General features: G+C 43.3%; 1 protein-coding gene across 3 annotated transcripts; it reads right to left on the reverse strand.

Moving 5' to 3' along the window:
• Positions 1-59,406: 59,406 nt before the first annotated feature.
• On the reverse strand, positions 59,407-113,745 carry LOC147439570 (kinesin-like protein KIN-13B). 3 transcript variants are annotated; one of them, XM_086485377.1, is made up of 12 exons: positions 112,832-113,745; positions 112,171-112,380; positions 63,266-63,472; positions 62,969-63,076; positions 62,815-62,892; positions 62,630-62,711; positions 61,964-62,126; positions 61,569-61,874; positions 61,262-61,480; positions 60,646-61,171; positions 60,494-60,559; positions 59,407-60,175 (listed from the first exon to the last, which is right to left on the reverse strand). In XM_086485377.1, exons 1-12 carry the CDS (start codon positions 112,970-112,972, stop codon positions 59,996-59,998), a joined length of 2,286 nt encoding a protein of 761 aa, XP_086341503.1. In that variant the 5' UTR covers positions 112,973-113,745; the 3' UTR covers positions 59,407-59,995. The 3 variants fall into 3 exon arrangements, with proteins under 3 accessions (XP_086341503.1, XP_086341502.1, XP_086341504.1); XM_086485376.1 differs by having other exon boundaries at positions 112,736-113,745; XM_086485378.1 differs by lacking the exon at positions 112,171-112,380 and having other exon boundaries at positions 112,736-113,744.
• Between the last annotated feature and the right edge of the window lie 30,434 nt (positions 113,746-144,179).

A 144,179-nucleotide genomic window follows, 5' to 3' on the forward strand; every position in this document is an offset into this window, starting at 1 on the left:
ATATAGAGATACTATATATAGCTCAACAACAACCTCACCCCCCATTGAGGCTTATAAACCATAGGCTATTCACATGAATACGAATCATCTTGAGTACGTTGCTTGTTGGAGGTTCTCTCTCTCTCTCTCTCTCTCTCTCTCTCTCTCTCTCTCTCTCTCTCTCTCTCTCTCTCTCTCTCTCTCTCTCTCTCTCTCTCTCTCCTTTCACAATTATGTAGTGATGTAGTGATGTATGAGAGCTCTCTTATTATGGAAGATCAAGAAAGCACACATGCCATAGCTTCCTTATAAGCTAATGTTGGGGCAATCCTTTAGCTTACACTACAATAACAATCCTTGAAGCCACACTTTTCTCATGGAATCTTCTAGCCTACAAAGAAATGCTATACACTCGATAGCTCATGCTACTTGTGGTAGCTTACATGCCCCTTGCCGTTACCAATTGTGATGCATATTCATATACTCATTGATTCTGAATCTCCACTTTGAGCCTATATAAAGTCAGTGTCCAAAGCTTGTACTCTCTCTCTCAATTTCTTATAATGAATTAAGAAAGTATCATTCCTACATTGTATTGAGCTCTCTCTCTAGTCTATCTAATTATCTATTCATGTGGTGCAACCACAACCATGAATGCTACACTGGTTCACCTACCACAACTTTTACAGTTCCCTCATCAGTAACATGACATACCCATAAAGGCATGGCTTTAGTTGGATGCGAGCACTAAATTTTCCATTTGCAAGTTTGCTCTTATTTGGATTAAACCACTTGGATACGACTATCTTGTGGTTATACAAAACCTCTTATCCCTGTTTAAGAAGTTTATTTTATAAATCTACTCAAGAACTTCATCCTTAGTGGTCTCTACTTTCTTCTCAATAGTAAGCAACACACAAGCAACATTTGCTCATTAAATTGTTTGAAAACAATAAACAAGAGATCATAGACCTGCCAGCAAAAGCTAAGAGGAGTGAAAGGCTTCAAGGAGAAAATGGGAAAGCTCATTTAGGTAGAGCTGAAATTGGTAATTTTGTCAAGTATGTGGCTATGTAGACTTTCGTAGTCAAACAATGGTACTCTAAATCAGCCACATTAAATTGGGTCTTCAGATCATGGATCTATATTCAATGTCATTGTTATCTTACATGAAGGATGGGTTTGCTAACAAGATGGCCTTACCAAGTGAGGATTGGGGACTAGTCATCATGACGGCATATATGATATCAAGGAAACTTTTATCCAATCCAAACATTGTCCAGCTAGGCAACCTTTTGCAAGTTTATTAGGGAAAACTAGGCTGAGAAAGAGATGTTTTCTAATCACTTGATTGAAGAATTAAAAAATAAAATATTTACGCACACAAAAATATGAGAACCTTTTCTTGGATAATTTTGGTTAAAAACTTCTAAATAGTCCTTTGTTTATTATAAATCGTCAATCAATGAGTACTTAGGTTATTTTTGAGGATAACATAAAGCTTAAGCACAAAGCAAAGATGTACTTTTAACACTTTCGAGAACCGAATATTGTTTGAGCATTATATGCAAAATCTACTAGAGACATTGAAAACTAAACCATCAATGAGAAAATATGAACTAGAGAGATCTTTCCTACTATCTTCAATATTTTCAATGTTTAGTTTTCTTGATGATTTTTCCCTCCTATCTATGCTTCTAGGGTTTCAATGGATTTTTCTTATAATCCCTCTAACAACATCATTTCTTGTGTTTCTGACAATATGAGAGAAGATGGACCTTGGAAACTTCTTTCTTTTTGTGTAAATGACTATGTAGCTAGGCTTTCATCATGCAGTAAAGATGCATACATAGTGAAGAGGAATTAACGAGATGTACTCAAAAACCATTGAGAAGGATGTATCTTTACATTCAAAGTGATAGACATTGGCTAGTTTGTCAAAGTGTAATATATTATTGCTGCATATAAACAAAGGAAAATAGAAAGAGAAATTGTCACATACATTAAAGTAACAATGAAAAAATATGCGATAGTGGTGCAACGCGACAATAGGTGCTTATATATATATATATATATATATATATATCCACATCTATAACCGCGTATATTATTGCTTACATTATCTCATATATTATCGCTACACGGCATTTCAAAAATAAAGATGCTCAGTTGGGCCATCCAAATTGGATGCTCATTTGGGCCATCCAATTTGGATGGCCCAAATGAGCATCTTTATTTCCAACCTACATAAACTAATTAAAATATCAATTGTATTTTGAAAAGTATACAAAAATATTAACATTAATATTATACTTTAGATTATAGGTCATATCTTACCTGCACACTTTAAAGAAGAAAGGATAATATTAAAATTTAATTACAAATAAATCCAAAATTTCATATGAGTTTTATATACGTATGAGAGTTTGTTGTGTCATTGCACTAGTAAGAGAGGACTACAAAAAAAGTATCAATTTGAGTCATCTTTCTCGTTGAGAGATACATAACACTATAAGAGAAAAAAATCCAGAACCACCAACATTGCTACAGATTAATAAATAAAAATGGAGAGAGAAAACTTTGCGTCTACGGTATTAAAAGCCATAATTTCTACGGCAATTGTTTGCCAGCAATAAACAAGGTAATGCTCGTGCACTATAAAAGGAGTAGTCTATAACCACTAACATTGCTGTGGAAAAACAAAGGAAAATGGAGAGAAAAAACTGTGTGCACAACAATAACCGCGGCACAAAACACGATAGTGGTTTGAAATCAATAAGCATGATAATAGCAACAATAATATATTCGTTGCTATTACCGTGACTATTGCCGCTGCTATTACCGCGCTTATTACCGCTAAACAACCATTCAAAAATAAAGGTGCTCATTTGGTTGGGTGGCCCAAATGAGCACCTTCATTATTTGACCTACATAAAACAATAAAACATCAATTGTTTTTTGAAAGAGTATGCAAAAAAATAAATGAATTGAAATTGAATTTACTCTACCTTGACAATTTAATGTGCAGAAGATCAACTATTAAAAGAAATTACAAATAAAATTAAATAATTGTATATACATTGTGCCACATTAGGAGTTTATGAAAGTTTGGACAAATATTTTTCTATCTAATCCTCCTCGTTCTCATTCTCGTTCTCGTTCTCGTTCTCATTCTCGTCCTCGTCCTCGTCCAAAGGCACGTACATTTGATCACCTTGACTCTACATAAACCCAAATTGAATTAAACAATTATCAACAGCTCAAGACAATTAATATAAAATTACTTTTTTAAACTTACTGCTTGTAGTGATCCAACCGCTGTGTCGAATTTCTCGCGAGAGATGTGGTTGTTCTCGAACAACCATCACCAAGTATCAAATTCTGTATGGCACTCCCAATACTTGACCATCTCTCTGGTTGGTCGAGTAAGAGTCATATTTTCCTAAGTTAGCAATAACAATAACAAATCATTAACTACAATCTCTATAATCACAGATTTAGGTTATAATTTAACCTCAATCTTACATATTTGTCCTTCAAGGTTGTCTTGCCTCCTGACCCATAGTGCGTGGGTGTTTCCCTAGCGTGAGCTTCGCGTTGTTGTCTATAGGATGATCCCATCGCAGCCTGATCGCTCTTTTCTTGCATTGCCCAATCCCACTCCGCGTCTACCATGTTGTCACCGCAATAGCTCCTATCTGGATCTCTAACCTGGTTGGTTGTTGTGCGCCGTACACTCGAGTCCTTGTTTTTTAAAAATGTTTTTATGTAGCCCTCCAATCATTGTCGTGAAAAACATTGATCGGGGGCATTTGGAAATCTAGCATGCAACACGTCCTCAATGTAGCATGCATAATCGGGTAGTTGGTCTCTGACCTTTTACGAAACAGTTCTTATATATTGAATGTATAAGAATTTGAAGATAGCATTGAAATGCTCTATCCTATGTTGTACCGAAGTCCACCTTCCCGCCATATTTTACATTGTAGTAGCGTCCATGCGTGTCTGACACCGGTGCATCAGTATCCTCGTCCTCTGCATCAGGGACAACACGCTTTAAAATAGGGGACTCCGTTTCCCACCGCTACTAAAACAAGAAAAGCCACAAGCCTTCTGTCGCCACTTCGTCTCTCTCGATGCTCACTGACCTTGAGACAAGCTTCGATGCGCGCCGCTAGAGGAAGTTCGTCGACGGTGTTATGGCAAAGCAAGAGTTGAATGGAGTGGCGTAGGACCCTGTGATGCCGTGGGAGTGGAACCCTGCGATGGAGGGGAGTAGGACGATAAGAAGGGGCTGTAGACTGAGGTGCCGTCGGTGCGAGGCTCTGGAGGTAAGGAGTCCGGCCTCCCTGAGTCCCCCATGGTGTGGACTGCAGAGAAAGACCGTAGGTCGCAAGCTGCGGAGTGTAGCGGCCAAACAATCCCTCCGTCAAACGGAGGTACTGGTCTCGTAAAGAGAGCGCCCGATGTAGATCTAGATCTACGATCGGTGGAGGAACCTAAGTGAGGTAGTTGTAGGATGGCCATGCCTACAAATAACAAAAATAAACCTATGACACTCATGGTTTAGGGTTAACTAACCAAAAATAGTCTTTATTTCTTTGCTTGTTCTCACCACCTCAAGACTCGGGTCCACTAGAGGCGATGTCCACCCCGGGTGGGAGTCCACCTTGATGTGAACCAACCAAAAGAAGAGCCAGATGAATGCTCCCCACCAGGTGGTCTCTCATCTAACATCTATATTACAAAGAGCAATATGAGATTTAGCTTTCCTCCCTAATCACTCTCATCTATAAATAAGTACACAATTATATTAGCACTCAAGAACGTAGATACATATATATACTAGTAGACCTAAGTAGAGGCTAGTAGTACCAAAGGTCAAGTGGAACCTCTTTAGATATCATCACAGTCTCAACCATGGTAAAATGAAAGGTATTGATGGGGGCTTTTCACAAGCCAAGCTCCCATACCCCTCTTCTCTCGTCCCCACCTCATGAAAACCCCCTCTTAGGGAGGGAGTGATAAAAGGCATTGGAAAAAGTAAGAAAAAAATAAAGTATGATTATGTAAATATATGAGAAAGGTAAAATTGGCCACCTCATGCCTGCGGGGCAGCCAATCCCCACCTTGCCTCCTTTTTCTTCATTGTTGCCCCGTCGTGTGTCCCTTTTCCTCTCCTCCACTCAAAAGGTCAACCCCCTCTCTCTTCCCCTTGTCCTTTCTCCTTTCTCTCTCCCCTCAAGCTACCCCACCTCTCACCAATAATGCATTCTAACTCACCAATAATGCACCCTAACTCACATGCAACTTATGCTATCTTCCAAAATAGTATACCCCACCCCCCTTTCTCTCTCCTATCATATCCCATGACCCAAATACCCCCCTCCCTCTCTAAAGGGTGCCATGTCTCTTGTCTTGTATCTAAATAACCTCCCCCACACTCACACACACTCAGTTTCACTGAAAAAGGTGCCCACAGACCCATCCCCACCCGGTGGTTACCTGATTTTTCTTGTGTTCACACACATCTGCACACAGATTTACCTCTGAACACACTCCCCTCTCTCCCCTCTTGTAATTACTTTATTCTCCATGTCACCTCTCACTTTTTTTCATCAACCCATCTCTTTCTCTTAGTCTCTCTCTCATGAGACTGCTATTCTGGCACATATACACACAGCCAGACAAGTGGGGCCCACAGTCACATGGCCTATGTAGATAATGATTTCTTCATTTCTAAATTCTAGAATTTCTCCCCCCTCCTCCCCTATATAAAGAGGGGTCACCATCACACTAAACACACACACAACATCACCAAAGAACACACTATGCACTGTGTGTGCCTAGTGCACACACACACACACACCCACACCATCACCATCACCGCAATCACCATGCTCGTCTTGAGCATGACCTCTACACCCTTGGGCTATGGAAGATGAAGGGCAACTAAATGAAGGATGATGGCCATAACCCTCGTGCGAGTCTTCGCCATCAACTCCCACCTATCCGCCATGTTCTCTACCACTCTCTCCCTTCTCATTCCCCTACCCTATGCTCCCCATTTCATCGCCTTATTCTCTAAATAAAGCTTGAGGTTTTGTGAGTATGTTTTCTTGCAATGTTTTTCCCATGTGAGGTGTGCGGAATCGCCACCTAGTCTTATGTTTGGAGTGAGCTTGTGTATGTGTGAAGGGTGTGCGGATTCGCCATCCTTTTGTGGTGCCTAAGTACTAAGCCGCTATACCCCCTCCCTCTCTCTCTCTCTCTCTCTCTCTCTCTCTCTCTCTCTCTCTCTCTCTCTCTCTCTCTCTCTCACTTGATCTCATTCCCTTTCCTCTTCATCATTATTCCCAAGCATCCATCTCTCTTGGATGAAAATTTTGTTATGGTGTTGTGTTGTTTGCGTCCTAGCCGCTCAAGCTAGGTGGTGCCCCTTGTTCGCTTTACCGTGACAGGCTCGAGGCGTGCCATTCGGTCCCCGATGTTTTAGAGGCCGTCGGGGGTTCGGGGTTTTCTTTGCTCCCGTCGTTTGGTGCCCCCACTGAGGAGGGCTTTCTAAGACCCTTCAGTTTACAATGCTGAAAGTGACGCCCACTATCAATCATGGACGAATGGCTGAAGGAATTTTTTAACTGGAGGACGGAAGAAGAGGAGACGAAGGAGGCACTAGCCGTCTTCATTGAGGTGCTACTGCCAGGCTGCAGTGTTGTCAGCATTCAAGAGGTAAATTCTCCATCTCGTGTCGCTCGTTCTAACTATAAATTGAGAGCATCAGGTGGGAGGTCGGTGAAGTGCCATTACTGTTGTCAACCAAGGCACACTGTCAATGAGTGCCAGCAACGAAGGCAGCGAAAGGGCTGAAGTCATCTACATCGACATTCATCGCAAAGAAGTCATTCACATCAAGGAAGGGAAGCAAACGGTGAGACCTCTTTTCCCTAAAGAAACTACAGTCAAAGTTATAACTCCAAAGTGGCCTAAAGGGGCTGCTCGAGCCAAAGGCAAGGAGAAGATAAGCCAGTCTGGAAACACATGACCCCAAAGGGAGAAGCATCTGGCCAAGCAAGTGCTTCAAGCTCAGAAAGCCGGGTTGTACCCAGTTTCCCAAAGAGGAAGTCATCCGAAGCTAAGCGGCAAAAGGTCGCCTACGGATTTGCACGACGCATGCGAGTGCTACCAATCCACTTCGACAATCCGGAAGAAGAAGTGGTAAGAAGATTCACATGTCCTAGAGAAGAGTGGTTCGGCTACTGCTCTCGCTGTTTTGGAAAGAGAGTGGAGGATCTCCCTCCTCTCCCTGTACAACTTATCCTGAAGAAGCTCTCTACCACAGGAGAAACCCAGTGGGCTGGGGACGAGTTGCAACTGAATGGAGTAGAATTCATGCAACACACCGACTACGGAAATTACCTGCAATTGTTGTTAGCCAAGAGGCTGGGAGTGTTCAGACGCGTCGGCATCACCCCGTACGTGTTGAGCAACGAAGGAAAGGTAGAGCCCATGAAAGGCGAAGACCTCTTGTGGATGTTCCAACTCATCAACACTAGCACGATAAGAGTATAAGTAAGTATTTCATCCTCTGTGCATGATGGAAAATGGGCCAACGGCATTCCCGTTCAGATTCTTGCAGCATATGCATGTGAATATCTATGTAGATAGGAAAGTCTTCTACCAACAGAAGATCGTACACCTATTCGGTGCGACGGTACTAGGAGAAATCCTCAATTCCCCAAACCCTATCATTCTCCCCATATTAGATTACCATCATTCCTTTAATGCTTCTATCTTTATCTTGTTTTAACCTATCCACCCACCCCTGTAAAAAAGCTGCTATGAGCCGCTACTGTTAATGTAATGTTAAAAAAAAAAAGAAAAAAAAAGAGGTTTGTAATTTCCTAAGTCATTACCATGGCAAGTTTTTCTTTCCCCACGTTCAGTGGAAAGAAGGGAGAGGATCTCACCACCGACTTTTTGGATGATTTCGACATTGCTTGTATCGTCTCCAACAAAGATGACGACGCTTCACGACTTAGAATTTTTCCTCTACTAATGAAAGTAGAGGCCAAGTCCTGGTATAATGCATTGCCCGAGGCCACCAAGAATGCATGGGATGTGTTAATGGCTGCTTTTGTAAAGAGGTTTGGTGGAGGCACAACCTCGGAGAGGCTATGGCAGTTACTGACAGAATTAAAGCAGGGAGGCCTGCTGGAGTATGCCACCTACTAGTCTAAATTTGTGGACTTATGGGAGAGATGGGTTGCCTCACTGGAGGAAGGTGAAGGAGCGCCTAATTTCCTAAAGAAGGACCGTTTCATTGCTGGTCTATGGTCGTCGCTTAGAGAGAAGGTGAAGGGAAGGTTTCCTGCAACATATGAGTTGGCAGTCGAAGTAGCCCGCCTTAAAGACAAGAAGCTACGCATGAAAGCAAGAGTAAACGAGTCAGAGGAAACAAGCTCGGCCCAACCAACCCCAGTGACTGCAACAGCCAATCATAGAGTCCAACCACAGGAGGCATCAGAAGAGCAAGACCTACTGAGTCGCATCACCACCCAACTAGAGAGTTTATCTATGCATCTGGTGCAGCAAGGGCATACACCTGGCAGGAACCCAGAACAAGGAAGAGGACAATGAAGGCAGAACCCAGAGTACCACTGTTACAACTACGGGGAAGATGGCCATGAAATGTACTACTGCCTACACCCGAGGAGGCAGAATTTCAATAGAGGGGGAAGACAGAATCAGATCTCTCCACCAAGAGCAAGACCTCCACCACTCAGGCAACCAATCCCACCTGTTCAAATCACACCACCAGCAGTGCAACCACAGCTGGCCACACCAATTCGACGCCAGTCACCAATGCAACCACCACCACAATCACCACTTACAATCATCCTACGCCCACCATCAATTGGTACCCGCACACCAAGTATCATTAGTCTTGCAGAAGAGGTCAAAATGAGTGTAACAGAAGAAGGATCAAGTAAGAAGACTATTCAAAGAACTCAAGCAATAGAACAAGAGGTTAAAGAATCAAAAGATGCTACCCAGGTGGGGGAGGTAAGTCAAGAAAATTGTGTTACAAATGTGAGTACATCTTTAACCTTGAATGAAATAGGAACCAAAGCAATCAATCGACAACATTGGGCAGTAAGGATAAGAAGGTGAAAACTGTTGATTAGGCCTCGTCAGAGTAAGAGGAATGCAAAGGTCATGAAAGATACAAGAGAAGAGGAAAACCAGCCTGTTAGCAAGGCTTTGCAGAAGATGGACAACATATCAAGCAAAGGGGAGGGCTTTGAAAACGGAAGCCTGTGCACCAGCATGGACCCAGGACAGTGTAGCAAGCTAAAGGAATCTTGCATCAAGGCAGTTTCACTTGAGGACCATAACGAAGAGGTAAGTATGACTGAAGATTTGGAGTTGGCTATTGCTCCAGAGGCTTGGCAGTCGAGCAAGACTTTATTGTGTAGTGTTATAGACTTGGAGATGGGTAATGCCTCTAGTCTACTGAAGGGTGTTATAAACTTGGAAATGGGTAATGCCTCCAGTTTATGTGAGGGTATTCAGAGTAATTTTGATGATCAATATGTTGCCAACCTTTTAAGGATGTTCCAAACTCCTCCACAACACAGCATTGTGTTTGCATGGGATGCACTGCAGACCTATGGCTATGGCTAGCTGCTCTAACATATAGAGAGAAGATCAGCATGGAGATAAGAGCAAAGGATCCATGGATAGACAAAAGCCTGATAGAATGCAAGAATAAAGACCTCATTCGCAATTTGGTACAATTTTTTACAAATAGTGCATCCTCTCTTTGGAGAAACGTAAGTGGATTACGCTTGTATTTAAGCCGCAAGGTAGGTGGCTTGCTATTAGCATCAGTAAAGGAAGCTGACATGTTTGAGCACACCCAAAAGAAGCATGATATGCTTGCAGTTTTTTCTAATGGCAGTAAGCAAGACTCTGAAGACAACTTGAGCTCACCACACCAACAAGGCGGCCATATATGGTGGATTCTTGGTACACTCTTGGGAATCATAATTTTCAGTTCTGTCTTTGCAGGAGCCAAGATGCTCATTTCCCCTCTCGCTACTCGTGGTTACAAATTTGATCCAATTTGGCATGCAAATTTTATTGTTCGGACACTGCAAACAATGATCCTATTTTTCACTTGGGATCCAGGAGGACATTGGCACAAAGTTCTGGAAGCCATGGGCTTCCCCTTTAATCAACCGACACTATTCCAAGGAACAAGTTATCACTCGGACCTGTTACAGATTCATGAATATCCCAGAAATCTCACCAATGGCCAAATGGAATGGCTAGTCCAGAAGGCAACTCGATATCGGATCCTACAGCTAAGCGGAAGAAGAAACGGATGAGCTAGAGACATGAATGCCTCTAGCCAAAAGGAGAGGGCTAATGATGGGGGCTTTTCACAAGCCAAGCTCCCATACCCCTCTTCTCTCGTCCCCACCTCATGAAAACCCCCTCTTAGGGAGGGAGTGATAAAAGGCATTGGAAAAAGTAAGAAAAAAATAAAGTATGATTATGTAAATTATGAGAAAGGTAAAATTGGCCACCTCATGCCTGCAGGGCAGCCAATCCCCACCTTGCCTCCTTTTTCTTCATTGTTGCTCCGTCGTGTGTCCCTTTTCCTCTCCTCCACTCAAAAGGTCAACCCCCTCTCTCTTCCCCTTGTCCTTTCTCCTTTCTCTCTCCCCTCGAGCTACCCCACCTCTCACCAATAATGCATTCTAACTCACCAATAATGCACCCTAACTCACATGCAACTTATGCTATCTTCCAAAATAGTATACCCCACCCCCCCTTTCTCTCTCCTATCATATCCCATGACCCAAATACCCCCCTCTCTCTCTAAAGGGCGCCATGTCTCTTGTCTTGTAGTTAAATAACCTCCCCTACACTCACACACACTCAGTTTCACTGAAAAAGGTGCCCACAGACCCATTCCCACCCGGTGGTTACCTGATTTTTCTTATGTTCACACACATCTGCACACAGATTTACCTCTGAACACACTCCCCTCTCTCCCCTCTTGTAATTACTTTATTCTCCATGTCACCTCTCACTTTTTTTCATCAACCCATCTCTCTCTCTTAGTCTCTCTCTCATGAGACTGCTGTTCTGGCACATATACACACAGCCAAACAAGTGGGGCCCACAGTCACATGGCCTATGTAGATAATGATTTCTTCATTTCTAAATTCTAGAATTTCTCCCCCCTCCTCCCCTATATAAAGAGGGGTCACCATCACACTAAACACACACACAACATCACCAAAGAACACACTATGCACTGTGTGTGCCTAGTGCACACACACACACCCACACCATCACCATCACCGCAATCACCATGCTCGTCTTGAGCATGACCTCTACACCCTTGGGCTATGGAAGATGAAGGGCAACTAAATGAAGGATGATAGTCATAACCCTCGTGCGAGTCTTCGCCATCAACTCCCACCTATCCGCCATGTTCTCTACCACTCTCTCCCTTCTCATTTCCCTACCCTATGCTCCCCATTTCATCGCCTTATTCTCTAAATAAAGCTTGAGGTTTTGTGAGTATGTTTTCTTGCAATGTTTTGCCCATGTGAGGTGTGCGGAATCGCCACCTAGTCTTTTGTTTGGAGTGAGCTTGTGTATGTGTGAAGGGTGTGCGGATTCGCCATCCTTTTGTGGTGCCTAAGTACTAAGCCGCTATACCCTCTCTCTCTCTCTCTCTCTCTCTCTCTCTCTCTCTCTCTCTCTCTCTCTCTCTCTCTCTCTCTCTCTCTCTCACTTGATCTCATTCCCTTTCCTCTTCATCATTATTCCCAAGCATCCATCTCTCTTGGATGAAAATTTTGTTATGGTGTTGTGTTGTTTGCGTCCTAGCCGCTCAAGCTAGGTGGTGCCCCCTGTTCGCTTTACCGTGACAGGCTCGAGGCGCGCCATTCGGTCCCCGATGTTTTAGAGGCCGTCGGGGGTTCAGGGTTCGCTTTGCTCCCGTCAGTACGTTGCAGTAATCCATACATGTGTGGATCAATGACCCCAACACCACGATTAAAAAAGGACTATACCCAAGAGGAAGTGTCTAACCTTCGGGTGCTATGCTCCCATACTTACTTCCTACATACATTACGTAATGTAGCCATCATTTTGACTATAGATAAATAATTATGGTGGTAAATGTAGCCATCATTTTGTGTTGTGCGTAGTGTGAGAGTCCTCGCTACCTTTGTGGAGTGCTATAAAGAAGAGCTTCTTTATTGTGCTTCTTGCACGGCATCTCTTCACAGTAGCTACTTGTTTGAGGGATTACTTTGCACATTACATGTCTTCCTCCAGTTTGAGGTACAATATCGTTAAAAGTTGTCCAATCTAATGCCTATTTGGTGGAGAGAGAGAGAGAGAGAGAAAGAGAGAGAGAAAGAGAGAGAAGCTAAGGAGAAGAGAGTAGAAAGTAATTTTTGAGGGTTCATCGACTTCACGTAAAGAAGGTCTTCTTCATAGCACTCTACAAAAGCAGATGCATACCCGCACTGCGCACACCACAAAATGGTTGCTCCGCCTACGACCATTGCTCTTTATCTCCCTATCTCTTCATCTTCCTCGCTCTATCTATCTCTTTGCCCCAACGGATCTCTCTCTCTCTCTCTCTCTCTCTCTCTCTCTCTCTCTCTCTCTCTATCTATCTATCTATCTATCTATCTATCTCTATCTCTATCTCTATCTCTATCTCTATCTCTATCTCTATCTCTATCTCTATCTCTCTCCCTCCCTCTCTCTCCCTCTCTCTCTATATCTCTTTCCCTCTTTCTCTATTTCTCCCTCTCTCTATCTCTCCCTCTCCCTCCCTCTCTCTATCTCTCCCTGTTTCCCTCTCCCCCTCTATCTGTCTCTCCCTCTATCTCACCCTCTTTCCCTCTATCTATCTCTCTCTCTTCATCTATCTCTCTCTCTCCATCTTTCTCCCTCTTTTTCTCTCTTTCCTCTCTCTCTACCCCTCTCTTTCTCATTCTCTCTTTCTCCCTCTCCCTCTTTCCATCTCTCCCTCTTTCTCTCTCTTCCTGTCTCTCTTTCTCTCTCTCTCTCTCTCTCTCTCGTTCCCTCCCTATTTCTTTCTCTCTCTCTCTTTCCCTCTTTCCCTCTCTTTCTCTATCTCTCTCCCTCTTTCTATATTTATCTCTCTCTTTCCCTCCATCTCTCTATCTCTCCCTCTATCTCTCTCTCTCTCTCCCTTTTTCCCTCTATCTATCTCTCTCTCTTTATCTATCTATCTATCTCTCTCTGCCTTTCTCCCTCTTTTTCTCTCTCTCTCTCCCCCCCTCTCTCTCTCTCTCTCTCTCTCTCTCTCTCTCTCTCTCTATATATATATATATATATATATATATATATATATATATATATATATATATAATTTATTTATTTATTTATTTATTTATTTATTTATTTATTTATTTATTTATTTATTTATTTATTTATTTATTTATTTATTTATTTATTTTTTTTATCTCTCTCTTTCCCTCTATCTATCTATCTATCTCTCTCTTTTCCTCTTTCTCTATTTCTACCTCTCTCTATCTCTCCCTCCCTCTCTCTATCTCTCCATCTTTTCCTCTCTTCCTCTATGTCTCCCTCCCTCTTTCCCTCTCTCCCTCTATCTCTCCCTCTATCTATCTCTCTCTATCTATCTATCTTTCTTCCCCTCTCTATCTCTCCCTCCAGTGCCTCTCTCCCTCTCTCTCTCTCTATCTTTCTCTCTTTCTCTCTCTCTCCCCCTCTGTTTCGCATTCTCTCTCTCTCTCTCTCTCTCTCTCTCTCTCTCTCTCTCTCTCTCTCTCTCTCTCTCGAAATGTACATGCAATCCCAAAGGGTATGAAAGGAGCTAGAAAAATCATTGTTTGTATACCCAAAAGTTGAATGATGTTTGACTTATCATATTGATACTTTATGTTAGTGATATGCTCATTGTTGGAAAGTTTAAAGACAAGATTTTCATTTTGAAAATATAGTCACTTAGCACACAGTTTTCTATTTGGGAGATGCAAATCACATTGATATGCGAATCAAGCAAGATCAGAAGCATGGAATATGTTAGCGGGTCACCGCAACGGACGATTGCAGCATAGCTCTTTTGTACTAACATAATGTCAATATGCAAGGAAGTGACTTGGGATGGGGCACGGAGACTTAATGAGAGTGTCAATATCACCAAAGTGAACTCAGAGGGCTACTCATTCTACGACAAAAGCAAATCAACCACTTCCTAGTCAGACAATCAGTATGCATTCAATCTCACCACTCTAGGTCATCACGCCTTTTCGGCATCCAAACGAATCCGGAATGCAATGAAACTTAAGGAGAGGTATCACAACACTTAAGGGCTTAATCCTACCAAGTTTTGTCACTATCTGGGAAGGTAGATAAATCACGATCCATCACAAAAAATTTGCAAAAAACTGAAACAAAAGTACTCGAAAAGGTCCTCCTTAAGCATAAAAACACTTATCAATGGTCAAAACATCAAAAAACAATCATTTTAACCTCCAAATCAATGCATTTAGCTCACAAAAAATGTGTCGGGAACCACAGTAGAATTGAAAGTGATTACACTTAGATTGTAGAGCAAGAGACAAGGAACGCAATGTGCTATTTGAAAACAAATTCTGATTACCAGTCCAAGAGAAAAGAAGATTACAATTTGTAGCAGTAAGAGGCTCCCATAATGCACGTTTCAAATTCTTCAAGCTAATGATAATTTTCCCCTCAAAACTAAGGGTTTTGACTTTAAAAGTTAAGGAAGCTTTCCCTTGGCCATCCGGCCTCTTACAAAGGTGTAGACTCAGAGAAGTAGAGAGGGTATTGTTTAATCACATCACAATTACAACTCATCATAGGCTGAATTACATGGCTTTTTTCAAAAAATTGAGTGTTTACAGGGTTTGGTGTGCATATGCCTGTATACACATGTATCCACCAAACATTCCCCCCTTCCTATTCATTGCACGTCCTCATGCAATCCGTCTTTGAGTGTATGTTAGTCTTCTCTCGAGTGTTGTAGTGAGGTTCCTAAATTTCTAAGCTCTTGCTTCAATCTCTACTTTGGTGGCCAGCTCTTGGAAGGGATTGTTGCTGAGGGTACTTTGATAGGCAATGTGACGGGCTGCCAAAGCTTTTGTCATGGGATTAAATATGGAAGAGTCCACTTTGAAGAAGCCGGTCATGAACGCCTCTTCAAAGGTTTGTATGTAATGAGAGGGCAAAAACATGACTCTTGCATATAATCCCATGATGACATTCCTGGTTGGGATTTCAGTCTCCATATTCCAGCAAATGCCTCGCGTGCCTTCAACAGAGATTTTCCAGGGATGCTCTGCTACTTCTATATCATTGAAAGCTGTAATGCAGGTAATGAGCATCCAGGAAATCTTTACAAGCATTTGACAGGCAAGATCCAGGACCTCTTTCATCATGTTGATTACCTCTTTTAGAGTTTGAACCACGTACTGTTCGGATGATGGGTTGTTATTGAGAGGCTTTGTGATTACCGAGTAGTTTAGCACTGCCGATCTTTTGCTTTGCCAAATGTAAAATCTATCCCAAGATCGCCTTCTGTTGATGGGACAGTAAGTGGGGTCAATCCTGAGATGCTGAGGAGCATTCTTGTAATAGGTTTCATATGTTGGCCTCTGATCAAACCATTTCTTTCGCCAAAGGGATTGATTATCAATGATTGTCTAAATTTGAAGTGCCGTGATAGGAACCTCCCTATAGTCCCCTCTGCTGTTTGGTTCAAGTTCAGGGAGCATTTTCCAATCCCATAATTTAACCACTTGCTGTATTAGTGGCAGGGCAATCATCTCCTGCCATAGATTCTTTACTACCTCATCTAGAGTAATCATGAGGAGGGCAACCGATTCCAGCACCTTCAGTTCATACTGCATATAAGATTTGTGCGAGGGGTCCTTTACTTCTGAGATCCAGCATTGAATTTTGTCCCTTGTCGACTCTGAAGTGGATGTCGTGGTTGGATCTGCAAATTCGTACGTTCCTTTTCCTGTGCTGGTAGTGGGCACCTCTGTTTGATGAGCTTCAAACGTGGACTGTTTGAATCCTCCTTCTTGCTCAAATTCCCCTGGGGCCAGCTAATACTTTTTCTAATTTTCTCTCAAAGTTGCTAAGTCTCCTCTTGCCTCAGCCAACTTCTTTTTTAATTCTTTGATTTCCTCGTCCTTGGTTTGTTGTATGGCCTTGTGTCCTACTATCATGATCTGTCTTTCATATCTTTCTTGAGTCGGGGCTTCTTTCATCTCTTGAATTTCTTGACTCAAGGAGGTAGATTTTGTAGTCATCGTTGAGGAGGAGGGGGTCTCTTGTATGGCCAGGAGCTGAGTCAGAGATCTTCTAACCACCACATACGAGCCTTGTAGCTTCTCATTTTGTTATCTTTATTTGGTTAGCTCCTCCTCGAGACATTGCTGCTTGACCTGCAATACGGAGTTTGCCTCGTTAAATTGTTGCACTTCCTTGTAATGGTATGCTGCATTCTCTTGTTCTCTTTGCAACTCCAAGTGTGCCTGGAGTTGTGCCTTCTCTAGTGCCTCTATTTTTTGCTTTAGCTGCAAGGACTCTGTTGCCGTCTTAGATGCTTCTTTCTTGGTATCTTCTAACTCCAGCTCTCGTAGATTGTAAAGAGCCCTTTGACATTGAAACTGTAGCTTGATCTGCTCTAAGTGAGCATCAATGTCAAAGGACTTAACTATCTCCACTCCTTCCTCCATAGCCGCTTGTGAGCGTGGTGATCTTGGCCTATGCTGGTCTTTTTGGCCCTGATCCAATTGTTCAGCCACCTCATTTTTCTTTTCTCTTTGTTTCGAAACTTCTAGAGCAGCAAAGGTTGTGGCGGGCTTTATTTGTGTGGACTCCATTTCTTGATTCGTTTTGTGTTTTGTCTGCTTTTCCTCCGCTCCTTGTTCTGGCAAGCCTTCAATTTTTTCCTTCCCTTTTCCCAAAGTCTCTAGAGGTGACTCAGTGTCCTTGGGAGAACCAAGGTCTTGACCTTGCTGGTCCTGTGTGTCTTGTTGTTCCTTCCCTTGTGAGTGACTTTCCTCTTTTTTGCTTCGATTAGATTCGTCACATGATTTGAGATCATCGACGTGTGGCTTCTTTGATTCTTCTTTTTGTCTTTGCTTTATCTTTTGCTTGAGTTCATTGTGAATTCATTGCCACATGGCATTGGCAATCTCCCGTTTTTCTTTAGCTTCCTACCTCTTCTGTTGCTTGATCCTTTCTAAAGGCGTTGTTTGCCTGCATAGTAGTGGAATATTTTCGGCTTCATCCTCCTCTTTCTCATCATCCGCTTATGTTCCTTGGGTTTTTTTTTTATCTTGATTTTGTTGGTGGAGCCTTTCCCTCAATGCCTGAGCTTCTTCCATTGTCCTCCTGACATGAGTAATGGGGATAGCCTGTGCCACGTGCACAGCTTTTTTCCTCAACCGGGTATATCCAAGTGTGTATGGGTTGTCCTGCTCCTCCTCCGAAGACTGGTACTCCAAAGGAGTGTCTCTTGGTTAGGACCCTTCTTCCTGGCTACTCTGAGCATCTGACTTGGTCTTCTTGTTGTCAAAATCGTTTAACGGTGCGCTTTTCCTCGTCTATTTGACTTCTGGTTTTGTCCTTGTAGAAGGTCTTGCCACTAGTCTTACTACTCTTTTGGATCTGTGGATCATATCTATTTGTGCTTCGGCTAGCGGTAGATCATCGATCATTCCCAGTGCTTGATAGGCATACGCGTCAGCATTGGTCCACCGTTCATGTAGGCTTTGCTTCTTTGGCTCCCTTTCAGCTTTTCTTCAAAAATATTGTCAAGGAGATAATTTCCGAAGTCGCAACTGACCACTCTGCCTTCAGCCAAGCCTATTGCCACTACTGCAGCCATGTGCAACAAAGGTTCTATGTTATTGGACTTGCATAGCTATGGGGGATGCCGCCTGAGAGGTGCCATGGCGAGTATGGCGAGCAGGCTTGTAGAAAACGAGAAAGAGAGAGAGAGAGGGGTAGAAATACAAAACAACACGCTACACTTATATTAATTGATTAAAGCCTTTTACATAAATAAGGCAGACTTTCCATGCAAAACTAAAACTCTAATTGAACCTGCCTGCATGTGATAAGCAGTGTTTCCACGAGCTAGACACCTCTTGGGCTTGGAAACCCAACAATTCCCCCCTCAAGCCCAAACTAGACAGACAACTCATGATACCTCGAGTTTTTGATGGACTCGTCAATCGTGAGTTTTAGGTTCTCTCACAACCAAGGATTTTTGGTGTATCCATAACCTGGTGCTAGGTCAGTAACCCCCCCTTGAACAGATAGGGTGTAGGTCAAAAAATTAGCTACCACTAAATGGAGTTTTTGGTTCACTGCCAAACCTTGGGTTTAAGGTGTACCCAGTAACCTCATGAGAAGCGGGACAAAAAATGGCTGAGAACAAATAGTTTTGGGAGGTCTTACCACTTATGTGAGACAGTGTCTATAACCCGTACAATTTTTGACATGATGACAACTGACAAGCATGACAATAACTGACAAGAGATAAAAAAGAGTCTTTGAGTAAAAGTATTTGACAAAGAAAAATTATGACACTTGACGGGTAAAATAATTTGTGAAAACTTGTACTGCAATCTCGAAGTAGTTCTTCATGTATTGGTCTTTGACTTCCTGAAAGAGATCTTCTCGTGAGATGTGTAGCATTTGTTGATGTATTTGAGCATGTCGTAGACCTAGCTTGGAGCAAAACCATTGAATAAGCACCAGTATCTTTCTTTCTCGACAAGCTTCAATTTTTTGAGTGGTTGTGAGGCTTTTCTTTAGCATCACCATCCAAGGCCACGTTGCTAACCAGTAGATTAAAGTTAGCTTCAACATCCTCATCGTGAAACAAGAATATTTGCAAACAATTGTCTTTGTGGTGTGTTGATACTCTCTGTTGTGAAGGATCGACATCAAAATCACCTAGGAGACCAAGGGGATAGCATATTGAAATTCCATGAGGAGTGTTGGGCATGGTCTTTACAAGAAAACATTTTGATAAGCATGCCAAAAAATTGCCAGCAAATTCACCCTTTGATGCGAGCTTGATGACTATGACCATCACAACCAAATTTTTGGAAAGCTTGCCTTGTAATAGCATTTTGAAACGCTCGCTGAAAACTGCCAAGAAATGCCTACATTTTGAGAAGTTGTTCTCCATTGCCCTTGCAACAGCCACCACAGTGAGCATTTTGAACTGCTATTTTTGCTGACAAGATGAGCTTGCAACCTAGCCTAGCCCCCCAGAGGTAGCGTTTTGATATGCTGTGGAAGATGAGGTCACCGTTGACTGTGTATGCCAAGCGTTTGACTGCATTTCAAAATGCTGCTTCAAAAAACCTCGGCTGCAATTGTCAATTGCCTTCTTCACTGGCTATGTATCTAGGTCTTTTCAGCGCCACAAAATGGCAACATTTTGAGATGCAAGATCACCTTGCATGTCCGCCTGTAGCACGTCAACAGCGCTAAGCTCTTCTTGCTTTGGCGGCCCACCTGGGCTCTGTGTAGGAGGAAGATGATAACAAACCACTTGCTACAGTGAGACTTGCATGGCTATGGGGGATGCCACCTACTTTGATACCATATGTTGGACTTGCATGGCTATGGGGGATGCCGCCTGAGAGGTGCCATGGCGAGTATGGCGAGCAGGCTTGTAGAAAACGAGAAAGAGAGAGAGAGAGGTAGAAAGACAAAACAACACGCTATGCTTATATTAATTGATTAAATCCTTTTACATATATAAGGCAAACTTGCCATGCAAAACTAAAACTCTAACTGAACTTGCCTGCATGTGATAAGCAGTGTTCCCATGAGCTAGACACCTCTTGGGCTTGGAAACCCAACATGTGTATATGGGCGGCATCTACACAATGAAGTGTTGAAATATAAGGCGCAATCACAATTCAATTTCTAAGTAAATCAGATCTTGATACGTCAGCTTGTGGCCTCGTTGCTTCAAGAAGGCTTTATCATTGTCTATTGCCTTTGTCTTTTGCAAGAGATTGTGCATCCCTTGTGGCAGGTGGAGGGCTTCATTTACAATTTTTGTTGTGATCTTTACCTTGACGACTGCCCCATCCTTGTCCATCAGAGTTGCTTCCTCATTGTACTGAATTGAACTTATGAGCTCGTGAGCTCGTCTGAAGTCTGTTCCCCAAGGAGGCAGTCATAAGAAGTTGTCTAGCTGTAGGCACGTACCCCCTGCTTGCACTTCTAGATTTTGGTGCAAAGTCCACATTTCCTGTGGAAAGATTGTGGCCTTAACTATTTCTCTATCTGTTGCTTGAAACCTTTCGATGAAGATGTTCTCCGGAATTGCTTCAAGTACCTGTTCGGTGATGTGAGCTTTCTCATTTGATGAGATATCAGTTATCTCACAGGGTGCGCAGTCCACTCCCTTTGTGCTTTCCTTTGAGGCATCCTGTTGTCAATTATAGCGTTGAAAATAGGTTTTAGCCATTGATCAAAATTGTTGAAAAGTGTAAACTTGACCATAGAATGAAAAATGAGCATAACTTTGTCAAAACTACTCCAAATTTTAGCAGTGCATCTAGGATTACTATAGGCACAAGGATGTAATGTAACAGATGAATTTTGGTAAAAAGGAACATGGATCGCAATCCATGTTGAAAAGAATTTTGAAATTCTAACTTTGGGAAGTTATTCCTGGGCATATGGGGATGCTACTGAGCAATTTTCTCTAGATTTAGGGTTGAAGGTACATGGATCGCGATCCATGTTGGGCAACATTTTGGAAATCTGATGATACCATCTGGTAGGGTTCATCTAGATTATGCCTTGGTCAAAAAATTTGAAATTTGGATCAATGGTTTGACACTTGGGCTAACTTTTGGAAACCTTTTGCAGACTTAGAGGTTTTTGGCATTTTGAAGTGGCTTTTGGGATTCAAATGGCTTGAAACTCCATGGCTTGGCTTTCTTGAACATACTGAATGAGACGGCATGGTTTTTACTTATATTGGGAAAAAAGGTACATGGATTCAGATCCATGTTGGACAGAATTTTGATACAGTTCTTGTGCACATATGTTCCTATAGGTTTTCCTAATATACTGATGAAATATTTTCAACTTTGGACATGTTTTTCCTTAGTTTGCCCATTTTCCAGTTTATGGCCATGTTTTTTTCGTTTTGACCATATCTGTTTCTGGCAACCATTTTTGGACTCATGTTTTGCTTGTGATCTATCATTGTCTTGATTTCTGATGATTTAGGCCTGTAGTTCATAGCTTTTCCTGGAACCCTGGTAAATTCTACCAGGCATTGAATCCATGTGAGAAGACAAATTGAATCCTGCTATTTCCACCATTTTGTAAGTAATCCTTTGCTTTGTTTTGATCCTACCACTATCCTTAAGTTACATTTGCTTGTTGATAGGCTCCGAGAAGAGTGTGAAATCTCCCAATTGGCTTTAGCAGCAATTTGCAACAGGTCAAGAACTCTGTCCTTAGCCCCTTTTCATAAGTTTTGCTAGTATCCCAGCATTTGACCTTTCCTTGAGTTTCTTCTCGGATCCTACCCTTTTCCATTTTGAAATTGGCCAAAAGACCATTTGCAAACTGAAAGTAGAAATCCAGGAGGATTTGATGATCTTAAGGAGCACTTTTTGTGATCATTTTGCACACCATTACTATTTTTACATTGTCCAGCTAGTGAGCCACTTTTACCCTGATTTTGGCAAAAAGGAACATGGATCGCGATCCATGTTGGGATGCATTTGGGAAATCCAGTTATAGGAGTTTGTCCCTGGCCATTTGTGGGTGCTCCTAAACAATTTTCTCTAATTCTAGGGTTTGACCACTTTTTTCTGTTGTTTTTACCCTACCTGATCCTGTCAGCTAATTGGGGTCTATTGGTGAAATATTTTTGGTTTTTGATGGGTTTTGGACTTCCCCATTGGCCCTTTAGTTTGCCGATTTTGTGACTTTGTACTGATTTGATCTGTTGTTTTGGCATTGTTGATGTAGTATGGGACATACACACAGGCTCTTGCAAGGTTAATGATCATACCTGTCAAATCTGGTGTAGTAAGATCCACCGAGGTGGTCACAGTGGGCAAAAAAAAATCTGGAAACTCTATGCTCCTGTGGCTCTCTCTGTCTCTCTCTCTGAATGCAAATGGACTTATGTTGCCCATTTGACTATATGTTCCTAGTCTACCCGAAATGCCCCATTTATACTTACCTCCATTGATCATACCTTGTTGTTCATATCACCTGCGGTTCGAACCGTTCGTCATTCTGACACTCGGTTTACAAATGGCGTTCGATCTGTAGTTTTGATCCTTCAGAAGTTGGCTCAAAATTCATCTAGTGTCGAATCTTTCCATATTTGCCATGTTCGAAGTCCTTGCTTTGAAGTTTCGGCATTTGCTTTCAAAAGTCAATTCCAAATTTCCTGGCTCGATTTATCAATTTTTTGTTGATTATTTGTCGTTTTTGCTTTTTTCATAAGAAACTTATTTACAAAGATTATTAGTCGGCCAAAAATTAGCCAAAATTAGTGTCGCCTCCCTTATATACATACTTTTATTTTGGTATTATATGGTGACGGTATAGCTCATGATTATGCCAACTAAGAGTTTGTAAGGCTCTGAAAAACTTGGTTTTTAAAGAAAAAGAAAGGAAAGAAAAAGAAAAAAAGTAAGATGATAATAATAATATATACAAATGATAATCCTATCGCATTTTCACCCCTTCCTAGAGTAAGTCGTCCCCGACGAACATGTGTCAGAGTGCATGGGAACAAGGTGCGTCTCTATGCATAGCCGTATAGTATGGCTCTATGATGCTGATGGAGGATATGCATGGGGGAACAAAGTTTTGTGCAAGAGAGATGTAACATTTAATGGCCTAAAATCTTATGTGTAGCGGAAATTAGCATGAACATAGTGGGCATTTCATTAGAATAGATTCCTAATGAAAATTACAAGAGTGCTTGGGTGGAGAGAGCAACAAAAAGCATAACACCTAGTTAGATAGCATCGACAATACTTTCAAAAGAGAGAGCAATTAAGCTATTGACAACAGTTGAGGACCGGATTTGCATGGAGCCGGTCCCCCCTCCAAAAGGCTTTGTATTATGGTTTCTCCCATCAAGAGAGACATTGTACAATACAATTCTTTGTGTTCCTTCAAGACTAGCTAGTGCAATGAAGATGGAAGCTTCATACACCAAGCAAAACACTTAATCAAACACAACTTGAATTATCCCCGTTCTCAGACCCAAGACCTCACACACCTTCGAAGATGGTGAGAGCTAGCAGGGTATGAGAGTAGATTGAGAGGAAAAAGAAGTATCTTACGAGAAAGACGTACATCTCCTCACATAATCACTCATATTAGCATAGCTTAGCTTAGTAATTAGCTTGGTAGAGAAGATGAGCATGCATTGAAGCTTGGCTCTTGGTTGGATTTGCATCCACATGCCAAGAGAGTGTTGATGTAGGCTTCTATCTCACAAGCTTGGAGTAGGTGATGAGCTCTCCATTAAAGCTTGGGAGGAGATAGAGTATTCTTCCTTCACACATGGTCAAGTGTGTGTGTGTGTGTGTCAATGCCAAGCAAAAATCAGCCCCCCCTCTCTCTTGGGCGAGCCCTAGCTGCTAAATAGGTCTGGCTTTTGCCTCATTAGACCTCCCCAGGTCAAACCAATAGGAATTAAGCAGCATAAGTGATAGCCTTTAGACATGTGTCCCCCTTTCCCCTTTTGTGAGAGCTTTAGATAATTAAATAATTAAACAAAACTCTCATTGGACCCCTTTGTCTCCTGGCCAATAGGAATCAGGCAAGCCATGGGGCTCCTGAATGCTCATTGGACCCTTTGGGAGACTGCCCAATAGTCTTCTAGGAGACTTATTTCTCATTGGTTTCTTTTATTAAATGTTTTTAAATTAATTAAACTACATTTACTCTAGCTTAATTCTCATTGGTCCACTTCAAGGGTCTTCCAATAGGAATTGGGCACACCTTGTGGGCATCTGGCCTAGGGAGCTGACATGTGTCCCTCATTCCCTTTGTGTAAAGGGAGCTTGTGTGTGTGTGTGTGGCTTTCTCTCTCATCCCCTAGCTTTGGGGCTCGCCCCCTCCCATGTAGGGATGTGCAAAGACTTTTAGGGCACACACAAAGCATCCAATTTTCCCTAGGGTTGACCTTTGGACTCAACCTTTGAATTTTGGAACCTTAGCATTTTGGAAGTCTTAATGGGCTGAACCTTAGAGTCTTTTTGGCCCATTGTTTCACATGGCTCTTTTGCAGATGGCCCCCCCTTTGGATCCCTATTTTCCCTCCTTTGGATCCCTACTGTGGCCGGTCTGCTAGCTTAACCAATATTCTAGCTTTTTCTCCCTTGGCACTTCCCCACATTAAATGATCAGTTTAATATGAGAAAATCATTTAGGAGAATTAGTTATTGATTATTATGACATTACCTCTCTCTTGAAATCATAGTCGTCCTCGACTATGGTGTAGAGAAGATAAAGCATATGCATGAATCCTTTTCTTAGCGGGTAGAGGATCCCTATGTTACCCTACGACATCATTCCATAATCGATGACTAGTCCATTTGGCGCTTGAGAGCCTGAGGCTGCCGCAAGCATGTCTGCACATTAGTCCTATCAGTCTTCCATAGTAGAGTGACAAGCTCTACTTGGTGTTTGGGAGACGTCGTCTCCGCAAACTTGATCTAAGCATGCATACTACTTCATTTTTGTGCACAAATAAAGAAAAAGAGAGTCTTATAAGACAAAAATTTTTGTTCATTTTTAACATTTTGTACATTTTCTTACTCTTGGGAAGCATTGTAAGCATTGACAAGGTTTAAGTTATCCTTTAATTGTATGCCTTGCATCCATCTAGCATCTTCAAAAGGATAATTCTTAAACTTAATAAGATATCGTCGGATAGTCTTACCGCCTCTTAATACCTTGTCTTCATGTCGGAGAATGGACTCGGGCTGCAGCACCTCCTCGTGGTCCTCGATCTCCGGTGGGTCTTCAATAGTTGGTTCTTGAGGTGGCTCTCCTTTGTAAGGCTTTAAGAGGCTCACATGAAAAGCATTGTGTATGAGCCAATGATTGGGCAACTTAAGTTGATAGGCCATCTCATTGATTGGCCTAAGAATCTGGAAGGGACCATAGTACCTTTTTGCTAGTTTAGCATAGTACTTTTGGTGGCCCGTAGGATTCTTGCCCGTCGTGTGCCTTAATCGAGCCTTGGGAAACTTTAACAAGACCCAATCGTTTTCTTTAAAGGCTTGGGCTCTTCTGTGCTTATCAGCAGCAGCCTTTTGCCTTTGCTGTGAGATAGAGATAGCATCCTTAATCTTTTGGAAAGATTCTTGTAGGTCTCGGCTATACTCATCTGCAGCGAAGATCTTCCCATGTACCTTAAGTAGCAAGGGACTTTTTGATCTTCCCTCAATTACCTCGAAAGGTGCTTTTCCTGTGGAAGTATGTACAGTGTTATTGTAAGCATACTCTACTAAAGGTAAGTACTTCTCCCATTGGGATCTTTGATCTACTTCCGTTACATAGGCTTTTAGTAGATCGAGAATGGTTAGGTTAGCTATTTCACTTTGGCCATCAGTTTGTGGATGATAGGCCGAAGAGAAGTTTAGCCTTGTTCCTAAATTCTCAAAGAGACCCTTCCAGAAATTACTGGTCATTCTAGGATCTCTATCCGACACTATGGACATTGGCAAGCCATGGTACTTGAAAATTTGAGAAATGAAGAGGGTTGCCATTTGATGGGCTTTGATAGTCTTTTTGACAGGTATAAAATGAGCTTGTTTACTGAACCTGTCTACTATCGTCCATATTCCCGTATTCCCATGGATAGACTTAGGCAATCCAAAGATAAAATCCATGGATATGCTCTCCCAAGGTGAATTAGGGATTGGCAAGGGTTGAAGCAATCCAAGTTGCTTCCCTCTATCAAATTTTGTCTTTTGACATACCACACATTTGGAAACATACTCGTGTATGTTCACTTTCATGGTAGGCCAATAGAAATATGTTTCAATTCCCTTTAGGGTAGACTGAATCCCTCTATGCCCCGCATATGGGGGAGCATGAGATTCATACATTACTTTCTCACGTAGTGAGTTAGTAACGCATAGTCTATTGCCATAGAGAAGATAACCATCTTGTAAAGTAAATGGTTCTTCTTTCTTCCCTAATGCAAGGGCTGAAATCACATCTCTAAAATCGGGATCAATAGCATACTCATCTATCATTGAAGATAGATCATTGTGAGTTGCTATGGAAACCGCATTCACTCTCGGTCGTCTTGAGAGTGCATCGGCTACTTGATTATGCTTGCCAGCAATGTGAGCAATATGAAAATGAAATTGCGAAAGGAAATTTGCCCACCTCATTTGTTTGTCGGAGAGCTTGGTCTGCGTCATGAAGTACTTAAGACTTTGGTGATCCGTTCGCAGAATGAAAGGAGTCCCCAATAAATAGTGCTTCCATGAGTCTAAGGCATGTAGAACTGCAAGGAGTTCTTTTTCGTATATGCCTAGAGCTTGCTCAACAGGGTCGAGCCTTCGACTCTCATAGCCTATGGCGTGCCCTTCTTGGAGCAAAACAGCCCCAAGGCAATCACCACAAGCATCACATTGGACCTCAAATGGTTTTGAGAGATCTGGTAGTGTAAGCACAGGTTGAGAGATAAGCTTTTCTTTAAGCTTTTCGAAAGCATTGTTCTCCTTAGCAGACCACGTATACCTAACATTTTTCTTTGTTAGGTCATGTAATGGTCCCGCAATTCGTGAGAACTTTTCTATGAAGCGTCTATAGTATGCACACATACCTATAAAGCTTCTTAGTTCATGAAGATTCCTTGGTTTAGGCCATCCTTTTATTACCTCTAACTTGGATGGATCCATTTGGATTCCATCTTGAGAGATAATGTGACCTAAATATTGAATCTCTTGCAAGAAAAATTCACTTTTCTTTCGATTAACATAAAGTTTATTCTCTCTTAAAACTTGAAATATTACCTGGAGGTGTTGCTTGTGTTCCTCCAATGAATTAGAGTAGATGATAATATCATCAAAGAACACTCCAGTGAAGGTTCGATGAGGCCTGAACAGCTTCTCCATCAAGCGGTTGAATGTAGCTGGTGCATTAGTCAAGCCAAAAGGCATGACAATGTATTCGTAAAGACCAAATGTAGTACGAAATGCGGTCTTTACAATGTCTTGATCAACTATCCTTATTTGATGATAGCCACTTTTTAGGTCAATCCTACTGAAGTAGGTCGATCCTTGTAGCTTATCAAATAGGTCTTCTACCCGTGGAACGGGAAACCTATTCTTGATAGTGATCCTATTTAGTGCTCTATAGTCGACACACATACGATATGTGCCGTCTTTCTTTTGCACTAATAGCACAGGTGAGCAAAATGGAGATGAGCTAGGCCTAACCATGCCCTTCTCAACTAACTCATGCACTTGCCGCATAATCTCCTCTTGTTGAGCTTGAGAAACTCTATAAGGAGGTTTGTTAGGCGGTGAACTTCCTGGAAGAAGTTCAATTGCATGGTCGTCATTACCTCGTTTAGGAGGTAGCTCACAAGGGATGTCGTCAATAAAGACATCTTGAAACCCCTTGAGAAAATTGAATAACTCTAATTCCTTTTGGTTGCTTTTATTTTCTTTTGCTAAAGCATTAGGTTCATTTTGAGAATCTTTAACAAAAATCATGTACACGGAAATAGAGCTCTTTATTGACTTGTTGAAAGCTGGTGTATGTACAATGGGGATGGTGTTACCCATCTCCTTAGCATCTATATACATGTCCTTTTCCCTGAACTTAAAGGAGATTCTCCTTTCAGGAAATTTAACATGGGCAGCCAGGCGGTCAAACCATGGTGCCCCTAGGATTACATCCTCATGCTTGAGAGGAGAGATAAAGAAGTCCTCTTTGTCCACATAGCCTTGGACATGAAGCCTCAATTTCCCGATTAAGGGAGTGACTGAAGCTTCTTGCCCCTTGAAGGCACTGTCTGCGGGTAGGATATCTCCCATCTCGTAGGATTGTATGCCTAGCTTGGTGGCTAACTCCATAGATATGAAATTGTGAGTAGAACCAGGGTCAAAAAGAATAAAAGCATCATGTTCTCTTACCTTTCCCCAAGCATGGCATAGAAGAGATCCTTTGTGGTGAGTTTGATGAATCTCCTCCTCTTGGATTTCAACCAAAGAAGCTCTAGGAGGATCTTGGCGGTTGTTCTTTTGGGGACAAGCGCGGTACGCATGCCCTTGTTCGCCGCACTTGAAACACCGGTTATCTTTACGATAACGCTCAAGCTCTTCAGGAGAGAGTTTATTCTTTCCTTTGTAAACTCCCTTCTCTTTAGCTTTGTTGGAATTGCCCTTAGGAGACTTTTGGACATTGTCCTTCCCCCTAGGCTCATTGGAACCCTTGTTTTCCGGGGGCTTATTATTTCTTTTACCCCCCGTTTGGAAATTGATTCGCGAGGCCACCATAGTATGGTGTATTACCGCCGATATGGTACGTGGCCTTTGGGAGTTGACATACTCCGCCATTTCTTCGGTTAAGCCCGCACAAAATTGTTGCTTTTGCTCTCCAAAATCCAACTTTTTGAAGACAGTGGCTTTGAGTTGTAGGTCCCAAAACTTGTCTACATATTTGTGGATGGATTCATTGGGAGAGAGCTTTAAGCTTCGCCATTCGGTGAGTACTTTGTCTTTGGCATCGGTGGCCAAAAACTGCTTCATAATGGAAGCTCTTAAAGCCTTCCATGTTCGTGGAGCTTCACCGTTGGCTCGTAGGCTAGACCACCATTGTCTGGCGGACTTTTGAAAGTGCATAGCTACATGGCGTAGCTTAGAGGACTCCGTGAAGCCCTCATCTCCAAACGCCGCATCGAATTGCTGGATAAAGGCCAAAACTTTGTCTGTAGCACCGAAGGTGCCATCATAGGTAAGGAAAGAGATGCTCTTCCCTCCCTCTTTGAATTTCTTCAGCTTGGACGACCTCTTCCATGCGGCATAGGATTTCCTATGGCCTCTTCTTTTTGATGGTTCAAAAGTTGCACCATCACTTTCTTCAGAAGATGAAGAATTTGAAGAAGGTCGAGAAGAGGGTGACCTCTTTCTCGCCTTTTTCTTGTCTTGATCTTTGTTGTCTTCACCATAGCTTTCATAAGAGGAAGAGGATGAAGAAGATGGAGAAGAGGGTGTCCTCTTTCTCGCCTTTTTCTTCTCTTGATTTTTATCATCCCTCTTTGGATTATGCCATGGAGAAGAGTGTGATGGTCTTCTCCGCTTTGGTGGTGATGGAGAGCGTTTAGCCCGCCGTCTTCGTGGAGCCATCTCCGCCGAGGTGGCGGGAGACTCGCTTCTTTCTCGTTCCTTCGGTGGAGGCTCTTGAGTTCTCCTTTGGGAAGGAGATGCATCATCAAGAAGTAAGTTCTTGAGCCCTTCATATGGATTCTCTTCTTCTTCCCGAATCGGAGAGAGACCTCTTTTGGTAGTCTCACAAGGAGGCTTCCTAGGTGTTCTCTCGTCATGGTGATGAGCTTGGAGAATCCCGTGAGCACGGAGCTGCCGTTGCACTTCACTTTGGAGAGATGGATTGCCCATGGCTTGTTGAAGCCTAGAAACAAGATAGTTAACAAGCATTGAAGCATCATTAGTAGCTTGCTCATGAGAAAAATCAAAGTTATCAACATTAATTTCACTCTCTTTACTATTGTCAGCCATTCTAACAACTTTTAGGTGTAAACTTTTTAGGTGTACTTTGGCACTTCAAGCCCTAGTTGCTACTCCTCTTTACCCCTTTAGAAAAAGCACTCAAGCTACTGTACCCGCGGCTCGAATACCATTAATTGCAAGGAATAGAAGAGAGGGTCTTTCGACACCAAGACAGCACCGGCTCCTGTCAAGCTTCTAATAGCTCAATAGTGGTTAAGCCATAGGCAAGCCCCGTAGGACTCCACTATTAAGACCATAGCTCTCGACGGTGATGCCCCGTTAACTGCACAAAGGCAGGCGCACTGCAAGGCTGAAAAATCCCTATTCTACTTACTCACAGGCAATTAATAATACCAACCATTTGTAGCTAGCTTGAGGACCTCCCTTCTTGAGCAAGAAAAGAGAAACCTTGAGCTCTGATACCAATGTAACATTTAATGGCCTAAAATCTTATGTGTAGCGGAAATTAGCATGAACATAGTGGGCATTTCATTAGAATAGATTCCTAATGAAAATTACAAGAGTGCTTGGGTGGAGAGAGCAACAAAAAGCATAACACCTAGTTAGATAGCATCGACAATACTTTCAAAAGAGAGAGCAATTAAGCTATTGACAACAGTTGAGGACCGGATTTGCATGGAGCCGGTCCCCCCTCCAAAAGGCTTTGTATTATGGTTTCTCCCATCAAGAGAGACATTGTACAATACAATTCTTTGTGTTCCTTCAAGACTAGCTAGTGCAATGAAGATGGAAGCTTCATACACCAAGCAAAACACTTAATCAAACACAATTTGAATTATCCCCGTTCTCAGACCCAAGACCTTACACACCTTCGAAGATGGTGAGAGCTAGCAGGGTATGAGAGTAGATTGAGAGGAAAAAGAAGTATCTTACGAGAAAGACGTACATCTCCTCACATAATCACTCATATTAGCATAGCTTAGCTTAGTAATTAGCTTGGTAGAGAAGATGAGCATGCATTGAAGCTTGGCTCTTGGTTGGATTTGCATCCACATGCCAAGAGAGTGTTGATGTAGGCTTCTATCTCACAAGCTTGGAGTAGGTGATGAGCTCTCCATTAAAGCTTGGGAAGAGATAGAGTATTCTTCCTTCACACATGGTCAAGTGTGTGTGTGTGTGTGTCAATGCCAAGCAAAAATCAGCCCCCCCCTCTCTCTTGGGCGAGCCCTAGCTGCTAAATAGGTCTGGCTTTTGCCTCATTGGACCTCCCCAGGTCAAACCAATAGGAATTAAGCAGCATAAGTGATAGCCTTTAGACATGTGTCCCCCTTTCCCCTTTTGTGAGAGCTTTAGATAATTAAATAATTAAACAAAACTCTCATTGGACCCCTTTGTCTCCTGGCCAATAGGAATCAGGCAAGCCATGGGGCTCCTGAATGCTCATTGGACCCTTTGGGAGACTGTCCAATAGTCTTCTAGGAGACTTATTTCTCATTGGTTTCTTTTATTAAATGTTTTTAAATTAATTAAACTACATTTACTCTAGCTTAATTCTCATTGGTCCACTTCAAGGGTCTTCCAATAGGAATTGGGCACACCTTGTGGGCATCTGGCCTAGGGAGCTGACATGTGTCCCTCATTCCCTTTGTGTAAAGGGAGCTTGTGTGTGTGTGTGTGGCTTTCTCTCTCATCCCCTAGCTTTGGGGCTCGCCCCCTCCCATGTAGGGATGTGCAAAGACTTTTAGGGCACACACAAAGCATCCAATTTTCCCTAGGGTTGACCTTTGGATTCAACCTTTGAATTTTGGAACCTTAGCATTTTGGAAGTCTTAATGGGCTGAACCTTAGAGTCTTTTTGGCCCATTGTTTCACATGGCTCTTTTGCAGATGGCCCCCCCTTTGGATCCCTATTTTCCCTCCTTTGGATCCCTACTGTGGCCGGTCTGCTAGCTTAACCAATATTCTAGCTTTTTCTCCCTTGGCACTTCCCCACATTAAATGATCAGTTTAATATGAGAAAATCATTTAGGAGAATTAGATATTGATTATTATGACAAGAGAGGTGCTAAACAATGTGTTTAGTGGCTGTTGATGGCGAGGTTGCCTTGAAGCTGCGTGGTCCGAACAATTGTACTTAGAGAAGACGCGCTCTGTGTTTGACTGTGACCTGCAAAAGTTTTGATGCTGATGGTTGTGTTTCCTTTTGGCTTTGTTTTGGTCGCCACAGAAATTTCTTGGGTTTGGATTCGCTAGAAGAGTCATCATGTGAGTGAGTTCATTTTAGTTGCCATACCTACTGGACAGTGTTTGGTTGTGGAAGGTAGTGGTCCATTGGCTTAGGTCGTGTGACAACAGCGATAGGCGATTTGTGAAGGTTTGATTTCTGTGTAGGCAATGTAGGCTGACTTGTATTGGTTTGTCGTTTTGGTATCCACAATTTCTTAGGATTGGTTTGCATGCTGGATTTTTTAACCCATATTTTCTTGACCAGTGTCGTGGAATATCGCTGAGCTTGTTCATGTGGCAATAGTAGAGATTCCCATACATGGTATGTTTGTACGAATGGCGTGGCAAAGGATTGGCCCTCGTGTTCAAGGAGTAAGGTATTGTCCTGCCAGTTTGGCGTGGCTTGATAAGTGTGCATCCATGGCACTCCTAGAATAAATGCTTTGTTAAGATGATGATCGTCGACCACATGAAATTGATGCGGATAAACTGTTCTAGCAATGGTGAATGGTAAATTTATGTGGCCCAGACTATCCATAGTGCCTTTGTTTGCTACTTTGAACCCCATAGTGTTTGGCATTAGAGCTTCCCGCTTGATTTTTCTGAAAGTGGAGTAGTTAACCAAATTAGCTCTGGCCCCTGTGTCCACTAAGGCTTGCTTGGTGGTACCGTTGGCAAGTTGTAAATGAAAGCGTAGATCCATTCCTCCTAACCATGTAGCTGTTGTGTGTATGGATGTTATCGAAGTGTTCTCAATAGCAACATTCTATTGTGCTTTCCTCTGGAAGTTTGCTTGCTCTTTGCGCTTTAATATTCTTATTTTGGCTTCCTGTTGTGCTTGTTCCCGAATGTCCTGTGCTTGATGTATGTGCTGAGCTGCTGCATGTAGTGTTGTGAGTTCTTCTAGTGTCAGTGGAAGAAGATATTTCTCGAATCTGCAGCCACTCATCCAATTAGGCATCTCCTCTCCTGCTAATGTTGCAAGCTTGATGGTGCCTCTTTGTGACATATCATGTATTACAAAAGGCCCCATTCCTCGCTTTTTGAGTTTTTTGGAGTGTTGTTTGAAGGTAAACATTAGAACGTAATCCCCTTTTTGGAAATCCTTGCCAATCATGTGTTGATCATGGAAAGCCTTCATTTGTTTTTTCTGAGCATATATCCCAGCTATCGCTCTAAGTCTGGTTTCATCTAATTGTTCCAGGGTGTCTAGTCTCTTCGATAGCTCATGGCCCATCCATCCTAATTGTGTTGACACTTTTAGGGTTTTGAATAGGAATTCCAGTGGTAGGATTGCATTAATCCCGAATACCAGGTTAAAGGGAGTTGTTTCCATGGAAGTTTTAAAAGCTACTCTGTAAGCCCATAAGGTTGTGTGTAGCTTTTGATCCCAATCATTTCTTGAGTCGCTGACTATTTTGGTGAGTACGGTGCATAAGATTTTGTTGGTACTCTCTGCCTGCCCATTAGCTTGCAGATGATAGGGTGCTGATTTATGATGGACCACCATGAATTCATCAAGGAGGCTTTCAATGACTTCATTTAAAAAGTGTGTTCTCCTATCGCTCACTATTTTGATAGATAGTCCATATCTCGTAAAGACGTTTTTAAAAAGGAACTGACCTGTATTTCTTGCATCGTTTTTTGGGGTTGCTTTTGCTTCCACCCATTTCGTCATGTGGTCTGTTGCTACTATGATGTATTGTGCATATGTCCTATATCATGGAGGTATGATGGAACCAATGAATTCAATGCCCCATTTGGCAAAGGCACATACTCCCATCATTGGCCTCAGTGGCATTTCATCTCTCCTTTGGGGTGGTTTTGTGCGTTGACATTCATCACAATGTTTGACATATGTGTCTGTATCCATAAACAGGGTTGGCCACCATATGCCTGAGTGTAGCACGAGCCTTACCATTTTATCAGCAGAGAAATGTCCCCCCGGCTGTCCTGAGTGTGCTTAATCTAAGATAACATAATATTCGCTTTCTGTAGCACACAACTGTAGTTGTTTGTCCTTTCCCCGCTTATATAGTTGGTTGGCAATGAGCAGATATTGTTTGGCCTCTTCTTCTACAGTTTTCATTCTTGCTTTGCCCCATTCCTCTAGAAAGGTCTGGCTTTTTAATTCCTCAACTATGTGAGCACTCCATTTAGGTGCTTGTACTACCAAAACAGGGTGGCATGTTCCACTCGAGGTTGTTTTGTACGACTATCACAAGATTTCACATATGTATGGACACTTTGTTCCATGTTTGGCCTGTAGAAGCCCAGTCTCTGTAGCCATTGGCATGTCCGTGTTTCTCCATTGTGACATCCCGTAATATGTATATGAGGTGAGGTAATAGGTGGTTTCTTCGGGTTATACACATAGTCTCAATATCTCATCCTTACCGTGTTTGTACATCCCTCCTGCTAAAAGATGGAGATTTTGTAACATTTAATGCCCTAAAATCTTATGTGTAGCAGAAATTAGCATGAACATAGTGGGCATTTCATTAGAATAGATTCCTAATGAAAATTACAAGAGTGCTTGGGTGGAGAGAGCAACAAAAAGCATAACACCTAGTTAGATAGCATCGACAATACTTTCAAAAGAGAGAGCAATTAAGCTATTGACAACAGTTGAGGACCGGATTTGCATGGAGCCGGTCCCCCCTCCAAAAGGCTTTGTATTATGGTTTCTCCCATCAAGAGAGACATTGTATAATACAATTCTTTGTGTTCCTTCAAGACTAGCTAGTGCAATGAAGATGGAAGCTTCATACACCAAGCAAAACACTTAATCAAACACAACTTGAATTATCCCCGTTCTCAGACCCAAGACCTCACACACCTTCGAAGATGGTGAGAGCTAGCAGGGTATGAGAGTAGATTGAGAGGAAAAAGAAGTATCTTACGAGAAAGACGTACATCTCCTCACATAATCACTCATATTAGCATAGCTTAGCTTAGTAATTAGCTTGGTAGAGAAGATGAGCATGCATTGAAGCTTGGCTCTTGGTTGGATTTGCATCCACATGCCAAGAGAGTGTTGATGTAGGCTTCTATCTCACAAGCTTGGAGTAGGTGATGAGCTCTCCATTAAAGCTTGGGAGGAGATAGAGTATTCTTCCTTCACACATGGTCAAGTGTGTGTGTGTGTGTGTGTGTCAATGCCAAGCAAAAATCAGCCCCCCCCTCTCTCTTGGGCGAGCCCTATTGGACCTCCCCAGGTCAATTGGAATTAAGGTCAATAAGGAATTAAGCAGCATAAGTGATAGCCTTTAGACATGTGTCCCCCTTTCCCCTTTTGTGAGAGCTTTAGATAATTAAATAATTAAACAAAACTCTCATTGGACCCCTTTGTCTCCTGGCCAATAGGAATCAGGCAAGCCATGGGGCTCCTGAATGCTCATTGGACCCTTTGGGAGACTGCCCAATAGTCTTCTAGGAGACTTATTTCTCATTGGTTTCTTTTATTAAATGTTTTTAAATTAATTAAACTACATTTACTCTAGCTTAATTCTCATTGGTCCACTTCAAGGGTCTTCCAATAGGAATTGGGCACACCTTGTGGGCATCTGGCCTAGGGAGCTGACATGTGTCCCTCATTCCCTTTGTGTAAAGGGATCTTGTGTGTGTGTGTGTGGCTTTCTCTCTCATCCCCTAGCTTTGGGGCTCGCCCCCTCCCATGTAGGGATGTGCAAAGACTTTTAGGGCACACACAAAGCATCCAATTTTCCCTAGGGTTGACCTTTGGACTCAACCTTTGAATTTTGGAACCTTAGCATTTTGGAAGTCTTAATGGGCTGAACCTTAGAGTCTTTTTGGCCCATTGTTTCACATGGCTCTTTTGCAGATGGCCCCCCCTTTGGATCCCTATTTTCCCTCCTTTGGATCCCTACTGTGGCCGGTCTGCTAGCTTAACCAATATTCTAGCTTTTTCTCCCTTGGCACTTCCCCACATTAAATGATCAGTTTAATATGAGAAAATCATTTAGGAGAATTAGATATTGATTATTATGACATTACCTCTCTCTTGAAATCATAGTCGTCCTCGACTATGGTGTAGAGAAGATAAAGCATATGCATGAGTCCTTTTCTTAGCGGGTAGAGGATCCCTATGTTACCCTACGACATCATTCCATAATGGATGACTAGTCCATTTGGCGCTTGAGAGCCTGAGGCTGCCGCAAGCATGTCTGCACATTAGTCCTATCAGTCTTCCATAGTAGAGTGACAAGCTCTACTTGGTGTTTGGGAGACGTCGTCTCTGCAAACTTGATCTAAGCATGCATACTACTTCATTTTTGTGCACAAATAAAGAAAAAGAGAGTCTTATAAGACAAAAATTTTTGTTCATTTTTAACATTTTGTACATTTTCTTACTCTTGGGAAGCATTGTAAGCATTGACAAGGTTTAAGTTATCCTTTAATTGTATGCCTTGCATCCATCTAGCATCTTCAAAAGGATAATTCTTAAACTTAATAAGATATCGTCGGATAGTCTTACCGCCTCTTAATACCTTGTCTTCATGTCGGAGAATGGACTCGGGCTGCAGCACCTCCTCGTGGTCCTCGATCTCCGGTGGGTCTTCAATAGTTGGTTCTTGAGGTGGCTCTCCTTTGTAAGGCTTTAAGAGGCTCACATGAAAAGCATTGTGTATGAGCCAATGATTGGGCAACTTAAGTTGATAGGCCATCTCATTGATTGGCCTAAGAATCTGGAAGGGACCATAGTACCTTTTTGCTAGTTTAGCATAGTACTTTTGGTGGCCCGTAGGATTCTTGCCCGTCGTGTGCCTTAATCGAGCCTTGGGAAACTTTAACAAGACCCAATCGTTTTCTTTAAAGGCTTGGGCTCTTCTGTGCTTATCAGCAGCAGCCTTTTGCCTTTGCTGTGAGATAGAGATAGCATCCTTAATCTTTTGGAAAGATTCTTGTAGGTCTCGGCTATACTCATCTGCAGCGAAGATCTTCCCATGTACCTTAAGTAGCAAGGGACTTTTTGATCTTCCCTCAATTACCTCGAAAGGTGCTTTTCCTGTGGAAGTATGTACAGTGTTATTGTAAGCATACTCTACTAAAGGTAAGTACTTCTCCCATTGGGATCTTTGATCTACTTCCGTTACATAGGCTTTTAGTAGATCGAGAATGGTTAGGTTAGCTATTTCACTTTGGCCATCAGTTTGTGGATGATAGGCCGAAGAGAAGTTTAGCCTTGTTCCTAAATTCTCAAAGAGACCCTTCCAGAAATTACTGATCATTCTAGGATCTCTATCCGACACTATGGACATTGGCAAGCCATGGTACTTGAAAATTTGAGAAATGAAGAGGGTTGCCATTTGATGGGCTTTGATAGTCTTTTTGACAGGTATAAAATGAGCTTGTTTACTGAACCTGTCTACTATCGTCCATATTCCCGTATTCCCATGGATAGACTTAGGCAATCCAAAGATAAAATCCATGGATATGCTCTCCCAAGGTGAATTAGGGATTGGCAAGGGTTGAAGCAATCCAAGTTGCTTCCCTCTATCAAATTTTGTCTTTTGACATACCACACATTTGGAAACATACTCGTGTATGTTCACTTTCATGGTAGGCCAATAGAAATATGTTTCAATTCCCTTTAGGGTAGACTGAATCCCTCTATGCCCCGCATATGGGGGAGCATGAGATTCATACATTACTTTCTCACGTAGTGAGTTAGTAACGCATAGTCTATTGCCATAGAGAAGATAACCATCTTGTAAAGTAAATGGTTCTTCTTTCTTCCCTAATGCAAGGGCTGAAATCACATCTCTAAAATCGGGATCAATAGCATACTCATCTATCATTGAAGATAGATCATTGTGAGTTGCTATGGAAACCGCATTCACTCTCGGTCGTCTTGAGAGTGCATCGGCTACTTGATTATGCTTGCCAGCAATGTGAGCAATATGAAAATGAAATTGCGAAAGGAAATTTGCCCACCTCATTTGTTTGTCGGAGAGCTTGGTCTGCGTCATGAAGTACTTAAGACTTTGGTGATCCGTTCGCAGAATGAAAGGAGTCCCCAATAAATAGTGCTTCCATGAGTCTAAGGCATGTAGAACTGCAAGGAGTTCTTTTTCGTATATGCCTAGAGCTTGCTCAACAGGGTCGAGCCTTCGACTCTCATAGCCTATGGCGTGCCCTTCTTGGAGCAAAACAGCCCCAAGGCAATCACCACAAGCATCACATTGGACCTCAAATGGTTTTGAGAGATCTGGTAGTGTAAGCACAGGTTGAGAGATAAGCTTTTCTTTAAGCTTTTCGAAAGCATTGTTCTCCTTAGCAGACCACGTATACCTAACATTTTTCTTTGTTAGGTCATGTAATGGTCCCGCAATTCGTGAGAACTTTTCTATGAAGCGTCTATAGTATGCACACATACCTATAAAGCTTCTTAGTTCATGAAGATTCCTTGGTTTAGGCCATCCTTTTATTACCTCTAACTTGGATGGATCCATTTGGATTCCATCTTGAGAGATAATGTGACCTAAATATTGAATCTCTTGCAAGAAAAATTCACTTTTCTTTCGATTAACATAAAGTTTATTCTCTCTTAAAACTTGAAATATTACCTGGAGGTGTTGCTTGTGTTCCTCCAATGAATTAGAGTAGATGATAATATCATCAAAGAACACTCCAGTGAAGGTTCGATGAGGCCTGAACAGCTTCTCCATCAAGCGGTTGAATGTAGCTGGTGCATTAGTCAAGCCAAAAGGCATGACAATGTATTCGTAAAGACCAAATGTAGTACGAAATGCGGTCTTTACAATGTCTTGATCAACTATCCTTATTTGATGATAGCCACTTTTTAGGTCAATCCTACTGAAGTAGGTCGATCCTTGTAGCTTATCAAATAGGTCTTCTACCCGTGGAACGGGAAACCTATTCTTGATAGTGATCCTATTTAGTGCTCTATAGTCGACACACATACGATATGTGCCGTCTTTCTTTTGCACTAATAGCACAGGTGAGCAAAATGGAGATGAGCTAGGCCTAACCATGCCCTTCTCAACTAACTCATGCACTTGCCGCATAATCTCCTCTTGTTGAGCTTGAGAAACTCTATAAGGAGGTTTGTTAGGCGGTGAACTTCCTGGAAGAAGTTCAATTGCATGGTCGTCATTACCTCGTTTAGGAGGTAGCTCACAAGGGATGTCGTCAATAAAGACATCTTGAAACCCCTTGAGAAAATTGGATAACTCTAATTCCTTTTGGTTGCTTTTATTTTCTTTTGCTAAAGCATTAGGTTCATTTTGAGAATCTTTAACAAAAATCATGTACACGGAAATAGAGCTCTTTATTGACTTGTTGAAAGCTGGTGTATGTACAATGGGGATGGTGTTACCCATCTCCTTAGCATCTATATACATGTCCTTTTCCCTGAACTTAAAGGAGATTCTCCTTTCAGGAAATTTAACATGGGCAGCCAGGCGGTCAAACCATGGTGCCCCTAGGATTACATCCTCATGCTTGAGAGGAGAGATAAAGAAGTCCTCTTTGTCCACATAGCCTTGGACATGAAGCCTCAATTTCCCGATTAAGGGAGTGACTGAAGCTTCTTGCCCCTTGAAGGCACTGTCTGCGGGTAGGATATCTCCCATCTCGTAGGATTGTATGCCTAGCTTGGTGGCTAACTCCATAGATATGAAATTGTGAGTAGAACCAGGGTCAAAAGAATAAAAGCATCATGTTCTCTTACCTTTCCCCAAGCATGGCATAGAAGAGATCCTTTGTGGTGAGTTTGATGAATCTCCTCCTCTTGGATTTCAACCAAAGAAGCTCTAGGAGGATCTTGGCGGTTGTTCTTTTGGGGACAAGCGCGGTACGCATGCCCTTGTTCGCCGCACTTGAAACACCGGTTATCTTTACGATAACGCTCAAGCTCTTCAGGAGAGAGTTTATTCTTTCCTTTGTAAACTCCCTTCTCTTTAGCTTTGTTGGAATTGCCCTTAGGAGACTTTTGGACATTGTCCTTCCCCCTAGGCTCATTGGAACCCTTGTTTTCCGGGGGCTTATTATTTCTTTTACCCCCCGTTTGGAAATTGATTCGCGAGGCCACCATAGTATGGTGTATTACCGCCGATATGGTACGTGGCCTTTGGGAGTTGACATACTCCGCCATTTCTTCGGTTAAGCCCGCACAAAATTGTTGCTTTTGCTCTCCAAAATCCAACTTTTTGAAGACAGTGGCTTTGAGTTGTAGGTCCCAAAACTTGTCTACATATTTGTGGATGGATTCATTGGGAGAGAGCTTTAAGCTTCGCCATTCGGTGAGTACTTTGTCTTTGGCATCGGTGGCCAAAAACTGCTTCATAATGGAAGCTCTTAAAGCCTTCCATGTTCGTGGAGCTTCACCGTTGGCTCGTAGGCTAGACCACCATTGTCTGGCGGACTTTTGAAAGTGCATAGCTACATGGCGTAGCTTAGAGGACTCCGTGAAGCCCTCATCTCCAAACGCCGCATCGAATTGCTGGATAAAGGCCAAAACTTTGTCTGTAGCACCGAAGGTGCCATCATAGGTAAGGAAAGAGATGCTCTTCCCTCCCTCTTTGAATTTCTTCAGCTTGGACGACCTCTTCCATGCGGCATAGGATTTCCTATGGCCTCTTCTTTTTGATGGTTCAAAAGTTGCACCATCACTTTCTTCAGAAGATGAAGAATTTGAAGAAGGTCGAGAAGAGGGTGACCTCTTTCTCGCCTTTTTCTTGTCTTGATCTTTGTTGTCTTCACCATAGCTTTCATAAGAGGAAGAGGATGAAGAAGATGGAGAAGAGGGTGTCCTCTTTCTCGCCTTTTTCTTCTCTTGATTTTTATCATCCCTCTTTGGATTATGCCATGGAGAAGAGTGTGATGGTCTTCTCCGCTTTGGTGGTGATGGAGAGCGTTTAGCCCGCCGTCTTCGTGGAGCCATCTCCGCCGAGGTGGCGGGAGACTCGCTTCTTTCTCGTTCCTTCGGTGGAGGCTCTTGAGTTCTCCTTTGGGAAGGAGATGCATCATCAAGAAGTAAGTTCTTGAGCCCTTCATATGGATTCTCTTCTTCTTCCCGAATCGGAGAGAGACCTCTTTTGGTAGTCTCACAAGGAGGCTTCCTAGGTGTTCTCTCGTCATGGTGATGAGCTTGGAGAATCCCGTGAGCACGGAGCTGCCGTTGCACTTCACTTTGGAGAGATGGATTGCCCATGGCTTGTTGAAGCCTAGAAACAAGATAGTTAACAAGCATTGAAGCATCATTAGTAGCTTGCTCATGAGAAAAATCAAAGTTATCAACATTAATTTCACTCTCTTTACTATTGTCAGCCATTCTAACAACTTTTAGGTGTAAACTTTTTAGGTGTACTTTGGCACTTCAAGCCCTAGTTGCTACTCCTCTTTACCCCTTTAGAAAAAGCACTCAAGCTACTGTACCCGCGGCTCGAATACCATTAATTGCAAGGAATAGAAGAGAGGGTCTTTCGACACCAAGACAGCACCGGCTCCTGTCAAGCTTCTAATAGCTCAATAGTGGTTAAGCCATAGGCAAGCCCCGTAGGACTCCACTATTAAGACCATAGCTCTCGACGGTGATGCCCCGTTAACTGCACAAAGGCAGGCGCACTGCAAGGCTGAAAAATCCCTATTCTACTTACTCACAGGCAATTAATAATACCAACCATTTGTAGCTAGCTTGAGGACCTCCCTTCTTGAGCAAGAAAAGAGAAACCTTGAGCTCTGATACCAATGTAACATTTAATGGCCTAAAATCTTATGTGTAGTGGAAATTAGCATGAACATAGTGGGCATTTCATTAGAATAGATTCCTAATGAAAATTACAAGAGTGCTTGGGTGGAGAGAGCAACAAAAAGCATAACACCTAGTTAGATAGCATCGACAATACTTTCAAAAGAGAGAGCAATTAAGCTATTGACAACAGTTGAGGACCGGATTTGCATGGAGCCGGTCCCCCCTCCAAAAGGCTTTGTATTATGGTTTCTCCCATCAAGAGAGACATTGTACAATACAATTCTTTGTGTTCCTTCAAGACTAGCTAGTGCAATGAAGATGGAAGCTTCATACACCAAGCAAAACACTTAATCAAACACAACTTGAATTATCCCCGTTCTCAGACCCAAGACCTCACACACCTTCGAAGATGGTGAGAGCTAGCAGGGTATGAGAGTAGATTGAGAGGAAAAAGAAGTATCTTACGAGAAAGACGTACATCTCCTCACATAATCACTCATATTAGCATAGCTTAGCTTAGTAATTAGCTTGGTAGAGAAGATGAGCATGCATTGAAGCTTGGCTCTTGGTTGGATTTGCATCCACATGCCAAGAGAGTGTTGATGTAGGCTTCTATCTCACAAGCTTGGAGTAGGTGATGAGCTCTCCATTAAAGCTTGGGAGGAGATAGAGTATTCTTCCTTCACACATGGTCAAGTGTGTGTGTGTGTGTGTCAATGCCAAGCAAAAATCAGCCCCCCCCCTCTCTCTTGGGCGAGCCCTAGCTGCTAAATAGGTCTGGCTTTTGCCTCATTGGACCTCCCCAGGTCAAACCAATAGGAATTAAGCAGCATAAGTGATAGCCTTTAGACATGTGTCCCCCTTTCCCCTTTTGTGAGAGCTTTAGATAATTAAATAATTAAACAAAACTCTCATTGGACCCCTTTGTCTCCTGGCCAATAGGAATCAGGCAAGCCATGGGGCTCCTGAATGCTCATTGGACCCTTTGGGAGACTGCCCAATAGTCTTCTAGGAGACTTATTTCTCATTGGTTTCTTTTATTAAATGTTTTTAAATTAATTAAACTACATTTACTCTAGCTTAATTCTCATTGGTCCACTTCAAGGGTCTTCCAATAGGAATTGGGCACACCTTGTGGGCATCTGGCCTAGGGAGCTGACATGTGTCCCTCATTCCCTTTGTGTAAAGGGAGCTTGTGTGTGTGTGTGTGGCTTTCTCTCTCATCCCCTAGCTTTGGGGCTCGCCCCCTCCCATGTAGGGATGTGCAAAGACTTTTAGGGCACACACAAAGCATCCAATTTTCCCTAGGGTTGACCTTTGGACTCAACCTTTGAATTTTGGAACCTTAGCATTTTGGAAGTCTTAATGGGCTGAACCTTAGAGTCTTTTTGGCCCATTGTTTCACATGGCTCTTTTGCAGATGGCCCCCCCTTTGGATCCCTATTTTCCCTCCTTTGGATCCCTACTGTGGCCGGTCTGCTAGCTTAACCAATATTCTAGCTTTTTCTCCCTTGGCACTTCCCCACATTAAATGATCAGTTTAATATGAGAAAATCATTTAGGAGAATTAGATATTGATTATTATGACAGATTTCATGTTTGATGGATAATTGATAGTTGTCTTTCTATCTACAATGAGCCAATTTTGAGTAGAGGAATGACCTCTTCGCTCCATCTCAGCAACATTTTGATGTTAAACAGATATGAATCAGGAAGGTCATCATCAACACCCTCAGGTGCTTCCCCATGAAATAGTCGTGAAAGATGATCTTCTCTTTTGTGTGTGGTCCTCTTTTTTATGACTATCGTGAAGTCAAACTCAAGCAGTAGTATAAACCAACGAACAATTCTTCCAATGTTACAAGGTTTGTTTACTAGATATAGCAGTGCTTGGTGATCCACGAAGAAGACAAACTTTTTTTCTAGAAGGTAGTGTCTAAATTTCTTAACAGCATAGATCATTCCCAAACCTTCTCTTTCCGTAGTGGTATAATTTCTCTCTGCGTTGTTTAGTTGTCGACTAGAGTAGAAAATGGAAAAATCCATTTTCTTCTCTCTTGGCTAGGCTAATATGCACCCGATGGCATAGACTGATGCATCCACATGGACATGAAAGATTTTGCTCCAGTCAGGGGCTTGCAAAATTGGAGCCGAAATTAATTGCTGCTTCAATTTTTGGAAAGCCTGCTCACATTTCTTCGTCCATTCAAACTTAGCAATGAGGACGGACAACGGCTTAGCTATTACAGCATACATATATATGAAATGCATGTAGTACCCGCAATGCCCCATAGATGCTTGCACTTCTTTCATCTTCGTTGGTCTCGGTAGTGCAGCATTATTTGTACCTTTTCTTGATCAGTTGAAATTCCGTTTTTGGACACAATGTGGCCCAAAATTTTACCTTGTCTTACCATGAAGATGCATTTTTTGGGCTTAAGCAAATACAATACGTTTTGCATTTTTCAAAGACTTTTCCCAGATGAGTGATGTGGTCACTTCGTCGATGAGAATGAACACAAAGATCATCCATGTAGATCTCCAAAAATTGTCTGAGATATTCTTTGAATGCGTGGCTCATTAGTCTTTGATATGTAGCCAGGGCATTGGTCAGGCTGAAAGGCATTAAGCATTACCCTGTAGGAAAATACACCCCACTCTGTCACAAAAGCTGTCTTATGTTGATCTTCTGCTTTAATCATCAACTGCTTGTAGCCTGAGAATTCATCCAAGAAACTATAGGCCTCTTTCCCTGCTACCCTCTCAATAACATGATTTGTTATTGGCAGTGGATAGTTATCCCTGATGGTGGCTGCATTTACCTGTTTGAGGTTTACATAGACACGTAGTTTGCCTTTCTTTTTGGGTACCACCACAATCGGGGACACCCAATCGGTGTGTCCAATCTCATAGATAAATTCAGTGTCCTTCAATTTGTCTATCTCGTCCTTAATTTTCTTGGCAAAAGTTTCATTGTACGTGTAAGGACATTGTCTGCGTGTTCTGGCATCACTCTTAAGGGGAATAGTGTGTTGACAGATCGCAGGATCTATCCCATTTAAATATTTGTATAACCATGCAAAGACATCTTTGTATCATCTGAGCGTATCGACTAGAAGTTGCTCTTCTTCGTCAGTAAGGTTCGTGGCAATGTATGCCGGTTTAGGTTCCTCGCTTGGTTCTGCTAAGTTGATGCATTTTGCATTTTCAGGCCCATCATATGAAGTTCCTGGTTCCTTGGGATCTCGCTTGGGTTTTTGCACCACGATTTTCCTATACTGAATGGTATACTTCTTATAGTGAGAAGGTGCATCAAATCTATCATCATTTGATTCCTCATCAGTTTCCATTTCTATTGTCCAAACTTCCTTCAAGGCTCACTTCAGTTCATTGTATTTTATTTTGTGCTCCAATTTAGACAACTTAATTGATTTTATGGTATTGCTCTCTTTTTTTGGTTTTTGTGTGTTTACCTTCTTCGATTTTGTTTTGGTTGAGTCAGGTTTCATGTATCTCTTTGATATCCTGTCTTTGAGGCAGTCAATTGCTTCTACTAATCTTAAGTACTCTGTTTTCTCAGATAACAGAGGTACTGAGTCCTTGTTGTACTTGTCTCGGTTGTTTCTACATTTATCTCGATATCTGCGTTGTCTTTGAGGATTTTGGTTTTTGAAATCATAGTAGATCACCCGTCGATCCTTCTGTTTGATGCTCTTGCTTGAGCTACTAGACAGCTCGTCGTCTGCGTTATCCTCTAGCATCTTATCAGTCGAGTCTTGAAAATCTTCTTCATCCGTTTTGTCAAGGTCTCTTACAAAGATTTCATCCACTATGCATCGGCACTCGGCAACCCTGTCTTTGTCAAGGTCTTCCCACTCTGACTTCATAGGTAGGCTGACACCCATCATCTGGAATGGAATGAGATCATTTCCTTCCTCATGGCATAATTTGGTGAGGGTCACCTCATTAACACAGACATCAAGAGTGGCTAGTATTTGCTGCCATCCAAAAGGTTTGAACATATCTTTTGGAAAAGGCTCAGGTATTTATGCCTCGTCTTGAGCAGTCCTGTCAAGAGTGCAATTTTTCCCTTTTTAGACTTCCACCTTCTGAAGCTTCTTCTACCCATTGGTGAGCTCTGTTTTGTAGCCAAGCCGGTATTCCTCCTTCCTGGTCAATTGTGGAGTGCAAGTCTTCTCCTAGGGTTCGCCCTACGTCTCTATAGCTATGATCTGTGACACTAATTTTTGTAGTGACATCCTTGTTCCTTATATAGATATAGTCGTAACCCCAATCTTGCACCATTTTGAGCTGATGCATGAATGGTCTACCCAATATGATGTCGAAATTGGTGCTCTCATCAAAATTCATAATAGCAAAAGTGTGTTCATATGCAATGTCGCAAGAGGTTACCCCAATCTGCTCCAAAATGCCAATGGGTCTTTCCAGATACCCATCTGCCAATTGAAGTTTCATTCTAGTCTTTTGGAGAGCACGTTTTTCCCATTTTTTCCACATTGCTTTGGTAGCTATGGCTATTCCAGCACCACTATCCAATATTGCTATCAACTTGACCTCTTTGTACTCCACCAGCAGGGTAGTATTTCCTTCTTCACCTTCACAATAATCCCCTACCTTGTTCACTGGTACTGGCTCATGTTTAGTTTGTTTTGAGGGTTGTGTCTTCAGCGTGTTTGGAGAAGCATTAGGTGGCAAAATTACCAGCCCTATTTTTTCCAAATTTTTCCCAACCTCATCCCAAAGATGCTGTCTGATATGCAGTAACTCTGACAGAGTTAGTGTACAACGGATAATAGGGGATGACATCAGCTCGTGCATAGTTTTAGTATTTACCATCTTAGGATTGATTTTCCATTGAGATGGTACTTTCTTTACCTCCGATCAAGTTTCATGGTTACCAATAAATGAAGGTAAAGTCTTCAACGACTGCGGTTTACTGTCTTCCAACATCGTTGTACCTGCATCGCCATACAGTGATCTGATGCATTTGGGTAGAGCTCATGCTCCAAGCGGATCTCTGGGATGGGAGCTGACATAAGTGTAGCACTATCATCTTTTCTATTCCTGATCTGCTCTTGAGGCCATTGTTCTTCTACTTCCGGAATCGGCAGTGGTGCTTGAGAATACATTCCATCTGTTGTATTGGCTGCCACCCTCGTATCCAATGGTGTTTTGTCTACAGGATTTGGTCGGTTATTATTTTCAATTCCCCGCCCCTCTAACTCCTGAATCTTTTCTCATATTAATACCTCAGTTTTTGGAGCCGTGGGAACTAATGGTTCCATAAGCACTTGAGCGGCTTGGATGAGCTCCTTGCATATCTTTAGCCTCTCTTTCTCATAGCCCGGATGTGCGTAAGTTAACCACCTATCCTCTTGGGTTTGGTTAGGCTTTAACCTTGCCTCATAAGCTTTTAAAATTGCGTCCAATGTTCAAACACCTTGTCTACCAAGACAGACCCTCTAGATGGTATATCCGATGTTTCTTTTATCTCGTTGTTTCCCTTAAGGTCTCTTTCCCTTTGAAGTTGTTCCTCTGTTTTCAGTAATTTGGTTTCCAATGCCGTTTTTTCAGTTTCTCTTTTGGCTTTCATCTTGTCTCCTTTTGCCTTCCAAGATTTCCTAGGGGTTCGGACAGATAAATTTTCTATCTCTATTTGACTGGCTGGGACGTTCCTTGCTGCCTCATGTGCTTGAGCTCTAGTGATCGCGTTTATCGGAATATTTGCACCTGTTTCTAATCCACTTGAGCTTGGTACAATCCCCATTTTGTTCATGGTTGCTTTCCCTTTGTTGTCAGGGTTTTTTGGACAGTGTGGAATGATATGTTCGGTCGTGCATCCATCACAGAATCCAAAAAGTTTCACCCGTTCTCCTTTGTTTGAACAAACTCTCACCCAATGATCACCTCCACACTCATAGCATGGTCCTACAGGTGGTGAGAAGCTTGTGGAGCCCCCATCAGTTGTCTTGCTCTAGGAGGATAGCCCCTAGGTTTGTAGCCCTGATTTTCCATGAACATGAGCATATTCTCATCGACCAAGTAATCGTTTTTAGTTGGCTGTGCTGTGTATGAGGGCTCGGGCATCTCTTCAAGAATTATCCATGGATTGTGTCCCTCTGGAGCATATACATTCCCATCAAATCCCCTCTCGTAAGTATTGTCCGAATCTTCCCGATATGAGACTACTTGGACCATACTCTGATCAGAAGGTGGTTCTATGGGTTTAGAAATCCTTACCATAGCCCTATTCTCCTGGGGTAAGGGAGGTTGATGTCCCAACACAGGTTGAGCTTTTTCCTGTCCCAAGATTGTGTTATTTGGTCCTCCTTGGTACCTTGGAGGGGGCGGAAATTTTTGTCCTCCATGTGGTCCGTATTGTCTCTCTCTAACATAGTTCCAATTATAGAAACATTTGTGAGTTTCATAATTTGTCCATTTTTGTTCGGTAGCATGCCACTTCAGTATTCGCTGTGCATTTACTCCTGATCTTTGTTGATGTTGCACCACTAGGTTGGATGATCTCCTCCACAAGTGTCGCATTTTCGGGTGGGCAATTATCGTGTGTTTGGGTTCGTCATGTTTCCTTGGTTTATCCTCCTGATCACTTCCTCGATCATTTGATCAACGTTCAGCACAGTTGGGTTTTGTCCTCCTAATTTTGTCGTGGACTCACTAGTGGTTGAAGAGGTGCTACTCATCCCTTGATCTGTGTCTTCAGTCACCTCCCCATATGCCTTACAGTTATCTACCAGATACAACGCCTCTTTTGTGACTTGCACAAAAGTTACACATGCCTTCAAGTGCAAGTCCTTTTTTAGCGTGTCATTTCGCAATCCTTCTATGAAAAGGACCGATAGTCTTTCATCTTGAGGTAGTTCTCGAGCAGAGCATCTTTCTATGTACTGCTTGAAACAAAGTGATGCTTCCTTCACTTTCTCTTTTTCCTTTTGCCTAAATGCATAGATCTTGGAGACAATGTTATGCTTAATCCCCCTCTTTGAGAATTCCTCAGTGAATTCTCGGAGAAGTTGCTCGATACTTGGGAACTCCAAGTTGTTTAATGGTTGGAACCAAGTCAAGGTAGTACCTTCTAATGTCAACACAAAACCTTCATATTGAGTGTGGAAATCAGTTACATGTTCCGCTCTCAACACTTGTTTGAAGATCCACACATGGGCATACGGATCTCCAAATCCATTATACTTTTTGGGTACACATTTTGCCACCTGAGATGGTCGCAATACGTCTGGCCTCTGCGATTGTTCTCACAACACCTAGTCCGCCTGGTGTGACTTCTCTAGGTTTATAATCTCCTCTTGGTACTACCAGTGGTATCCTATCCGCTATACGTCCATCAAGTTGATCTCGTGTAAATTCAGAAGGATTCTAGTGGTGTAAGTGATGTAAGGAACAGTTCTATCCCTATGTGTGTTCATGGAAGCCCTAGACATCGTCGATCCTAAAGGTCCTGTTTTTGGGACTCGTTCATGTCCATAAGAATCCTCCACCCTTGCTCTCAAGGGGCTCACAGGTACAGTCTCAGGTTTGGTGTGAGTAGTCGTGGTTTTTTCCTCTTCTGGATTTACATAGTATTGGTGTATATCTCTCTAATTCCTTACGATCCATTGGAGAGTAATTTCGGCCATACTTGTCTATTATGACCACCTGAATACTTCTCCCCTCCGTGTACATGTAAACATACAAGTTTTTTTGGTCCGTCAATTCCTTGATGTGGGGCTCGTCACATCTGTAATAGAGTGTTTGTCTCCATTATTGAACTTATAAAGTCCCACATACATGTTGTCTGTGTTAAGGTGCTCTGTCTCATTGGTGCGTCTGAGTACCGCGTTTTGTTTCTCATTTTGGGTGGTTCATCGGCCATCTCATTATCTACCTTGTCCTTGGTGCCAGTCATTCCTCATTTATCAACAATAAAAGGGTTATGAACCTCCAAGTACATTATTTCCTCTCGATCAAAATATCTATCCCCATCATATCAACATCTACAAGGTCTTTGAACTCGCTCGGCTTATTTTCTAACTTAACAGAGTAGTGCTCCATTCCATCCTTATAGATTGTGGCCTTAAGCACATTTTTAAATTGAAACTTCAAATACAACAATTTTACATTAGATGCAGGCTGAGAAGGACCTGCACCCATCGAAGCTGTTCCCTTAGGGTTTGACTTGTTAGAATCTTCAGTCATGAGGCTGTATAATCTCTCAAACGAAGTGTCAGAGAAATTTTCCTCTAAAATGAGTTCCAAAGGCAGCAGTGGTCTCTGATTCACACTTTCTTCCGTCGAGTGATTACTCCCTTGATCAAAGATGTTGGGATTCCTATTTTGGTACAATCTTCCTGATTGCAAATTCATGAAGAATTGGTAATACAAAATCCAAACCAAGTTACCTCATTAAATAGTTTGAATCTCCCGTTTGATCTTGCTTCCTGGGTAGTATCCTCTAGTACCTGCAACCTGTCAAGAATTTGCTTGATAGCTGTGAGATTACAGCCATTCTTGTTAGTTCTTGCTTTTAATCGACAAAACTTAGCTAGGTTTTTTAGTAGCACACAATTCCTTACACAACCTCAACAATTTAGGTCCAATTTCAATTTTGACAGAACCACCAAGTTATTGTGGACTAGCTCTTTGTGTGGTAAATTTTTATTTATGTTTTGACTCAGAGGTACATGGATCGCGATCCATGTTAGGAAGCCAAATGAACTTTTGTTGCTACCATCAAGTTTAACATGATTAATACGTCTTATGGTATCAAAATTTTTAGAAATGAACCTCTGGATTAGAGGTTAAGTTGATTCTGTCACTTTGCCTGAGCTTCTGTCAATTCTGGGATTTTGGGATGGTCTTTTGCACCCAAATTCAAGTCTAGAAGGACCACTAGACTCTCTGTGATGCCCTCTAGCTATGGTGTCAGTTTGGTGTCAAAATGTGTTAGGGGAACATGGATCGCGATCCATGTTTTTTTTGTCAAAATGCACTGAAATTTGTCCCACGGCTAGTCCTTGGCCTACTGATGCTGGCTATATGGTTTTTGAATGTTTTAAAGCTTTTTAGGTCAGACAAAAGTCAGTTTTAGGGTTTGTTTCAGTGGTTTCCTGTTTGATCTGATTTTTGTCCCCTTTTGCCCTCTTTTTGAACTTTTCTGATAAGAGTCCTTTGGGAGAAAGTGTTTCAATTGTTATCACTTCTCTGCTTGCCTATTATCGGCTCAAAATTCCAAAAAGATACATGGATCGTGATCCATGTTTGGCAAGATTTTGGACTGATACTTTGTGAGCTGACCACACAAGGTATGGTGATGCTATTCCCCAAATCTTTTTGGATTTAATCAGTTTTTTCCAAGTGAAAAGCAAGATTTTGTGTCTGTTTTGCCGTTTTTTGCAAAAAAAACTCCTTTTTGGTATTTTGATCAGATTTTTTCACTTTTTGTCTATGGCTCCTTTTGGAAAATTGTTCAACTAATAATCAGGAGTATACTGGTCAAATCTTACTATCAGATGTCTACCTGGAACATGGATCGCGATCCATGTTGGTTAACATCCGGACATGAAATTTGGTTCTGTTGGTTCCCTGCTTCTAGTTGATCCCAATTTTCATCCCTTTTTGAATTTGAACAAGTAAAAGTTCAATTTTTCCCTGTTTTCCCCCTTTTCCAAGGTTTTGCTCTGCTCACCAACAACCTTTTGATTTTAATGATCTTCTAGCACTCTATTTTTGACCAAACTCAAGGTTCTGATGCTTGGGAGCCTATTCTAAGCAAAGGAAATAGGTTTAGCATATTTTGCCAAAAAGGTACATGGATCGCAATCCATGTTGGATAGGCAATTTGGAAATTTTCTGCACAGTCTTGTTCAACAAGTGTTTTTATCCCCTTTTTGAAGGTTTTGTTGGGTTTGGTTGAGTTTTGAAGCTTTGACCATCACTTCTTCAACTTTTTAGAGTTATGGTCTTCAACACTAAAATAAGGTTTTTGAAATTTTTTTCCTCGATCCTTTTGGCCCCAAATGATAGTGTAATTTGTTTCCTAACCTACTCTTATAAACTGGAATGAATATGCAAACATAAACTTAAAAGTACAAAAATAACAGCTAAGTGTGTGGTGGAATAGTCCTTTTCAAGCATAGAAAAATCAAAGAACAAAATACTATCTTGTACTTCACTTATAGCTTTCTTTGCCCTTAAGGAGTGGCACTGGCTAGTCTCGGACTCCACTCTCTACCAAGCACTAAACCTACATCTAACTGCTTCATTGTCTATGTGTAAGCGGAACGGGTATCAAAAGCTTTGAAGGGAGATTTTTTTTTTCCACTGAGTCACTCACCACCTAAGGATGGTTTTCCCCGGCAGCAGCGCCAATGTTAGCAGGTCGCCGCGATGGACAACTGCAGCATAGCTCTTTTGTACTAACATAATGTCAATATGCAAGGAAGCGACTCGGGATGGGCACAGAGACTTAGTGAGAGTGTCAATATCACCAAAGTGAACTCAGAGGGCTACTCATTCTATGACAAAAGCAAATCAACCACTTCCTAGTCAGACAATCAGTATGCGTCCAATCTCACCGCTCTAGGTCATCACGCCTTTTCGGCATCCAAACGAATCCGGAATGCAACGAAACTTAAGGAGAGGTATCACAACACTTAAGGGGTTAATCCTACCAAGTTTTGTCACCATCTGGGAAGGTACATAAATCATGATCCATCACAAAAAATGTGCAAAAAACTGAAACAGAAGTACTCGGAAAGGTCCTCCTTAAGCATAGAAACACTTATCCATGGTCAAAACATCAAAAAACAACCATTTTAACCTCCAAATCAATGCATTTAGCTCACAAAAAATGCATCATGAACCACAACAGAATTGAAAATGATTACACTTAGATTGTAGAGCAAGAGACAAGGAACGCAATGTGCTATTCGGAAACTAATTCTGATTACCAGTCCAGGAGAAAAGAAGATTACAATTTGTACCAGTAAGAGGCTCCCACAGTGCACGTTTCAAATCCTTGAAGCTAATGATAACTCTCCCCTCAAAATTAAGGGTTTTGACTTTAAAAGTTAAGAGAGCTTTCTCACGGCCATCCAGCCTCTTACAAGGGTATAGACTCAGAGAAGTAGAGAGGGTATTGTCTAATTACATCACAATCACAACTCATCATAGGCTCAATTACATGGCTTTCTTCAAAAAATCGAGTGTTTATAGGGTTTGGTGTGCACACGCCTGTATACGTCTGTATCCACCAAATAGAATACTAGAGTTGTCACAGGAAAATTACATCCACAAGGTCTTGCAATCTTTTAATATGCAAGCGGGAAGAACTACATTGAGTACCTCAATGCAGGCACGTGCAAAACTTAGCAAGAACAATGCTCCCAAATATGATGCTGAGAAAGCAAAAATGGACAAGGTGTCATATTCTTCAGCAGTAGATAGTCAAGTGATAGTCTTATGTACGTCATGGTAGCCACGATATTAGACATTTATTTTGCAGTGGGAGTGGTTAGTACATTTATGGAAAATCGTAGCAGAAAGAACTTGGAAGCAGTGAAGCACATCTTGAGATACTTGAAAGGTACAGCAAACAAGTGCTTACAATTTGGGAATCGTGTTGCATCCATTGTGGGTTAAATAGATGTGGATTATGCAGGTTTTGTGGATAGTCAAAGATCCACGACTAGATATATTTTCCTATTTGCTAGAGCAACAGTGTCATGGAGATCATGTCTCTTGGATTGTACGTCATCGTCCACCACAGAGGCAGAGTAAGTGGCAATTTCTAATGCTAACAAGGAAGCTATGTGGTTATCTCGCCTAGTGGGAGATCTTTGCATTACTCAGACTCCAGTGTTGCATTGTGATAGTTAGATGCAGATTATGCAAGTTATGTGGATAGTCAAAGATCCACGTCTAGCTTTATTTTCCTATTTTTTTGAAGAAATCGTGTCATGGAGATCTTGTCTCCAGGATTGTACGTCATCTTCCAGCACAGAGACAGAGTATGTGGCAATTTCTAATGCTAGCAAGGAAGCTATGTGGTTAGCTCGCCTAGTGGAAGATCTTTGCTTTACTCAAACTCCACTGTTGCATTGTGATATTCAAAGTACGATTGCATTAGTGAAGAACCCTGTGTTTCAATCCAAGTTCAAATATCAAGGTTCATACGGATGAAAACCTTATAGATTCTCTCACAAAGAACCTACCCTCAGAGTTGTTTACACATTGCATGAAGATGATGGGTGTAACATAAAGCCACTTGGATGTTTCATGGTTGTACAAGTTGTACATACATAGGCCACTTGGGCCACGTTGACCTTTAAGTCGGAGCTTATTGGGGTTCAAGCCAACTGGTCGGATGCCCACTACTATCCTAACCCATCTAATCTTATTCATTAATACAATATAGAATAAGGGAGAAGTGAGTGATTCTAATCCTGATGCTAAGCTCTATCAACACTCTTTGTCTACTCTTCTTCTCCCTTGCACTCCGCATGCACCGTGCACTCTACTAAGAATTCATTCAAGTGTACCATGCATTGAGCTTGATATGTCATCACTCCCCCTCAATCTCACTGAGATATCTCGTATTATAAGCATAGGTCAAAATCTCCTCAACTTCTCTAATGTCAGGACCTTCATGATGGCATCTATAGCCTTCACATCTATCCTCACATACCTAAATTTGTTGTCTCTAGTGAAGACCCTATCACCGATGAAGTGATAATTAACCTCATTGTGTTTTGTACTTGCATGGAACACTTGGTTCCAAGCCAACGTATGCTACCAAGGTTGTGGCATTAGGTGACAACTAGCCTCTAAACCTATATGTCCTCTCTCCAAGTAGAATCTCCAACCATGGTACCTCATATGCTGCCACTCCCATGTACTCAGCTTCCTACTCAAAAAGTCAATTTTGGGTTTCTTCTTAGTGCTCCATGTGACACCTAATACTAGAACTCATGTGTGAGAGCACAAACCCATTGGTAGATCATCGATGATATAGACTACCATCCCAATCCACACTATTATATCCATATAATTACAATTCCATCTCAGTCTCATAAAAAAGTGCATAATCCAATGTAGTACTGACATAGTTCAATTTGTGTCTCATTACATTCAACTATGGCTTTTTGAGAAGTTGTAAATTGGCTCTCAAGCCCAATGGTGTAACTCAAATCTACTTGTGAGATTGGCAAGTACATTAGGCTACTCAAAATCTCCCTATCCACGATGGCAGTCTCAAGCACATCACCCACATTAGCTCACTTCTTCAAATGATGATCCAAGGGGCATAGCAACATGCTTACAATCAACCATACCATACTTTTCCAACATATCCAATGTTGTTACCTTTATGATATCCATATGCCAACTTTGGTGCATATAATCTCAATGCCCAAAAATCATCACAGATATCCTGAATCCTTCATGTCAACATCCTGCTTTAAGACTCTCTTTACATGCTCAACTTTAGTCTTGAAATTGTCACCAACAAATGTCATCCACATAGATGCATATGATTACAGACTCATTCTCCCACACATACAAGGAGCGGTCTGCATCATCCATACAAAAACGAATAATAGTTAAATAGTTGGGAGTCCCCTCATGACGCTCTAGGTGCTTGCTTCAACCTATAATGTTCTTTTCTCAGGTTAATACATACTCAGGAATTTCACATCCTCATATCCGAGTGGTTTTTCTATATACACCTCTTCTTGCAAGTCCACATGCAAGAACACATTCCTCATCTCCATCTGAAAAAAAATCCAACCTTTTGTTGCAACCACTATAATATTCATCATAATCACAATAGCCATATTATATAGAAGACTGAATGTCTTCTCATAATCGATGTTATAAGACTATGCATAGCCTTGTGCTACCAATCTATCTTTAGAACTGTTCATTGAGTCATTTGCATTGTGTTTCATTTTCTAAACCCATTTACATCCAATCCTATTCTTTCATTTTGATAATAAAACCAAATCCACATCTCATTAGCATAAAGGGAAGCTATCTCCTCAATCATAGCTTGATCCCACTTTGAATCTCCAACAACACCCTCAAAACAAGCAGGCTCGACATCATGCACAATCTTTGCCATATATGCACCTTTGCATTGGATTCCTTACTCTTCCTAGTATTTTTGTTCTAGGATCACATCTAGGTAGCCTCTATTTTTATTGCATCTTTCTTGCACTTGGAATATTCACCAAGGGTATACCAAATGCCTCATCAATACTTTCTCTGAGCCATTTGAATCATCATCATCATGACCTCCACTCAAATTTGGCATCCTTCGGGAATCACCAACCTAAGGTCATCTTTTAGATCAGCATACTAGCTCTTCAATTCATGGAAAAAAACATCCCCGCTCACCCTCACTTGATGCATGACACAGGGTTGTAAATTTATACCCTCCTTACCCAAGGGAATATTACCTAATAAACACACATTTTTTAGCTTTTTGATCGAGCTTCATTTATATATCATAAAGCCTAAGCACATAAGAAATACATCCAAACAATTTAAGGTGTGCCAAATCAAGTTTTTTACAAGTAAATGTATCCTTATACAATAGTAGTAGCAATTGTTTTTATGATGTTGACTAGTATAGAATTTACACCAGCCCAATAACAATGAGAAAATTATTTTTATTTATCATCGTCCTTCAAATTTTTTTATATCTCTTCTTTTGCATGAAAATTGCCTTTGAATTCCATGTTTTCTCAAAAGCTTGCTAAACCCATCGGAGAAGTACTCTCCCCCTCAATATAACCTCGCTCACATTACATTTTTTTCTTTTTTTTTATCAACCATAACTTGGAATTTCTTGAAGTGAGTAAACACCTCACTTTCTCATTCATGAATCAATCCATATATTTATGTATCATCATCAATGAAGGTAGCATAAAACCTGAATCCACCTATAGATGCAATCTTTGTAGGACTCCATACATGACACTACACTATCTCCAACACAATTTTCTTACACACTTGTCATGAGGAAAAATTTCCTTTTTTCTGCTTTCAAAAGTGATAAGCCTCACAAACTCTATGCTCATCCATGGCAGCTTTCACCTCAGGTGTGTCTAGATCAACAATTTATGTTTTGAACACCTTTTTACCTTGGTCGATGAGCCTTTATTCTATGTTCTAATCTTTAGAGTAAAAACCACTAAAAAAATCTAGCCTACAAACCATGCTTAAGCATTTGCCCAACTAACATTAATTTCTTTGTAATATTGGGCACATATAGTAGATTAGCTGACTTCACTTTGCTATTTTTCAATGGTAATGGCACATTTCTTGTATGTGCAATAGGAAGCATTGTATCATCCACAGTCTCAGTCAAAGTTTGTGGATTCTAAACCATTCACCATGGCTCGTCATGTGATTTGTTGCATCCAGATCCTTATACCATATTTTATCATCACAATTTGATACATTTGTTGACAGTGTGTTCATCATATGCTACTTAATGAAGAGTCTCTCTTGCTCATTTGTACCCTTGCTCATACTTGCATAGTTGTTTCATTGCCTTCTTCGTGAACGGACAAGTGCAAAGTGGTCTTGCTTCGCGCATATCCAATGTCCCTTCCCATTATTCTTCAAATGTTTCTATGAAAATTTTCTCGAGTTGTTTGACTCCCATTGGCTCGAAAGTTTCCTCTTCCTCGTGTATTTAGCCCTTGATTGCCATACATGTATTACTATTCATGATTCTAGTTTCCACAACCACGTCCACCTCCTTGGCATGCACCATGTCTTATATTTCAAACTTGACCATCTTTGCTCCTTGTTTTAAACATTCAAAAGGTTTTACCTATTGAGGGTTAGGAATCTCCTCAAGAAATACTAATGTATCTTCTTGTTCACCTTTAATGTACCCCCAGGCGCTTCTACCGCTTAGAAAATTGGTCATTATAAACTTCCAAGCATAGAAGTTATTCTTTGGAGCTTTTGACTAACAAAGGTATTGATTCCATCATTGTTAGACGTTGAAAAAGTCTACACAAAATCTACAATGAACAAAAAATAGTATGTATTTGTCACAATATCTAACCACATATGTATACACGCACCTAATAGAATGCTTCAAACTACTACTATATAGTAGGTATGAAAAAAATAGCACCAACCACGCTTCCTGTAACACCAAAATGGGAGATTTGCAAGAACTTTTGCATTCATGCACACAAACACACTGTAACTCCAAAACAAAGGCAAAAACATGCCAGATTTGGAAATTTGGTTACAGATGCCTAGTCTAAGGGATTGCATGAATCCAAACTCCCACACTATCCCACAAAGAACACCACAATCATAGATCGTTACACCTTCCAAGAATCCCAAGAATGTAGTACCAGCACTAGAGGCTGGAGAATAGAGAAACGCTTACCACTCTCTAAGCTTTAATGGAAAGCTCAACGGAGGGTGTCATGGAGCGAGCGAGGGTGAAGTAATGAGGAAGGAGACTGCTGCGCTCTCCTTTACTCGAGGCTCGAGCTCCAACTGGAAGGGAGAGAGGAAAAAGGAGGCACGGGGGGTACGACCTCTTTCGTTGCTCTTGCTTGCAACTCACGACTCCTTAGCCACATCCATGCTTTGATGCCATGTAAAGAGAGAGGAGCAAGTATTCATGGCTAGAGGTTGGGAGTGGGCTTGTCACTACATCATAAAGCTCTTGCTTTGCAATGAGACAAGGCAATGGAAAAATTGAGCAAATTTCATGTCCGTTGCCTCCTTGAATGCCATGCCTTTTGAAGAGACACTGCCAACTCTCCACCATACTTAGGTGTGGTACTCACTTCAACTGTGCACAATGTTTCAAAAATAGATATGGTAAATTGCGTTTAACTCGTTGTTTGTGGCCCCGAATGCAAAGTTGTTTTGAGTTGCCCCATTCTGCATGAAGCAAAATTTAGTGGCCTATCTTGTTGAAAAGAGTGCACTCCTGCTCTTCACAAAAAGGAGTATTTGCACTTCTTATCACAATTAAATTCTGATCTCTCTCTCAGGCTCGCAAATTTGACCCATAAAATCTTCTTAAAACATTTTTGGCTGAGTAAAAATTTGTCAACAAATTTTGCCAATATTATTCAACTATATCTTGAACATAAGTCGCTAACAAGGCGAGTTGTAATTGTCCTTTTGTCTCTGCTTTCTAATTATGTTGTTGCCTTTGTATCTTTCTACAGAGTGAGTCTAGTTTTGAGGATGGAGGTGATGCAAGCAAGCAGAAGAAACTAATTTGGTTGCATTATAGGCTGGCTACAAAGAAGACAACTTTGTTTGAGAAGTCCAGTTTGGGGTTTGGGAAGCAAACACTGCTTGTGCACTAAGATACACTGATATAAGTTTTACAAAAGTTATAAATTTTATTTTATTTTTTAGGCTTCACAAAAGTATTTGCAGCAATAACACACTCCCCTCCCTCCTAGAAGCTGCTGTGGCAAAAGGCCTCTTACATGCTGCATCACTTACCTTGTCAATCTCTCTATCGAGACAACACAAGACACATGCCATAGAGTTAGCATTGAAAACCACAGTTTATATCAAGATTCAAGAGAGACAGGCAATATCGGCTGCATGATACGATAATCACGTAACAAATATACTTTAAAGAGGGCTTTTTCTTTGAAACATTGCATGGCATTATATACTGCAAGAAGGATACTGCATCAATAATTGTGTTGTGCTCCACCAGCTCAATACAGAGGCCACGTATTATTCAGGGACCGACAGCTGTCCACCGGGAAAGCGGAAGGACCGGTTGACTTTAATTTTCCACAGGTCTGACTAGGTTGTCAACATACTCAAAGTTGACCGTATTACTTATATGAGTCAGCATCCTAAGAACATTTGACTAGGTTGACCTATTTAGCATACAAGGTCAACCGGGCATGCTAGTAAACTTCCTTTTGACTCGATTGACTTGCTTGGCCGACTGGTTGACCAATACCTTGTCAACCTCGTCAAATCATTGACTATTACGTTGTCAACCTAGTCAAACTATCCACTCCGCGTTTGAGGGAAACCACATAGACCAGCCCTCACTATATTGTCAACCAAGCCAAACCATCTGCTCGCTGTTTGAGGATACTCACCACGTAGAAGCATTTTGCACATGAGGCCAGTGACAAAAGGTTATACAGCTTCATTAGCCAGTCAATGGAGAGGCTCCCAATTAAGCTGCTGCTGAAAGGCCCAGAATCTCCTGCTCTTTTAACATCTTCTGAAACCTTGCCAACTGGGCTTGAAGGTTTACCAAGCCAGCTGCTTTCTTTGATAAAACCTTGCTCAGTTGTGAGACATAGGCATCTATTTGGCTTCCTGGCTGCTCCACTTCTGCCAGTAGTTTCATTTCCTGTCAAATATAGCCAATGCTCATTAACTTAGGGCCTCCAGTTCTTTTGTTATGTAGGTTTATAAACTAAATTAAATTCTAAGAATAATAGTAGTATCTACAGCAAAGGAGATTACAAGCTAGTGGCATTTAGGAGCAGTGACATTGAATCACCCAACCATCTCTTGGTAAAATAGATATAGATAGTAGGACCAGCCACAACACCCCTCATGATTCCCTTATCCAGTCGGACTTTGTATGCTCTATTAGTTTTATGAGAAGCTAATCACCTACAATAAGGATGTGTCTGTGATTTTATAGAATAAACTTCAAACTTACCTCACGAATAAAATTGATTGTGTTTTCCAGTTCCTTGCAATGGGCAGAGACGAGGTTATCCTCCTCCTGCACAATTCAGTAGATTATTCTCCTGCATCTTAATAAAAGTAACAGCTTAAACACTTTGAGACCTTGCTATACAAACCACAAACCTTAAGTAAAGCAGCCATCCGATCACTGGGAGTTAAATTTTCTGCATTGGAGAAATTGCCATAGCTTAAAATATTAGCCTTAGGCAGTCCCAATGGTCTTTCCTCTCTCAAATCACCTCTACTAGCTGCCGTGCAGCTTAAGTTGTTCTTGCTTTCTCTCGCGCCTTTGCACAAATCATGCAGAGAAACATGCCCTTTTTCGTTATACCAATGACCCAACAGACTTTTGCCCACCACTGGAGCAATGGATGTACCGCTTATCGTGTTTTCATGACTTATTTCTGGACCTACAGTGTCATTTAATCCAGATTTGCGCTCCACATTGGAGGGTGAGTTGAAATTGATCTGACTAGAAGCAGTGCTAGGCCGGCTCATCCTACCCATGTCGATCTCATCCAAGTTCAAATGCTCTTCACCTTTGTCAAAAGACGGGGAAACACATTGTATCCCAGATGGCTCTTGCTGTCCAGGCAGCAGGCAAGAAAAATCCCTTTTTGAATTGCAATTTCTTGAAAGCCCCTTAACCCTGCTTCCAAACAAAAAGACACATCAAATATGATGCAAGTCTTGTACATAAAGAAAGCAATACTAGACAAGATGATACTCATAAGCGTACCTGTCAGCATATCTAAGGGTATTGAGAGTATGTTCACAAGAACCTGAACTTGGAGAAATGCAGGAGATCATAACAGTTCTCGAATCACCAACAAATGAGTCACGCAAGACCTCCGTCAGCTTACTTCCTCTGAAGGGTATGTGACCCTGATCACTATCCAAGGCTCGAATGCATTCCTTCAGAGCTAGCAAGCTCTTGTTGATTTCTGCCCCTTCAAGCCTGTAGACATGAGTTCTGATCTTTTCAGTCTAATCAACAGGCATTAAATTCATATTTGGATTTTCTTTAAGCAGTAAAATGATTGAACCTGGTCTGACGGTCATTATCGGTTGTATCAGCACCTCGCTCACTGCCAGCTAGATCAATAAATGAGAGTTTTCCCACCACTTGCTGAGAGCGTTTTTTCTCACTCACTTCAGAGCCCTTTTTGATTGCAAGCTGGAGGATAGCATGCGATCTTGATGACTCCTCGTTTGCACCAGTTGTTCCTGTGCTTCTTGCCAAGCTCCCTTTCTCAATAAATTCTTTCAGAATGTTTAAGTCCGTAATCTGGAACTCCTTCAAGCCAACAATGCACACTTGTTGGCGACCATCTTCCCTCATGCACAGCTTTCTGTAAGATCACAATAAAGAACCGGATCAATGTTTGGTAAATAACACTGTTTTGACTTACTCATGCAGCAGGTTTTACAGTAGACAAACCTCCTATCATTCAGCAGGTCAAAAAGCTTTCCACCATAAATCTCAAAAAAACTAAGCCACAGTTGAAATCCTTCACTTTTATAACTCGAGTTATGCATGAGACTGAGAATTGCCTCTGAAGCTTTTAGTGGAAGTGGTTGCATTGTGTATGTTTTTCCACTTCCTGCATAAATGATTGTAATGATCAGAAGGTGATTTGGGAAATCTTCAAAATAGGTCAGTAATGTCTTGATGATATGCCAGGCTTCATATTGAGTCCTCAGAAACATGCAAACAGCTTACCTAAATCCTATATTAGTTTTTGCAGCGCAAGGCTTGTTAGGCTTTCAGGCGTACTATGAGCCTTTACGTCAAGCATATAAGCTTACCAAAATTCAGCTTTCTTTTAGGCTTATCACAAGCCGCTACAAAAACTTCATACCTCCCCCGCCCCCAACCCCCACTCCTGTCCATTTTAGGTGGTTTTCTTTCACACAAAAGCACTATGCACGACATTCTTGTACATTGATAGAGGGCAGCGATCGACTCGTTTCAGGTATTTAAATATGAACAAGAGCAGTTGTATAAAATCAACATGCCACCCGGCACCCTGCAATTGATAAGGACTGATGCAATGCTGCATTATGTCAATTATTAGAATGTCGTACACACATTAAGAGAACGTGCCTGTTTGCCCGTATGCAAAACACGTTGCCTTTGTTCGCTGAAACAATGTTGGAATGATTGGTTCTACCGTTTCCATGTAGACCTACAGGCAGCAGCATAAACATTGAAAAAAGAAAAATAAGCACTGAATCGGAATTTCAAAAAAGACCGGAGGACTAATGAGCATAACAGAAATAGCTGTTTACCTCATCATTGCTCACATCTTCGTCCAGTATAGCATCAAATACAAACTCATGCTTTTCAACATATGCAGTAAGGTCTACCTGCAAAACCAATGAGCCGTAAGTTCAGACACCTCAAACCAAATGCTGCTTGAAGTGACCGGCCATGTGGAAAAACCTTAAGCTTTGGTTCATGAACCGTAAGAAAACAGCCATTGTCTTCAATACAGATTATATCCTCTTCACTACGAGCAAGCTCCTTCTTGTTGATAGGCCTTTTCCGCACCTCAAACAAAGCACACAATTAGCACAATCAGTAAGGGACTAAAACTTGCACAGTGCACAAGTATGTATATGTATTCATGAGTAGGAAGAATATCATTGCCATTGAATGCTTGAATTACATTGCCATCTAAAATAATCGCACAGAAAGATTTAACTTCTAAGCAAAAGACAAAGCTACAAGTTTTCTTACCACAACTTTAATTTTGGCAGGTACAATGTCCTTGGCAGATTTCTCTTTGTCTGCTGTCATGGGACGTGAGGTGTCCGGTGTGTAACTTTGCAGCCTACTTGGGCTAGAAGGTTTGCAGCTTCCCACGACAAAACCATTTTCAAACGATGTTTCAGGAAAAGGAGCATAAGGGGAGGAGCTAGAGTCCCACCAACCAGGTTCAGCTTCCTGTAACAAGAATCAAAAGAAGTGAACGTAGTTCTTTATTTAAGAACAGAACAAAAAACACATAACAAAGCAATTTAAACTTCAGAAACTTACAACACTTTTACACATGCATCCACGCACGTGTGCACACACACATATATACATACATGCATGGGTGTAGTACGCACAGGGTAGTTTTCGTACGACGTACGGAACGTCTCGTTCCGTACTGCGGGTCACGTACCGTCCCGTACGTTTCGTACGTTTTTTTTTTTTTTTTTTTTTTTTTTTTTGAGGCAAAATTCACAATTGTGAATGGATTACATTGAGCAGCCCAACTCTCTCTCTCTCATGCTCTAGCCTCTTCCTATTTAAGCAATGCCTCTCCAACACTTCCAAGCTCTCAATGCTCATTGCCCTCAAGCTCTCAATGCTCTCAATGCTCTCACTGCTCAATGCTCCCATGTTCTAGCTCTCAAGTGACAAGCTCTAGAGACTAGAGTCTTGCCTCTCCATCTTCTCTCCATTGGGTCTCTCCCTCTCAAGCTCCCATTGAAGATCTCATAATGTCAAGTTTCTTTAAGTGTAAAGTTTAAACCCAAGGGCCTGAGCCTTAGACGTAAGAATTCTTTGTTTTTTTATTTTGAACGTACGTAACGTCATCGTACATCTTAATATTTTTTAGTTCGTTTAGTACACCGCACATCATCGTACGTGTACAAAACGTACGGGACCGTACGAGACCACTATGAGTACGCATACCTAGAATTGAGCATTTGGATACAAAGTATGCACTTGTTGACATTTTAAAGCATTGCATTGAGCAAGGCATTAGTTAAGATATCCAATTCTTCATACCTACAGGCTAGCATTATCGTGATATTTTTGCACGCAAAAGTCCAAGCATCTAGGAGGGGAATGTGGTGTTGTGTAAATGAGAATGGATAGATTTTGCTGAGAGAATTCCAAAAATTCCAAGTGTGTGTGGATGTGTGTGTGCGCGCGCGCATGTGTGTGTGTGTGTGTGTGTGTGTGTGTGTGTGTGTGTGAGAGAGAGAGAGAGAGAGAGAGAGAGAGAGAGAGAGAGATTGTTCCCGTGCTTACCAAGCATTTGGGGTATCCAGCTGGATGGAATGTCACTCACGCTCAAAATGTAAATTGGGTTAAGCAACAGTTGAATGTTAAGTTGCATTATTGGAATTTATCCACTTGGCCATTGCATACTGGATGGAATGTCACTCACGCTCAAAATGTAAATTGGGTTAAGCAACAGTTGAATGTCAAGTTGCATTATTGGAATTTATCCGCTTGGCCATTGCATGTTCACCTGCAAATCGTTCAAAGTGTCTTGATGGCTTGTGTTCAATTCTATTTGTCATTGTTGCATTGGCCTAGTCATTGTCTCACTTCTCTTATGTCAGCTATTTTGTCTCATTTGTGGTGAACCCATGCTCACCAAAAATGCCTGCGTTTGATGTCCATGGGAAAACTTTGCACTCCTAAGCGCTTTGGTGGCCTCAATATCTTGGACTTGCGCATGCATGCTCCTAGGAAGGCTATGTTGTTGCCTACTCTTGTGCAACAAACTCAGCCTTGGACTCTCATGTTTGCCTAGATGTATCTGCATGTTGTTACTTCCTCCTTTGACCATTGGCAAGCATCTTCATCTCTCTAGGAGGTCGTGTTTGGCAAGATGGAAGGGCACATTCTTGGTTGTTCTCTTGCTGAAAACAATCGGCATCAACCATATCCTCGAAGCTTTTATGATGTATCGTCGAAATAGCTTAGACCAACGGCTTTGGGGACAAAGCATCTACCACCAATCCTTTTGGCCCTGCACATGGACAATCTGGAAGTGAAACTGTGACAAGATGTTCGCCCACCGCATCTACTTTTCCGATAGTTGCTTCTGTGACAAGAAGTAGCGTAAACTTTGGTGATCTGTGAAGACCGTAAATCGGCTCCGAGTAGGTAATGCCACCACTGAGTAAGAGCATGGATAACCACCAAAAGCTCTTTCTCATATATTTGTGTTGTCAATTCCGGCCTTGAAAACAATCGTCCATAGTTGCCAAGAAACGCATTTCTTCACTCATGAAACGTATGAAACGTTTCAAAAATGTTTCTGTATGAGTTTGGACGTTTCAAAGGTAAAGTCAAGGCTCATGTTACATGTAAACCTTGAAGCCTCTTGTTCTTTGTTTCGGTCATGAAATCCTCAAATGTCATGAATGTAGCTTCTGCCTTGCTTCTAATGATGAAAGTTATTCCTATTCTCCCTCTTTTTCATGTCTAATTGTAAGGTAATGCTTAAAACATAGATCTCAGCTTGTACCACTTAAACTTACGTACATTTCTTTAGTTTGCACGAAACTTCTGTTTCGGCGTTTCTTTCTCGGACGAAACCGTTTGAAACTTCTGAAACTCGTTTCAAACGGAAGTTTCGAAACTCCGTGGCAACTATGCAATCGGCTCTCATAGGCATTGACATGGCCTTCTTGCATTAAGACCTCACAATATACTTCGATTGACTTCTGCAAGTCCGGCAAAGTCAAAACTGGTCCCGTAGTCAATTTCTCTTTCAATGTCTGAAAGGCAGTCACCTCTGTGGGTCCCCACGAGAAAGGGACTTCTTTCTATGTCAAGATATGCAAAGGGGAAGTAGCCTCTGCAAACTTTCTAATGAACCGCCGCTAGTAAGAACATAAGCCCAAGAACCTTCCAACTTCATGGACATTCTTCAAATCGGGCCAATCTCGGATAGTCTCTATCTTGGCCGGATCCATTTGCACTCTTGCTGCTGACACAATGTGTCCCAAAAAGTGTATCTCTGGTAGGAAAAATTCACTTTTCTTTGCATCAATCACTAACTTGTGATCTCGTAGACGAGCTCGCTGCTGCTCACGCCCCCCCCCCGCTGCGCGTGCAACTCCCTCGCCACTGCTCCCGCATCCCCCCTCCTCCCTCGCGCTGCGCGCTCCCCTGCTCGCTCCTCTGCCCACCGCTGGCCAGCCCCCAGCGCGTTGCTATGCAGGTACAGCCAGTCCCCGCCCCCCCATTTGCCGCCATTTCAACCTCCCGCCCCCTGGCCTCAGCCCTATTACACCTCCCGCCCCCTTTTTTCCATCCCTTGTTCGCCTTCTTCGAGCCTGTAGGCTGTTTTTTCAGCTTGCTGGCATTCGCCTCGCCACCAACGACCCTATCCTCTCAGCAACAGACACTTAATGGCGGCCTCTGCTCCACCTCAGAGGGACTCCACAGAAGCCCCCTCGTCCGACACCGCGGAGCCGACCCTTCGACTTGCTCTTTCGCCAGAAGAGCAAGCGAGCTTGATGGCCGAAGTAGAGCGCTTGCAGGCCACTTCGGTTATCTGTAAAATCATTGGCACTTGGCCCAGTCGAGGCGCAGTTCGGGATCTACTGCAGGCTCGTCTTCTCTCCGACGTGGGCAAGATTATAGGTGTCCTGATCCTCAGGAGAGGGTACTACCAGGTCGAGTTCGAGTCTGCAGACATGGCGACCAAAGTGATCTCGATGAGCCCGCTCGGCATCAGAGCAGCTCGAGCTTACTTCCGACGTTGGCATCACGGTTTCGACCCTACTATAGATGTGCTCGAAGAGGAGGCAGAATTGCCGATTTCGGTTTGCTTTCCAGGCCTGAGGCGAGAGTACCATCCCCTCCTACTCAGGATTGGTTCCATGTTCGGGACAATTTTGGAGTCTCCACGCACGGCAGCTTCAGTTGTGGCCAAGGCCGCAGGTCTACCTACTGTGCGGGTTCTTGTTCGTGACACACTCCCTCCCCAAGGTGGTACTGCTGCCTAGGGTGAGCGGGGGATGGATTAGACAGAGTGTGGAGTATTAGGGTCTCTCGAACCAGTGTTTCATTTGCAGACAGATGGGCCATATGGCAAAGGCCTGTCCTCGCAAGAGACCTCGACCCACAGCGCATGCGCAGCCGCCCAAGGCTGAGCAGGCCAAGCAGCCAGGCACATAGGATACACAGGCTGGTACTTCGACAGAGACTAGTGACAAGCCAGTTGATGGTTGGCAACAAGTGCCTGGCCGCCGCCGTCAGGGGAGAGCTCACCCCACTGCTCCTCCTGGTGGCCGACCTGCTGCAACTCAGCAGCACTGGGTTCCGACTGGGCACGAGCAGAGTTTTGGTCACAGATTGTTGAGTCTCTGCCACAAGCAGAGCAGTGGTGCATTGGGGGTGACTTCAACATGTTGGAGGACCCTTCTGACAGGATTGGTGGTAGCCACGCTACTGTGCAGGGAGTTGAGCTGGCAGCTTGGGAGAGGTTTTGTATGACTCTGAGGGTTTCGGATGTGTGGCAGCACTCTAGCTTTGTGAGGCCCCCAGACAGCTGGCCTTCTCTCGTTCGGACCACAGAGTGGGAGGAGTGAATCTATTGCGGATAGATCGCTTCTACACTACTGACTTTTTCTGTGACTCGGGTGGGAAAGTTGGCATCCTGGCAGGGACTTCCTTCTCGGACCATGCACCAGTGATCCTCACAGTGACAGATAGGCGAAGGCGGGGGAGCACGATGGTACGCATCCCTGAGAGGGTTTTGCTAGACTCTACACTCAGAGAGCGAGTAGAGGCTCTTTGGATAGAGAGCTTGGACATGCAAGATTCTCCTGCAAACAGAGTGGCCTCAGGACTAGCTCAGCTTAGTCGATTCTTTCTCCAGGAGTCCTTGACTCGCCTGACTGCAGCGAAAGAGGAGCAGCGTCTCAGACGGGGCGTTGCTTCCTTGCAGAGGATACAGGAGCAGCATCCAGACAGTCCTTGGTTGGAGGAGCAGTTACAGCAAGCTCGCCAGGAGCTTGGTAGCACAGAGGAGCGGCGCCATGAGTTTGCTTTTCACCGACAGGCATCTCAGTGGACGCAGGTGTGTGACAGAGTGACTAGTGCTTTCTTCGAGGCAGTGGGACCTCGACATACGCATGCTAAGGTCAATCAGTTGAGGAGGCCCGACGGGTCAGTTGCTTCTGAGCCAGAGGACATGCGTGCAGTTGCTACTGACTTTTACCGTGAGTTACTATTTGTAGAGCCTCAGTCAGAGAGTCAAGATGCATGCAGGGAGCAGGTGTGGGCGCAGATGCCTTGCCTTGTGACTGAGGAGATGCGCCAGAGACTTGAGCTTCCACTTCAGCTTGAGGAGTTGCACACGGCTCTTAGTGCACTCCCCCGTGGTAGCTGTCCGATGGCTTGACTCCCATTTTTTCTTGGAGTACTGGGACTTGCTTGGCCCTGATCTCTGTAGTGCTTTCCAGTACATCTTGCACACAGGAGAGATGCCTGACAGCATGAGTGAGAGTCTAATCTACCTCATTCCCAAGGAGGGTGGCTCCTTGGATGAGATTCGACAATGGCGCCCCATCACCATCCTCAACTCAGCCTACAAAATTCTTGCCAAGGCTCTGAGTTTGAGGATCCAACCACTTCTAGAGAGCCTTATACATGGGACCCAGACTGGTTTTGTCAAGGGGCGTAGTATCCTTGACAACATCTTTACTTTTTGGGAGGCTTCTGCCTTAGCGAGGCTTAGCGGTGAGGATCTGGTGATTCTTCTTCTTGATTTTGAGAAGGCCTACAACAGAGTTTACTGGGACTTTCTGGAGGGCACTCTACGCAGGATGGGCTTCTCAAATGCTTGGATCAGAGGGGTGTCAGTTTTATACAGACGAGCACACAGTCAGGTACTTTTGTCAGGAGGTAGAGGCGATCGTTTCATGCTCACACGTTCCGTCAGACAGGGCTGCCCTCTTGCCCCCTTCCTCTTTTTGTTCTATGCTAAGGCGATGAGCAGGTTCTTGGTGTCGCAATAGGTTGGTTTGCGGGGCTTAGCACTTCCTATTCGAGGAGCTGAGCTTCTGGACGCTGAGTTTGTGACGACTCAGCCTTGTACTTGGATGGCCAAGAGGCCAACCTTCACAGGTGTGAGCAGGCTCTTGAGACCTTCTGTTGTGCATCTGGCGCACTGATCAACTGGAGAAAGACAGTGGCTTTCTCGGTTGGTAGTGCTCCTGTGCCTGATTGGATGCCAGGAGAGGGTTTTAGGTGGATTCCCCCAGGGACTGCAGTTTGGTACTTGGGCTGTCAGGTTGGTCTGGACTTGTCTCCCGAGCAGCAGATTGCTCCCCTCCTCCTGTCTATCAGGAGGAAGTTGTTACACTGGAGCTCAGCACGACTGTCTTTGGCTGGCAGAGTAGTAGTGGGCAACTAGGTGTTGTTGGTAACTATGTGGTACATCACTTCTTGCTGGATCTTCTCGAGTTCTTGTATCAGCCAGGTAGAGAGGCTGATCAGGAACTTCCTTTGGTCACGACGTGACACTCAGATAGCCCGGGCCAAAGTGGCTTGGCAGGTCATCACTCTTCCTTGTTCACAGGGAGGGCTTGGGATCATTGACCCAGCACAACAAAGCAGAGCTCTTCTTGGAAGGTGCATAGTCAGAGGACTTCTTCCAGGAGAGGAGCCTTGGAAGGAGTTCTTGCTACAGCGGCTTCGTGCTAGGGTGCCTGAGGCTGGAGGCCCCTAGCGACCTTCGACCAGATGGATCTTCACAGAGATGCGCAGAGTTGGTTTGAGCATGAGACTGGAGGACCGCTTCGCTGTGAGTTTGCTTCGATCTTGAGAGCACTTGCGGCGAGGCCTGGAGCAGCAACAGCCTACTTGCACGGAAAGGCGCCTACGACAGCCCCTTGTTTGGAACCCCATGGTAAGCACTCAGAGAGGCCACTTGGTTGGTAGTCGGCCTCATGTTTCTTGGGGTCCCATGGCAACGGGTTTAGGTGATTGGTTAGAGTTTTCAGGCTTGTCAAGGGAGTTGCAAGGTTTCCAGCTACAGGGCATGAGAGGGGTGCAGAGCATGTGCCAGGACACCTCAAAGGCACTTCCAGCTGAGTGGCTCACACCTCTCGAGCCAGTAGCACCCAGGTGGATGGGAGCTATAACCGGCCCATACAACGTAGAGGGCGGTACTATTTCAATTACCTGTTAACTTTACACAGAGCACTGAGAAGGGAAGAGAACACAGTTGCATCCAGCGACTAGAATGTCACTGCGCACACGAGACCGACACCCTGTAGGCCCCAAAGACCGGCGCCCCTTTCGGTATTTCTTTATTCAAATTAAGGTAGACGATCCGACCACTTGGCACAAGCTTTCACAAAGCTGTCCAAACCTGGCGAGGGCTGAAAACGCAGGTTTTCGACTGGATTTCGACAACATAACGGCGCAAAAACCCGTGTAGGTCAAAAACACCTGTCTAGGACAGATTCCCTCGATATCTGGAAGCTTTCTGGTGAGCTGTCACAGAAATTCAGCGGGCTGTAATTCTCTGTTTTTCACTGCCGGGATCCCAAAAGCCTGTACACGCATCCCAAGGCTCTCACGAGGCTCCCCCGATGTTCCCTTGCAGTTTAGGGGCGAAACCCTAAACCTGCAGAAAAACACAGCAGGCTGTAATTCCCTGTTTCGGATCGTTTTTAGCGGAGCGAACATGCCTACGCGTGTCCCAAGGGCTCCCGCACGCAATGGGACAGTTCCCCTGTGAATTGGACAAGTTTTCACGCGAGAAAACTCTCCAAACTCGCAATCTTTCGTGATGGAACTGTGCGTACCTGTGGGGGATTAGCAATCAGCTAATCCGGTTCCTGTTCAGAAGGCTCTTGCCTTGGCAAACGCGCATAAACCCCCAGAACTGTACATAGGTCAAATAAGAAGTCCACTAGTAGGGCATAACATACTGTACGTAGGGGAGAATGAGAGCAGTATGTAGCGTGCGGGGCATCACTCCCGTCACCATACTGTGCATAGAGGGCAAGGTGAGCATTCCATAGCTTCTGTCCCTGCTGCAATCCACCTGAGGCTGAAAATGGCGCCCCCTTTGTTGATATGCAGCTCGTTTTTGCCTCCCAGAGTGGCAGAATCGCTCACAGGCTGACACGTCGCCCAGTTTCCGAGTTTGGGCTTTCCCTGCTAAAAATATCTCAACTGGTGCGTCAGTTGACTTGACAGCAGAGCAATAAAATGTTCCCCTTGTCATTCCAGAGCTAATGACGCGAACACATTTTCCAGTCAAAAATAGCAGTTCCCTAAATTTTAGGAGATGCTTCCATGGCGTCCCTATCGGTCTCCTGACCATCATTGAAGACTACCATTTGACCAACATCTACAATGTGGGTTAATTTACTGGCCCCTTTCAACTTATAAAGTTGCAGTGACTTGACGAGTGGCCCAAATTCCAGTTTGGCGCACACGAGCTTCCATACTCATCAGAATTCAGTGCTAACTGGCCCGAGCAGTCCCTGTCTAACCGACCTAGATCCCGGATGTGAGAAACCCATTTGGCTGCAGCCATTTCACACTGGCCATGCAATGTCCACTTGCACCTTTTCAAGGGTTTTGGGACAAACAAGGAAAAATAAAATAAATATATCTAATACTTATTTACGAAAGACAACAGGAAAAATACACCTCCTGGTGACACACCCCACCCTTGAAATACTGCAAGCGACCTCGCTTGCATGCCAATAATACATGCAGATATCTCCTGATATCACATATATTCTATGATGGGAATCCAAGATTTACATGCTTCCGGAAATGTAGCGTTGGACGATTAAACAATCCCACCAACCTGGCTACGACACATATATCAAGCATAGAAGTCTTCTAGTGTACTCTTGAGCACAAACTTCTCTAGCTAAATTCTGTATGGAAAGAGTAGATACAATTGCTTAACTACTCTCTTGAGCATCATGAACCATGCTCTTGCCTTGCTCCAAAAAAGCTGCATGGTGTCACTGTGGGTTCCATTTGAAAGGCTTCAAGATACAATTGCAATAGCTGAGGTGGATCAAGCAATTCTGACTCTTCCATCCATTTGGCATCTAATGATGGATAGTTCTTGAACTTCACCAAATAGCGTCTTGCAACCTTTCCTCTAACCTTTATTTCTTTATGTGCCAATATCTGTTCAGGAACAAGGATTTCATCCAATTCTTCCACTTCGGGTTGTTCGTCATCAAGCATATTCTCTGGCACATCACCAACAAAGGGCCTTAGAAGGCTGACATGAAAAGCATTATGTATTTTCCAGCCTTCTGGTAGCTTTAACCTGTAAGCTACATCGCTGATCTTTTCTGAAATCTGAAAAGGACCATAATATCACATATTGAGCTTAGGAAACAAGCGTTCCTTGCCTTTCCTTTTCCTTAACCTGGCCTTTTCAAAGCGCAAAAGTACCCAATCACCAAGTGAAAATACAAGTTCACGACGGTAGCAGCTTTCTTTTGCTTAGCCTGAGTCTTCTCAAGAGCAATCTTTATCTTCCTCTATGTTTCATCCATATCTTGCACATACTTGTCTGCCTCAAATATCTTGTCCTTAGTCTGCAAAATGGGTGGGAGTTTCTTTCCTCCTTCCACTATCTCAAATGGTGCCTTACCTGTTGATGTATGCACAGTGTTATTGTAAGCATATTCAACCAATGGGAGATGGTGTTCCCAAGTTGCCTTGTGCTCTGAGACATAACATTTGAGCAGGTCCAAGACAGTAGAATTTGCCTCTTCTGACTGTCCATCAGTTTGCGGATGAAACGAAGAAGAGAACTTGAGCGTAGTGCCCATGTTCTCAAACAATGCCTTCCAGAAAAGACTCGTCATACGTGGATCCCTGTCACTGACAATTGACTGAGGCATCCCATGATATTTAAAGATATTCCTCATGAATATCTTGACCATGTGTTTTGGCTTTATCTTCTTCCTAACAGGAATGAAATGGGCCTGCTTACTGAACCTACAAATGATAGTCCAAATCCCATCATTTCCTGTTTGCGTCCTTGGAAAATCAAAGATAAAGTCCATTGCTATACTTTCCCATGGCCTATCAGGGATCCGCAATGGCTGCAACAATCCCGGTTGCTTTTGTCTGTCAAATTTGACTTTTTGGCATACTAAGCATGATCTTACAAATGTGTCAACATCTTGACGCAAAGCTGGCCAATAGAAGAATGCCTCAACCCCTTTCACTGTCGCATCAATTCCACGATGCCCAACATAAGGTGGAGCATGACTTTCCATCAAAATCTTTGGCCGTAACTGTTTAGTAACGCATAACTTTCCATGCATCATGAGAAAGTCATTCTTAAGCATATAGTGCTCATGATGTTGCCCATCAACAAGCTGGTCATAGATCCTTGCAAAATCTGAATCTTCAGCATAGTGTCTTCATTTCGTCTAGTTCACAATGGTACGGAATTGACACTGCCGAAATTTGGGGCTTTCGTGACAACGCATCAACCACCACGTTCTTTTTCCCTTGCACATGCACAATCTGAAAATGGAACATTGACAAGATGTTTGTCCATCGCATGTGCTTCTCAAACAACTTCGTCTGTGTAAGAAAATATCGCAAGGTTTGATGATCCGTTTGGACAACAAAATCAGCCCCTAGCAAATAGTGTTTCCAACTAGTGAGAGCATGAATTACTGCCAGCAATTCTTTCTCATAGACTTGCAAGTTCCTTTCAGTCTTCAAAAGAATTCTGCTCTCATATGCGACTACTCGGCCATTCTGCATTAAAACTGCACCAAGACTATGGCCACACGCATCACATTGAACCACAAAAGGTTAAGAAAGATCTGGCAAAATAATTACCGGATCCGAAGTCAGCTTCTCTTTCAAGTGTTTGAACGCTAAAATTTCCTTGGCTGTCCACTTGAAAGTAACTCCTTTTCCTTGCAGTGCATGGAGTGGAGAAGCAATCTCAGCAAAATTTCGGATGAACCTCTTGTAATAGGAACATAAGCCTAGAAAGCTTCGAATGTCATGTACGAACTTCAAGTCTGGCCATGACCTAATTGCTTCCACTCTAGCGGGATCCATGCGTACCCCATCCTTTGAAACAATGTGGCCAAGGAAGTGAATTTCTTGCAAAAAGAACTCACTTTTCTTCGCATTGATAAGTAGCCGATTCTTGCGTAGCTCATTGAAAACTGCGGTCAAGTGATCCCTATGCTCCTCTTCAAACTTTGAGTAGACAATCATGTCATCAAAGAAGGTACCCACGAAGTTTCTATGTGGTCTAAAAATTCTATCCATCATTCTATTAAATGTGGCAGGAGCATTTGTGAGACCAAATGGCATGACAAGAAACTCATAGAGACCAAATGTTGTCCTGAACGCAGTCTTATGGACATCTTCTCGTCTAATGTGTATCTGATGATACCCACTCTTTAGGTCTATTCTTGTAAACAATGACGCTCCCTCAAGCCGATCAAGAATGTCATCTATCCTCGGTATGGGGAACCTGTTCTTGATAGTATTCTTATTCAAGGCACGATAGTCAATGCACATGCGCCATGAACCATCCTTCTTCTGCACTAAGAGTACAGGCAAACAAAAAGGGGATGAACTCGGCTGAATCAGCCCCTTCTCTAAAAGCTCGTTGACCTGACCCATAATCTCTTTCTGCTGGGCTGCACTAACCCTGTATGGTGGTCTATTCGGTGGACTAGAACCTGGCACAAGATCTAAAGTATGATCCTCAGGTCTCTCAGGAGGTAACTCCCCTGGCAAAGAGTCCGAAAAACAATCACTGAAACCACTCAAAAAAGTTGACCTGTCTTTATCTAAGGTAGACAAATTAGATACAACTTGAGGTACTTCTTTTGCAAAGATCAAGTACGCAGAAAGATGATTCTTTATTACAGATGAAATAGCAGAAGCAGAAACAACTGGAACAGACTCGCCTTTAAGCTTTACATCAAGGACATGAGTCTTTCCTCTATGTACAAGGGTAATCTTTTTGTTGTAAGTATCCACCATAGCATGCAACCTGTAACACCATGGGATACCCAATAACACATCACAGCCCTCAAGCGGCATAATATGAAATTCTTCCGCATCCACATAGCTCTGAATGTGCAGACGAAGCTTTCCCAGAATGGGAGTAACAGGCTCTGAATGTCCTGGGCATGCCAAACCTGCTTCGCATGTCATACCCATCTCCTCTGCACGAATGCCCAACTTTGATGCCAATTCTGGTGATATGAAATTTGCACGGGCTCCTGGATCAAAGAAAACCAGCACTGTCTGGTCTCTAGCTTTGCCCCAAGCTCTGCACAGCTCCGTGGCATCTGTGTTTGGCTGATCTCCAACCAAATCTGGAACAAGTCCTGCACTCGGCTTTGGCTTCTTCCCTTTATGGTCTGACTTGTCATCCTTATCCTGTGACTTCTTCTGTGGGCACTCATTTGCAAAGTGTCCTTCCTGTTCACAAATGTAGCATTTCTTGGCCTCCCTAAGAGCTTTTCTTTCTTGAAAAGTTTTGCCAGAAAAATGCCTTTTTTGTCCTTGTCCTCGTTCCGAAGAAGATTTAGACTGCTTCTTGGACGTATCAGCTTCTTGAGTGGAGGGCTTCTTTGCAGGAGACTCAGAAGGCTTTGTTGCAACATTGCCCTTGGCTGAAAACTGTTTGCCCTGGGCTCCTTTCTTGTGGCTATTAAATCCATCGGAATCTCCCTTCGACAGATTGTTGGCCACTCTTGCATTCTCTATCAATTGAAACATATTCATGACAGTAGTCTTTGTGCAGTAGTCCCTGATTTTCTTGGGCAATCCGCAACAGTACTTCTCAATTTGTTCTGACAAAGGCACAAACCTGTAAGAGGTGACTGGCAACAGTGCGGCCCAAAACCGTTTATTGTACTCTTCCAAATCCGCACACTGTTTAGCATTCAACTCGTGCCATTCCGTCATTACATCCACTTCAAAAGTGTTTGTCAACCATGCAGGCGCAAAAAGTTGTTTGAATTGGACCCACGTTGTTGGGGCTTTACCCTGGTTCAATAATGCGGTCCACCATTGGAGCGCATTTCCTTTCAAGAAAGTGGCAGCCTTGCGTATCTTTGAAGATTCCGTGAAGTTTCCTCCAGCATAAGCTGCATCGAACTGCTGTATGAAGGTCAAAGCCTTTAATTGGTCCTCAGTTCCTCTGAAAGTTTCAAACTTCACTCCCTGCCCACCTTCCTTGTAATCCTTAGGCTGACTCAAAGGAGCCACATTATCATAAACAGGTGCCTGTAGCAGTAGTGCTCCATGAGTGTTCATTCCAGCACTCGCATCAACTGTTTTCCCTGTCATATCTGCATTTTGTACGTATGGCTGCGAAAAACCAGCCATACCAAATTGTGTTCCAGGCACTCGAAACTGGCCATAGGCACCCTGAAAACCTGGTTGGACACCCATGTTCGCGTACATAGGGTTACCCATGCCTGTTTGCATTGTCCCAAACACATTCCCTGGCATATAACCTGTGGAAGGTCCAGCCATAGCTTGAAACACTAAACCACCTCCAAAATAACCAGGATAAGTATTAGGTAATGGAAGGGTCTGACGCATAGCCTGTTCATTGCTCCCTTGACCATTCACAAACGGTTCCTGTCCAGCTAAAGCAAGTTGCTTTGGATCATTGGACACCGCTAGTTGCTCAACCACATGGGCTTTCCCTCGAGCATCATGAGTCCTCTGCGCATTGGAAATCTCCTTTTCCTGCAACGGCTCAGTCATGCCCTGTGTAGGAAGCTGAAAACCCTGTGTCGGAGCCTGTAAGAATTCCTGCATCCTTGGGTTGTTAGCCAACTGCTAAAACATGTCCATGCAACAACGCAGTTGAGGTCTAAACAACTTGTCCTCTTCTTGAAGAGTTGAAGGAATTTTCTCTGTGCCATGTGAGGAAGATCCCTCTTCAGGTACTTGGTCTCTCTTCTCTGCCATATCGACAAGCTCTGTGTTGCTTTCACCCACAACAATCCACGCTGCACTTTTTGAAGAAGAAGTAACTATCCCGTCGATGGAACCATATAACCGGCCCGTACAACGTAGAGGGCGGTACTATTTCAATTACCTGTTAACTTTACACAAAGCACTGCGAAGGGAAGAGAACACAGTTGCGTCCAGCAACTAGAATGTCACTGCGCACACGAGACCGACACCCTGTAGGCCCCAAAGACCGGCGCCCCTTTCGGTATTTCTTTATTCAAATTAAGGTAGACGATCCGACCACTTAGCACAAGCTTTCACAAAGCTGTCCAAACCTGGCGAGGGCTGAAAACGCAGGTTTTCGACCGGATTTCGACAACATAACGGCGCAAAAACCCCTGTAGGTCAAAAACACCTGTCTAGGACAGATTCCCTCGATATCTGGAAGCTTTCTGGTGAGCTGTCACAGAAATTCAGCGGGCTGTAATTCTCTGTTTTCCACTGCCAAGAGCCCAAAAGCCTGTACACGCATCCCAAGGCTCTCACGAGGCTCCCCCGATGTTGCCTTGCAGTGTAGGTGCGAAACCCAAAACCTGCAGAAAAACACAGCGGGCTGTAATTCCCTGTTTCGGATCGTTTTTAGCGGAGCGAACACGCCTACGCGTGTCCCAAGGGCTCCCATACGCAATGGGACAGTTCCCCTGTGAATTGGACGAGTTTTCACCCGAGAAAACTCTCCAAACTCGCAATCTTTCGTGATGGAACTGTGCGTACCTGCGGGGGATTAGCAATTAGCTAATCCGGTTCCTGTTCAGAAGGCTCTTGCCTTGGCAAACGCGCATAAACCCCCAGAACTGTACATAGGTCAAATGAGAAGCCCACTAGTGGGGCATAACATACTGTACGTTGGGGAGAATGAGAGCAGTATGTAGCATGCGGGGCATCACTCTCGTCACCATACTGTGCATAGAGGGCAAGGTAAGCATTCCATAGCTTCTGTACCTACTACAATCCACCTGAGGCTGAAAATGGCGCCCCCTTTGTTGATATGCAGCTCGTTTTTGCCTCCCAGAGTGGCAGAATCGCTCACAGGCTGACACGTCGCCCAGTTTCCGAGTTTGGGCTTTCCCTGCTAAAAATATCTCAACTGGTGCGTCAGTTGACTTGACAGCAGAGCAATAAAATGTTCCCCTTGTCATTCCAGAGCTAATGACGCGAACACATTTTCCAGTCAAAAATAGCAGTTCCCTAAATTTCAGGAGATGCTTCCATGGCATCCCTATCGGTCTCCTGACCATCATTGAAGACTACCATTTGACCAACATCTACAATGTGGGTTAATTTACTGGCCCCTTTCAACTTATAAAGTTGCAGTGACTTGACGAGTGGCCCAAATTCCAGTTTGGTGCACACGAGCTTCCATACTCATCAGAATTCAGTGCTAACTGGCCCGGGCAGTCCCTGTCTGAACGACCTAGATCCCCGATGTGAGAAACCCATTTAGCTGCAGCCGTTTCATATTGGCCATGCAATGTCCACTTGCACATTTTCAAGGGTTTTGGGACAAACAAGTAAAAATAAAATAAATATATCTAATACTTATTTACGAAAGGCAACAGGAAAAATACACCTCCTGGTGACAAGAGCCTTCACACGACTGGAGGTTCTCATCTCAATCCGGGCCTGCTCAGAGACTGTTCCATCCCTTTTTCTCGAGTTAGAGGGTGAGGGACCTTAGAGTGAGTTGCAGTAGAGGCCCCGCAGGTGGCAGAGTGCTGTTTTTCAGAGGATCCGAGTGGTGGGCATCTGTGGAAGGACTTGTGTCATCGATCCTACCCAGCAGCTCTTGAGACTCGACACTGGAGACTGTGGGCTTGGGAGTGCTGTCCACTGGCACGAGTACACTCGGATCCTGGAGAGTGGCTTTGGAGGGACCCTTTCTCTTCTCCTGGGCCTTTCTACACCATGGTCCAGGGTGTACTCGGATGGCACTACCGACCACCTGTGTGGCTTTTCCCTCCTCCCATCTCTTGATTTAGCCTCATTGTACATATGCTGTTTTTTCATTCGGAGAGTCTCCCCATCATGGTTGTTGTAGCCCTCTCTTGAAGAGGTGGTTGTAGCCCTATGGGCAGTTTCAAGGATCTTTTTCTTGAAAAAAAAGAAAAATTATGATCTCGTAATGCCTGAAAGACCTGAAGCAAATGATCTCTATGTTCTGCCTCATTCTTGGAGGAAACAATGATATCTTCAAAGAAAGTGCCGACAAATAGCCTGTACTCTCGAAAAATCCTATCCATCATCCGGTTAAATGTCGCAGGAGCATTGGTTAAGCCAAAAGGCATCACCAAAAACTCAAATAACCCAAAAGTCGTCCGAAAGGCTGTCTTATAGATGTCTCTCGGTACGATTCTAATTTGATGATATCCACTCTTCAAATCAATCCTGCTAAAACACGAGGATCCCTGTAATCTGTCGAGTATATCATAGATCCTAGGAATCGGAAATATGTTCTTGATGGTGATTTTGTTGAGAGCTCTATAATCGATGCACATTCTCCAAGATCCGTCTTTCTTCAAAACCAACAACAATGGAGAGCAATACGGTGAAGTATTAGGCTGGACAAGACCCTTTTCCAAGAGGTCTTTCACTTGGTTCATAATCTGTTCGTTCTGTGCTGGGCTCACACGGTAAGGTGGCCGGTTCAGTGGTGTGCTTCTAGGAATCATATCAATGGTATGATCTTCACGACGAGCAGGTGGTAACTCGCCTGGCATGCCCTCTGAGAAGCAATCGGCATGAGAGTGGAGAAACTCTCGGCGTTCTTTATCAAGTTTAGACATATTTGTCCTATCCTCATCACTCAACTCTTTCATAAAGATCGAGTAAACAAATAGATTGAATTTCATTAACTTTGAAATGGCCGAAGCCGATACAATAGGGACAGACTCGCCCTTAAGTTTAATATAAAGTACAATTCGTTCTTCCCTTCTCTATAGTCAATGTCACTTTCCTCGCCTAATAGTCGACCACGGTGTTGTTCTCGTGGTACCAGGGAATTCCCAAGAGCAAAATTCCAAAGGCATAATGTAAAAGTCCTCATGCCCCAAATACCCCTGACAATGCAATCGAAGTTTGCCAATGACAAGTGTAATGGCTACGTCCCTACCAAGTGCCGCTAGAACAGCCTCCGCAAGTGGTCCCATTCGATTGGGAGTGATCTCGAGCCATGCCGCCAATCCTGGTGAAATGAAGTTGGCCTTGGCTCCTCCATCAAGGAAGATCAGGGCTTCTTGGCATAGTTACAGGGGACGGGGGGGACGGACCCTAGAGCCGGGGGACGCCCGTAACCGGGCCGGGGACGGGGACGGGGACGCCATGGGACAGTCGGAAATCTGGCCGGGCGGATGGGTCGCAGGCTGCCGGACCGGGGACGGACCGAACAGATCAGGGACGGCCGACAACGGGCAATTTCAGGCGGGTTAAAATTTGCAGTTTTTGAAAAAACTGACAGTTTTAAACGGCCAGTTGCAGCCAACGTTTATATTTTGGGGAGGGGGTTGGCCCTTGGGAGGCTATAAAAGCCCCCTTGGGCCTCTTATTCCCTCAAGCTCTCCTCTCTACTCATAGTCTCATTGCTCAAGGCTCAAGCATGACTATGCGCCGTGGCCCGTACGCTCTACACTCTACCCTTGAGTCTCCACTCTCTCCCTCTTCTACCCACTTTGAAGCTCTCCTCTACTCTCTCTCCACACAAGCTCTCCTCTAACTCCTCTAACCTCTAAGCTCTACTCTCTCGAGTCTCTCCACCATCATGTCATCTCAAGCCAACTCCACTTCTCAAGCCGGTTCTTCTCGAAGAAGGCTTGCTGTGCAAACGTGGTCGTGGTGGGATGAAGTCGACTTTAGCACGCATGGCAAAGGTGGTGGTGCAAGACCATGGACATGCAAGCTATGCCCATACAAGAGAACGGGTGGTTCAAACAAAGTGCGAGCCCATCTTCTTCATGAACCCGGTCACAAGGTGAAGTTTTGCCCTCGAGTAACTCCTGAGAAGAGGTTGGATCTTCTTGAGAAGCTCACGGTGTATGAGTGAAGTCGCGGAGCGGAGCGTGGGTCGACTCTCTCTCTCACACACACACACAGTGAGCTTACACAGTACAGTACGCAGAGAGATGTTAGAAGGGTTATCTCCCAATTCCTTAGTATTCACAAAGAATATGTTAGTATATACAAAGAGTTAGAGGTAAGTGAGTTAGGCGGGCGGCCGGCCATATCCGCATAAGAGGCCACTTGGGCTTTAATCCCAACAACCTCCCACTTAAAGTCCAATGTGGCACTTTAAGTAACTGTAAATCTATGAACATAAATGTACAAAGATTTACATGGCTGCCATCTATCCAATGCCCAATAACTCACGACAATGCACAAAGCCCTCTCCTGGAAGTCCCTTTGTGAGTAGATCAGCAGGATTGTCCTTGGTGTGGATCTTCAGCAGTTGTATCTGCTTGTCTTCAAGTACTTCCCTAATGAAGTGATACTTCACATCAATATGCTTAGTCTTCGAATGGAACACTGGATTCTTTGCCAATTGTATAGCACTTTGACTATCACAATATAACTCTGGCATATCTGCATTGATTCCCAAGTCTGCAACCAATCTACCAAGCCAAATAGCTTCTTTGCATGCCTCATTTGCTGCAACATACTCAGCTTCTGTAGTAGACTGCGTAACACAATCTTGTAATCGAGATCGCCATGATATGGCACCTCCAGCCAATGTAAAGACATAGCCTGATGTAGATCTCCTCTTATCCAAGTCTCCTGCATAATCTGAGTCAGTGTATCCTCTGACACTCAAATCCTGACTACCATAGCATATGCGCATACTCTTTGTATGTTTTAAGTATCTCATGATACCTTTCACTGCCTCCCAATGTTTCTTGCCGGGATTTGACATATATCTGCTAACCACTCCCACTGCAAATGCAATATCCGGACGTGTAGCAATCATTGCATACATCAAACTACCCACTGCAGACGCATATGGAATCTTATCCATTTCAGCCTTTTCTTCCTCAGACACAGGACAATCTTGTTTGCTAAGTTTCACATATGGTGGCAATGGAACACTCAATGCCTTTCCCTTCTCCATATTGAAACGTTGCAAAACCTTGTCAATATACTCTGTTTGAGATAACCAAATCAACTTCTTTGATCTGTCTCTCTCAATGCGCATACCAAGTATATGACTTGCCTCACCCATGTCTTTCATGTCAAACGATTTTGCCATCTTTGACTTCAAAGCTGAAATTTCTTCCAAGTGTTTGCCAGCAATCAACATGTCATCCACATACAAAATAAGGATCAGCCAACTGCCATCCTTAGCCTTCTTTGTATATAGACAGTGATCGAACTCACTACGTTTGTAGCCTTGAGAAAGCATAAACTGGTGGAACTTATGGTACCATGCCCTCGGTGATTGTTTTAAGCCATAAAGACTCTTTAACAACTGGCATACCAAATGTTCCATGCCTTTCTCAACAAACCCTTCTGGCTGCTGCATGTAAATTTCCACATCTAAATCACCATGCAAGAACGCTGTCTTGACATCCATTTGGTGCAACACTAAATCCAATATAGCAACCAATGCAAGAAAGCATCTCAATGTAGTCATCTTGACCACTGGAGAGAAGACTTCATCGAAGTCAATGCCTTGTTCTTGCTTAAAGCCCTTTGCAACAAGCCTTGCTTTGTACTTTGGCTGACTATCATGAGCGGTGATCTTATACCTGTAAACCCATTTACAAGGTAGAGCCTTTTTGCCCTGTGGTAATTTAACCAACTTCCATGTCTGGTTTTTATGCAGAGCTGTCATCTCTGACTGCATGGCCAACTGCCATTTTTTCGAGTCAACCACTTGTAATGCTTCCTTGTAACAAGATGGTTCTCCGCAATCTGTGAGCATGACATAATTTAGAGATGGCACATAACGATCAGGTGGTTTGGAGACACGCTCAGAACGTCTCACCACAACTGATTCTGCCTCTCTAGCCACTATAGGCTGTTCCTGAGCCTGACCATGCTGTCTTGATGTGCTAGCACTAGGTCCATCTTCCCTGAAGACAACTCTTCTGATCTCCTCTGTCTTCTCTGGCTTAGCGTGAAACTTGGCTTCATTGAAATGCACATCATTGCTACGAATAAGCTTTCTGGACTCAGGATCCCAAAGCCGGTAACCCATCTCGCCCGATTCTCCGTAGCCAAGAAATATACACTTCTTGCTCTTTGGTTCTAACTTATTTCTGAACTCCTTAGGAATATGGCTATAAGCTTCACAACCAAAGACTCTGAGATGCTTATACGAAGGTGCCTTGCCTGTCCATAGCATCTCGGCCACTGCACTCTTATCCAGAACCCTACTAGGAGACCTGTTGATCAAATGGACTGCTGTAGCCACTGCTTCCGCCCAAAATCCATCAGGCAACTCAGCATTTGACAACATGCTTCTGACCTTCTCTTGTATGGTCCTATTCATACGTTCTGCAACCCCATTCTGTGAAGGATTATATGGTGCAGTAAGTTCCCGCTTAATCCCTTTTGCTTCACAAAAGTCTTGAAAAGCTTTGGAAACGTACTCTCCACCATTGTCAGTTCTCAAGCACTTCAGCTTCTGACCACTCTGATTCTCCACCAGCTGCAAGAATGTCTTAAAGACCTTGAGCACCTCATCCTTGTGCTTCAAGAAGTAAACCCATACTTTGCGAGAATAGTCATCTATGAATGTACAAAAGTACGTTGCTCCCCCTAGTGACAAACTAGGCATTGGTCCGCATAGGTCACTGTGTACAAGAGCTAACCGTTCGTCCCTACGATTCCTCTTTGATCTGTGCGGTTCCTGTGTTTGCTTACCATAAACACAATGCTCACAAAACTCGAAATCTTGAAATGAAAAGCCAGGCAAATAACCATAATGAGAAAGTATTTCCATTCCTCTTTTTGACATATGTCCCAACCTACGATGCCACAGTGACACACTTGGCTGCTCAATCACATTAATTACATGGTTTTTAACCTCTGAAACATGTAAAGTGTACAGAGTTCCTGACTTGCTGCCATGTGCTACAGTCATCGAACCTTTGGAGATCTTCCAAGCGTTGTTCCCAAAAACTGTCACATAACCCGCATCATCCAACTTCCCTGTACTAATCAAGCTCTTTCGGATTGCTGGAACATGTCTGACATTCTTGAGCCATAAAGAAGAGCCATTCTGAAACTTCAACTGCACATCTCCCACTCCAAGTATGTCGCAAACCTGCTCATTGCCAAGTCTGACATAATCTTTAGTAGCCACATATGATGTAAACCACTCTTTGTGCGGAGAAACATGTAAAGATGCCCCTGAGTCGATAATCCAATCACTCATAGCATGTCCATCCTCTGCAGTCAAGAAAACAGAATCAAGATTGCTTGTAAGGAAGATGTCACCAGCTGCTATACCAGAATCACTGTCTGAACCAGATCCTGTGACATTCACCTCTTCAATCTTCACTGAACTCTTCTTTTCATCTTGCTCAGAACTCTTTGTTTTGCCTTTTTCTTGTTTCCACTTCGTACAGTCTCGCTTCATGTGACCCTTCTTGCCACAATGGTAGCATTCTATGTCATCCTTTGACTTCGAATCACGAGACTTACTTCGGTTTTGTGCCTTCTTACCCTTCTTTTCTTTAAACTGTTGTCTCCCTCGAACGACCAAAGCACTATTGCCTTTGCCTTTGTCAATGTTCTTCCTGTTCACTTTCTCTGTGAGCAAGCTGCCTTCTACATTGGCACTCGTAAGACCTTCTGGCGCGACAGAATTACTTAACGCTGTACGAAAAGTATCCCAACTGTCTGGCAAAGTGATTAAGAGAAACATAGCCTTCACTGAATCTGGAAAGACTATCTCTTGTGCTGTTAACTGGCTGAAAATTGAGTGAAATTCATTCAGATGATTTGACATGGCTGTCCCTTCCTTCATCTTCAAATCCACCAATTTCTTGAGCCAGTAAATCTGAGAAGCAGCACTTTGTTTCTCGTACATATCACATAGCTTTTGCCATACGCCATACGCTGTAGTCTCTTCTGCTACGTTGAAGTAAACATTTTCTGCCAGTGTCAGCATGATTGTGGAACAAGCTAACTCGTCAAGCTCTTCCCACTCATCTTGAGCCATACCTTCTGGTCTCTCCCCTTTGAGCTTCAGTGGCTTCACTTGTTTTTTCTGCACCAAAACCTGCCAAATCTGCTTCTTCCAGAATGGAAAGTTTGTGCCATCCAGCTTCTTTATGTTGTAAAGAATCTCACTTTGAGAAGATGCCATATCTGCCAAACTGTTTACTCCTGAGAAAAATCCGGCAGAGTTTCCCCTGTAAACTGGCCTCTGTACACAGTAAACAAGCTGTAATCAACAAGCTGAACACCTCTCCTCAGGAACTGTCAGTATTTTGAAAATTTTTGACAGAGTCTCCCCTGTAAACTGAGCTCTGGGAACCAAAAGATAGCTCAAGAAACAATCATAAATAGCTGACCAATGACAAATCTAAAAAATCCCTATAATATGCTGTCCTGTAAGCATACACTGTCTCCTCTCTGGGCGATGACAGAACCTGTATCTGTCTCAAGACTGAACTCTGAACAATGCCTCAACGGCCTGACGCATAAGATGCAATCCAGTGTCTACACAAAGTCATACATCCTAAGGGATAAAAGTCGCCGAAGAGGATGCGTGTAGAGGGGAACTCCAGCAACCTAATCCACCTCACACTGGGTAACCCAGCCCCCAGTGCTTGGCTTCAAAAAACCTCACACACGACCCTCTCAGATGGCTCAGCAAACTGCCCAGAACTAGCATACATCCTATAATAGACCAATCACTGTCCTATGACCGCTGCGGCGATCTGTCTGCTAGCGTGACTCACAACTAGCAGACCCACAATCACAGTACATCAATCTGCAATACATGCCAGTGGTGTCAAGCCGTCGTATGGCCACACCTCCCCTGGAACCTGGCAAGCACAAGAAGTAGCAATGCAGACTGCAATATATATATCTGATGATATATATGTGTACCTGGTCTATAGATGATGCTCTGAAGACGAATAAGTGATGTATGTCGATGTCGATATTGATGTCGACCACCTCCTGCTTGCCAATCTACACAAGACGGATTTCTTTGCGGCTGAAATCTATCTTCTGTTGTAGTGCTCAGAACGAAATTCTGAGGGCATAAACGGCTTCGAAAGGGGGGTAAAACCCCAGGTCGCCTGATGGAAACGCTCCCGGAACGCCGAGTGTGAATTTTCGAACTCCGGATCCAGAATCTGCCGGAAAAGTGCGCGCGCGCGCGATTGCGCAAATCCGCACTGAACCAAGGCTCTGATACCAATTGAAGTCGCGGAGCGGAGCGTGGGTCGACTCTCTCTCTCACACACACACACAGTGAGCTTACACAGTACAGTACGCAGAGAGATGTTAGAAGGGTTATCTCCCAATTCCTTAGTATTCACAAAGAATATGTTAGTATATACAAAGAGTTAGAGGTAAGTGAGTTAGGCGGGCGGCCGGCCATATCCGCATAAGAGGCCACTTGGGCTTTAATCCCAACAATGAGGTCGCGGAAGCGGCCAAGAGGGGCCGTTTTGTTGCCGTTGATCCCTCCGCCACGGCGACACCGCAAGAGCAAAGGGAAACCAACCTTGACGACATCTCTCGAGGCTTCAAGAGCCATGCATCTACACCGTCCTCTTCCGTTCCTCATCGCCAAAGCACTCTCAACGAAAATTGGAATCCTAAATTGAAGGAAGAGGTGGATAGGTCGGTTGCCCGATTCTTCTTCCACAACCACATTGCCTTCCATGCTTCGCGGTGAGTTTCCCTTGGCATTTTGTATTCATAATGGGTTCTAACTTCTCGACTCTCAACTCTCGACTCTCCATACTAACACAACATGCTCTATTTTGTGTTGATAGGTCTCCATACTTTCGAACCATGGTTACGAAAAGGAATATGGCTCCTCTTATGTGCCACCTTCATCGGAGAGGCTTCGCACCACCCTACTTGACAAAGAGAAGCTTGCCGTGGAGCAAGCGGCCCAAGCAACAAAGGATTTGTGGGAGACCAATGGCGTCTCTCTCCTTGTAGATGGATGGAGCGACACCCGCAAGCGGTCCATCCACGGGGTGGTGGCCTACTCTCGGGGGGAGATGTACTTTGTGGAGTCACATGATGCATCCAATAGTGGCAAGGCCGCCGAGATGCTTACTACGGAGTGGAAAAGCACCATAGAGATCACCGGCCCGGAGAATGTCCTTTGTATGGTTGCAGATGGAGAGGCGTCAAATAGGGCAGTCGGGGCTATCATTGAGGGCATGTATCCTAGCATCCATGTCACATTTTGCATGGCGCATTGCCTCAATAACCTCCTCAAGGACATAGGGACTTGTCATGGATTTCACCCACCATTGGTGACGCCTCTCGAATTGTCTCCTTTGTGCTCAACCATCAAAAAGTGCGCCATGAATTCTCAAAGAGAGGCCACTTGTTCAAAGACAAGATTTGCATTCAATTGGCTTATGCTAGGCCGCTTGTCTACATGTGGCGGAGCCTTAAGGGGCCTCTTTCTCAGTGATGAGTTCCATGCCATGCCGGAGTCTACAGCAACAACAGGATTGAAATGCCGAGAATGGGCCGACGACGCCGCTTGGTGGGAGGAGGTGAAGACTCTTGACGCCATGGTCAAGCCTATTCTACACCTACTTCCAGTGGTGGATGGCTTGCAGCCATGCATTGGCAAAGTCTACGAAGCCATGGATCGGATGATAGAGGCACTTGAGAAGCTTGTGCCTGACCCTATTTAGTATGCGGAGATTCATGGCTTGTGTGAGTCGAGGTGGAATGGATACTACTCTCCACTTCATGCGGCAGCTTATGTGCTTGACCCTGAGTTTCAGGGAAGGCGTCAAGAGACCGACAAGGAGGTGAGCAAAGGATGGCGGCTTGCATTGGAGCACCTTGAGCCTAGCAGTGACATTAGACGCAAGATTAGAGACGAGCTACTCAACTACAGGCATAAGAAGGGCTCCTATGGATGTATAGATACACAGCTTGACCGCAACAAGATTGGCTCGGTTTTGTGGTGGGAGGACTATGGAGGAGATGGCCCACATTTGCAGCGCTTGGCTGTTCGTGTCCTTAGCCAAGCATGTACCACTAGTTGCTTGGAGCAACTATGGAGTGTGTACAGCCACATTGCCTCTAAGAAGAGGAATCGCCTTGGGGTCCAGAGGGCCAATGATTTGGTGTTTGTAAGCGCTAACTTGCGCATGCTTGACAAGAGCGTCACACACAAGGCAGATCCCTTCACTGAGTGGGAGATGGCACAAGAGAATCCATCTATGGCCGATACACTTTTGGAGGAGCTAGAGGACTTCGAGCCTCAATGCAAGCCTCCCAAGCCCTCATACGTCGCTAACGACCTCGACTACGACGACGATATGGAGATTCAACAGGCGAGCACTTCTTGAGTTTGATGATCATTGGTCACTCGACTCTCGAATCTAGACTCTTGAGTCTACGACTCTACCTCTACATAGCCCTTTGTACTTTTTGTTATCCTTGAGGCCTCAGGCTTGTCCTAAGTCCTTTAGGCTTTTTGACTCTTGAGCCCTTGTGGCATGCACTTCTCATTTTGTATCCATCGATCATCGATATTTTATTAGCACATTTCCGCCTATATGACTCGTGTTCTTTGGTCTATTTAGTGTAAATTTGTGGTCAAAGTGATGCTCTATGTGTGTGGCATGTGTGTAGGTCAAAAAATGCCAAAAAAACTCTCTTTTTTTTGCTGTTTCGACCCTTGTCCCCGTTTCCTGACTTTTGCCGTCCCGTCCCCGTTCCCGACCCCGACCCGCCGTCCCATGTAACTATGCAAGTTCTTGGTCTTTCACTTTGCCCCAAGCTCGGCAAAGTTCTCTACTCTCGTCCATCGTGCTGGGATCGATACCCACGCAATCTGGAACCAGTCCTGTTTTCATCTTGCCTTTTCTTCCACGTTCCTCAGCTGCTCTCGAACTCACGCCTTTCGTCGTCCTTGTCATTCTGTTCTTTCTGTGCCTTTTTAGGGCACTTCGCGGAGATATGCCCAGTTTCCCTGCATCCAAAGCACTTCCCCTCCCTGATGAAGCGAGCTCGCTCCTGAGGAGTAAGCTTGGGTCGTGCATCTTTCTTTTTTGAGTTGCTCTTTCTCTTTCTACTTTCATTTGTCGAAGTCTGTTCAGCTCGTTGTGTCATGATCTCATTGGTGGGTAAGTCAAACTGCCAGAGTGAATGGCAAAACCCCGTTTCGCATGACTCATCAACTCCTGAATAGAAGCTGACTTCTGTTCCAAGCAATGATCTCGGATCTCTGTAAGTAGACCCAAGGTAAACCGCTCAATCTACTCCTTGAACGAGATCTTCTTAAATGAAGAGGCGGGTAGAAAAGAGCTCCAGAATCTCTCGCAATAAGCGTCCACTGTATCTTTCTTGGTCATCCGAAGATGGTTCCAAGCAGTTCGAATATCACGTTCATACTCTTGAGTCAACCAAGAAGAAATAAAAAGCCTCTTGAATTTCAGCCATTTAATTGGCGCAGTCTTGCTTAATAGAAGCGTTGACCACCAAGTTCAAGCATTCCCTTTATAGTAAGAGGCAACTCTTCGAATCTTAGAGTGCTCTGACTAACGCCCTCCCACGAAAGCGATGTCAAACTACTGTACAAAAGACAAAGCCTTCGAAGCATCTCTATATCCAGAAAACGTGTCAAATTTAATTGACTATCCACCTTTCTTAAACTCTCGGACTTTCTTGCTTTTGTCTTCGAGAAAGTCATATTGGTTGGCTTTGTGAAAATCTTCTTCTTTGCATAAAAGTTGCTTCATCAGAGTCCGAACTGTCTGTAGACGAGTCCTCTGAAGAACTGTCACTCACGAGGCGAGATTTAGACTTCTTTGTCTTTTTCTTGCCCTTTTCGAAGCGTTGCCTTTTCTATCTTCTTCGCTCGGGTCAGATGAGCTAGAAGAACGGTCAGAAGAAGAAAAAGAAGAACTGGGTACTCCTTCAAATCAAACACGCTTCTTTTGTTTCTTTGCCTTTTCAAATGTCATCTGACGACCCAAATAGCCCGGGAAGTCAGTGCCTTTCTTTTGCTTTTTGCCGTGCTTTTCAGCTTTGTTTTGCGCGTCAAAAAGCTAAGCAATTCGTGCATCCACCACCTCTTTTAATTCCTTCTCTGTATACTTCTTGGGAGTAGGAGGTTTCTTGAGAGCAGGTTTTGGGGGTGGTGGTGTGATTTTCTATCACTGCGTATGCACCTCCTCCAAAGAGGTCTTGCTCATATATTTTGCCATTTTCGGGTCCTTGGCAAATTAAGCATCATCTTTGTTGCGTCGCCGATCAATCGTTGACACTCCATCTCTCGACGCTCCGCCGAAGTAGGCCGAGGCGGGCCATACTCCTTGCCTGAATCTTTGTTATGATCACTTCCCGCATCTCCGGAGATGCAGGGGGAGTCGACTGATCCTTGTCTGAAGCCATAGGTGCGGCGGCAAAAAATTGAGATCGAATTTCCAATAAAAGAGAAATCGGCCGTGCTCTGATACCACTATAACAGACTTGGACACTCCAAGTCAAGAATCTACCACGACAGCACAAATAACCACTTCAAAACTGTTCACAATTCACAATTGATTCGACACTGGCCCGCGGCGGAGTTCCGTGCCTAGAGATATTGGCCCCAAAGACTAGCGCCCCTTTCGGTATTTCTTTTTGTATTAATCTGTGTTCAAAGTACAAGAGTGCTAGCAAGCGCTCACACTCAGACTCTGCGTACAGATGCTCTGAGTTGTGAGAGGCCAGCCCGTTAATTTAAAGGTTACATGGGATGCCAAAAAAAGAGCCCCACAAGCTGAAAATCAAAAGCTTTCTAAGAATAAAGCAGAAGATCTCTCTCTCTCTCTCTCTCTCTCTCTCTCTCTCTCTCTCTCTCTCTCTCTCAGTGCAGCCGTTTTTTGACCTAGTAGACAGCAGTCCACTCTTTTGATCATAACTTCTTCATCCGAACTCCGATTTGGGTGATCTATAGCCTCAATCGAAGAGCACGAAGTCCTCTACGCATTGATGTAAAGACAGAAATTTTCAGAGTTATGGAAGGCGTTTCTGTAGCAGCATTTCCGAAGTGAACAGGTTCAACAAAATTGATTCTCATCTCCTATTTTACATACAATGTCTTCCGGCACTCGCAAGGGTTCTTCTTCTTCAACAAGATCCACAACCATTGTGGAAAGTGATCCAAAATCTCCTAAGTGTGGAGATAGCAACACAACCCCCCAACCAACGACATCGGAAACCATGATCATGGCGTACTTGGTATCATTGCAAGAGACCGTAAACAAACAAGGCGAAGACTTACGAGCACTTGCAATGGAGAATGGCACACTAAGGGTACTTGTGGTTGAGAATGAAAATCTCAAGAGGACACTTGAGATGCAAACAACACGTTTGATGCAACTTGAAGAGGAAGTCAAGGAATGTAAACGCTCTCTTGTGGACTTGAATGCTTTGAAGGAGCGGATGAGCAAAGTAGAGCATGACCATGTATTGAAAGAGGAGAGATTTGACACTATGAGCCGGGATGTATGCGACATGAAAAATGTATGCACAAACAAGTCTTGGGCTGATGTATGTGGTAGCAATGTGGTTTCTAATTCCTCACTCATGCAAGCTATGGTTCAAACAAAGAATGTTGAGAATGTGGATGTGGAGGAGTTGAAAGAACGGGAGCGACGTTCCAAGAACATTGTTATTCGTGGAATTCGCGAAGAGAAGTCAGAGACACCTCCTTCTCTTGCCATTGTTATTGAAGATTTCTTCAAAACCCACTTTGGCATGTCCGGAGTTATGGTCTATGGAGCACATAGAGTGGGGAAGCAAGGAGCTCCTCGCTCGGGAGAACGGCCAATTGTATGCACCATGCCGGATGAGACCAAGCGAAAGATTATCCTTGATAATAGTTGGATCTATTTGAGGGATACAAAATGTTTTGTATGTGAAGATCGCACTATTAAGCAACAAAATATGCGTCGCAAGGCATATGAGAAAAAGAATAATAAAAACAAGGAGATCTCTCATGAAGAAAATGTGCCCAAGGAGGAGGCAAGTCTCTCAAGCAAATAGGGATGCGTGACCTATGAGACCGAGTTACAATTGAAAATATGCTTTTGGAATTGTAATGGATACCCATGGAATGCGGGGGTTGGCATTGATGAACTAACAAGCAAAGCCGATGTTGTACTTCTTGTTGAAACTTGGGAGCATGATACACAAAGGATTGACGGCTTGGAGGATTACAATGTACATTCATTGATGTGGTCAAAGAATCTCAAGCAACGAAGAGGACAAGGAAGGTTAGCATGTATGGTTAAGAAAGGATTGGAAGATTTTGTATCAATTGTGAAAGATGACAAGTACAAACGTTATGTATGGCTGAAAATTATGACACCAAAAAGAGTACCCATTTTTGTAGCCGGTTGCTACATTCCTCATCATGATTCTCCCTTTTATGCTTGCATGGATAGAGATCAACCATTTTCTGATTTGGAAGAGGACATTGCTTATTTCAAAGGTGAAGGTGATGTTATTGTATTTGGGGATATGAATGCTCGCACAAAAACATTGCAACATGATACTCAACAATTTGATATGCCATACATTTCAAGGGAGTTGGAGGAAGTTCACTTGTATGATCGTACTTCAATGGATGAGAAAGAGCCGGATCACTATGGAAAGTTACTTTTACACATGTGTAATAGCACGGGTATGCTCATTGCCAATGGTGTATCTTTGTGGAGTGGAACCAATGGATTTACATGTAGAAGACATAATGGGGATAGTGTGATTGACTATATGCTACTCTCGGAAGCCATCATGTATCGCATAAAGAGTTTTATGTTTGGTCAATGGACCCCGGAATCCGACCATCGCACCTTATGTATTGACCTTTCATGTGGAGAAGCAACTAAGCATGATAATCTCAGCCAAAGGAAAGAGAAGTTATCACTATGTATGGATTTCAAATGGGCACCAATGTACATTGAAATGGTTGAGCAAAAATTATGGATGACAAAGCTTCAATGTGATGCACCATTGGAAACTAAATGGGAAGCTTTCAAAAAAGCTATTTGTTCTTGTGCGGAAGAATGCTTTGCCATAAAGCATCTCCATGGTATCAACAAAGATAGATCACGCAAAAGGTGGTTTGATAAAGAATGTCAAGATGCTCGAAAGTCCTTGATAAAGCTTGATGCAACTATGGACAAAGACAACTATCAAAGTCATTTGCATACATACAAGGCATTGATTCAAAAGAAGAGAAGAAGATGGGAAGTAAAGCAACAAGAATTTCAAGTCCAAGAAAAGGCACATGCATGTGGAAGATTTTGGAGAAACTTGAGAGGCAAGCGGATTGAGAATTTTGGTAACTTGAGTCTAGTGGATATGTACACACATTGTAGGCAATTATATGAGCAAGAAAACACTGAAAAAATACCATTTTATGGTTCACTCCCATGTATGCCGTCTTTTTTTACTATTGAGGATGTATGCGGTGGGCTTGAAAAGTTGGCCACTCGCAAAGCGGGAGATCTTCAAGGTATCAAGCCGGAGATGATCAAATGGACGGGAGATTTTACCCATGAGTGGATGTGTGATATGTTCAACCTTGCACTTCAACATGGTATGCCTTATGATTGGAGTACTAATTGGGTTAAGCCTTTGCATAAAGGAGGGGATGTAAAGAATGTAAGCAACTACCGGACTATAATGATTGGGTCTCTTATGGCAAAGTTGTTTGGGTGCATAATGGAAATGAAATTGAGTGATTGGGCTGAAGAGAATGACAAGCGTGCAAAGGGACAAGCGGGTTTTCGTCGATGCCATAGCACCATTGATCATCTTGTCACTCTTCGTGTTCTCATGGAGGAAAGTCGGTTGAAAGGCAAGCGATTGTATTGTTGTTTTGTGGACTTTAAGAAAGCCTTTGATATGATTCCACGTAACAATTTGTGGAGAAGGATGGAAGAACTCCAAGTGCCAAGTGAGTTTATGCTTGCGGTTTCTCGAATCTATGAGAAGGTGATTTGTCAATTGCGCATGGGAAGAGAAATTTCAGAAATTTTTGTAAGCACTATTGGGGTTAAACAAGGATGTCCATTGTCACCAACTCTCTTTGGTCTATGCATCGATCAATTGGAACAAATGGTACTTGACTTTATGCAAGAAGAAGGCATTGAAGAGGTCACTATTTGCAATGCGGTAATCATGCTTTTGTTGTATGCGGATGATGTAGTGCTTCTAGCACACACTTTAGAAGATGCACAAAAGCTTATGGTTGTCCTTGAGAACTTTTGCTTGCATAGTGGGCTGATTGTAAATGAATCCAAAACAAAGGTTATGCTTGTGAAAACCAACCATAAGGAGAAGCCATGCATTGTGTACAACAACGAGACACTTGAAGTTGTTGAGAGCTTTAAGTACCTTGGCCTTGAGGTTCCATCCAATCACAAGTGGCATGAATGTGCTATGCGTCGTTTGGAAGCGGGAAAGAGAGCATATTATGCATTTGAGAACATGTGTAATGCAGGAAACATCAAGTGTTGGGTTCTCAAGAAGTATCTTTTTGATGCATTGGTGACACCGGTTCTTCTTTATGGAGTTGAAGTGTGGGGCGGGAGCATCTCAAAGTCTACTTGGAAAGAGTTTGAGAATGTCCAAAAGCGTTTTCTTACAAACTTTCTCCAAGTTAAGACACAAACACCATATATGCTCTTACTTCTTGAGTCGGGATCTCTTCCAATTGAGGTTATGGGCATGGAAAGGGTTGTGGAGTACATGATAAAGATGCGTCAAAACCCCTCACATCGACTTCCTACAATTGCATGGGAAGCAAGCAAAAAAGTTCAAAAGACGCATAAAAGCAAGATCTTGAGCACGGGATGGATGCAAGACATAAAGAAGTGGTTTGGGAGATGGGATGCATTACACTTGCTACATGATGCTTCAATTGACTCTCAAGTGAATGAAGCTTTTCTACAACGCCAATGTATTACGGCTTGGGAGAAATCCGGTGGGTCACGCTTCATACATTACACCACCTATATTGCCCCCAACTACAAAACCATGTTCTTCGCTGAGAGAGGAAACCGTACTCACACTTACATGCTTGAGCCTATTCCCTTGTCCGCGATACGCACTATCGCAGCAATTCGGCTTAGCTCCCATTTCCTTCGATGCGAGATAGGGCGTTGGGGCAATGGAGAAGAGTCAAATCGATTGTGCACATTATGCTCACTGCAAGTTCGAGAGTCTGAGTACCACACACTACTAGAGTGCTCAGCTTTTGATCACATCCGAACTTGCTTCTCTCACATTTTCAGCCATAACTTAGACCTACACACTTTCCTCTCCCAGCCAAAGTGTGGGCTCTCCATTGCGACTCTCATCACTACAATTTTGGAGCATCGAGAGTCACTCATCAGCCATACACATACTACATCACATGTAACTTTGGTCCCATAGGTCATATTTGACCTCCGAGGACGATAATAAAATCTATCTATCTATCTATCTATCTCTCTCTCTCTCTCTCTCTCTCTCTCTCTCTCTCTCTCTCTCTCTCTCTCTCTCTCTCTCTCTCTCTCTCTCTCTCAATAAAAATAAAGCAAAGAGGCTTTCTCTCTCTCTCTCCCAATTGCGTGGAGCAAATAAAGCAAAGGCTGCCAAAAACTGCCGCACAAAAGCTGTCAAAAAGCTGCCGTACAACACTGTCACGTTAGCAGTACGGAATTCCGCAATTTGCGTCGTGTTTTGCGCTGACATCCGTATAGCTTGCCACGTGTCATTTCTGCAACCAGCCAGCCACGTCATCTTTTAGGGTTTCCTGCAGGGTGTGTATGGATGTGTACTAGCACGCCACGTCACCAGTTTGTGACACCTCATCCTTGGAGAAGATTATAATGTCATCAAAGAAAGTGCCAACAAAAGATCTGTACTCTCTAAAGATCCTATCCATCATTCTGTGAAAAGTCACTGGAGCATTGGTAAGGCCAAAAGGCATCACCAAAAATTCATATAAACCGAAGTTCGTCCAAAAAGCTGTCTTGTAGACATCTCGCTGCGTGATTCTAATCTGATGATATCCGCTTTTCAGATCGATCTTGCTAAAACAAGAGGATCCCTGGAGTCAGTCAAGAATATCATCAATCCTCGGCTCGCTTGGCAGGCCCTCTGAAAAGCAATCGACATTAGTGTGGAGAAAATCTTGGCGTTCTTTATCAAGGTCAAAACATACTCGACCTTCAATCATCATTCAGTTCTCTCCAGAAAGTTGAGTAAAGAAACTGAAATTCATCGAGTACAATCTCTTTGCCCTTCATTTGTTAAAGTCGCTTTCTCAGCCCGATAGTCAACCGCGACGTTGTGCTTGTGGTACCAAGGGATTTCGAGGAGGACGTCACAACCTCCCAAGGGCATTACGTAGAAGTCCTCGTGCACTAAACACCCCTGACATTGCAAACAAAGTTTTTCATTGATCGGTGTAATGGCAACATCCTGTCCGGGTGCCGCTAGAACTGCCTCCCTGCCTTGGCCTCAGCCTGTCGGGCGTAATTCCAAATCGAGCCGCCAATTCAAGAAGTTGGCCTTGGCTTCTCCATCAAAGAAAAATGAGGGCTTCTTGATCTTTCACTTCGTCCTAAGTGCAGCAAAGTTTTGTACTTTCGTTCATCTGATTCGGTTCAGGCCCCACGCAATGTGGTACTAGTTTTGTTTTCATTTGCCTTTTCTGCCACATTCCTCTGCTGCTCTAGAACTCTCTGGCATGTCTTCAATCTGTTCTTGTTGTGCCTTTTTGGGGCACTTTGCGGAGATGTGTCCAAATTCCTTGCAACCAAAACACTTCCCCTCTTTAAGATAGATAGTCCTTTCTCTAAGAGTCTGTCGTGGATGTGTATCTTTCTGTTCTATGTCCTAGGAACTCTTTCTCTTTCTACTTTCATTGTGAGAGGTCTGTTGGGTTCTTTGAGTCAAGATCTCATCAGTGGGGTAAGTCAAATTTCTGGAATGTATCGCAAAACCCCGTTTCGCATGACCCATTGATTCTTGAATAGAATTCGACTTTTATTCCAAGCAATAGTCTCGGATCTCTATAGGAAGTCCGCAGCAAAACTGCTCAATCTGTCCTTTAAACAAGACCTTCTTAAATGAAGAAGCTGGTAGAAAAGAGCTCCAAATCTCTCGCAATAAGCGTCCAAAGAATCTCCCTTGGTCATCCGAAGATGATTCCAAGCGGTTTATATATCTCGTTCGTACTCTCAAGTCAGCCAAGAGCCTTTTGAATTTCAATCATGTAGTTGGAGCTTCCTTCCTCAGAAGAAGAGTGGACCACCATGTTCGAGCATCTCGGAACCCAGAAAAGGATTCAAATTTAAGCGACTGCCCACCTTCTTTAAATTCGTTTGTTTTCTTGCTCTCATCTTCGAGGAAGTCATAGTGGTTGGCTCTGTAGGAGTGCTTCTTTTCAAGAGTGCTTGTCCATGTCTATCTTTTCGGCTTTCCTCCCTACCTGAGGAGAAGCAATGGCCACACGCCATCTCAAGTAAATCTTATCAATCCGGTAATTCTTCAGGTGTCTCGTCAATCTCGGGTCCTTGGAGTACTTAATTAATTTGTTCACACATATGCCAATCTGCAAGTGACGTTTGTACTCCTTTCTGGCAAACTTGTCCGAAAAAAAATTGCCCAAATCTTCATTCTTTTCTTTAGTTCCTGTGCCGGATTTTCAACTTTTCTTTGCCTTCCCACTGAGAGGTGTCATCTTCGTCAAATTCTTCACTAGAACCCATGGTGTAATCTGGGATTCTTTATGGCTTTATGCCCAGTAAGACAGAGCAATGAAGACGGGAGCACGCTCGATGCGCGATGTATGAAGGGTGGGAGTGGCTAATAAGTCCGGGGTCGGGACGTGAAGATTCTTTCCCAAAAGTTGTGCGCGCTGCAAAAAGGATCGGATCCTCCATAGAAGAAGAATCTTTCTGTGCTCCGATACCACTATAACAAACTTGGACACCCCAAGTCAAGATTCTACCGCGACACAGCAGAGATTCACTTCAAAACAGTTCACAATTCACACTTGATTCATCACAGCCCGGCGGAGTTCCGTGCCTAGAGATATTGGCCCTAAAGACTGGCGCCCCTTTCGGTAATTCTTTTTGTATTAATCTGTGTTCAAAGTACAAGAGAGTGGGAGGGTTCTCACTCTCAGACTCTGCGTCCAAATGCTTTGAGAAGTGAGGACCCTGCCCACTTATCTATAGGTTACAAGGGATGCCCAAAAGCAGAGTCCCAAAAGCTTCTCCACTCAAAAGCTTCTAAATTAAAGCAGTAAGTCCAAAAGCTTCCAAAAAGTCAACCTGCGTAAATCCAGGAAATCCATACGCTGCCATGTCATCAGCAGTTAGCGCAAAAAGCAAATTTTCGTACAATTTGCCGCGTCAACCTGCCAACGTATTTTACACCGCGTTTTCCGGGCAGATCTCAATTGTGTATGTGTGTGTGTGTCCGGGGTTAGCCACGTCACCCATTTGTGACATCAGCCCATAGCCTTGTCGCAGTTGCAAATTCCAAGCAGCATCCCTAGCATTTTTGGTTTTTAACCTTAGCCTCGCAAAACCAAGCATCTACCACCAATACCCCTCAGCATCCTAGCAAGTACCAAGTAGCTCTGGCAAGTATCCATTAGTACCTCAACACTTCATCATCTAAGTACCCGTCAAGCATTTCAACATTTAACACCATTGTAGCAGCATTGTGCAAGTGAATAAAGAAAGTACTTGCTCTGGCAACACAGCAAGGGGGCCCTAGAACATGCCATATCGTCTCTTTTCTCTCTCTCTTTGCGCCTCTCTTTCCTTGTGTTTAGTTCAGTTCTTTCAAGTGAAGTAAAGTAACCTTGTGTTTGTGCGGAGTACTAGATCCGAGCTAAATCCTTAAACTCTTCTACTGCACTTGACAGTGGCATTCTTGTTATGAATGACTTTTGCGGTGCAACCTTCTCACTTTGATCTTCCTCAAGTTTTTTGTAGATCAACCACCCCGCCAATTTGAGTTCGGGCTTCTTTCTCTTTCCCTCAGATGAGTGACCACAGATCTTCATCGTCATTGGACATTTGCAGGCTTATTGGCACTCCTTGACCCTACTAGATCTATCTCGGGAGTAGTTGCTACACTCAGTTTGAGAACTATCCTTTGGAGCAGTACCTTTCCTCTGCAGAACGTAGTAGTGCAATCCTCTACACTGCTCGTGATCACATCTTCCTACGGCGAATTCTTGGCGGTGGGTATTCGCTAGGCTACTGCTAAACTCATGGAGAATTGTCCTTCTATGACATAGCAACAGACATCTTCATCTTTGGCATCACACTTTCGACGTCTAGCAGTTTGTTTAGCAGAGGGGGTGTTTAAAGTATACACCATTCTTCTGCTTAACTAATGGCTTAGGGCATGCTTTTACAGCTAGTGTGTCTCCTGGGCTGAGGTCATGATGGTTACAAGGGTTCTCTCTCTCTCTCTCTCTCTCTCTCTCTCTCTCTCTCTCTCTCTCTCTCTCTCTCTCTCTCTCTCTCTCTCTCTCTCTCTCTCTCTCTCTCTCTCTCTCTCTCTCTCTCTCTCTCTCTCTCTCTCTCTCTCTCTCTCTCTCTCTCTCTCTCGTATGTTGATGCTGCTCTTGCCTGGTTCGCGCTCCCTAACCCATCATGTTGTTGCCCCACGCCATCGCCGAAAACCTTCTCCCCTCTTGCCCGCAAGCCTCACAAGCCCTGTGCGCTGCCTACTGTCTGTGTTGTTGTCTCACGCCATCGCTGAAAAACCCCCGCCCCCTGTCTGCAAGCCTCACAAGCCCTGTGCGTTGCCTACTGCCTTTGTTACCAGCCTGCCAGCAGCGACACACCCGCCAACTCCACTTGGCCACATACAGGTGCCCCCACCTGCCTGCATTGCTTGCCAAAAACAGCTTCAGCTGCTCTGCTCGTCGAATAGATCTTTAAGGTCTCTTGGGATGGTTTCCTACGACGTTAAAACTCTCTTCTTCTCGGGTGTGTGTGTGGGTGTAGGTGTGTGTGCTAATTAAAAGAGGAAAATGGTATAACCTTTCTATCACCCAAGTGTGGTAGATTGGTTATGTCGTTTCCCCTTGAATAACAGGTCTTGAGTTCAACTCTCCTCGTCGGATAGATCTTTAAGGTCTCTTGGGATGGTCTCCTACGACATTAAAACTCTCTTCTTCTTGGGTGTGTGTGTGTGTGTGTGTGTGTGTGTGTGTGTGTGTGTGCTAATAAAAAGAGGAAAATGGTATAACCTTTCTATCACCCAAGTGTGGTAGATTGGTTATGCCATTTCTCTCTTGAGCAACAAGTCTTGAGTTCAACTCTCCTCGTCGGATAGAACTTTAAGGTCTCTTGGGATGGTTTCTTACGACGTGAAAAATCTCTTCTTCTCGGGGGGGGGTGTGTGTGTGTGTGGGTGTGGGTGTGTGTGCTAATAAAAAGAGGAAAAATGGTATATCCAATCTATCACCCAAGTGTGGTAGATTGGTTATGCCGGTCTTGAGTTCAACTCTCCTCATCGGATAGATCTTTAAGGTCGTTTGGGATGGTTTCCTATGACGTAAAAACTGTCCTCCTCTTCTCTTCTTCTTCTTCTTCTTCTTCTTCTTCTTCTTCTTCTTCTCTCTCTCTCTCTCTCTCTCTCTCTCTCTCTCTCTCTCTCTCTCTCTCTCTCTCTCTCTCTCTCTCTCTCTCTCTCCGTGTATGTGTGTGTGTGTGTATATGTGTGTGTGTGTGTGTGTGTGTGTGTGTTTGTGCTGCCAATGCTGACCAGTCACGCAATGGCTTCACCACTAAGCAAGGCTCCCTCGTCGGTCACGAAAGTAAAATTTATGGTCACAAACAAGCGGATAACACAGATGCAAGGATGGTGAAAGGAGAAGGCCACCCTTCTTCAAATGACCTTCGATAAAGGCAAGCGATGGAAAGAGGAGAAAGAGGACCTTCACACGGAAATCAAAGCACTTAAGGCGGACTTAGCCCTCATCAATACGGAAATCAAAACGCTTAAAGAGGAGGTTTGAGTCCTCAAGCGAGAGCTTGCCAACACTAGCATGAGCGATGGAGTTGAAGAAGGAGAAATTCAGCCCTTGATGATAGAGGAACTTGAGTCCTGAAGGAACAGGTACGGAAAATCGAGAGGAGAAGCAACATGAGGCAAAAACGTCCTCATGGGTGGAAGTGATCACGAAGACACAGAAGAAGGTGGATGAGGTCGTGAAGTGATAGAAATCGCCAAGAAAGGGAAAGGGAAAGAAACAACCACCTTCCCTACTCCCACAATTATTAACATGGCCCTAGAAGAAGAGCAAAGGAGGAAGACTAGAGCTTTACATGTACGACTATCCGCTCTAAAAGACCATGATGATGTGAAGGAGGAAACCAAGGAACTCCTCTCCATGATGGGTATTGAGGTTCACACAAAGGCATGAAGAGTGGGGAAGAAGAGAGAAGGAAATATGGAACCTTCAAAGGAGAGGGCATTGATCATTCATTTCCCCTCCATGGAAGCGAAGGAGGACTTCTTGAATAGGCATCCTACACTAAAGAAAACGGGGATATTCCTTGGGGATGACTTCACACTCTCACAGCTTGCCCATATGAAAGAAGTTATGCCCGAGATAAGGACAGCTTGGGAGAAAGGGAAAGTGGCTTCTATAGAGATGGAAGAGTGGTTGTTATGGAGAGGCGTCCCGCATGACGGCGCGAGACCTATGGGACCACACTCAAAGTTGTTACTTGGAATTGTAATGGGTCTATATGTCTTGATGTAGGTGCCTTTGAGGATAATTTCACTTGAGGGACATCATTTTCTATTCTGAGACACATCATGCCCCTGAGCAGTCCATGCCACATGTTAGTGGATACAGATGGGAGACAGCATCAAATCATAGAGGATGGGGCTCGGGAGGGGTGGCAGTTCTATTCAGAGAGGAGTTGCAACCATTGATATATATAGCCCGCAAGGATGAGCGTGCTAGGTACTTGTGGGTGAGACTGAGGTCAAAGACCGGAATATACCTTTACAATGCTATTTGTTACTTTCCTCCTAACACGTCAGTCTATGCATCAACTAGAGGGCAGTCCCCCTTTTCTATTTTGGATGATGACATTTGGGAGTTTTCATGGAATGGTGACATTATCCTCCTGGGGGGCTTCAATACTAGGACTGCCCATCAACTGGCAATATTCTATGACACTTCATAGGAGATGTTGAGGGATCTTGATGTTAGAGAGATGGGCCTATCTAGACTCTCATAGGATGAGAAGCACACTGAGTATGGACGATACTTGATAGACATGGGGATTGCACATGGATTGGCCATTTTGAATGGCCTACAAAGATTCTGTAATAGACTTGGACACTTCACGTCCAGAATCTAACACAACACGTGAGAAAACTCAAAGAACTGACTAAAACTGAGAGAGAGATGACACGACACACCGTAGTTCAACGCTTAGAGAGACTGGCCCCAAAGACTTGCGCCCCTTTCGGTATTTCTTTATTATTGATGCTTCACAAAGTATAATGTCTGAGGTCCTCTTCTTGGCAATGCTCCCAAGCTCATCTACCTGAGACTCGGGCCCTGGCACTCAATTTATAGGCCCTAGGCCTTCCATAAGCAATACACATGAAAAGCTTCAAATCTTAAAGCAAATTGGCCCAAAAGCTAGCGCTAGGGGCTTATCGCAAAGATTTGTACGGTCTGCTACATTATCAGTGTGATTTGTGGGCGTCCGTACAGCTACCACATCATCAGCCCCCACGCTATTTTTTAGCCTTATGTCCCTTAAGCTCCATCAAACAAGGCCCCATAAGTTGGAACGATTATAAAATTGATAATCTTTAATTTTAGGCCTCTTGGATGGGTTCTGCAGGTTGGTAAAACTTCTGCATCTTTCACTAGGGTTTTGATCCCTCTTTATCCGGAGTCCATTCTTTAGGTCATGCTACGTCATCACTTTGTGACATACCCCCTCTTGAAAGAATTGTAATCGCCCTCAATTACGCTTGCAAAACCAGCATAAGCCAAAAACCAGTTCAGTAGATATTGACTCTAAGTACCGACGCACTAGACAACACATCCAATACTTGCACAAAGACGACGACCACTGAACATTCACATGACATTCACATCACTATCCCCGTCGAGATCTTAGATGAGAATCATGATCACTGTAATGTATTAGCAATCACATCCAGATCTCATCAATCTCTAGTGGATGTCTTGACTAACTAAATCTTGTTACTATCATATCCACATCACCCCTCAGGTGAACAAGACCGAAATGCTACAATCGTTTCGTAAAATGTTGCAACCATTTCGTCTTTCAAACATGCACTCAAACACTACACACTAGAGAGAGCACATATAACAGATTCATTTTAGGAATTCCCATAGAAAAATACTGTCAACCCGTCAGTATCCCTGAAATCTCAAAAGAAATCAGTGACTTTATTCAATCTGGGTAATCTATGACAAAGGAGCGGAGTAACTCCCCTCTTGTGCAGTTCGCACCGCACTAGATTCAACCCATTGATCATCAGTAACTCTTGGAATAGTCGAAGCTAACCAAAAGCCTCAAGGTAAAGCTCTAAAAGCCGAGGAGTATCTGCTAGGTGGTCCTCCTCCATCCATTTCGCATCCAATGCCGAATCCGAATAGTTCTTAAACTTGACTAAATACCAGCGTATCAGCTTACCTTTCAGTTTCCTTTCCTTGTGAGCCAGGATCCGTTCTGGAACGAGAATCCTCTCTGTCCCTTCCACCTCAGCTTGCTCCTCTGGCTCCCTGTCCATTGGCACCTCACCTTTGAAAGGTCTCAACAGACTCACATGAAATGCATTGCGAATCTTCCAAGTATCTGGTAACTTCAGCCTGAAGGATACATCATTTATCTTCTCGTGAATCTGGAAAGGGCCATAGTATCGCATACTCAACTTTGGAAAAGGTCGCTCCTTACCCTTTCATTTTTGTAGGCGTGCCTTCTCAAACCGTAGAAGCACCTAGTCATCTTCCTTCTACTCCACGTCTCGTCAATGCCCATTGCCTTCTTATGTCGTGCTTGAGACTTCTCAAGAGCCTCGTGCACCTTTGCAAAGGCAGTGTCCAGATCCTGAACATACTCATCTACTTCAAAAATCTTATCCTTGGTGCTTATAATAGGTGGAACCTCCTTAGCACCCTCGATAATCTCAAATGGCACCTTCCCCATAGACATATGAACTTTTTTGTTGTAGGCAAACTCCATCAAGGGCAAATACTTCTCCCACTGAGCCTTCTGATCAAAGATATAAGACTTCAACGAGTCCAAAACCATTGAATTCGCTATCTTCGATTGCCCATCTGTCTGGGGTGGAAAGAGGACAAGAATTGTAACATGTACCAATATTCTTCCAGATTGCCCTCCAAAACAAACAAGTAAAACAGGATCTCTATCTAAATTCATAGACTAAGGTATGACATGCAGTCGAAATAATTGTGAGACAAACAGTTAGCCGAATGGTCTGGCTTAACTATCTTCTTGACCGGAACAAAATGAACCTGCTTGCCAAATCTGTCGATGACTATCCAAATGCCATCGTGCCGACTCTAAGTCTTGGGGAAGATCAAAAATGAAATCCATTGCTATACTTTCCCAAGGTCGGCTAGGTATAGGTAAAGGTTGAAGAAGACCTGGTTCCTTATGCCTGTCAAACTTGACCTTCTTGACCTTCTGGCACACTAAACAATTGCGAACAAACTCGTCCACATCCTTTTGAGCCTTGGCCAATAGAAAAACCGTTCCACACCTGTCAAGGTGATTTCTATGCCGCAATGGCCCGAAAGAGGTGGACAGTGGCACTGTCAAAACCTTATTCCACAACGTTTTTCCACATCAAATAGCCTTCCTTGAGAGAAGAGCCTGCAACCACTCCCCCACTCTATAATCGGTCAAAGATGTATGCAAAGTCTAGATTTGTGGCGTATTATTCTACCATATCCTCGAAGCTGTTGTGATAAACCGCCAAAATAGTCAAAACCAGTGGCTTGACAGTGCATCTGCCACCACATTTTTCTGTCCCTAAACATGCACAATCTAAAAGTGAAATTGGGACAAAATGTTTGCCCACCATATCTGCTTGTCCAAAAGTTGTTTGTGAGACAAGAAATAGCGCAAACTCTAGTGATCAGTGGACACTGTAAAATCAGCTCCGAGTAAGTGTCTCCTAGACTGCGACCACAAGCATCACAATATACCTCAAATGGCTTTTGCGAGTCTTGCAAAACCGACCTAGAACAGTTGTCAACTTCTCTTTGAGAGTCTTGAAGGCTGCAATCTCAGATAGTCCCCATGTAAAAGGAACCCCTTTCTGCATCGAAACAGGTACAACAGAAGCAATCTCCGCAAATTTTCGAATGACCCGCCGACAGGCCTGCCACATCATCAACACGATTCATGGACGTCCGCCACGTCATCAATCCTCCACGCTACTTTTTAGCCTTGTGTCCCTTAGGCCCCATGACAAGGTCCAATTGGAACAACTTAGAAAATTGATGACCTTTAATTTTAGGCCTCTCGGATAGGTTCTGCAAGTAGGTACAACTTCTTCTGCATCTTTTAGTAGGATTCCGACCCCTCTTTGTCCAGAGTCCGTCCATTAGGCCATGCCACGTCATCACTTTGTGACACTAACTTTAGCCAAGAAATGGATTCAGCAAGCAGTTAATAGGGCTAAAAGTTATGCACATCAAAAGAGATCTTTTCAGGATTTTGAAGAAGGAGACCGAGTATTTCTCCAAGTTCCTTCATAGTCTACTTTCTTGTCGATAGGATGGTGTCACACGCATAGTGATATAGCCTATCGACTTGAATAACCTCCACAATGTCGAGTTCATCCAGTGCTTCATGTTAAGTAATTGAAAATTTTATTTTTATAGATGATAGATGGCCTCTTCTTTTGCACGAATCAGCAAAGTATGACCATAGTTCAGACAAGATACCAAATATAGGAGAGAAACCGATGGGAAACCATATCCTCCAGAAGTTTCTAGGTGCCTAGATAGGTCTTTCTTTTTTTGTAAATCTGCTTTGATTAATTTACAAGCGGGAAACCTCAAAGCGAGGAAAACCCACGAAAAGAAAGGGATACAAAAATCGGAGCACTATGAGGCTAGAAACAGTCAAAGCAAATCCTGTAGGTATCAAGAGTGATGTCTCCAGCATCATAGGCAAAATGCAGCACTTGACCAAGAGATAATTTGAAATAGGGAAAGGGGTCCATGGAAGTGCCTTGGAACATTAAGGAGTTCCTATGGTGCCTAGAAAGGTCTTTCACTTATGATGGTACCTAGGAACAAGAAAACTTCATTCGTCAACACTTCCCTACATTGCTCATTGAGGACAATGACCTTGTTGAAGGGGAAGAGAATGTTAAACGACAATGGAACTCACGCAATTAGGGCCAGTTGAGTTGGCCAAGAAGTCCATAAGTGACCAGGCATGCTAGGCGAGGGGCGTCAAGGCCAGGCCTAGCTAGGGGATGATGTCCAAGGGAAGGAAGTCTGGAGAAGCCAAGCCCTATGGGCAGGAGGCCCAAAATTTTTCCCAAAGGGAGGTCAAAAGGTTGGGTATGTTACCATTTACATGTGGTAGTGATGTGTGTAAACACACTAGTACCGCCAGGGCATTTTTTCCCTCTTTAGGAGGTTTTTTTCCCCGAGCATTGTATATACGCCCATCACTCTAGGTCTATCAATCTTTCCATTGCACACTAAGTAACACACTCTCTATTGTGTGCCTTCAGCTTCCTTCGTCTTCTCCAAGCTGTGTGTTTCTCTGCAATGTTAATTCCAAAAATTGGTATCAGAGCAGGTTACGTCCTCCCGGGCTTAGTCGCAAGGTTACGTCCTCCCGAGCTTAGTCGCAAGCTGCTCCAGCACATGCCTGCTCACTTTCTCCAATTACAGTGAGGTTTGGTGAGCGTTCGCAGGTCGACAAATATTTCGGGATAGCTCATAGAGCTAAGTCTGCTCAGATTTTTGATTCGGGCTCATTTCAGCCTCCGTTTCCACTACATGTAGGTCTGCACAGGCAATTTCGTCATTTTGTGCAGAATTTTTGTCAGTGCCGATTTCGACATAACAAGTGCCTTACAGTCTTCTACGGTTTGTGCTATATAGCACGTGTTGTTCCCGCTCCGTTTCTCCTATTTTCGGACAGTTTTCACATCAGGTGCAGCATTTACCATGGCTGACAACAACACAGACGTCTTCAAGATGTTTGCTGCTGAGGACAGGTTGGATGGGGACAATTACCCTATGTGGGCTTATACGATGCAACAAGTTCTTGTGTCAAAGGGCGTCTGGAATATTGTGCAGGGCATTGATGTACGTCCTGTTTCTGAGGATGTAGGCGATGTTGAGGATGTTACAGGTCTTGCTGCAAGGATTGCTGCTATTAGGGTTGTTTTGCCTATGGCAGAACAAGCTCGTTGAGATGTGAAGGATGCGCAGGCTCATGCATTGATTGCGTTGTCTGTGAAGCGCGCCATTGTTCCTCACATCCGTTCAGCAAAATCTACAAAACAGGCTTGGGATATTTTGGTTGGTCTTTATACAAGTCGCAATGAGGCTAAAATTGCTTTGCTGCGTAAACTTTAAAGAGCTGGAGTCGAAGATTATGCATGAGGAAGATGATATGGACACATTCCTTGCTAATGTCAAGGATATCAATGAGCAACTTATTTCTGTAGGTGAAGTCATTTCAGACAATTCCCTTGTGCAGATTGTTCTTGATGCCTTACCAAATTCTTACCAGACTTTTGCTAGTACTTGGAGACTTATGAACCAAGGAAATCCTGAAGTTGTCAAGTTTGATGCATTATGCACATTGCTCTTGCAAGAGTCACTTTCTAGAAAAAACAGGACTAAGCAGCGTGCAGTTGAACAGGCTTTTATTGCTTCTCAGAGAAAGGGTGGTAACAGCAATACAGCCACTTCTTATGGTTCTGCTGCGAGTGGCAAAACTTCTGTTCCCAATGCTTTTGCTGGCAACACATCGTTGGGCAATTCTGGTGACAAGGGCAAAAAGAAGATGCGTTGCCATTATTGTAAAGCTAATGATCACTTGATCAAGTCATGTCCTAAGTTGAAGGCCAAAGAGGCTAAGAAGAAAGAGGGTGGTTCCACTGCAAATGCTGATTCCACTACAAATGCAGCCTTTGTTGAGTCTTCTATGAAAGAAGATTGTGTTGCTGATGTTGATGAAGAATGGGCTTTTAGTGCAAAGTGCACTTACAATCCTGTTGTCCATGATGCATGCATATCAATTGCTGCAGATTCACATATATGGTATTTTGACCATAGTCACAAGGGACGCGTTCCGAGACGGGGAACGGGGGACGGGAGACGGGGCTCAAATGGATTTTTAGTGTAAAAGAGAGGGCGAGACGGCAAGTGGGGACGGGAAGCCCGAAAAAGGGCGTCCCCTGTTACTATGATTTTGACAGTGGTGCTACAAAGCACATTACCTCACATCGTGAATTGTTCACCTCTCTCTAGTCTGTCCCTCATGGGAATTCAGTCACTTGTGCCAACAATGCCTCTTATCCGGTTCAGGGAGTTGGAAAGATTGTGCTTACTGCTGCAAATGGCAATTCCTTCACACTTGTTGATGCACTTTATGTACCTGGGATCAAGAAGAATCTCTTGTCTGTATCAGCACTTGCTAGACTTGGACTTGTAGTCAAATTTGTGGATGACAGATGTACAATTCATGATCTCAGTTTTGGTGATGAAATTATTGCATATGGCCTTTTGTGCCGTAGGCTGTATAAGCTCACTTTGTATGACAAGTGTGGACAAAATTTTGCAAATGCTGTTGCAGATTCAAGGGCTATTTCAGATGCAAAACTTTGGCATGCACGTTTTGGTCATCTGAATTTGGTCAGTTTGCTGCGTTTGCAGAAATCTTATATGGTTGCTTCTTTGCCGCCTCTTGAAGCACCTGTCAAACATGTTTGTGAAGGCTGTATTGTAGGTAAGATGCAACGTTCTAAGTTTCCAAAGAATGGTTCAATTCGGGCCACATGCAGGTTGCAACTTGTGTATAGTGATGTTTGTGGGCCCATGCAAACTCCGTCCTTGGGCAATACCTTTACTTCGTGACTTTCATTGATGATTACTCTAGGCATGCATGGATATTTCCGCTTAAAGCGAAGTCCGAAGTTTTTATGTGCTTCAAACAATTTCTTGCTATGGCTGAAAATGTCTCGGAATGTACTATGGACACCTCCGTTCCAATCGAGGGGGGGAGTATATGTCTCATGAATTTAATGCATTTCTAGCTAGTCGTGGGATAAAACACCAATGTACAGTGCCTTATACACCTCAGCAAAATGGTGTTGTTGAGAAGAAAAACAAGTCACTTACGGAAATGGCACGATATATGGTCAAAAGTCAAGCTTTGCCGCATTCTTTTTGGCTTGAGGCCATCATGTGTGCCACTTATGTACTAAACAGGTGACCTACGAAAGCTTTGCAGTCCATTACTCCATATGAAGCATGGCATGATAGAAAGCCTTCTATTGAGCACATGCGTGTTTTTGGCTGTTTGGCATATGATTTGGTGCCACAAACATAGCGCAGAAAATTGGATGATAAGGCTGTCAAATGTATATTTGTTGGTTATAGTGCTGTGCTGAAAGCAAAGGTTACAGGTTGTATCATCCGCAAACAAAACGTATTCTGGTTTCACGGGATATAGTGTTTGTGGAAGATTCTGTTCAGCCCTTGCTGTCATGTACTAGAGACAGTAATGTAAGCTCACAGGACATTTATGACACTTTGTTGCCTCTTTTCAATGGTGGAAATACGAATGTAAGTTCCAATGAGGCAAATATACAGCCTATGGGGGTTTCTGAAAATGTTATAGATCAGCCTATTACTGATGCAGATGTACATGATGTACTTCATGAGGAAAGGGCTGAAAATGAGCAGGCTAGAGGTATGCCAAAATGGCTGGTGCACACTTTGCATGACAGTAAATTGGATGCACCTTTGTCTAGTCGTAGTCGTTCAGGCTCTCACCATGCATCTTATGCATCAGATTGTTATGCTTTGGCTGTGTCTAGCTTACATGATGTTGAGGAGCCTCTGTCTTTTGATTGAGCACAGAATACAAAGTTTTGGACCAAGTTTTGGATACAAAAAAGAGCCACCTCCCTTCAACAGATTTGGAGAGCCGGCAAAGACCTAAGGTGAGGGGGCCAATACAATTGCGTCCCCCAATTCTGTATATGTTAGAGGCTAATATTGTTACGCTTCCGTCCAACATCGAAAGCGCCACGGTAGCGTAGTGGATGAGGTGGCTGCCTGTGAGCTAGCGCGTCCTGCGGTCTCATCCGCTCTACTACTGGCGCCCATCTGCAACTTTACAGTTTTCTGTTGCTTTTGCATCTGAATCAGCGTAACCGTGAAACGTTTCAGACCCGAAATGGGGGCATTTCACCCAAAAGGTTTCACCCAAGAGAAGAGCCTCGGTGAAACGTATTACTGAAACGCCAATTTTGGGTGTATATATATATATATATATATATATATATATATATATATATATGCACATAATAGGTGTGCACATGTTAAAAACCCCCCAGGCGTTTCAGCAGAGGCGTTTCACCTGCATGCTGAAACGTTTCAGGCCTTTCACATTTCACCCTGGCCGAAACGCGTTTCGCGGTCTCGTTGATCTGAATTGAGCTCTTCCTAGAAGAAAATATTGCAGATTTTTTCAATTATATTAATCCAAGCATTGCGAAGAGGAAAATGGAGGCGACTCTCTGCAATATTCTTGTTAGATAATAAGCGCTACCCCTCCATGTAGCTGTCATACTATTGGCCCTCTTACCTTAATGAAAGAGAAGACCCTCATCCTCCAATTCTCCCTCCGAAGAGGCAAGGACCTCTTTCATATGAGAGAGAGAGAGAGAGAGAGAGAGAGAGAGAGAGAGAGAGACTTGTCAACATGACTAGAAGGCTTGAGCCACATGTCATTTGAGCTTGGGAGCTCCAACTTGAGAGAGGGAGGGAGGTGGCTTAATAGGGAGTGTCACTTGAACTTTCCTCGTGCTTGGATCTTCATAGCTTGAGACCTTTTCTAAAGGCCCCAAAGAGCTTGACACGGGCCCTAAACTACCCTTGACTTTTTCCCAGCTTTGAAAAAAAAAAATCGAACCGCCATCCCCACTCATCATCAACAAGATGTCCGCTTTTGCCTCCACTTTCCAGCCAATAGGCCATTCATCCCCACACTGTGCATATCCCCACCTATTTTCATTCCAAAGTTGAAGAAGAAATCCAACCTCCCAATTGCAATAAGGCCTCCTACCAAGACACTTGGGTCTGTACTCACTAGGCTACTATCCAGTTGGCAGCATTTCAACGATTTGGACTAGCTTCCCATGCTGCATTAGGGTCCTTGAACACCCTTTACTGGTCAAGAGTCAAGACCATGCTCCAACATCCCATTCAGTGCAAAATTGCTTAGCAATTGTAATGCTTGCTCCCCAAAATAAAAGGAGGGGAGAAATCTAAAACTTTCCTAACTAGTCAACATAAATGCTAAAAAACCCCTCTGATAGAACTGTTAAAAGTGCAGTATGAATGAGAAACACCTGCTTGACATTAGACTTGGCAAAATAAACGTGCACATGTACGGTTATACCTCTGACAAAAGCTCTGTGTTGATCGTATGAATGTCAAAAATGCCAGGACTTGAGTCCAGTTGAAGTTCATCCGATAACAAATCATCCACCCTCGGCTGCTTATTAAAATAAATGCTACCGGAAGGTGAGCTTGTGAGATCAGATAAGTCACAAGGAACCACCTTACTTTGCTTTACCACTTTTGACTTCTCTATATGTCGATGGCTATTCTGTAGCAATGTAATCATTCTATCAGCATGTGAGCTGTTGAGAAAAAGTAAGCCATTGACACACACAAAAAGTTATATACCTTCATAAGTTCAGAATAGTCTGAACTCACGAATTATAAGAGGGGATAAAACTACAAAAGCAAGGGACGCAAAAAGTTTGCAGGGTGTGGCATCATATGGTGTTGCTCCTGACAAATCATCACAACACCAAATGGGCATTCCCAAAACTCTATATGATGCAATAAGTTCATCTTCTAAGACACTTGCAACAAGGAAGTTCAAGTATGCTTTGACAGTATACAATGAAGGCATGGCGAACTGAAAACTACTCAGTTATAAAGTACGTATGAGCGACCTGTACTGTAAGCTCGGGGAGCATGCGATGATCGAGAGTGGCGGCTGAAAGGGGGGTGGCCAGATGGTGAAGACCTGCAGATTGAAGCCATCTTACCATTGCTGAATCGTCGAAGAAATTAGAGTCTCCATTTTGTGATAATGTCGCCACTAATTGATTGTGTTGATGACACGGGCCCGTGGCACTGCTTCTGCCGCGGTTACCTCCTCTTGTTTGGACACAAAATGCAGGTTGCATGATGATCTCGTATAACGTACAGAAAATATTCAATCTGCCTGATTGTTCAATCTAATGACACTGCTGATGAGTGTGTTCAGGTGAAGCTCTGTCTCTCTTTGAATTCTGATATACGCCTTTGATCTTCTGTAATCTTCTTTCCCCTCTTCAAAATGAGGGTGCCAATGCTTTGAGTATGGTTCATTTATTCCTGATGACAAGGATATGAGTGTTGCTGCACCTGGCCTGGATGTCACGTGGCTACCTCCTTGATCTCTACTAGCTGAGATTAATGTCCTTTCTGGAATGCTGCTACGAAGGAAGGATGCTGATGAAGCGTTTTTTAGAAATGGTACTGCCAAACTCTGTAGCTGGGAACAATGAGGCTAAGAGTTGAACAAAATTAAATGGCGATGGTGATGGTTACGCTTGATGACGAAGAGGATCTTGCTGTCCATCAGTGGAATTGGCAGGGCACTCTTCAGTGAAGGCGATCGTGATGAGGACCTCAGCAATGGCCATGCAATACGGAAAAGGGCAAGACCTGGGTTTTAGTGTGTCAATCGATGTGAGGTACCGGGGCAAAGGGGCGGCACCATAACCCGTATTACTAATACACACATCGAATAAATACGGACAGGCTGTCGTGCAGGCTTCTAGCTATGGCGAGCCCTGCTCTGCGTCCCTGCATTGAGACGATTCAAATGAACAACGAGAGCGCAAGTTAATTAGAATTAAAATGGGAGAGAGACTGGGGAGGCGCAACGATCAAGCGAACTTGAGACATGTTTTTAAGCAGAGGGTGAGGCGCGCCAACCTTTGTGGTCCTCTAGACCGTTGGGTTATCCCCTTTCTGCCTCCCTTCTTTTTCAAACTTCTTTGGCCCACTTCGATGTGACATTTCACAATTGCTCTCAAAGGGGGCGCACATGTGTTGTGAGCCCCCTGAGATTTTCCAACTTTCGCTTAATCCGGACAAAGGTGTTGGATCTGTTCTGCGCACCGGTAGCCGACGACTATGTCGAAAGTCCTACTGTTGTGTTGGGGTCGCTGCGATTGGAATCTTTAAGCCATGTCATCAGTTGCAACCGATGCGGCTATTGATATGCTGCATGTGTGAACCCTTTCAAAGGTGCGTGCTTCCACGTGTCAAAGGCACATTGGGGAAAAAGAGATTGAGCTCTTCCAAACCCACACAAAATTGGGTGATACCCCCCTCCGAAATTCGATTTTGTCTACCTACTTTTCAGCGTGGATCGTGGAGATGAGAGGTTGAACTTGAATCGACAACGTAAGAGGCATGCATCAAACCAATACGCTTCATCTCTTTGGATGTTTATGGATCTACCTCCGCCTGTTGTGAACAAAGCCCTAACAGCGTGGAAAAAATGCAGCTTTTGTCATCGTCTCCATCTGAACCCGCCCTTATTTTGTTCATGCGGTTTACTATTGATGTGTAGGAACAATATGTAAAGATTGTAGTGTAGATAGGCTACACACTTGCCTATCACTACCTGTGGAAAGAAGAAGAATCAATTGGCCGTCCCGTCACTAAGCACACATGATTGTGCCTCCTTCCTTTTGGAGATGGCGGGAAGACGGCCCCTTGAAATCAGGAAAATCCAATGGTTGACCTACAAGGTTGTAGCCCAAAACGGCACGCCATCGCCTAGCATCATACTCTCCACGCTATTGAAGTATCGACAGCCCCAATGGAGGAAGTGGTGGATCTTTGCAGGGACATGGTGGGCCTCTAGGTAGGTCTGGCACTTTTCAGCCAACAACCATTGTGGCAAGGTGCATGTATGCACCGTAAGAGACACATGCACCGTAACAGAAATGGAGAAATTAATTCAGCTACTAACCTGAAAAACGCGTAGACGCCTCATCTGAGTGTGCAAGGCATAGGACATGTATATGTCAAGTATAAGAAAACCATGCGACTAGTTAAACTTTTTGTCTTGCAATGAGAAAATAGCACAAACTACACACCATTTATTGCACGTCACACAAAAAGTGCCATACAGAAGCATAGTGGAGATTCGCCATTGTGTTTCCCTATAAAGGATACCCTAGTTGTGATGTCCAAGCAAATGCATATACATGGACATTTGAATGTAAATAACAAGCCCTTTATAACTTATTGCTTTGAAGATGTCGATTTTCAAATCTTGTCATGAATGTAGATAAAGCATGTTGTGGCACAAAGGGCAAGAGGTCAAGGTTAGTAAATAAATACAAAGGAATCGTACAACACCAACTACGTTCCATCCCTATATGTCTCTCTATGTTTCTTTGTCTACAAAATGGAGCCTATCATTGAGATACCTGTTGACATAATTTGTTACACATTTATTTGTCATAATAATTAGTTACCTAGAAGTCAAGAGCCCATGCCACTTCAATAATCTCCAAGATGCAAGGCAATGAAACTCCATGAATTGGGCCTCTAAAAAGCAAGCTTTTGTAGTAGCATATGCCCTCAAGGACCAAAACAAGTTGCATTGCCCATTTTTAATCTCTGGTAACAAATCTATATGCACTCTCCATGTAAACGCATTGTTGCGCGCATTTTGGACATTCCATTTCTTGTAAATTTGTTCATATGGACATGATGCCATGTGTCAAAAGGGTGTGTAGGATTTATTTTTGTGGACTTTTTAAGCAAGTCGCTAGTATAGCACCAGCTGTCGAATTATTTAAGTGTCCATTTGTGTTTTTTTAAGTATGACTTGTATATTTAAACTCATGTACAAACATAAAAACTTTCAGTCAACCTCAAAAATTTGCGTGTCTTGGGTTGTTGTGCCTACTCCATGCTTTCGATGCAGTTTTTTGCCCTTGACTAGCCTTTCCTACATGTAGTCGCCACATGGGAGCTTTTTATTTGTGCTAATTTTTCATATAGCGGTGCATAGATTTGAAATTTTGTGTCTTCAGAACTTTTGTTGCAAAAAATGTAGAGAAATTTTGAGCCTTGAAAGCAATACTTTTGAAGTTGTGGTTTAGAAGGTATAGTCTGTTTCTGGCAAGGTACAAGATATGGCAGCCCACAAACAGTTTGATGTAGAGTAAGTTGTGAAAGCTTACAAATCTTGTGGCATATGTACACTTAAAAAAAGAGATTTTTAAAGAAGCAATGAATGAAGTGGGAAGCTCTTTTCCTAAAGTGGATTGGTTGGCATGAGTTGTAATTACATGCTAGGGTAGGTGCTTCCTAGTTTCCATGGTGGTCTTTTGGGTGGGCATGTGTTCGTAAATTTTCAAGGGATCACTTGTCTTTGACTTGTGGTTTTGTGGGAGTTCATTAGATATGGTTTGTGGTGTTGAAATTGTTTATTAAGCATTATTGGGAGACATCTCTATAGAGGTGCCCCTTGTTCTTATTTTCCCAACATTGTTTTTGTTAGGCCTAGGGTAAGACTAGGCAAGCCAAGGGCCAAGACGGACATGTGGTACAGGGGACCCTATAATTAGCTATGCAAGGCCTATATAGGGCACGATTGGGTGGAAAGTGGCATGCTCCAATCCCCTCAGTCTCACTTCGGTATCAGAGTTCAGGGAAGAGGGGTAGTAGGGTGTGGCAGTCGTTGCATGATGCATGCGTGATCTCTCTCTCTCTCTCTCTCTCTCTCTCTCTCTCTCTCTCTCTCTCTCTCTCTCTCTCTCTCTCTCTCTCTCTCTCTCTCTCTCTCTCTCTCTGTGTGTGTGTGTGTGTGTGTGTGTGTGTGTGTGTGTTTTCGTCAAGCCATAGTGGAATCATGGTCCTTTGGATAATACAGAGAAGCCGAAGACGCGACAGCCAAGAAGAAGCGGGAACGGACTCTTGCAAGCAAAAAGGCCGCATGGCAACTTGCATGGAATTTGATGGGGCTGCTCTATCAGGCCAAGGGCCAAGACGGACATGCGGCTAAGGGGGGGCCATATGGGACTTTACGAGCTATATATGGCACGGTTGGGTAGAGAGTTTCATGGTTCAGTCCCTCGCGGTCTCACATTGGTATCAGAGCTCGGTGGAGAAGAGAGCCATGGAGGAGGGAGGAATACTTTGCATGAATCTGCATGTTATCTCTCTCTCTCTCTCTCTCTCTCTCTCTCTCTCTCTCTCTCTCTCTCTCTCTCTCTCTCTCTCTCTCTCTCTCTCTCTCTCTCTCTCTCTCTCTCTCTCTCTCTCTCTCTGGTCAATCCGTCATGGAGTGGAGGAAGAAGCCCGGCCGTGGTGGCATGCAAAGCCATCATGGCGTGGGCAGGAGCCCTTGGCCCGAGGAGGGAAGATGAATACGCAGCACAGGCAACGGCCCCTAGGTCGGGGAGAGAGACATAATCGATCTCAAGCAAACGGTCTGAGAGTGGGTTGGTTGGGATCACAGGAGGAAGAGAACATTTTTTTGACACAGGAGCAGGAACTGTCAAGCAAGCCAGGCCCCATGAGGCTCGCCTCCATCATCCTCGTTAGCGCTGTCTGCAGCAGCTCCAGATCCGCCATTGCCAAATTCTATTTTTCTAAAAAAAAACTAGCATCACATTTTGTGGGCACCCTTTCCGGGTAAGGGAGGATCATCATTCTCATGACTTGGAATTGTCGAAGCGTATGCATGAAGACAATTTGAGATTCGGCTATCATGTTAGCCTGCGCGAGGCGTGCCGCCCCGAATCACTTCAAGACTCGAACGAGCAATAGCAAGGACATGGGCAACAACTGCTCAAGACTACTCAAGGCGGCATGCACCTTCCGAATTTCCAATCAAGAAGTATCCAAATTTCTGAATTTTTGTCGGCAAAATTTTACCAAAGTGGTTTTCAACAGGGGAAGCTTGGCCGAGTCGGTTATGCGGCATGCTAGATGTTTCTCACAAGGGTATCAACAATATGAAGATATGCTTGCCAAGTACATGGACAAACGCCATGGTCATCAAGTTTGCCATCTCAAAATTCCAAGGGTTTTCTTGATCCCTATGTGAATATATTTTGCAGAATTCTATGGATAGATTTTCAAAAGTTACTTTTTGATGCAGAGGCAAAGCCTGCTGTTAGCTCGGCTAATGGGTCCAAAGTTGTTCGGCATGTCCGGATTGATGATTGGCAAGGCCGATCCTAAAGAAAATTCTCAAAAGCTGGCAATCAACAATCGTACATTCTACAGATTTGAGAAAGATAGTATGCCTTTTTTCCTCCAATCTTTAAAGACTGTTTTTTTGATTGGGACAAAGGAGCAAGGCTCGTCGATAGTTGCTCATGGCCACGAGTTGTATAACCCAACTTGAGCATTGAATTGCTCACAAGTTTCCAATTTGCTTGCGAATTGGGCAAGGCCCTTGGCAACAACAAGTAGAGCATCTCTTGAACCAAACAACAGTGTTTGGAACACAATTTCTCTATTTTCTTCTTGATTGCAACTCATTTGGTTCTTACAACGGCAAGATTCGTCGGCAGATGTACTTAATGAGGTACGCAATTGATTTTTGTTTATTGCACATGTGCTTGATAGCTATGATATGCAGCAGACGTGCATACACTTTTGGCACGCAAAACGCAAGCACGGCTTGTGAAAATTATTGTAAGCACCAAAAATTTGATTGGTTTAAAGATTGGAATCAAGCATGGCTTGAGCACCAATCGCCTTGATCCAAAGCACGGCTTCCCAGCAATTCAATTTTGATGCAAAAGCATAGTAAATTGACAATGTTTTTGAATCTCAAGGAGATTGGCATGGCCTGCTGATAGACTTGAGGTAGGATGCATAGTTACTCGGCATGGCCGACTCCTTGCCCCGTTTCTCAAGGCCAATGGAGGATACTTGCCACACAACACTAGTAGCCAAATCCAGCTAAGAGTGCTCGACAAGGTTGATTCTCTTTTGCCATGATATATGTAGTAACATCTATTGACTACAAGCACCAAAAGTACTTATGTGAATCAAGGCTTCAATTTAGGCATTTTGCATTGTGACTTCCCACGTTTGGCATATGCTATGAGCATACAAACTTGGGACAATGCTTGTTGTATATTTCATTATGTGCCAGACGGACGGACATGATACATGCGGGTGTATATGATACACATGACAACTCTCTCTCGTGCAACAGAATAGGCTATGAGCCGGATGGGAACGAGTTCTTCCATCAAAAGTTCATGACAACTGGTTCTAGTTGGATGACCAGGTTAGCTGATTTTAAGTTTTGCACGTTTTTCCATGTTTTCACATTTACTTTGGAAAATATTGTATGTTTTGCAAAGCAAAGTGCTTTGACAGTTTAACGTGAAGCAAGGCTTCTAATTTGTGCTAAGATACTGCTTCTTGACTGGGAATCAAGGACTTTAGCACACAAGTTTGGAGAACTGGCACAATAGGGATATCAACTCCCAGAATCCCGGCCAGTACAGCCTGTGCAAGGCACTTATGGTTTTGGCTTTTACATTTGAGGCCGTAATTGTAGCCACGAGCTTACGATTCTGCATGCAAGGCATGCTAGCTAGATGGATTCAATTTTACCGCCTCATGAATTATGCTTCCGCTATCACACTAGCAACTCTATCAAGGACAAGATAAGTGAGGGATTGTTTAACATGATTTTTGGTTGTTGTCACCACACAAAAACACTAAAGGGAACCTAAATCTAGGACTTATTTCACAAGCAAAGTGCCCTATTTAAGTCATCCTCGTACAGTCACGACCCCATACAAGGTAAGTGGGTCAAGATTTGACTTGTGCTTTCTATTACCTCTCTCGATAAGCTGCACGCTAGGCATAAGATGCACAAGAGCATGGGAAACAACTCTACACATCATCGTAGTTTAAGGAAAGTTACTCAACCCAGCATGCTCTCCTTCTCTCTCTTTCTTATTTCTCTCAAAGAATAATGAAAACTTTCTAAGAAGCTTTTGATACATGTTTTGCTGGTGAGTTAGCTTGAGCCAAGGTGCTCTAACTCTCAGCTAGAAAGTGGTCAAGATGCCACCCAACTTAGTCTTCATTGGTTCGTCGATTAAACACTAGTTTGTTATTGGCATAAGGGCTATGAGCCACACAGGCTAAGAGCAATTGTTAGACCTAGGGTAAGACCCAAATGTTGGCATTTCTTGGGTGATTGTTCTCCATCTTGAACAGATCTACCCAGTGGAGTCCCCATTGATGTTAATGACGAAGCAAGAGTCTTGCCATTACAGATATTTTGGGTGTTCTGTAAGCACTACATGTTTTTTGTGAAAAACTCGAGTTGAGTTTTTGATACTCCTAAACTCACATTAGATGATCTATACCACAGAGTTTAGAGGCAGGAAAAAGTTGAGATGGCATGGATGTCCATAAGAGCTAGGCATTTCACTTGTGTGGATTTCTTGTTCTCTCTATAGCACTACAAGTGTCTATGGAAGCCCAGTTTTGGGGAAAGACCCAGCGGGTGATTACTAAATCACTCCATAGGCATTGAGGATCACAATTTAATCTATCCCAATTATACTTTCAAGGAAAGAAGTCTGCATCTACCACGGGGTAGTAGACAAATTCAACTTTCCAAGTTGATTTCAATCATTTTTGTACACGGTCAACTATGTTGGTTACTTGAGCAGTTTCTATACAGGGTCTTCCCAAGGGGTTTAACTACGTAGATTCTAACCAAGGGGTTTGGATTGCCAAGGCAACACCCAGGGTTACACGTTTCACTTTATTTTTGTCAAAGGGATGTTTGACCTAGAAGGTTTTCCTCTAGCTCGCTCTTTAGCAACATGACAAGGTCATGTAAGAGCATAGCAGTCTGAGAAAGTGTTGTCATTTTATCTCTTCACTGTTCATCAGGATACCATGATAGGTTTACTTCATTGAAACAGTTACAGACCTACATGGTAGGGTTATGTTTGGCACATGTTGTCACATGGGATACAACATGGTCTAGGAACTCAAGGAGTTGGGTTTAGCCAATGTGGAGAAATGATAATGACGGTCCCTCTCACTCGCGTCGCAGAGTGTTTGTAGTTACCTCCACACACAAATACATCTTGTACTTGCTGGATGTTTCTTTTCCTGACATGCTTTTTCAAGACATATTCCACATGTGGAGAATATGGGACTAACACTGGCGCCTTTTTCCCAATGAAGTCTCTCAGGTGTTGGTCACATACGTTGTTTGACCATTTACATCACACAGTATCAAAAACAATTTTAGTGGTAAAAAATTGTCGGGTACTACGTACAGACTTGTGGTAATTACAAGTGGTGTGCAACAACATCACCTGATAGTTGTTTACTTGTATAGCAAAGTTACGCTATGTAATGAGAATGGCTCATGGTTGGTACCTAAATGTGACTGAGTTTTCACATTCTATTATGGTCCATCTTTCATACAATGACTTTCATGTACGTACCGTGGAAGGTTTTGTCAAGAAATTGTGGTTTGAATATTTTTGTGTTAAATGCATGCACACTAGGTGTTATGGGCCCTAGTGTATGACAGTGATTTTTTCGGAGCGGCATGCAAATTCATGCGTTTCTACCCTGCCATACACAATAATGGTTCTGTATAGGTGTTTGTGATTGGATGGTCTAAACTCTATGCGTTTATTTCACTCCAATTCACTTTTAACCCGGTTGGTTGTCTCCACTCCATATCGAGTATATGGCTGGAACTTCACTTGGTGAGTCATAGTTTATTGTTAGTTGTGGAAGATTGTTTGTAAATGGTTGGGGGAAAGCACCTCACTCTTACTACTGCTATTCATCCCACATTGGATGGGCAACTTACAAGTAATATATTTAGTACTAAAGGATATGCTAAGCCCATACGTTAGTAAACTATGCTAAAGGATATGCTAAGTGCATACGTTGGCAAGAAGCGAAACAATTGTATCGGTTACCTTTTTGGTTAGGAGTTTGTTTCACATGATGAAAGACATGTTGGGACTAGTTTTAGTCTCTGCCTATTATTCTCAGGTTATCAACCTTGATCATCAATTTGGATGAGGTTGGTTACTGACAAGAAACAACAACAAGTCAAGGACTTGGTTAGTGTTAATAAGTATATCAACATGTTACTTTCATGGAAAGTTGAGCAGGGGTCTTATTGCATGTTCCAGTACCTTCAACACGTCTGAAACCTGGGTATGCATTTAGGCACCTTTTAGTTGTGATAACTCATTTAGTATACTCAAGTGAGTTCTAAATGGATTTCCCCGCTATGTTGGTTATGGGTTGGTTAACCAAGACGGTTGCACATGGACAACAATGTGGAAAATCAAGATGTTATCCTTGATTTCATTGAACCTCCTACTGAACCGGGTTCCAATCCAACAAACCGTTGAATCCATAACGGATGCCACGGTGGGAAACATTAGTGTTCTTATGAAGATATCACCACTTGTGTTTTCGAGGACCAAAGCGCTTCTCCAAGGGGGGAGTAATGTCAGGCTAAGGGCCAGGACGGACATGCGGTCAAGGGGCGCCATATGGGACAGCTATACGAGCTATATATGGCACGGTTGGGTGGAGAGTTGCATGGTCCAGTCCCCCGCGGTCTCACATGCTCCCAAATCGCTTTGCCATGCCACGTTGAAGAGAAAAAAATTCTTCAGCACCTGCATCAGGGCAGCGGGTTGGTCGCTGCTACATGTGCTTTTTTTCTTGTGTTGTAGTCTGCATCTACACCACCATCACTCAAAGCATGTTTCACATTTTGTTTATAAAAAAAAATGGACACCCGAGGGGCAATCCTACGGCCTCCCAAGGGCATCTTCCCACCAAAAGGGTGCCATCTTGTGGCGTGCTCACCTACTGGGTGTCCATGGTATACGAGGCCTTGGTAAGGGCCATGACTGCGGACACAAAATACTATCAGCAGGGTAGGACATGAAAAGCTAATGAACATACAAGTCGGCCCAAGCAAGATCGATTGAGGAAACATCGCATACTTGGAACATTCAAACACATTTTGTGAATTGAATTTGGTATGATCCATCGTGATTCATATTTGAGCAGGTATTCTAAACATGTTTTGGCAATAAACAACCTCGATAAGAGGGTTTTAGATAAGGTGTTTTCAACCGTGAATTCCAAGCATGGCATTGTTTTGGACAAGAATTATTATCAAACAGGTTCGAAGGAATGCGAGATAGATAGAGCTCACGACATGGAAGCTTGAGGCTCCTTCTCTTGGGTCTATGAGCGTTCCTCGATAGGGCACTCTCACCAGAGGTGACTAGTTGCTCGGCATGGCCGACTATTTATCACCACGAAGCAGACCAAGAACATTGGTTAAGGCATATTACATTGCGGTTTCCAAAGTTTGGAATATGCTATTAACATACGAACTTGGGGGAATTGGCCAAGGTGTCTGTAGATTATTACGTCCCAAGATGGCATATATGGTACATATGATAACTCACTCGAGCACTAAATATGGCTATGAGCCAGATTCAAGCAAGTTTCTTACTTATGAATTACCAGACAACTCGCCACAAGGGGGCGACAAGGTTTGTAGTGGAAATGGCCTAGGAACATTGAAAATAGCGAAATTAAGAGAACTATAGTGAGCATTTTTATGAGACTAATTTGAGAAAAAAGAGGGTGAACTTGATTAGAGGTGGCAACATAGCTATTATACATAATTAGCTTGGCATGAACAATACCTTTCAAGAGAGAGAACTAGAGATCTTGACAACATTTGAGGACCAGATTTATGTGGAGCCGGTCCCCCCTCCAAAAGGCTTTTGTATTATAATTTCTCCCATAAAGAGAGACTTGGTACAATACAGCTTTGTGTTCTTTGACACCTTGATGGTGCAATGAAGATAGAGAGCTTCATGCACCACAATTATGCCCGTAACTTAGCTATATGAAAGCATTAACTTGTCCCTGACCTCAATCCCAAGACCTCAAACACCTTCGAAGGTGGAGAAAGCTAGTAGGGAATGAGGGTAGGGAAGAAGAAGAAGAAACATTCTCACGAGAAAGAAATAGTTCCTCACTTGTCATCACTCTTCTGCTTAGCATAGCATAATAGCATAGTAATGAAGATGGAGAAGATGGAAAGCTTTAGCATTGAAGCATGGCTTTTGCTTGGATTTGCATTCCATAGCCAAGAGTGTTGGTGTAGGCTCTCAACTTCTCAACAAGCTTGGAGAAGGAGATGAAGTTCTTGCACTTGGCACTTCACACAATGAGAGTGTGTGTGTGTGTGTGTGTGTGTGTGTGTGTGTGTGTGTGGGGGGGGGGGGGGGGGGGGGGGGGGGGGGAGAGTATACCCCTCAAGCAAGGCCCTAGCTTCTCATGGTCAACCCCTCTTCCTAGCTCATCATTAGATTGGATTGGACCCCCTAAATTTTGGCCAATCACATTCCTTATACATTTCAAGCAACAGGGGTAGGCTTTGGACAAGTGTCCCCCTCACCCCTTAGAGAGAGAGGGCTTGATAATATCTAGATAATTGAATAACTAATCTGAATGCTCATTGGATCCCTCTTTAGCCTAGCCAATAGGGTTCAAGCACACCATGTGGCTAAGCATAAGAAGAACCTGACATGTGTCCTTGTGCCCCTTAAAGAAGGGGTCCCTTTGGGTGAGTGGAAGGTCAAGTCAAGAATGTCCCTAGCTTTGGGGCTCACCCCCTCCTTTGTAGGGACCCTTTTTGACTTAATCTCCTCAAGCCCTTACCTTCCAAGCATGGGGAAGCTTCTCAAGAACCTTAGTCAACATGCATAGGCTTAGTATGAGCACGGACACTCTCTCTCTCTCTCTCTCTCTCTCTCTCTCTCTCTCTCTCTCATATCCCTAGCTTGTAGGCTCCCCGTCCCCCCCCCTTGTAGGGCTCAAATTTGACTTTGACTTGGACTCGGACACCTCAAGCACATGGCTAGCTTGGCCAAGGACCTTAGCTATCAAGCATGTCAAGCACCTTAATTATTAACACCTAAAACATGAACCTAGATTAACCTAAGTTTCTAGGTCTAAGGACTTTTAAAACTAACCTTTGGAGGTCTTTAATGAAGCCAACCCTAAGGTCCTTCAAGCTCCATTAGCTAGCATTTCTCTTTGACATAACATCTCTCATTTGGACCCATTGTTTTTGGCCCCGTGTTGAGATAGATACATAAGCACATGTCTATATTCTAACTCTTGTTACCTTTTAATCTCCCACATTAAATGATGATTTTAATATGAGAAAATCATTTGGGCTAGTTAGATATTAGATTTTATGACATTACCTCTCTTGAAATCATAGTCGTCCTCGACTATGAGGTAGAGAAGATAAAGTCTTATTCATTAGTCTATCTTTCTTAGCGGGTAGAGGATCCTTTTTACCCTACGACATCATTCCAATATGGATGAATAATCCATTTGGGGCTTGGGAGGCTTAGTTGTCGCAAAGCATGTCTGCTCTTGAGTCCATTTCATTCCACCAATGTAGAGTAACAAATTCTACTTGGTGTTTGAGAGACATGGTCATCACAAACATGATTCTAAGTATGCATACCACTTAAATTTGTGCACAATAAAAAGAGAATTAGTCTTATAAGACGAAAACATTGATCATTTAAGAGAAACAATTACATTTGCTTACTCTAATATAGCATTGTAAGCATTGACAAGGTTCATACTATCCTTAAGTTGTGTTCCTTGCATCCATCTAGAACCTTCAAAAGGATAATTTTTTAACTTAAGAAGATATTGTTGGATAATCTTACCATGCTGTAGCACCTTGTTCTCATGTCAAAGAATACCTTCGGGTTGTAGTGTTGGGTATGCAAGCCCAGGTTTGTCTAGCTTGTGGGCACAGTCTCCTAGAACATGCAGGTTAGTCCAGTTGCAAGTTAAGTCATGCATGGCAATTTTTGCCTTTATATGTAAGGTTAAGAAATCAATCAAAATAGCATTTTTTTTGGCTCTCTTGCTTGCAGTTTCTCTCTCTCTCTCTCTCTCTCTCTCTCTCTCTCTCTCTCTCTCTCTCTCTCTCTCTCTCTCTCTCTCTCTCTCTCTCTCTCTCTCTCTCTCTCTCTCTCTCTCTCTCTCTCTCTCTCTCTCTCGTTCTTTGCTTTCCTGCACGTCCATCCACGCCATGGCCCTACTCCGGCATCACCCTCCATAGCTACAACCCCAACATATGGTATCAGCGCCATAAGGGCCTGCTGTCGAAAAGCCTCGGCTTGAGTTGACACGACGGGAGCAACTGCTTACACAAAAAGAGGAGATTGAACAACCTGCTCTAATCCTGTCATAACCAGCATCCAAAGCTGCGCCCTGGCCTAAGCAGTAAATTTCGTCACTTCAACTACTCCCAACTCGGCCTCTACAGTCCGCTACAGGTAGATCTCGCCATCGCTGCATTTGTACTGTGTTTGTTTGCAATAGAGAATTCGCTTTTTTATTTTTATGTTCACGTCTTATTAAAGGTGTCCAACCCTATTTCAATTTTTCAAGCATGGGTTCCCACCCTCGGGTAACGTCGGGTGCAGCATGGTTGCGTGCAGAAATCTACACTGAAGGACAAACTTATTTTCGGTATATCGGGAGCTATCAAAAGAGGTTTGCAGAGCAGGAGTTTATTGCTTTACAAAAGAGGTGTTTGGGAAAACAAAGTCAATTTTTGAAGTGCATTTGTCTACTGGCGGTTGCTCCAGAGGGACTTCGAAATGAGATTGGAATGACCTCTCAACTCACGTTGCGAGATTGGGTAATTGGTACTCTTGATGATGCTGCCATTAGGTGCGATAGATTTGGAATCAACAAGCTCGATGCAACCAAGATTTTTGGCTACCTACTTGATCAGTGCATGCAAGATAGCATCAATGCCAGGACGTATGAATATGGCAACTCTTTGAAGACTAGGTTAACATTTGTTTTTTACTAATTTAGTGTCATAAGTATGTTTGTTGGTTTTGTCTATTGTCAAACACAATCCTATAATTCTTGTCAAAGCCTTGTTTTAGCCTCTCAGTTGTCGGTTACTGTCATGCTAGAAAAAAAAAACTTTGTACCGGTTATAGACACTACCACATAAAAAGTGGTAAGACCACCCTTTGTTGTTTGGTCGAGTTCTGGTATGTCTCACACTGATGGTTGTTTGAGGGAAGTACACACACACACCTATGTTATTGTCAAGGGGGGGGCTTCTACTCATGTTTTCAGGTGAATGAACTCTGCCATGGTCTGTCTGTCTCGAGTCCATTGTCAATGGTTTGGGCTTGAGGGGGGGTTGTTGGGTATGTAAGCCCAGGTTTGTCTAGCTCGTGGGCACAATCTCCTAGAGCATGCAGGTTAGTCCAGTTGCAAGTTAAGTCATGCATGGCAATTTTTGCCTTTATAGGTAAGGTTAAGCAATCAATCAAAATAGCATTTTCTTTTGCTCTCTTGCTTGCACTCTCTCTCTCTCTCTCTCTCTCTCTCTCTCTCTCTCTCTCTCTCTCTCTCTCTCTCTCTCTCTCTCTCTCTCTCTCTCGTTCCCTACTTTCCTGCACGTCCATCCATGCCATGGCCCTACTCCGGCATCACCCGCCATAGCTGCAACCCCAACATGTAGCACCTCTTCTTGATCTTCGATTTCTGGAGGGTCTTCAATAATTGGTTCTCTTGGTGGATCTCCTTTGTAGGGTTTAAGTAGGCTCACATGAAAATCATTGTGTATGAGCAAATGATTGGGAAACTTGAGTTGATAAGCCATGTCATTGATTGGATTCAAGATTTGAAAGGGACCATAGTATCCTTTTGCTAGTTTAGCATAATACTTTTGGTGGCCGGTAGGATTTTTTCCCGTTGTCGTGCAGCTCCGCTTCCATGATGGAAAAAAGAGCGAAGAAATGCAAGCTAAGATTCTTTGAAGCCTACACATTTATTGAGCAATGATCAAGGCTTATTACATGTCAAGTTTTATGACTAATGTATGCTAGATGCGTCTTAAAAGGGCCAATAGATGCTTTAATGATGATTGAGTATGCTTGAAGGGAGCACATGTGGAGTTTATGATCTAGAACTGCAATGCTTGAAGTGCTCTACTGGCCTGTCTTTATGGCTCGTCGATTGGAGCTACGGTGAGGAAGTTATGGCAGTTTGAAGTTTAAGTTGATGTAGATCTGTCCCAGATTGGGCAAGTGCAACTGAAGGATCAGAGATGAAGTGAATGCATGGGGCTAAAGTGTTCACTTTGTGTAGCACATCGGTCTTTTCAGATCAGCAATCGGAGCTCTGGTTGCGAAGATATTAGCAGTTTAGTTTCCATCGGGGGTCAATTCCATACCATTTTGGTCGCCTTGATCGTTGTTCCATGTGGAAGTTTTGAGCTTCAGCCAGGGTTTTGAATGCAGTAGAATAAGTGCTCGAGGAGAATTTTTCCAGAATGTCATCACTTGCAGTGCATTGGTAGTTGGGTGTGCTTGATAGGCAAAAATGGAGCTCGACATTGCTTAGGTCAATAATTATGGAAGTTCGGTAATGCTTTGGCCGATGCATATACCAAATGTGGTGCAGTTACGAAATCACAAAAAGTTCTTGATGAGCTCTTTGTCCAAAATGCCCTCTCATGGAGCGTATTGATTGTGGGATATGCCTAGCTTGACAAGGGCTGCTCAAGAAAGATGTTCTGCTTGGCAATGTTTTGCCCGAGATGTATACCTAATGATATTGAGTTCTTGATGATCTCATTGCAAGAGCTTGGCGATGCTTTGTCGATATGTATGCCAAATGTGATGTCCCTTGAGGTGAACCGCCTGCCCAATTGAAGCTTAATGGCCGCCCACCTAGGAACGAGGTGGCCGCCCAATATACCGAAAGGCCTGCCCGTTTTTAAAACAAAAGGGATTTTTAGTGGGAAAATAAAGGAACCATAAGAAGGGCATAGTGGAGAGATGACGAGCAGAGGCTGCACAGGGGATGAGGAGGACGTAGTGGTGGCTATGGTGCTCGGACAAGCTTGAGCATGAAGCGAAAAATGTGAAGTTTCCTCAGGTGCCCCTATTTGGTGATATTTTCGCTTCATTCTGCGCACTTCCACCCCTGGCCTGCCATGTCATTGATTGCGCTCCCACGCCACGTCAGTCACGGTGCCGTGACTACGTGGTGGGGCCTATTTTTTTAAGGAGTTGGGAGAGAAGGGCTTTGGGGGTGAGTAAAAAAAAGAGGAGAACAAGGGTATGTTACAAAGGGAAGGAGGCACACATAAGTATTGGAAGGAAGAGAAAGGAGGGGGTCTCGTGCACTCTCTCTCGGAAGCCATGGCAAGGCGAGGTATGTCCTTTCTCGATTGGAGCTCGGCGAGGAGGGACTTGCTCTCTCTCTCTCTCTCTCTCTCTCTCTCTCTCTCTCTCTCTCTCTCTCTCTCGTGCATGAAGAAAGAGGAAGAACGGGATTCGGAGAATGGGAGGAGGAGGGGAATTGGAACATGAGAAGGAGAAGGGTGGCATTCTCTCTCGCTCTTGACCTTGGTGAAGCAAGAAAGGAGGAGAAGAAGAAGCTCGAGGGTTCTCTCTCTCTTTCTCTCTCTTTGTCGGCACAGGAGGCAAGTAAGGGGTACTCTCTCTCTCTCTCTCTCTCTCTCTCTCTCTCTCTCTCTCTCTCTCTCTCTCGGGTCAGAAGCAAGGTTGAGCCTCAATTGAAGAGGCCGTGTTGCATGAGAGAAGGATAACAAGAGTTATGGAAGCTTAAGCTATCTCTCTCTCTTTGTCGGCATAGGAGGCAAGTAAGGGGTACTCTCTCTCTCTCTCTCTCTCTCTCTCTCTCTCTCTCTCTCTCTCTCTCTCTCTCTCTCTCTCTCTCTCTCTCTCTCTCTCTCTCGGGTCAGAAGCAAGGTTGAGCCTCAATTGAAGAGGTTGTGTTGCATGAGAGAAGGATAACAAGAGTTATGTCATCTTTTACAGATTTTTGGATGTTAACTAAAGGCAGCCAAAAGAAAAAATTTACTAGAACTTTTGAGAGCTGATGATAGCAGTTGAAGCAGATAAAGTGACAGGCAAAAATTTCCATCACCCTCATCAGTCTAAAGGTTGATTAATCATCTTGTTAAGTTTTGTTGTCGTTAATGGCCCGGTTAATTTAGTAAAAAGGGAGCTTAAACTCCTAACAGCCCGCCTTGGCTATTGATTAAGTTGTACCTAAGGATTTACTCAATTAATTGACTACTAGAGCTTTCAATGTCTGTTGTTCTCTCTCTTTGACACCTCCCACAGCTAGAGGCTCGTCAGCACCTGCCCGACTCATGTTTCGAACCCATATCCCCCAAAATCTTTTGTGAACCCGACGTGAAAGGAGCCGGGGTGAGAGGTACAGATGGAGAATTTAGAGCATATGATGAACTTGATTGAAGAGTTAAGTGCAAATCGTTTTGATGATAAGTCAGCAGTTCTAGATTTTTCGAAGGTTCTTCAATTGGTTCAAGGATCTCTACTTGAAATGGAGACCGTAAAGAAGAAAAATAAAATGGATGAAGCTTTAGATGTGGTATACGATGAGAGACAAGTCTTCGATGGGTATGATTGAGAAGGTTACCTAGAGTGTTATGAGTTGGAAACCAAGTTAAGAGAGATACCAGAAGAGTCAATGATCAGATCTTTTGAGCAGTTAATGAGTTCAAATTTGAAGGAGCAGATTCAAGAGGTTACCAAAGCCTGCAACGACAACTAGGAATACTTCAAAGAAGCTATTGTACAAGTAAGTTATGGGCATTATGCAAGCTATCAAGAACAGATTCCAAGTCTACCAAACTACACATATATTCAAAGACAAGTACGATCGAAATTAGAAGCTGTGATTGATGAGTGTATTGTACAAGATGCTACCTTCTTACAGGCTAATGATGAAGATATAGTTGAAGCTGTGTATGAAAAGCTGGGTTTAGCAGATGCCTTGCATTAAGTAGAAGTCTTTGAGGGTGAGTCTCTACAGCCTCAAGATACACAGGGTGAATTTTGCAAAGAGCCTATATATGCAGTACAGGAGGAAAAGAGATCAGGGAATCAAAATAACAAAGTGGCTAAAGCTCAAGAAGAAATTGTGTAGATGAATGAGTGCAACCATATTCAAGTAGAGATGCATGAAGATTTGGTTTCATTAGATACTTTTGCTACTGACTCAAAATTAGAGCAAATGTTTTTGGTATAGATTCTACCATAGAGTTGATTAATGATACTGGTACAAATTCTACCATAGAGTTGATTGATGATACAGATGTTATAGGTCAAAGCAAGGCTGCTGTTGAGAGCAGCACGACCATGGATTTGGGTATACCAGATTTGTCAAATTTGGATATACCAGATTTTGAGGACTTGGTTAAGCAAGAGTATGTGTTTGAAGATCTGCAAAATGTTCATTTAGAGGGGGTGCAGACTCCTTCATTGACAAGTTGTTGTGAGGCCGAGCTACCATAGTGGAAAACTAATCTTGAATGTAATGATGATGATTCAGAGGGGGTGCAGACTCCTTCTTTGACAAGTTTTAGTGACCCAGAGCTACCGTTGTGACAAACTAATCCTAAAGTTGCTGATGATTTAGAGGGGGAGCAAACTTCTTCTTAATTAAGATTTTGTGACACAAGGCTCACAATATGGCAGAATGATCATAAACTTGATGATGCTGATTCAAAGGGGGTGCATAGTGAAGTGCAATCTGTTGGTGTTGAATATGATTGGTTTCATTGTGTCGATGATACAGAGAGGACAATAGATGAAATTTTTAATGTCCATGCTGAACTTTGTGCTACAAAAGTGCAAAGATATTTGGATGAGGGTGAAAGACTTAAAGAGCAATCTACAGTAGATGTTTTTACTATGCATGGCATATGTGGAAATCTTAGTTTACAGCAGTCTGAGATGTGTAGGATGGAGGAACCTTTTGAAGCGGTGGACCTAGATCTTATGTGCTTATTGGATGAAGCTTTGGAAGGATTCTCAAATACAGATGCTAAGGATACCAATCAATCTAAATTCATGCATGAGCAAGTTTGTTCAGATGCAATTGATGATGACCTTATGCAGTTGTTGGATGATGTTCTACTTGATTTTGAGCCTCTACAAGATAGAGAATTGTTTTCTGATGCATCTTGCGAGCCTAATGAAGAGAGTTTTGCCAAAGACTTGATGTATTCAGATATAAATAATTGGGATTCCAATACTAGTGAGAGTGAAGGTGAACTGCCAATGCTTTTACCTGTGATTGATGATCAACAATTGGATGAGCCAGTTGCAAAAGGGATATGGCATTATCTAGTCATACCTGATGCTATATGGGATTTGATGTTACCCTATGATGTAGGAGATTTTGAGCTAGTTTTTGACCCAAGAGGTGACATATATATGCATGTTCCGGGGCAATTCACTTATATGCCATATGATCCAAGCGGTTTTCATGAAGGTTTGTGGGTTAATTTATGTTTACGCTCTATTGATTGGAAATTCTTGTGTTTTCCATATGATCCTGGAGGATGGTGCAAATTTTTTTAAAGGAATGCTCACAATGGGGAAAATGACTGTTTCCTGCTTGATCCTGGGGGGCTACTAGAGTGCAAATTGCAGATTTGAAGAGTACTAGTTATCTATTGTAGCAGGCTGCATGGGATAAGGTTTTGGTTTCTAGATTATGTTAAGTCAGAAGAGTTTTTGGTTATGCTTTCAATAAGATTACATGGCTCTTCGAGTTGACTTCTTTGGACAATTGATAAAGTGTCTTCACATCTTTTGAGTTGGTTCTGCTACCAGAACTTGAAGTAAAGGACTTGATGGCCATTCCGTGTGCAGACAGAGTAAGGCATACTTGAGCTTGACAGGGTTCCCTAAAGTGAGCTTGATGGTCAAGTTGTGTGCATCATTAACTGGAGCACTTGACTCTGGCGGGGTTCACTAAATAGGTTTTCCATAATTGAGTGCTTTGGAGATACGACAGATACGATTCAAAGATTTTTGATGGGCAGCTACCTAATGATTAAGCTCGAACATTGATGGTATGAATAAGCCTTATTTTATTTTTCATAGGTTTATCAGTTATTACGTGAGTCTGATGATGGCAAAGAGCTTAAGTTACCTATAACAAATGCAGATTGAAGTGCAGTTGGCACAATGTGGAGGTTGTGTAGGTTCAGAGGGGGTGGATGTCATGTATGTAAGGCCGAGGGGAGACTGGATCCCTGATCCTCATCCCAACCAACCTATTATAGGAGGGCCCATGGCCCTTTTCCCTAACTAGATCCTTTGTCCACACCTTCAGTTCGGCCCTTGGCTTAAGTCCCTAACTCCCCTAGGTCCTTGCCCTCTAGCCCTTGGCCTGACATTACTTCCCCCTTGGAGAAGCGTTTTCTTCCTCGAGAACAAAAGTGGTAGGATCTTCATAAGAACGCTAATGTTTTCCACAGTGGTATCCCTCATGGATCGAGCTGTTTGTTTGATCGAAACATGGTGCAGTAGGAGCTCCAATATAACCAAGAATAACATCTTGATTTTTCACATTTTTGTCGATTTGCAACCATCTTGTGTTACTGGTTCCAATCCAATCATAATGTGTAGACTCCATTTAGAATGCAAATGAGCATGCTAAACGAGTTATCACAACAAAGATGCACCCGAAGGAGTACCACTTTCCATGAAAGTAACTTGCTGACATAACTTATCAACCAAGTTGAAGTCCTTGACTTGTTCTCAAATGTCATCAATAAACAACCCCACCATACTAGTGTGCAAGGTTGAGAACCTGACTTAAACATAAAGGGACTAAACTGAGTCACAAACATGCTTTACCTTATTGTAAGCAACACCAACTAGAACGATATATTCTTGCCAATTGGATTGCTTGGTGCTAACGTACGCGCTTTGCATATCCTTCAGCACAAGCTGCCTATCCTCTTTGGATTCTGACAGTATAGAGATGTGTTTTTTCCTACGGTTTATAGTGAGTCTTCCTAGATGACTGGTAAGTGGAGATCACAATATCGGACAACATTGCTGAGGAATCAACAATTTTCAGATTGCTTGGTGCTAACGTACGCGCTTTGCATATCCTTCAGCACAAGTGTACACTTGTAACTTGTAATCTGCCTATCCTCTTTGGATTCTGATAGTATAGAGATGTGTTTTTTCCTACGGTTTATAGTGAGTCTTCCTAGATGACTGGTAAGTGGAGATCACAATATCGGACAACATTGCTGAGGAATCAATAATGTTCGGAATAACCATCGTGGTTAACTTGAAAAATCCACAAGCACCCAAACAGAGCCATGACCTCTATTGGTGATTGGTAGACCCAAAAGTAATCTCATAGAGAGAGTGCACATAGAGTGCAAGATGCTTCATAAGCAACACTTCATGAATACGCATGCCGTTCCAAATCAGCTTTTGCTAAACACTAGGACCCATAACACCTAGTGTGCATACATTTAGCAAAAAACAGATCCGAACCTGGATATTCATGATCATTCTTGCCAATACTTATGGCGAATGTGATGTGTGTAGCACACAGTAAAGAGGAACGTAAATAGTTCTGAAAAGAAACTAAATACTTTGAGTTGCAATCATTGTCAGGCCTTGCTGAAATGTTTGAACCATAATAGAAGGTGAAACATTAATCACTTTTAGGGACAAACAATGAAACTGTTTCATTAACAACTCAGAGCCTTGCTATATGTTTAAACAACCATCTGTAATGTTGTTTAGCAGTACTTGTACCTGAATAAGTCATTCTAAGTATTCGACAATTTCTAACCACCGAAATTGCTCTTGATACGTCGTGCTGAAAATGGTCTAGAAAACATATTTGACTAGCACCAAGGGACTTTGTCGTGACACATACTTGAAATAGTGGGCGCCAGTGTAAGTCCCAGAGACTCATATTCTCCACATGTGGAATATGTCTCATGTAAGGGTGTATGAAAAAAGAACATCCTTCAAGTACAAGATGTACTTGTGCGTGGAGATAATTGCAAACACTCTACGACGAGAGTGAGAGGGACCCTCATTAGCCTTGCTGCACACTGGGTAAAGAGAACTCCTTGAGTTCCTAGGCCATGTTGTATCCCATGTGACAACATGTGCCAAATAAAACCCTACAAGTAGTTCCATAACTGTCGAATGCAAAAAATGTATTTTGGACACAACGGCCCAAAATTCTTGGCTCTTACATGACCTTGTCATCTCTCTGGAGGTTGAGCATAGTGTTCACTTATCTGGAGGGAAAGACACCTGCCCAAAATTTCCCACCTACAAAGGCCTAGGAATAGTAATTGAAATTGAGTGAAATGCAAGTAGTATTGCACATGTAACTTTGGGTGTTGCCATTGCAATCCAGACCCCTTTGTTAAAGCAACATTGTCAAACCTCGTGGTTAAACGTTGCATAAAAACTACTCAACGAGCAGCCAACCTGTGGCCTTTGTCCATGACACCTGTTGGGTTTTCCCTTTGCATTTTATTACTTTTGAAGTTGAAATATTTTCACTACCCCTTGGCAGTTTGTGGACTTCTTTCCTTGAAACTGCAAGTGTGAAGGTTCCAAGAATGGATTAGCAACCCTTACCAAGTGGTTTAGTAATCACGTGCTGGATCTTACCCCAAATTGTACTCATATAAGCACTCTTAGTGCGAATAGGAGACACACAAAAATCCATAATCGTGGTTTTGTGTGAACAGCCGTGCTGTCAAAATGCTGGCATAATCCATACACCTTGTTAGAGATAAGCCCTGACGAGTTTAAGACGGTAAAAAACTCAACTGGACTGTCACACGTAAAGTGTGTAGTGCCCCAAAAAGTCTCTAATGGCAAGACCCTTGCTTGTCCATTATAAGCGATGGATACTCTATTGAATAGAGTTGGTCGATCTTGAAAGCAATCACTGATGGATTACAAAAATATGGCTCTTAGCCATTCCCAAAATAACTGTCAATAGATGGCACTTAGCCCTTACCGTTACCAAATTGACATAAAAAGATTTCAATAAAATCATGCCTAGTTTCACTTTTTTTGGAGAGAAGTGTGTGTGTGTGTGTGTGTGTGAGTGAGAGAGAGAGAGAGAGAGAGAGAGAGAGAGAGAGAGAGAGAGAGAGAGAGAGAGAGAGAGAGAGAGAGAGAGAGAGAGAGAGAGAGAGAGAGAGAATGATGGGCTGAGGAAATCCCCGTATTCTAATGTGTTGTATGCCCTTTTCAAATAGTCTAGTGCATATCGTGCCTGTGTCATAGCTTATCTAATAAGCGTCCATCAATGTAATTGTACCATGCCCTCGTAGAGAGAGGTACCAAAAGGCACAACTTGACCCACTTACCTGGTATGTGAGCGTGACTGTATCAGGATGCAGATGTATGGCATGTCTCCTGGGAATAAACATAAAATAAAATGTCTAAAAACAACAACAATTGAGCTTGTCCTTGCTTGATAGAGTAGCTAGTGCTATAGCGGAAGCGTATGCAATGATGGCTGTTGTACGACCATCCTACGAGTATGCCATGCATACAATGAAAAAAATAGAGTAAGAATCCCTTAGCTTCCCTAATAGCTGCAACCATGTGAGCCGTTGGTATACGAGGCGTGCACAATTACACTGGAATGGATACATCACATTGCAGCATTGCATGTGAGCTTATATCCATGGAGTGCTAAAGATGTGTGCCATTTTCATTGATCTATAGTCAATCGATACTACTTGAACACATAAGAGACGATGTGCTTCACCTGAAGACAAGCAAAGCACGTTGCTTTGTATAGTGCCTGCGTATGGAGTCTGCCCAAGCACTTTGCTTTACATAGCAGAGAGGTCTTTGCCAGAATGAAAAGTAAAACATAGACAAAAAAATAAACATAACTTGAAAGTTACTAACCTTGTCACCCAATGGTGGCGAGGTTTTTGATAAGTTGCTCAAAACTGCTCGAGTGAGTGAGTGTATGTATCATATACACACACACATGGGATGTAAAACCCTGCAAACATCTTGGCAAGTTTTTGCAAGTTTGTATGCCAAGAGCATATTCCAAACGGTGAAAATTGTGATGCCAAATACCAAAAGGGAAGCCTTGCTTTACATAAGTACTCATGTAGTTATGGTGTGCATATCGACCAAATACTCTTGCTGATTTACAATAGCATAGCAGAAAAAACTCGATCGTGTCGAGCATTCACATATAATCGACCTTGTTGAATTGTACACTGTGTTGGAAAACAAAAAAAAACGCAAGAGATGTACCATGTAACTGCTTGGTGTGATTACTAGTACCATGAAGATTTATAGATGGAGCGCTTCTCCGAAGATGGATCACTTTTTGCAAACATGGGTGGATCATGTCATTGCCAAATTGCATGAATGGCAATCCACTCACCTAGAAGTCAAGCCCGAGGAACTTACCGGACAGCTTCTTGGGATTGCAGTTAACTATCGCCCTTGCCGAGTACATGACTCATACAATCACAAGTTTACCGTTCAAGCCACACACCTTGCCTGTACTTGCATGGAGTGCGAAACAACCTTGTTTGCAACTATTGTCGGTCATACTTACACTTTGATGTTTTTCTTTGACAAACATCCCTTGGAACAAGCTCCCCTTCCACCATAAGCAATGGTCTTGAATCTCATGTTAACTAATGCAAAAAATTTTGCAAAATTGAAATGAATAAGAAACATCAATTTCAAATTTATTGTACTTATCGGCCATTGAAAGCATCGTTATTGCCATCTCCTACAGATATGAAGCATTTATTGATGTAAAGGTCATGGCTCCACAGTGGTGACGATGTCGGATAACCGAAAGCCTTGCTTTCCTTGAATCCATTGTTGGGTTGAAGGCGACAGATCGACAACCTTTTGCATGTCAATGGTTCTCAATGACGCAATCCAAGTCTTGCACGGCGCAACAAAACAAATTTGCAACAGCTTGTCACATGCTGTGCATGCAATAACAAGATCCTTGAGGACAAGCACCCGATATGCCCTTGATAGGCCGAGTATACCCGTCAATTGCCGTGGGCTAAGGCCCTTAGGGTAAAGGTGCCCAACTTTGGGCGCCTGCGTGTGGACCCCCAAATAAAAAAGAGAGAGAAACAAACGATGGCGTGGCGATGGTGTTCACAGCAGCGCCGCCGTGAGAGCAAGAAAGACTGTTAGTCGCTTTGCATTGCTTGATTGCACTCGTCACATTGACGGGCTCCCTTCAGTTCGGCCTCGCGCTCCTGTCAAGCTCTACGGTGTTTGATTTGGAGTTGGTCGACACACGACCTCCCCTTGCCTCAATGGGTCTTGCACACGGGGTCACTGCTTCATCTTCGTCCCCGCTTGACAAGAGCTTCTGCACATGCTATGTGCCTCGACCCTGCCCTCCTGCTTAGCCGCCTTGCACAACATGGCTTGCACTTTCATGCAAGACCATGTACGTTTTGCTGTTGAAAACGAGGGAGAGAGGGCAACCCCTGTCAAAAAGGAGGCCATGCCTCATTCTCGGATCGAGAGAGAAACTGAGAGAATCCTTTCCTCCTTCCATGGCTCCTCCGCCTAAGCTCTGATACCAGTGTAAGGTTGAGGGGAGACTGAATCGTGGATCCTCCTCCCAGCCAACCTATTATAGGAGGGTCCATGGACCTTTGCCCTAACTGGATCCCCTATCCACACCCTCAATCCGGCCCTTGGCCTAAGTCCGTGACTCCCCTAGTTCGGGCCCCTGCCCTCTAGCCCTTGGCCTGACAGTGTAGCTCCGCTTCCATGATGGGAAAAAGAGAAAAAAATGCAAGATAAGATTCTTTGAAGCCTACACATTTATTGAGCAGTGATCAGGGCTTGTTACATGTCAAGGTTTATGACTAATGTATGCCAGATGCGCCTTAAAAGGGCCAATAGATGCTTTAATGATGCTAAAAAGGAGTATGCTTGAAGGGAGCACAGATGGGAGTTTATGATCTAGAGCTGTAGTGCTTGAAGTGCTCTACCGGCCTGTCTTTATGGCTCGTCGATTGGATCTATGGTGAGGAAGTTATGGTAGTTTGAAGTTTAAGTTGATGCAGATCCGTACCAAATTGGGCAAGTGCAGCTGAAGGATTAGAGATGAAGTGAATGCATGGGGCTGAACTGCTCACTTTGTGGAGCATGTCGGTCCTTTCAGATCGGCAGTCAAAGCTCTGGTTGCCAAGATATTAGCAGTTTAGGTTCCACCCGGGGACCAGTTCCGTACCACTTTGGTCGCCTCGAACGTTATTCCATGTGGGAGTTTTGAGCTTCAGCCAGGGTTTTGAATGCAGTAGAATAAGTGCTCGAGGAGAATTTGTCTAGAATATCATCACTTGCAGTGCATTGGTAGTTGGGTGTGCCCGATAGGCAAAAATGGAGCTCGACATTGCTTAGGTCAATAATTATGGAAGTTCGGTAATGCTTTGGCCGATGCATATACCAAATGTGGTGCAGTTACGAAAGCACAAAAAGTTCTTGATGAGCTATTTGTCCAAAATGTCCTCTCATGGAGCGTATTGATTGTGGGATATGCCTAGCTTGACAAGGGCTGCTCAAGAAAGATGTTCTGCTTGGCAATGTTTTGCCCGAGATGTATACCAAATGTGGTGCCCGTACGAGAGCATATTGAGTTCTTAATGATCTCATTTTGCAGGAGCTTGGCGGTGTTTTGGTCAATATGTATGCCAAATGTAATGTCCCTTGAGGAGAGCGGCCCGCTCAATTGAAGCTTAATAGCCGCTCGCCTAGGAACCAGGTGGCCGCCCAATATACCGAAAGGCCGCTCGTTTTTAAAACAAAAGGGATTTTTAGTGGGAAAAGAAAGGAATCATAAGAAGGGCATGGCAGACAGACGATGAACAAAGGCTGTGTAGGGGATGCGGAGGACGTAATGGCGGCTATGGTGCTCGGACAAGCTTGAGCATGTAGCAAAAAATATGAAGCTTCTTCAAGCACCCCTACTCGGTGATATTTTTGCTACATTCCACGCACTTCCACCCAAGCCTGCCACGTCATGGATTGTGCTCTCACGCCACATCAGTCACGGTGCCATGACTGCGTGGTGGGGCCTATTTTTTTAGGAGTTGGGGGAGAAGGGCTTTGGGGGTGAGTAAAAAAAAAGAGGAGAACAAGGGCATGTTACGAAGGAAAGCAGGCACATGTAAGTATTGGAAGGAAGAGAAAGGAGGGGGTCTCTTGCACTCTCTCTCGGAATCCACGGTAAGGAGACCTCTCTTGATCGGAGCTCGGTGAGGAGGGACTTGCTCTCTCTCTCTCTCTCTCTCTCTCTCTCTCGTGCATGAAGAAAGAGGAAGAATGGGATTTGGAGAATGGGAGGAGAAGGAGGGGAAATGGAACATGAGAAGGAGAAGGGTGGCAATCTTTCTTGATTTCAACCTTGGAGAAGCAAGGAAGGAGGAGAAGAAGAAGCTCAAGGGTTCTCTCTCTCTCTTTGTTGGCACAGGAGGCAAGCAAGGGGTACTCTCTCTCTCTCTCTCTCTCTCTCTCTCTCTCTCTCTCTCTCTCTCTCTCTCTCTCTCTCTCTCTCTCTCTCTCTCTCTCTCTCTCTCTCGTTAGAAGCAAGGTCGAGCCTCAATTGAAGAGGTCGTATTGCATGAGAGAAGGATAACAAGAGTTATGGAAGCTTAAGCTATCGACGAGCTTGGAAGAACATTTAAGGGAAATTGAAGTCAATCTGAGATCAGGTTTTACATATTTTTGGACGGCAACTGAAGGCAGCCAAAAGAAGAAATTTTGTAGAACTTTTGAGGAGCTGATGATAGGAGTTGAAGCAAATAAAGCGACATGCAAAAATTTCCATCACCACCATCAATCTGAAGCTTGATTAATCATCTTGTTAAGTTTGGATGTTGTTAACGGCCGGTTAATTTTGTAAAAAGGGAGCTTAAACTCCTAATTTTTAGCTGATCCGAGTGACGGTACTGCTAACAACCCACCTTGGCTATCACTTAATTTGTATCTAAAGATTTACTCAATTAATTGATGATTACGGTGACTGCCAGATCTTTCAGCGTCTGCTGCTCTCTCTCTTTCACACCTCCCACAACCAGAGGCCCGATGCCTGCCTGGCTCACGTTTCAAACCCATATCCCCCAACACAATCGTTTGCCTCAATCGAGCCTTGGGAAACTTGAGTAAAATCCAATCATTTTCTTTGAATGTTAAGGCCCTTCTGTGCTTATCAGAAGAAACTTTTTGCCTTTGTTGAGATATGGATATAGCCTCCTTAATCTTTGGAAAGAGTCTTGTAGGTCACGGTTATACTCATCGGCATCAAAGATCATCCCATGTACTTTAAGTAGCAAGGGACTTTTACGTCTTCCCTCTATGATATGAAAAGGCGCCTTTCTCGTAGTAGTATCGACAGTATTATTGTACGCATACTCTATAAGGGGTAATTACTTCTCCCATTGTGAGTGTTGATCTACTTCTGCAACATAATTCTTTAGTAGATCAAAAATTGTAAGATTGGCTATCTCACTTTGGCCATCCGTTTGTGGTTGATAGGACTAAGAGAAGTTCAATCTTGTACCTAGATTTTTAAAGAGACCTTTCTAAAAATTAATGGTCATTCTAGGATCTCTATCTGCACATGATGGATGTCGTCAATCAATGGTGTTTGAAAATATGAGATATGAAGAGGGTTGCCATTTGGTGTGCATTAATAGTCTTTTTGACAAGATTAAAGTGTGCTTGCTTGCTAAACTTGTTGACTACTGTCCATATTCCCGTATTCCCATGGATAGACTTGGGTAATCCAAAGATAAAATCCATGGATATCCTCTCCGATGACGACTTAGGGATTGGCAATGGCTGGAGTAATCCAGGTCGCTTCCCTCTATCATATTTTGTCTTTTGGCATATCATACATTTGGATACATACTCTTGTATGTCCACTTTCATGGTGGGCCAATAGAAATATGTTTCTACTCCTCGCAGAGTAGGTTGAATCCCTCGATGCCCCGCATAGGGAGGAGCATGGGATTGATACATGACTTTCTCATGAAGGGAGTGAAACACATAGCTTGTTGCCATGGAGAAGATAATCATATTGTGAGTTGCTACAAACACCACATTTACACCCTCGGTTGTCATGATACTGCATCCACTACAAGAGGTCACTTAAATTTTTGTGCCAAATTATCGACGTCACTGGAGGGCTTCGGTATATGTGTAGGTAAGTATGGAGGGAGACGAACATTTTAAAAAATTTCATTTTTAATTTTTCGACGCCAACACCTATATAGATATGTATTTTGACACCTCTTTTGATGTTTCTTCCGATGCTTGCACCAACACCTGTACCGATGGACCCTGCAAAAACCAAACCCGCGGGTCTTTCCCTGCACATTTCTCTAGTTTTTGCGTCTCTTCTCTTGCTCTCCTCCTCCTCACCTACCGCAGATCTGGTGCCCAACAACTTTTCGCCGGTGAGAATCTTGCTTGTGGACTACTCCTTAGCATCAAGGTGAGATTCTTTTCACGTTTGCTAGTAGGTTTAGGGTTTAGGGTTTAGGGTTTAACATAGTGTGTGTGTGTGTGTGTGTGTGTTTGCAGGTTTGAAGACGTTTACAAGACCCTTTCTTGCTCAAATAGGCCGCATGTGAGTGCTCGAAAGTTTTATGCATATTTAATTAATTTAAAATTATATTGTATATTGCCAAAATAAAAATTCATTCATTAGGATTTCAATGTTTGAAAGTCTTATGCAATTTTGTTTAGAAGATTTTGCCTTCTCAACTCTGACATCATGCAAAAGTGGCTAGAGAGGTACAAAGGGGAAAAGCAACAACGCTTGACAGATCGCTTGCAATTCAAGCGCAACCGTGCCACTAGAAACCTTTCTTTTCCACAACATCTTTAGAAATTGCCTGACTTTCCAACTGGGCAGTGGTTAGATGCGACAATCTCAGAGGCAAAGAGGAACGGAGTGTTGATTACAGAAGAGGATGAGGAGATGTCAAGGGGTTGTGATTGGCATGTATATATTCATAACCTCCTTTTTGAGCTCCACATGATAACATTAGTTTAATAACTTTAACTCTGTTTCAATTTTGTGGGTGCAATGTCACAAATATGGAGCTTTGTGGTTGCATGGAAAACACTTCAGAGTGCAACGGATCAACGAACAAAGGGTCACTTTTGATAGTGGTGTTAAGGCAAGCTTCGTCCAAGAAAGTAGGAGTAGCACCAGGGATGAGAACACAAAGACTAGCCAACTTGAATACTTTTGGCTACATCCAAGACATCTTGAAGGTTAGCTTTAGAAAGTTTGATATTTTCATCTTTGATGTCAAGTGGTTCAAAGCTATTACTAGTGGCCCTAATGCAACTGTGCGCAAAGACAAGAGTGGATTGATTCAAGTGAATTCTGAGCCGGTGTGGACAGATGCACGGGATACATTCATACTTCTAGAGCATTGTGAACAATTTATGTTCACATTAGATACACTATGGAGAGAAAATGATAAAAATGATATGTAAACCACGCTGACTCTATGTTGTTCAAGTTGCTCCACGGAGCAAGAAAGTGCATGAAGGATTGGATGTTGAGGTTGAAGAGGCGATTCATGAACAAAGTGTAGGGCCGACGGATGATATAAGTTTGGATTTTGAGCTGGAGGTCAGTGATGAGCATATGTCTGAACCTAGAGATGAAGTGTCAAATACTGAAGCTGATGTGGAGAGCGACGAAGAAGTAGGGTTTGATGACGAAGATGTAGAAGTACATATTGAGATAAACATCTTTGGTGCATTAAATCTCATAGAAGATGAGAGTTTAACTAATGATTTTTGCTCGGAATTTTTTTGTAAAACTCTTTTTATTAGTGTACATTACACTTTAGATTCATTCATTTATGTTGGCGATTCGTTTATTTCTTATTTATATTGATTAAACGTTTCTTCTGTAAACTAACGTATTTTGTGGGTGTTATTTGTGTATTTGTAGCCATAAAATGATGACGAGACCAGCCATACTCTCCTAGTTTTAGTTTTCTTGTCACTTTGGCCGGCATGTCACCCGAGCAGATGGGTATCTTTTTGACACAGTTTACACCAAAGCAGATTGTGATGGCACAGAACCTTTGGGCAACAGGTTCCTCTAGACCTACTATGACTGACGCTATACCTAGGACTCATGTGGTCCCTACATCGATCGGCCCCACACCTCAATCGAGTGTGCCCCCTACGCCTAGGAAAAGTGTGTCCCCTACGCCAACGGGTGGTTAATCCTTGAGATGAAGTAGGCATATTTTGGAGGTGGTGGTTATTGTGGCAACGGCTCTACCGATGCGTCTACACCATCGAGAGAACATCCCCCACTCTCTTTAGT

The sequence above is a fragment of the Adiantum capillus-veneris genome, chromosome 16 (genome assembly GCF_014529385.1).
Source record: "Adiantum capillus-veneris isolate H3 chromosome 16, ASM1452938v2, whole genome shotgun sequence".
Classification (NCBI taxonomy): Eukaryota; Viridiplantae; Streptophyta; class Polypodiopsida; order Polypodiales; family Pteridaceae; genus Adiantum; species Adiantum capillus-veneris.

Excerpts from the sequence above, each read along its gene's own strand:
- LOC147439570 (XM_086485376.1), bottom strand. The coding sequence starts at position 112,972 with ATGCAACCTGCATTTTGTGTCCAAACAAGAGGAGGTAACCGCGGCAGA. Across the intron at positions 63,473-112,170 it reads ACACAGAGCTTTTGTCAGAG|GAAGCTGAACCTGGTTGGTG; the intron begins GTATAACCGTAC and ends TTCTTGTTACAG. Across the intron at positions 60,560-60,645 it reads GGATGGCTGCTTTACTTAAG|GAGGAGGATAACCTCGTCTC; the intron begins GTTTGTGGTTTG and ends TGAATTGTGCAG.